This window comes from Myotis daubentonii, chromosome 12 (genome assembly GCF_963259705.1).
Source record: "Myotis daubentonii chromosome 12, mMyoDau2.1, whole genome shotgun sequence".
NCBI classification, from domain to species: Eukaryota; Metazoa; Chordata; class Mammalia; order Chiroptera; family Vespertilionidae; genus Myotis; species Myotis daubentonii.
Genome location: NC_081851.1, coordinates 62,324,611 through 62,468,789, shown reverse-complemented (window position 1 = coordinate 62,468,789; position 144,179 = coordinate 62,324,611). Strand labels below are relative to the sequence as shown.

The 144,179-nt window shown below is 45.0% G+C and overlaps 1 protein-coding gene and 1 pseudogene across 2 annotated transcripts; both read left to right on the top strand.

Moving 5' to 3' along the window:
* The first annotated feature begins 10,393 nt into the window (after nt 1-10,393).
* On the top strand, nt 10,394-10,977 carry LOC132213835 (GTPase NRas-like; annotated as a pseudogene).
* A 39,228-nt stretch (nt 10,978-50,205) lies between these two features.
* On the top strand, nt 50,206-143,425 carry VIT (vitrin). Of its 2 annotated transcripts, XM_059660094.1 has the most exons (15): nt 50,206-50,445; nt 68,226-68,295; nt 76,711-76,776; nt 90,251-90,407; nt 95,402-95,535; nt 98,761-98,838; nt 103,996-104,187; nt 110,641-110,697; nt 116,820-116,864; nt 119,332-119,394; nt 124,489-124,636; nt 137,247-137,350; nt 138,807-139,033; nt 140,586-141,099; nt 142,855-143,425. In XM_059660094.1, exons 2-15 carry the CDS (start codon nt 68,244-68,246, stop codon nt 143,031-143,033), a joined length of 2,016 nt encoding a protein of 671 aa, XP_059516077.1. In that variant the 5' UTR covers nt 50,206-50,445; nt 68,226-68,243; the 3' UTR covers nt 143,034-143,425. The 2 variants fall into 2 exon arrangements, with proteins under 2 accessions (XP_059516077.1, XP_059516078.1); XM_059660095.1 differs by lacking the exon at nt 116,820-116,864.
* The last annotated feature ends 754 nt before the right edge of the window (nt 143,426-144,179 follow it).

Below are 144,179 nucleotides of genomic sequence, written 5' to 3'. Positions count from 1 at the left end.
AACCTTAGCCGACTTTCCAGCTATCTCCTTCCCATGAGCTGAAGTCTAGCTTCCTAACATCGCCACCGATCTGGCGAAGCCACAGCCGTCCTGCCGCTCTGGCCTCACCTGCTTGGCCCAGTCCAACAACACGCACTTCAGTATACGGCACATAGCCGGATTCTACTAATGTGTCCTCCCAAATCTATTTATTTCAGACCTTTACTTCCCACCAACTCCTGGAGAAGAGATGAAAGAAGGTGTGAGCATGTTTGCTCACTCATATATTTAGAAAAGTTAACCTATAGAATTAATTTTCAGCACTTGGTTCAAAATTAGAAAAAGAATATAAATTACTTTTAAAGAGTGCTTCCTAGCCCTTGAGCCTATGTTCATATTAATCATTTAGATGGGAAAAGTTCTCTTGTTTAACAATGTATGTAAATTTTCCACATATATAGTATATCACAGTGACAGTTAAGTAACCAAAAATGGAAAAGTACATTATTCAGCATATAGACCACCTAAGGGTATAATTAATCACAAAATATTAAAATTGCAAAAAAATAAACTACTGAATACAGGACCAGAAAAATATCTGACTGTCAAAGTACCACATATAGTGAATGTGGAAAGCGTTATAAAGCAATAGTAAGACAATGAGAAGGCACACAAGTGAAAATTTCTTGAGAAAAGCTAAGCTAATAACTAATTTTATTCAATAACTAGGGCTATAAAAAGAGTTAATGAAACAAAAACAAAAAGAATCTAGAAATCCATATGGTGAGTCAAGAATTTAAGGAACGGTGGCTTGCTTGCCAAAAAAAAGGAAAGGGCACTATCTTTCCATTTTAACTCATTTCAAAAAAAAAAAAAAGAATCCAGAAACTAGCATAGTCAAAGATCACAACTTAGCTTTTATTTGTAAAGAATCCTTAATCCTATTATGCAAGTTTGATGGGGATGGATCTTCATTTTAATGATCAGATCAGGGTCATGATTAGGTGAAACCATCCTGAGCAGAAGCGGTGCCAGGCCACCCAGGGTGTAGCCAGGTGACCGACTGGCCATGGCCTCACCCTTCCAAAGTATCAGAACAGCTGGGAGGGGAAGACACTGCCAGACATGGGCCTGGCTGTGTTCTAGGTGTCAAATGCTGGTCTCAGGAAAATGAACGGAAACAGCTTTCAGCAGGAGTCACTTACCTACCATTATGACAGTTCTAACAATGGAACCTGCAAGGACCCTGTCATGGGAAGCAGCAATGAACACTCTGAACAGCCTGAATTTCCTGTCTTAATTTTCTCATCTGAAATTTACAGCGTGCAGAATTGAATACACCAAATTTGATCTATCATTTTCTTTTTGTGGACTTTCAGCGTTCTATGTGTCAAGGCATCTTGGGATGGTGAAAACTTCTATGTTCTCTTTTTTTTCTATGATTGTCAGCACTGCGTGTCCTTACTATTCATATTACAATGGAACAAAGAACAAATGTGGAAAGTTTTTTCAACAAACAAGTGGAAGAGGCTGCTCTGAGTCTGAAAAAATTGTAGAATAATTTTCTTGCTTCCTTTAGGACTATAAGTAGATATTTTATGTACCCTCATTCTGGATTCTTTGTCTCATTACTGACCTAGAGCCTTCAGGTCTAATAAGGCCTGAAAACTAATCTATAGTTTACAGAAAGCAGATCGGTGGCACCCATGTGAAGGTTTGGGGTAGGAGAGTTAACAGCAGAAGGAGACGAGGGAAACTTCTGGAGGCCTGTAATGGAAATACTCTGTGACTTGATTATGACAGTGACTATGTAGGTGTATACATTTATCAAATGACTAGAGGCCCGGTGCACAAAAATTTGTGCACTCGGGGGGGGAGGGGGGTCCCTCAGCCTGGGCTGTGCCCTCTCGCAGTCTGGTACCCCTCGGGAGATAACGACCTGTTGGCTTAGGTCTGCTCCCGGGTGGCAGAGGGCAGGCCCAATCCCTAGGTGCAGCCCCTGGTCAGGCTCAGAGCAGGGCCGATTGGGGAGTTGGGGCGCCACCCCCTGTCATACACAGAGCAGGGCGATCGGAAGGTTGTGATTCCACCCTCAGTCAAGCTCAGGGTAGGGCTGATTGGGGGGTTGGGGCACCATCCCCTATCACACTCAAGGCAGGGTCGATGGGGAAGTTGTGGCGCCACCCCCTGTCATGCACAGAGCACGGCCAATCGGGGTTGGGGCATTTCCCCCTGTCACTCACAGAGCAGGGCCCATCAGGGGGGTTGGGGCTCTGTACCCTGTCACGCACAGAGCAGGGCCAATCAGGGGGTTGGGGCACAGCCCCCTGTCACGCACAGAGCAGGGCCCATCGGGGGGTGCCGCCCTCTATCACCCACAGAGCAGGGCCGAATCAGGGGGTTGGGGTGCCAACACTCTCACACTCAGGGCAGGGCCGATGGGGAGGTTATGGCTCTACCCCATCACACACAGAGCAGGGCCCGTGGGGGTGAGGGGGTTGGGGCGCCGCACCCTGTCACACACAGAGCCGCAGGGCGATCAGGGGGTTTGGGCGATGCCCCCTGTTACGCTGATCCCAGTACCGGGAGGCCTCGTGGCTCCACTGATCCCGATGCTGGAAGGCATATTACCCTTTTACTATATAGGGTAGAGGCCTGGTGCATGGGTGGGTGCCGGCTGGTTTGCCCTTAAGGGTGTCCTGGATCAGGGTGGGGGGTCCCCACTGGGGTGCCTGGCCAGCCTGGGTGAGGGGATGATGGCTGTTTGCAGCTGGTCACACACCCTTCAGGGTGGGGGTCCCCACTGGGGTGCCTGGCCAGTCTGGGTGAGGAGCTGAGGGCTGTTTTCAGGCTGGGGGTGACTGAAGCTCCCAATGGCTCCTTTTTTTCTATTTTTTTTTTTTATTATTCTGGGCCAGCTTTAGCTTTGAGGCTTGGCTCCAGCTCTTAGGCCTCTGCTGCTGAAAGTAGGTCTCTGGCCTTTGCTTACAATGTTGCAATCCTGCTGGCTGAAGCCCGACAGGTTTCTGGGGTTTTGTTTTGCCGGGGTCCAAACCCCAGCGGGTCCAGGGGTCCCCAAAGGTGTAGACGGAGTCGGCGAAGAAGGAATGATACGGAGACAGCGTTCAGTTGATCAGCAGCCTAGCCAGGATCTCTAGCCCGGATCTCCAGAGAGGTTCTGCTTCGGATCTCCAGCGAGGTTCTGTAGCCATGTTCCCTCGCTAGGTTCTCCAGCCAGGTTCTGTCCAGGCTCTCCAGTCAGGTTCAGTGTCCAGGTTCCAGTCAGGTTCTCCTGCCAATCTCTGTAGTCAGGTTCAGTCCAGGATCCCTTGCCATGTTCTCCCGCTAGGCTCTGTCTCTAGGCTCCGAGGCCAGTCCCGGTCCAGGATCCTCTGGCATGCTCTCGCCAGCGAAGTTCTTCTGTCTCTAGGCTCTGTGTAGGTTCTGTCTTCCAAGCCCTGTCTCCTAATTTCTGTGCTCTGAGTTCTGTCTTCTGAGTTCTGTCTCCTGAGTTCTGTGTTCTAAGTTCTGGCTTCTTGATTCTGTGTTCTGAGTTCTGTCTAGGATCTGTCTTCTGAATTCTGTGTGTTTCTGTCTTGTTACAACTGTATTTATACCAGTTGATTCAATCCTATCAATCTCTATTACAAAGGTTAGGGCGTTTCTTATCTCCATTCCAGGGAGAAAAGATTATGTAGTTTAAGCATGATTGTTCGTAGTTAAAGGGATTAATTACCCGCCTGGCACTTAGTTGAGGGGTTTTATTCCCTCCCTAACTTCAGGGGAAAATCCCTACCTGGGGATTCAACCTTTCTCGGAGAGGTGACCTTGGTTAAAACACAGTGCCAAGAAGGTGAGCAAACATATTAAGAACCGTATGCCATATATGCCAGGTCCCTTGAAACAGCAAGGATGGACCGGCTCCCGGCAAATTCCCCCTTTTTTATTTTTTAAAAGCAAGCATTAAAAAGAAAAACCTGAAACGCTCTCTTGTATCCATTTTAAGAGTAGGATTGGCGCTTTCTGCTATTACCTGAGTCCTGATCTATCACCCCAGGGAGAGCTTGCCAATCCTGCACTTTCCCGGGGTGGAAAGGCTGCAGTGGGGTTAAGGATAAGGCTCCTTGGGCCTACCTTCTCCCATGCCTCTACATTTACCTTTCCGGCACCTTTCCTTCCTCAGAAAAGCATGGATGTATTTCTTGTATAAAATGTTCTGTCTGACTGGGAGTAACCTTAATTCCTCTGCTAACAAGCATACATGTTAAAAGATCAATACGGAGTCTTTTTTCTTTAGACTCAGTATGGCACATCTTCTTAATCTAAAGATCAATACAGAGTCTTCTTTCTTTGGACTCAGTATGGCACATCTTCTCAATCTAAGTTCTGTACTATCCACCTTCTTACCCTATTTATCCTCTATAGGGGGGTCTGTAGCACCCTGGTGGAGTCCTATCCGTCCCGAGTGTGGGGGTTTTCAAGGGGGGGGGGCTTACCTAAGGGAATCCTGTTCCAGGGGTTCCCAAAGGTGTGGACGGATTCGGCGAAGACTATCCACCCTCTTCCTACGGTGGAGTCTGATCCGTCCCGAGTGTGGGGGTTCTCAATGGGGGAGGGGAGCTTACCTAGGGGAATCCTGTTCCAGGAGTTCCCAAAGGTGTGGACGGAGTCGGCGAAGACTATCCACCTTCTTCCTACGGTGGAGTCCTATCCGTCCCAAGTGCGGGGCGCTTACCTAGGGGAACCCTGTTCGGGCGCCATATGCCGGGGTCCTGCCCCAGCAGGTCCAGGGGTCCCCAAAGGTGTGGACGGAGTCGGCGAAGAAGGAAGGACACGGAGACAGCGTTCAGTTGATCAGCAGCCTAGCCAGGATCTCTAGCCAGGATCTCCAGCCAAGTTCTGGTCTGGATCTCCAGAGAGGTTCTGCTTCGGATCTCCAGCGAGGCTCTGCAGCCATGTTCCCTCGCTAGGTTCCCCAGCCAGGCTCTGTCCAGGCTCTCCAGTCAGGTTCAGTGTCCAAGTTCCAGTCAGGTTCTCCTGCCAATCTCTGTAGTCAGGTTCAGTCCAGGATCCCTTGCCATGTTCTCCCGCTAGGCTCTGTCTCTAGGCTCCGAGGCCAGTCCCGGTCCAGGATCCTCTGGCATGCTCTCGCCAGCGAAGTTCTTCTGTCTCTAGGCTCTGTGTAGGTTCTGTCTTCCAAGCCCTGTCTCCTAATTTCTGTGCTCTGAGTTCTGTCTTCTGAGTTCTGTCTCCTGAGTTCTGTGTTCTAAGTTCTGGCTTCTTGATTCTGTGTTCTGAGTTCTGTCTAGGATCTGTCTTCTGAATTCTGTGTGTTTCTGTCTTGTTACAACTGTATTTATACCAGTTGATTCAATCCTATCAATCTCTATTACAAAGGTTAGGGCGTTTCTTATCTCCATTCCAGGGAGAAAAGATTATGTAGTTTAAGCATGATTGTTCGTAGTTAAAGGGATTAATTACCCGCCTGGCACTTAGTTGAGGGGTTTTATTCCCTCCCTAACTTCAGGGGAAAATCCCTACCTGGGGATTCAACCTTTCTCGGAGAGGTGACCTTGGTTAAAACACAGTGCCAAGAAGGTGAGCAAACATATTAAGAACCGTATGCCATATATGCCAGGTCCCTTGAAACAGCAAGGATGGACCGGCTCCCGGCATTGTTTAGCTTCTATGTTTGTTACATAGTTACTTGCAGCTCAGAGGCCTGCAGCGGCAGGCGGGGAACGTTGGAGTCCTCCATCACTGAAGCAAGCAAGCCTCATGTTAGTTTCAAGCTGCCTGGCTGCCAGCCTCCATCTTGGCTGACAGTTAATTTGCATATTGCCTTGATTAGCCAATGGGAAGGGTAGCAGTCGTACGCCAATTACCATGTTTCTCTTTTATTAGATAGGATAAGCTTTAAAAAAGTACATTTTATTGCATGTAAATTATATGAGTTAAATTATAACTCAATAAAATTGTTTTTTAAAAAGTGTGGCTTTATAACCAAAAAATGGAAACAACCCATATGTCCATCAACAGAAACAGATAAGCAAAATGGGCCATATGCATACAATGGAATATTATTCAATCTTAAAAAGGAGTGAAATTCTGACAGATGTCACAATATAGATGAACCTTGAGGACATTCTGCTAAGTGAAACCAGACGCAAAAGGACAAGTACTGTATAATTCCAGTTATTTGAGGTACCTAGAGTAGTCCAAATCGTGGAGATGGAAAGTAGAATGGTGGTTGCCAAGGGCTTGGGGGAAGGACCTGGAGAGTGTTTCATGGGTACTGAGTTTCTGAATGGAAGATGGGTGCTGATTGCACATAATGTGAATGTATTTAATGCCACAGTACACTTGAAAATTGTTAAAATAGTAATTTTCAAGTGATGTATATTTAGCCACAATTCTTCCAAACAGGTGTGACTTTAATGAATCACTCATTAGAATTGACCTATACCAGTGGTCATCAAACTCATTAGTCAACAGAGCCAAATATCAACAGTACAATGATTGAAATTTCTTTTGAGAGCCAAATTTTTTAAACTTAAACTATATAGGTAGGAACATTGTTATTAACTTAATTAGGGTGCTCCTAAGCTGGCTTTTGGTAAAAACGTCCTAAATCTGATTGAGGTACGTTCGCTGAGGTCGACCCCTTCCAACTCTCCCATCCACACTCGTCTTGTATACTTGTTTCAGATAGATAAGTGTGGATGGGAGAGTTGGAAGGGGTCGACCTCAGCGAATGTACCTCAAAACAATGTACCTCCCCGGCACTGCGTATCCCCTGGCCCGCCTGCGCCGCGTCTCCCGTCGCCCGACGGACCGACGTCCCCCACTTCTTCTAACGCCACTTCTTCAAAATAGACTCGCCCAGGCCGAAAACCGACTTCTGCACATGGGCCATGAAGTTTCAATCGCACTGTACATGCACGCCCACACGTGGCATTTTGTGGAAGAGCCACACTCAAGGGGCCAAAGAGCCGCATGTGGCTCACAAGCCGCGGTTTGCCGATCACTGACTTATACAGATGTGCCCTGCTTATTTAACACTAGAGGCCCAGTGCACAAAACTGTGCACTCTGCGGGATCCCTCAGCCCAGCCTGTGCCCTCTCGAAGTCTGGGACCCCTCGGGGGATGTCCACCTGCTGGCTTAGGCCCACTCCCCAGGGGGATCGGGCCTAAGCTGGCAGTCAGACTTCCCTCTGGGAACCCAGGAGCCCTTGGGGGATGTCCACTTGCCAGCGGGAAGCAGGCCTGAGCTGCAGTTGGACATCCTTAGCACTACTGAGGAGGCAGGAGAGGCTCCCGCCACTACCACTGTGCTGGCAGCTGGCAGCCTGGCTTGTGGCTGAGCAGAGCTCTCCCTGTCAGAGAACACTAACCACCAGGTGGCAGCTCCTGCATTGAGTGTCTGCCCCCTGGTGGTCAGTGTGTGTCATAGTGATCAGTCATTCCTAGTCGTTCTGCTGTTAGGGTTAATTTGCATATTACCCTTTTATTATATAGGATAGAGGCCTGGTGCATGGTTGGGGGCTGGCTGGTTTGCCCTGAAGGGTGTCCCGAAATAGGGTGGGGGTCCCGCTGGGGTGCCTGAACAGCCTGGGGGCTGTTTTCAGGCTGGCCACACCCCCTTTAGGGTAGAGGTCCCCACTGGGGTGCCTGGCCAGCCTGGGTGAGGGGCTGATGGCTGTTTGAAAGCTGGTCAAGCCCCCCAGTGGGGACCCTCACCCCATGGGGGTGTGGCCAGCCTGGGTGAGGGGCTGAGGGCTGTTTTCAGGCTGGCCACACCCCCTTCAGGGTGGGGGTCCCTACTGGGGTGCCTGGCCAGCCTGGGTGGGGGGGCTGAGGGCCGTTTTCAGGCTGGCCATGCCCCCCAGTGACCCAAGCTCCCACTTTTTTTTTTTTTCTTTTTTTTGGGATTTATTTATCTTCTATAATTGAAACTTTGTAGCCTTAAGTGGAGCTGAGGACTGGCCAGGGCAGGTGGTAAGCTTGGCTTCCTCCATCACCAGGGGCAACCCAAGCCTCCTGCTTGCTCCAGCTCAGTGGCTACCGCCATCTTAGTTGGGTTAATTTGCATACTCGCTCCTGATTGGCTGGTGAGCGTGGCTGGTGGGCATGGCTTGAGTGTAGCGAAGGGGTGGTTAGTTTGCATGTTTCTCTTCTATTATGTAGGATTTGATGTCCTTAAAAGTGGATTCAAATCAGACATTTAAAATTAGTTCATGTGCTGTGTGTAGTAATTGTTGATGAATTATTAACTTGTTAATTATCTCTCCTATTTTACTGTATCTTATACTGCAATTATACAAATTAACTTCACTGGAGAGTAATAAAAGATTTAATATAATAGACTGTTACCATTTGAAGACTTGAATTTGAAGGTCTAATTCTGAGGAGAAGAAATTCAGTGGAGATGGGAAATCTCTGGCCCACACAGGGACAAAAAATGAAGAAAAGAAATAAAGGAAAACAGTAAGACCTCTTCCTGTTGAACTGGGGGAGGAATGAGTGAAAAAATAAGAAAGCTCTATTGAGCACAAGGACAAGTTGTCAGAAGGTGACACGATGGGAGATTGAAAGGCCGCATTCAGAAGACGAGGTGGCATAAATAGAGGCTCCGCAAGGTTCACAGAAAGAAAGAGATGCAGATAATTCAGAGGAGTTTGTAATTGAACAGAAGCCAGGAGTCTTGAATCACATTTGGATGAGATAAATGGACTCTGTAAATGATCGTACTTTTTTTCTGATCCAGGTTGCAGTTAATATTAGTCATATGCATTGAGTTCTATTTCCTGATATGCCTATTGATATAAAGTTCTCATAAGGGTATTTGTCCCCAATTTTCTATAGTCTCAAGAGTATTAGGACAAGAGAACCACACCATCCAGCCATATTCCATAAATCAGCCAGACTCCTCCAAATCTGCAGTGATGAGAGGTGTTACAGGAATGAATGTTAAAACTGAAGTGTCCTGCTCCTCGGAACTTTACTTTTTCAGGTCTTTGTTTTTTCTCCCTCCAAAAACGTTAACATTTCTTCTGCTGTTTTTAGAGAAGGAACATTTCATTGTGAATGGGGTTAAGATGGGGCAAGACTTAGGAATGGGGATGTCTATTCTACCCATATTGTAATGTTTTAAAACTCTAAGTTTAACACGGTTTTTCCTTTTTTTTTTTTTTTATGTCTTGACATTAGAAGAGCTGCACCAATATTGCCACATCAAAATGTTGTGGACTTAAATAAATAAACCACAAGTCAGACTCCAGTTGGATCCACAAAAGCAAAACAATGTGGTCTATTAAGATAATTGTCTACATAATTTAAGCAAACACACATAATTGCTCAATTTCCTGATTGATTTAACCAGGGTAAACCCAAAAGTAAGCTAACTGTTTTTAATCTGATGTTAGAGGGTTAAACTGCGTGCCTTGGGAATTGCTTGTTGTTGGGTTTTTGTTTTGTTTTGTTTAAGAAGTGTTATTTTTATTCCAGGTTGTAGAGAGAAAGTAACCTGGTAACTCTGAAGGACTGATTTGCCCTTTGAAAGACTGGATTGGCGTGTACCCTGAGTGTCCCCAAAAAATGTTAGCAGGGTCGACCTCAACCTAGAAGGAGGAAAGGATGCAGAGCAAGAGGGAAGGTGATGGAGGCAAGAACAAGCCAACCCTCCCCCGCCTGGTGCCCAGGTCAGCCCTGGGCATGGGGGGGGAGACGTTCTGACATGACTGTATGATGAAAGTTGTTATTCACATTGAGTCAGACTTCTTTATACCTCAAAATGAGACTTTTCTGATGTCTGAAAGTGAGTGAAAAGCCAGCCAGAGTGGTGAGGAGAAACTGGGCAGAGCGTGTTTAAAGGCTGAGATGAGAGCGGAAAGGGAGCCTTTTCCTCATTGTGCTCAACCAAGTTCAACCCATTCAATAGTTCAGTGCCATGATCCTCGACAACTTTAGCTCGAACCACCTCGGGCAGCCATGCCAGCCTCCATTCTCATCTCTCCTAGCTGGTTGCCACTCCCTGCCACCCTCACACAAAGCCCTCTCATTTTCTTTCAACAACAATGAATACATCCCAATAAATGTCAAGTCATGCAAATGTTAATGCTATTCCAATACAATCAAACCCAACAGATATCATCTGGCAACCCCATGGTGGTAATTAATCTACATCTAAACCACCAAGTGAGGACAATACCAAGTAGAAATAGGTACTAAAGGGTGGAAGTACCGATGAGGACCATCTAAATGAAAAGCTCTCCCAAAGCTGCAGTCAGGAGGCAACACAGTTGCTTAAGTGGGTCACAGATCAAGGGGAAGCCCACCGAATCTTGGTTCATGGCGGCTCCAGGGTCTTCAACATTCCCCCAGTGGTGGTTCTAATCCTTGCACAGTGAGGTACCAGAGCTTGAGGTTCTTGCTTGTGTGGAATGGCTGAGTGCAAAATGGTGATGTTTGGAGCAGGTGGTGTTGGGAAAAGCGTGCTGACGATCCCACTAATCCAGAACCACTTTGTGGATGAATATGATCCCACCATAGAGGATTCTTGCCCAAAACAGGTGGTTATAGATGGTGAGACCTGTCTGTGGACATAGCTGGAAAGAGTACAGTGTCATGAGAGACCAGGACATGAGAACAGCTGAAGGCTTCCTCTGTGTATCTTCCATCAATAGCAGCAAGTCATCTGCAGACAGTGACCTCCGCAGGGAACAGAGTAAGCAAGCAAAGGCTGCAGGTGCCGTACCCATGGTGCTAGCAGGAAACAAGTGCGATTTGCCAACAAGGACAGTGGACACAAAACAAGCCCATGTGCTGCCCAAGAGTGATGGGATTCCATTCATTGGAACCTCAGCCAGGACCAGGCACGGTGCTGAAGGTGCCTTTTAGACCCTGGGAAGAGAAATATGTCAGTGCCGAATGAAAAGACTCCATGGCAGTGATGATGGGTGCGAGGTTGCATGGTGTTGCCTTGTGTGGTGATATAATAAAATGCTTTTTAAGTTCTGGCATCAGGGAAGAGACCCGGTCAAGCTGCACTGACACCTGGTCCTGAGGTCCCTGGAGAAGTGTCTCTGTGTCATCTTCAAACCACAAAGCAGCTCCTGCTGCTTCCCCAGCTCTCGGTGCATCAGGACCAGGTTCTCTGTGTGCGACGTTCTCAGAATCACTGCCTCCTCACTTGGGTGTCTGACCAGAGAAACGAACCTCTTGTTACTCCCCAGTATTCTTCCACCGTGGGTTCTCCCCCAACAATCCCAACACTCCCCCTCCACCACAGGTTTTTTTTGTCTGAAACCCAATTCGTGCTCTGAAACAGAGAACCAAACAGTAGACATGAAATCCTCTAGGAAACAATGTCTTGAGCGCTAACATAGCAACTGCTGCTGATTTTTTTCCTTTTTACTGTTGAACTTGGAACTGTGATGGTTTTTGGACACATGTCATAAATTACTGTTTTGCTGAGACTTAAAAACACCACCACCAAATCGCTAGTCCCATCATAAAAGAATGATGGATGGAGGATACCAACTACTGGAAGTCACAGGAGACTGAAGACACCGGTTCTGCAGGTTAAAGGGAGTTTGAGAGAAAGTGCAGTTCAGGTGAAGGTGACAGTCACCTTTTGCTGTGAGGTGCTGTGATCTGGGTCACCACATGCATCCAGCATTCCTACCTCAAAGTTTAGGGGTTTGGTATTTGACAATTAAGGACCATTTCTCCTTTGTTGAATACTTAATTTGATGCTAATATATCATCATTTTTACTTGTCAAAATATTTTTTAATTATTCACTTCTTCTCCTTTGTCATTCAAGTTTGCTTTGTCACAGCCTGTGAACACATAGATGGAAAATGTTGACAGAAAGGGGGAAAAAATAGGTCAAAGATTCTAGAGCAGCGGTTCTCAACCTGTGGGTTGCGACGCCTCTGGGGGTCGAACGACCCTTTCACAGGGGTCGCCTAAGACCATCGGAAAACACATATATAATTACATATTGTTTTTGTGATTAATCACTATGCTTTAATTATGCTCAATTTGTAACAATGAAATCGGGGGTCACCACAACATGAGGAACTGTATTAAAGGGTCGCGGCACTAGGAAGGTTGAGAACCACTGCTCTAGAGCCTCTCATCCTGATGAGATTTCACCCCTTCGTTCAATGATACCTTTCACTAATGGGATAAAAACAGCCAACACTTAAGAAGCAGCAGGGTCCATTTCCTCTGTCATTAGCAGCTGAGAAATGTTTTAGGTTACAGTTCTCCCAGTAAAATGCACAGAGAAACAACAGCCCCTGGAAAGGCTGTTGTATTCAAACAAAGCTGCGACTACGATAAGCCTCTATTATTATGGGCAGTGTCCTACCTGTGAGTGATTTATAAAGGAGAATACGTTTCTATGAATTGTTTCCAAGATCGATTTGTTTCTAAGTTGGTTCTACATCTAAAAGTGATATTAAAATAGTCTCCTACAAGTGAAGGGTGACATAAGCTAAAGACTTTGTTTTTAATACTCTCTGAAGCAGCATTGATTTTATATGTGTTTAATAATAAATGGTAAGTGACCCTGGAAGCAGAGACTCATTGCCAGTGAATAAATAAAATGAACAATATTTAGTTCTTTGAAATTAAGTTCTTTATCAAAGATGTGCCATAGGAAATACGGCATGTACATCTTCCAAATATGTCAGAAGAGCAAAGAAGGATTATCTAATTATTAACTTCTTCGACATATTTATTTTATTTGCAAGTAATAATAGTTGTAATGCACCAAGTTATTTTTGAAAAATAATTTTTTTAAACTTACTTGTAAAATAATAATATTTTCATTTATAGCCTTGGGATTTTTAATTAGGTTTTGAAGTCCTTTGAATCACAGAAAGTTGTCTCATGGTTGGTAATTGTATTATCATATTGCTTGTTTTGATAATTTGTAAATAACTGGTTTTAAAATAAATGATGTGTATGATTTAAATTCATGCATTCACTCATTCAGCTCAACCACAGCCTTCAAATATTATTCCTTATCCAAACTCCCTACATACATATCTTCTTTTATCCCCTTTCCTTCAAATTTTTCTATTCTATTTGTATCCTTCCTTATCTACACACTAGAGACCCGGTGCACAAAAATCGTGCACTCGGGGGGTCCCGCAGCCCAGCCTGCGCCCTTTTGCAGTCCAGGAGCCCTTGGGGGCTGTCTGACTGACGGCTTATGCCTGGGGGGAGCAGGCCTAAGCCACCAGTCGGACATCCTTAGCACTGCCGCTAACCCAAGCCTGACCCGCAAGGGTAAGTAAACCACCTGTGATTCCCTGACTTGGTCTTACTGTCATTTCCAATGATCAGGCTGCCCAAGGCCTCGCCAACCAAGTCTAGCAGGACGGGCACATGGAGAGTGCAGGGCCTTCATCTGACCTGCCACTGGAATTAGGTCAGCCTGAGGGGTTGGGGGTTGGGTAGATGTTTAGGCTGCATCCAAGGTGTCACCAGAACAAAGTGTTCACAGAACAGTAATGGACTCTATAGCAACCGATATCAGGTTAACAGGGCGCTCTGTCTGCACAGGTGAGCAAAGCATGGTGACCAGGATCAGGGACTATCTAGAGACTCAGTCAGGCACAAAAAGGGTGAAGCGTAGCGTAGTCTTCTGGCAAATAGTGAGCCTTGCTAGGTCATGACTGGTCTTGGAAAATGAACCAAGGCTGAGCCTGCCTGTAGGATCTGGTGCAGAGGTGGAATAACCAAGAAGCTAAACAAGTGCTAAACTAGGTACTACACTTGCCCCAGGCACTCACGAGACTCTGGGAGGGTTCCTAGCAAAGCAGAGTGGGGTCAGTTCATGGAAAGTTAAGCAATAGTCACTGCACGAAACAACTGCATTGCTCCGAAATCTTAGAGCTCATGAGAGACACTTGAGAAGTTTTTTTTCCCCAAATTTGCCAATAATCTAACACATTTACTTGGCAGTATTACTTACAAGTCATGAACCTGGAACTTTCCTAAACTATCAAAAGAAAGAAAAATACTTTGACAAACTATGTTAGAGGAAAGATTAAATTCTATTGTCTATGGAAAATGATGCTACAAAATTGCAGACTCATAAAGAGGCAATTTAAGATTAACAGCCATGCCGAAACCGGCTTGGCTCAGTGGATAGAGCGTCGGCCTGCGGACTGAAAGGTCCCGGGTTTGATTCCGGTCAAGGGCATGTACCTGGGTTGCGGGCACATCCCCAGTGGGAGATGTGCAGGAGGCAGCTGATCGATGTTTCTCTCTCATCCATGTTTCTGACTCTCTATCTCTCTCCCTTCCTCTCTGTAAAAAATCAATAAAATATATTTAAAAAAAAAAAAAGATTAACAGCCAAAATGTAAGGGAAAAGTATTTTAGAGAAATGTTAGAAAGTTAATTACTTTAAAATATTATGTTGTTTTCTGAATTTTATAATGTCTTTGATACTTGCCACATTTTGGAAAATATAATATTAGTTACAAATTTTTTTCTCATTCTAAATAAATATTTACTTTGATAACTAATTTTGTATTCTTTTTTTAAAAAAAACAGATCCCACCAAATTATACAAGCTTCAGAATCCACACAGTCTGGATCTGCCCCCTAGGCAGGTGGCCTCTGCTAAGGAGCTAGTAGAGTCAGACAGGTATGGTTTGACACCATTATTTGCAAGTAGTTAAATATTCACGAATATACAATTTTTAAGGCTTTTGTTAAAATTAAAATAGACTAAACTATTCTTCACTATATACAATAAGTGTCAGGGGGGAGATTTTTATTAGAGCCAAACAGGGAGGGATCTGTGGTAGACATTGCCAGTCTATAACCACCCTAATCCTCAGGCTGCCGGGACACACATATGGACTACATTTCCCAGCCCCTTGCTTGGTGTGGTCATGTGAATGAGTTCTAGCCAAGGAACGTGGACAAAAAAAAGATGTACACCCCTCCCAGGCTTAGCCCATGGAAACTTCCCATACATGCATTTCCATTTCTTCCCCTTCCATTGGCTGAATGAAGACAAGCAAATTGATGTTGCAAACCACTGTCGGAGATGACAGAGCCATGGAATGGAAGGAAGCCGGGTCTCTGATTCACTGATTAGAAATTAACCAGATTTGAATAACCAAGTTGATCTTTAAGATAGCGACAAATACACGTTTTACTGGGTAGCCACTGGTACTTTCCAATGCTTCGGGGCTAAATATAACTTGGCACAAACTTTCTAGGGGGCAATCTGGCAATATATACGGTATCGGTAAATGTCCAGTTACACGATTTAGACAGGGGAAATTTAATGCAAGGATTTAAAAATTGTTAGGAGGAATTGAGGTACCAAATGGGAAGATGGTGCTACCTAGAGGGCATTAATCACAGGGAACTACCTCCACCCTTTGGGCTGGAGAAGCAAAAGGCAGAAGGTGGTGTTACCCGAGTCTACTAGTATAAGCACCACCACTGACGCTGAGCAGAGAGCCAGGAGCCCACAATCCTGTTGCTGTTTCTGGGCTGGCTGCTGCTGCTGGCCCCTGTAATCACCTACAGTTGGCTCCCCTGGAAAGGGGCGGGGGTGGGGGGGGGGAGTCTTCTACCCAGTGGGTAAAGGAGTCTGGGAAATGTAGTTTATAGGGTCCTAGTCCCCAGAGGAGAGTATAAAAGGGCAAGTATGGGTCTCAGAGCCAAAATATAAAAGTCCAGCACATGCATCAATAACATACAAATATTTGTACTGTCTACTTCAACAATTTTCCTATAAAAGTTTAATGACATAAGCAGCAAAACACAAAAAGATTTATGTACAAGGACATTTGTAATGGTGTCATGTTCAGTAATGTTTGCCAAGCCTGGTTCTTTTTCTCCTCCTGGCCTCTTTGTGGTTGGGTGAGACCTTGCAACTGGATTTGACCGATGAGGTCAGAAGTGGCCATGTGTCACTTCCAGGATGCATTTAATTACCAAAGTTATCTTTTCCCCCTGGCACGATGGCCAATGACATTTGAGATGGTGCTGCTCTGTTAGACCTGGTCGCTATGTGACTATGATGTGCAGAGGTCCCTTGCTAACTCCACACATGAGTGAAAAATAAATCTGTTATTTTAAGCCTCTGAGATTTAAGGGTTGTCATAACAACATAGACTAGAAAAATCTGACTTACACACACTGAATGACTTATGAGAGCAGAGAATAGCACACAACCAAAGTGTTGCATTTTATGGGAAAGTGAAATAAATTACTATACATCCATATTGTGAAATATATTGTTGCCAGTGAAAAGTACTTTTGAAGAATATTGAATGAGATGGGGAAATCTTCACCACAGAAAATTAAATGGAAAAAAAAGAACATAAAACAGTGTACAAGGTGAGGCAAAAGTAGGTTTACAGTTGTTCAGATGGCAAATAATACAGTAATTAATAATAATTCAAGAATAAACTGTGTTTCACATACAACTGTAAGCCTACTTTTGCCACACCCTATATATGATGAGATTCGTACATGAAATTATATATAAGTTGCTTTTTGTAGTAAGTGCTCAGTGGTGTTAGTTATTATTGTGTAATCAGAAACCCGTAGATGTCTTAGTACTGGGCTCAGTTGATGAGCCACCCCAGTACTGGGCACGGTTTCCATTCTGGCAGAGGGAACCCTAAGCACTGGCTTGCTGTCCCTGTGGTTGTGGTGACAGCCAATGCTGCAGTCCCTCATGACTCTTGTGAATATGATCAGCGTCTCACTTGGACTTCCCTCTTGCTGCTGGGACATTAATTGGAATGGAAGCCAAAGGATAAATCTTCTCCCTCAAACCCCTGGAAGGAAGATGTAATAGCTTCGTATCATCTCTCTGAAGACAGAACAAGAAAGAGCGTTCACCAGCACTTGTCACCAAGCTGTGGCCAACTTCATAACCTGCTCTCCTTTGACTCCTCCTGCCTCCCAATTTGCACTCCCCATTAAACTATTTTAAGGTTTAGCCTCGGGCACTGTTTTCAAGGGCCTGGGCCTATACTTTCAGAGCTGTCCCATGGTTCCAAGTATAAGAGCGATGCTTCCACAATAGCTCACGTCTACCTCATCGCAGCACACAGCAATGTCACCTCCGACATCACCTCCCCCAAGCTCTTTCAAGAAGAAACAGAGGTGAGGATAAGACACAGGCAGAACATACAATGGAGGCTTTAGTGCCATAATTGCTTAAATCTTAGCAAAGCTGTATGAATTTTGAATATTTATTTTAGAAATGCAAAGGAAAGCAACATACTATTTCCAAGGAGATGACAGCAAATATGAGCTTGCTAATAATACAAGCATGTATCACTTTTCTAATGTTTTGCCAGAGGAGGGTTCCGTTACAGTGTGTCTCAATCTTCATAGGAAATTTATTTCTTCCTTCCTCTTTTATCTGATCTGACTTTCTGCTGCCCCATTCACCTACTTGTACCTGGAGGACCCAGACAAGCTATTCTGTGATTGGCTTCTGACCCTCTGACACACGCAAGCCTTAAGATCTTAGAAGCAGCTGTCAGCCACATCTCCTTCGCACAGATGTGTGCTCCAGACCCCCGAGTCCCTGATTGGCTACCTTGAACTTCAGGACTTCAGATCATGCTTTGGTCTGAGCCGTCTCTGGGCTTGAGCTTTTCCATAATTGTAGCCAGGCTCCTGGCTTCTTATGGCTTCTCCAATGTGGGTGTCCTGTTACCTGTGAGTCATCTTGTTTGTTGACTCTGGCCTGCCTTCACTTTCTGACATTGGGGCTTGTGCTGGTACTTCTCACCCTTCAGACTCTGACCTTTGGCACATGGCAGGTGCGCCTGGCCCCAACTTTTTGCCTTGACCGGTAACCACTGGCTTCCCATATCTTGTAGCATAAAATTAGATTCCTCAGTTTTAAAGACTTCACAGCTTTTTCTTGTTCACTCCAAATAGTGCTAATTATTCACCAATAGTCTCATACTTGTTGAAAGCAGAAGCCAAAAGGAGTTATTTGGAATATGATTGTGTAAAAAAAAAAAGTTTTATTAAAATAATAAAAGAAAATTGCAATTTTATGAACACATGGAAATGAGTTTCCACTTATTCTATAATTAATGGTGTCTGAAATTTATGCATTCATTTATCTAAGAAATATTTAGCAAGCTTCTAGGAAAAAATGAATACATAAAGTAAAATGTGAGTATATGCCAGTGGCCAATAAGCAAATGATGAGCACTCACCATCATTAATCATGAGGGAAATGAAAACTAAAACCAAAGTGAGGTACCACAACATGTCTACCAGAATGGCTACAGTTTAAAAAGACTGACAACACCAATCATTGGTGAGGACATGGAGAACCCACACGCTTCTTATACATTGTTGGTGTGGGTATAAAGTGGTACCACCGATAGGGAAATGGTCTCAAAGTTTCTTATAAACTAAACATACACCTGTGTGTAAACATACACTTATGTCATACCCTATGACAATTCTAATCCAAACAGAAATTTTAAAAGCTCACAAAAAACTTGCACAAAGTCTTCATAGAAGCTTTTCTTATAGCAGCCCCAAATTGGAAACAACATGTGCATTAATAAGAGATTATACAGCAAACTGCCCTATGTTCTTACAATGAAATACTGAGCGATAAATAGGACTAAATCACTGACACAAGCAATCATATGGACTAATCTCAAAGACATTACATTGAGTGAAAGCAACCTTACCTAAAAGAGTACATACTGTATGATATTATTTCCATGAAGTTCTAAAACAAGTAAAACTAATTTATGGTGGAAAAAACTCACAAGTTTGCCTCTGGGAGATGAGTGGGGATTGACTTAGAAGAAGCATGAGGGAACTTTTGGGGGGTAATGGTAACGTTTTAGACCTTGTTAGATCTTGTTGATGTGTACCCTCTTCAGAGCTAGCAAAGGTATGTTTAAGATTTGGATATTTTACAACATGTAAAGTTTACACCAAAAGAAAAATAAACAAATGTTAAGCTTGCCCAGCCAGTGTGGCTCAGTGGTTGAGTATTGACCTATGAACCAGGAGGTCACAGTTGAATTCCTAGTCAGGGCACATGCCCGGGGTTGCGGCCTGGAACCCCAGTAGGGGGTGTGCAGGAGGAAGCTGATCAATGATTCTCTTTCATCACTGATGTTCCTATCTCTCCCTCCCTCTCCCTTCTTTTCTGAAATCAATAAAAAATATATTTAAAAAATAAAGATAAATGTTAATCTCTAATTAGTGATATATATACTGGGGTATTTGAGAGTATGTGTACTAATGTTTGCAATTTACATTGAAGTGCATCAAAAAATAAGATGGACTGGTGGGTGGACAGATGGACACAGTGATAAAAATAATATAGTAATATGTTAATGATAGCACGTAGGTTGTATGTATATGGGTGTTCACTGGAAATTCAACTTTGCTGTAGGTCTGGAAGTTTTCATAATAAAATGTTGAGGGGAGTGGAGAGGGAATGGGTAAGTAGGATAATATTAATTGCATCATGAGTAGTTGGAGGGAGCCAGAGGCTATCACTTTAATGCTGACATACAGAGTTGTAGAAGCCTAACAAACAAAGATAAACACTAAGAAAGATAATATCATTGACTAAAATTGGAAAACAGTAGAGAGATGACTAAAAAACTAATTTTATTGTTCAGAGCATGAAACTAATACACAGTAAGTAAGGAGAGAAGGGATTGATTACTAGTATTTATAACATGTATTTTTTAAAATATATTTTATTGATTTTTTACAGAGAGGAAGGAAAGGGGACAGAGAGCCAGAAACATGGATGAGAGAGAAACATCCATCAGCTGCCTCCCACACAACCCCCACTGGGGATGTGCCCGCAACCAAGTACATGCCCTTGACTGGAATTGAACCCGGGACCCTTCAGGCCGCCGCTCTATCCACTGAGCCAAACCGGCTACAGCTATAACATGTATTTTTAAATGAAAGAAATGAAATCAAACATAGCAGTTATGTTAATACACGTAAGTGGGTTTAAATAACCTAAGATAAAAGCAAAATTCAACTCTATGATCTATATAAGAGACTTGCCTTGAAAGGGTGTTGCAGAAAGTTTAAAAATAAGAAGTTAGGCAAAGTAGTGCCAGTCAAAAGCAAGCGAAAAGACAGGTTGGGGGTCAAGGATTTGATATCAGGCACGGTAGAATTCATTCTAAAAGTATTAAGCTAAACAAAGAAAGAAATGCATAACTGTCCAATTCAGTAGCCACTAGCAACTTATAGGTATTGAGCATTTCAAATGTGGAATAATGTGACTGAGTAACTAATTTTTTAATTTCTGCAATTAATTAAGTAGTGCAGAAACCATTTCCATCATCAGAGAAATTTCTATTGATTATCACAGAAAGTTCCATTGGATAGTGAGTGCTGCTGTATAATGTTAAAGTCTCCAGAAAATGGCGACCAGCAGGAAGGTAGGGAGGGAGAGAGCGTGAGAGCGCAAGGAAGTGATAGAGGAGTGTGTGGACGCGTGTGATGTGTGTGTATGAGCTGGGGACAGTTAGATTCTGCAGGTCTTCTAAGGGGCTGCTAAACCGGGCAGTCTTAGGCGGCGGAGCCCCGCTCCCTGCACCGACACTCCTGGGCGGCCAGCACAGGCACGGCGACCACGCCATCTTGGGAAACGGAGCTGCTTGAGACTACGATCCTGGCCTCAGCACCACCCAGTCTGATCTCAGACGCTTACCAGGACCCTGCAGCCACTGGGGACAGAGACCTGTGACCACAGCTACAGACCTGCAGACACCAAAAGTTCAGAAATCCCTGCGGCAGATCCGTGAGTATAATGTTAAAGTCTCCAAATCACAATGATGTAAAAGTTATAAATATCTATGTAGCAAATAATATAGCATCTTTCATAAAGAAGAAAGGTGGGAAGATGCAAACCCCCTGTAATAAAAGATTTAAAATAGCCCCAGCTGGTTTGGCTCAGTGGATAGAGCATCTGCCTGTGGACCGAAGGTCCCGGGTTCAATTCTGATCAAGAGCAAGTACCTTGGTTGTAGGCTCCTCCCCGGCCTAGGCTCTGGTCGGGCTTGAGCAGGAGATAACCAAACGATGTACTTCTCTCACATCAATATTTCTCTCTGTCTTTCCCTTTCTCTTCTATTCTCTCTAAAAATAATGGGAAAATATTGAGTGAGGATAGAAAAAAAAAAGATTTAAAATAAATTTTCTCCATACAAGACAAAATAAGTAGAAATATCCAGTGCTTATATTTCAGAATTGAAAAATAGTGGTTGTAGGAAGACTTAGTGGGCTGATTCTTCTTTAAATCCTCAAATGTCTCTTAAATACCTTTCTCTCTCAGCACAAGGTTTTCAGTCCTTGAAAATATTTGGTGATGGTACTCAATAAATTTTGTTTTCCTATTAAACAAAAGAAGTAATGGCTGTATATGTAACTTCCCTAAAAATACATTTGCATCATAAGTTAACTAACCTTCAAAGTTGTGGTGCGAATACAATTAATGGAAATTTTTGAAGTGTTCTGAATTTTTAGGAAGATAGTCATTGCATAAGCATTTTTGTTTTGGCCTTTTAACAGAGTACATTGGGTCCCCAAGGAAAACCATCTTTGTCCTGCTTCAACTATTCACCCTAATTAAATCCTTCAACACTCAGGCCCGTTTGAGGAACAATGCTCCTGACTCAGCTGACATTTCCTCTGATAATAAGCTATTTGCAAAACATTTTGTGAAACTTCCTGTCTTAAGCCTACAACCTGATGACCCGTAGAATAATCCAAACTTTTAGTACTTTAATCTAAACTTTCATGGGGGGCAGACAGAAGAGTCATATTGATTTTCTCTTTAAATTAAAGACACATCCATGGTCTACCCACATCAGCTTCCCAAAAAGTGTACAAACAACTGTAGGGCAAAATGGAGAACCAGGGAAACAGGTATAAAACTAGATACAATCTCATCAAAGCCATGAAAGCCACTCTACTTCCTTCTCTGATATCAACCATGTCCCTCACGAATCCTATCCCAATGCTCTATGGCCACAAAGCTGCCCACACTTATTCCATCCGTCTTAGGGTTGCATAGTGTAGTTGGATAGGATTGCTTAGAAGAGAAAGCTTCTCCCATCCTCCTAATTTTCTTTTCTAGGGGCCATAAATAACGGTCTTTATTTTTAAGGATTTGACAAGAAGGCATTTTGATGGGTTTGCATATTAGGTGTTAAAGGTTACCTGTGTGGCAACAAATAGAACCTGGCCATCAGAAGACTGGTCAGTTATGTGCATGGAGTAACTTGTGTTGCAAAAGATGTTTGTTTCTCATTTCAACTTCTTTACTCTAATCTTCCTATCTAACCCCCATATCTCATTGTTGATCACAAGACAGCACAAAGTTGGGAGCAACTCAGACTGAAGCAGAGGACACTGAAAAAGTTCCATGGCCTGGAGGTGTTTGCCCATCCCGAAGGCCCATTGGATGGCTTGTCCACCCTTTTCTCCAGAAGCAGCATGTGGCCACCAGTCAGCTCTGTGTGGTCAATGAGTTTTGCCTCAGCTTGCAGTTGGTCAGATTTCAGACCTTGATCAGCCCATTTCAGCTGTAGTTGATGATGACAAGGTTGCTCTTACTGAGTTAGAAATGAAAGTGCATTATCCACTCTGAGGTGCCTTCATCATGAACAATGTATTTTCCCAACACCCAGGGCACCCTATAACTTGATTATCTTCCTATGGCACATGTCAGAGGAGACGGTCACACTTATCCTGTCTTTGGCAAGACTCCTAAAGTGGTAAGAAATCTCAGAAGTGGTGGGTATCAGGAGGGCTAAGATGCCATCTAGGAAGGTGACCACATCTGTAAATTGGTGTGAGCCCTCAGACTCCACTGGGGAATTCTATAAAATCCTACAGACAACATCTGGGAGTCAGAAAATATAGCAGTTCTGCATTCAGGCTGTCTTTGTGGAAGGCCTTTTGTTCACACACAGGTTGTGACTGGAGGATTACTTCACCAGAGAGACCGAAGCGTTTTGTTTAAAGAAACACAACAAAAGCCTAAAACTGTTTTGCTGTCCAACTCTGGGTGACAGCAGTGATTACGCAGTCTGTATATGCGGATGAGGTTTGCTTCAAACAAGCATCGAGGGTCACTTCGGCTAAAGGAAACCGCATCGCCCAGTCTGAAGGGGGAGTTAGCCTTGATAATGGTGGGTTGATGAGCCCCATGGAGAGAGACCCTGTCTGGATTCACTATACGTATGTATATGGGTGTTGAGTTTTATTCCTTCTCTCAGAGAGGCAACTTCACTAGTGAAGCATCAGCATACAGGGTTTGGAGTGTTTTTTTTACGATATAGAAGTCTGATCTTTTAGCGTATCCTGTCTTACCCTCTTTCTTGTCAATTTTAGATGAGAAAGGAATGTGCTCAGAAGGCTGTGTCTTAGAATCCCGGGTGTAGCCCACAGCACGCTCTTTACCCAAGACTGCAGAACATGGAACTGGCCAAGATATAATAATAGAGGTCTCAAAACCAGAGTCCAGACCAGCCGTGGGCAAACTACGGCCCACGGGCCAGATTCGGCCCGTTTGAAATGAATAAAACTAAAAAAAAAAAAATAAGATCGTACCCTTTTATGTAATGATGTTTACTTTGAATTTATATTAGTTCACACAAACACTCCATCCATGCTTCTGTTCCGGCCCTCCGGTCCAGTTTAAGAACCCATTGTGGCCCTCGAGTCAAAAAGTTTGCCCACCCCTGGTCTAGACACTTGACCCAAAATGCATCTGTCCATCCAAGTGGCTATTTGGAGAAATCCAGAGTATCAACTTTTTTGTTCATTCATTCAAGAAAAATTCATCGTTCATCAAATAGATGCCAGGGACTGTTCATGAAGTTGGGGATTTGGCTATAGACAACACCAAAAAATACTTATCCTTTGGGAGTCTTACGTTGCGTAGAGAGGGGACAATGTTGAAGGCATATAGAACTGTGAGACAGAAAGCTAGCTGGAAGGTCTCCCAGAATGAGGGGCAGGTAGCTACAGCAAGTTAACATACCATTTTGCTTGGACATGAGGGCTATACTTATGGAGCCTGAAGCTGGGCAGCAGAGCCAGTCAACCTAGAGCCTATTTTTCCATGTGTAAAACAGGGATAATGATATCTGTTTTTACATACTTTGAATTCCAGGTGTGGAAATGAACCCTGATGTGAATGCAAAGTTGTTCTCACTCTGGCATGAAAGTTCACTGGGCTTTTTGATCTTCTCACATTTTGAAAGCTGTGTGTTCCGGTAGGATGGCCCCCTGGGATCCAATCATGAGACCCACGTTCTGGTCCAGCTCTGCCATCAGGAGGTGTGTAACCTTAGGGAAGGTGCTTACTCTCTTAGAACCCCAGCCTCTTTACCAGTGAAATGATTGAGTTGAGCCAGGTGATCTTTAAGTTCTAAATTATTCTGGTCTCTGATATACTTCAAAGAAATGTCATTTCCTAAAATAGTTTTACCAATACAAGTGGTACTCCTGATTAGGAAAATTCCTGTTGTGGCTTTTGACCTGAACTAATATTTGTTCATTTAGTGCAACAACATTATTCTTGTTGTTTCATTTGACTAAAATTATATATATTTCCTATTTCTCACTTTTTTCTTTGTATCTAGTTTGTTAAGATTCAAGATCTCGCTCAACATTTGCCATTATCATCTAAATTTTGGATTGCATTAAAGATCTTTTCCCTCTTTTTTCCTGCTCCAAATAAATATTCTTGATGTTGCTGATGTTATATGGGCCCAGCATATTAGTAATGTACAGTAGCTTATATTTAGTGAGTGCTTATAATCAGCCATGCACAAAACATCTCGTGATCGTCACAGCAACTCTAAGGAATAAACAATCACCATATTTATTTTATAAGAAGAGAAACACATGCATGGAGGGGACAAAAATTTACACGTCTACTAAGAGCCCACTTGAGATTGCTGGATCTAGAATTCAAATTCCAGACCTCTCTTCTAAACTGACTCAATTGGTATATGAAGAGAGGGGGAGAAAGAGAGAGAAGGAAGGAAATTAAATTGAGGGAGGGAAATTTAAATGTTTACACTATTTTTTCATTCTAAATACAAATAATTATATTTAGCCCCAGAAAATGTGTAGTATTATAATTTATATTATCTACTGTATTGAAAACTAGAGTACCAATGAGAAAAATAATACTTTCTTTGGCCGTTGCAATGTTGTTATCTGGGTTTTTTTAGGAAGTAGCGAGATGGAGGCAGCTTTTCTATCCTTTACTCTGAAATTAGGTCGTGGGCTCTATGGCAAGGGTAAGATAGGCAACAGGTGGCTCAAGGTCAAACATTGCCCAAGAATACCCAAAGGCTCCTGCCCCCAAAGAGGTAAAAACTACCTCACAAATTACATAATAATAAATGGTGACTCTTTCTGAGCATCTGAATAACCCAGTCTATTTTCACGTAAAGTCAACCCAGGAAGCTGAATTTAGAACAACTACAGGGCCAATAATATTCTTGGCTGGAAAGCTTGCCATTAACAATTGTGTGAGTGCAATGCTCTCTGGCCAACCTAAATTCATGACCATTTGAGGAAAGGTATGACGTCTCAACTTTGCACATAAAGTTCTGGTGCTCACAACAAAGATGCAGGCAGTGGTCCCCTGCAGATGTAGCATAAGCTCTGTATGTGTGGGCCTTCAGCACAAGCACAGCTGTTGGCAAGAGGTCTTTACACTCAATCACGTCTATTGACAATCTCAACCTACTAGGTCATGGACTGAATGCTTCTCTAAAGTTATTTCTGAGTCACTGTAACTTCAGAGTTTTTTGTTTCATGCAAAGATCAGAAATACAAAAATAGATTCATTTAATCAGAGACAGCTAGAGAATAACTTTCTGGTACTTGTAAATTCTTAATTTCTACAGATCAGCAATCACGCCTCACTGCCTTTAAAACAAGTACTTATATAATTTTATTCAGTTTCAAAGATATTATTACCTCCTACCCCCAACCCATTCATGTGGTAGCAAGGGAGCAGAGAAGCCTGTGTGAGCAAACACATGTAGGTTTTATAGAAACTTAAAAACATGTATATCTAGTAGATACCAGTCTGCATCTCATTTCTTTAAAACAAGTTCGCCTAAAACTAGAGGATATTTTCAATCCAGGCTAAAACATTTATCTTTTTTCTTTACTATTTTAAGCATTTTTAAATGTACAGTGCACTAGTGTTAACTACATGCACATTATTATGCAACAGATATCTAGAGCTTGTTCATATTGCAAAACCAAAACTGTATCCATTGGACAACAACTTGCAGCCACCATTCTACTTTCTGTCTCTGTGATTTTGACTGTTCTCACTGGCTTACTTCACTTAGCATAATGTCCTCCAGGTTCATCCATGTTGTGGAATTTGACAGGATTTCCTTCTTTTTTAAGGCTGAATAATCTTCCATTGTATGTATATATCACATTTTTTGTATTCAATATTGATGGGCATTTTGGTTACTCCACCTCTTGGCTATAGTAAATAATGCTGCAATGAAGATGGGTCTGTACATATCTCTTTGAGATTCTGTCAATTCATTAGGGTATACACCCAGAAGTGACATTGCTAGATCATATGGTAATTTTATATTTAAACTAGAGGCCAGGTGCACGAATTCATGCACAGTTTGGGTCCTTCAGCCTGACCTGCAATCGGGGCCGATCAGGGCCATCTTGCCCAGTCCCAGTCGGGGCCGGCCAGCCAGGGGTAGGGACCGCAGGAGGATGGTCAGCCGTGGGAGGTTGGCTGTGGGAGTGCACTGACCACCAGGGGGCATCTCTTATGTTGAGCGTCTGCCCCTTGGTGGTCAGTGCATGTCATAGCGACTGGCCAGTCATCCAGTTGTCTGGTCATAATGGTCGCTTAGGCTTTTATATATATAGATTTTTGAGGAACCTCTATATTATTTTCTATAGCAGCTGCACCATTTTACATTCCCCTCAAAAGGATTCTAATTTCTCCATACCCTTGCCAACACTTGTTATTTACTGTGTTTTTTTATAGTTAGAAATAAACTTTATTATCAATTTAATCTGACATTCTAACTTCTTTCCTCTCTGCAGAGGAGGCTGAATGAAAAGTTGCTTGCAGCAGTATTTACTGTTTGTTTGTTTGTTTTTTAATGACCATCCTACTGGATGTGGTTCCTCACTCCCTTTTACAAAAAGAAAAATAAAGAAGCAAATAATTCCAAGTAATTTAATTAAACAATTGAATTCTTTGCATACAAGATTCAAACACTATTGTCTCTCTGGCACTAATTTGTTCTTCGTCCAATAATATAAAACCCTGTTTATGCAAAAAGTAGTCATCATACATAAACCTTCTGATGCAGCCTTCCATCCCTAGATACAGAATCAGTATAAACGCATATGTATATCCACTGACAGACATGTATAAAAATGTTCATAGCAGCTTTATTCATAGTAGCCCAAAGCTGAAGACTACCAAAGTCCATCATCAGTACAATGGATAAATCAAGTGTTGCATCTATAATAATAAAAGCATAATATGCAAATCGACCAAATGGCCAAACAGCGGAACGACCATCCGGACGACCTTCCGGACGAAGCCTGGGCTGCGAGGACCGAGGCAGCCAGGGCTGTGAGGGCCTACTCTTGCACTATTTTCGTGCATCAGGCCTCTAGTATTTACAGAATAGAATACTAAACAGCAGTGAAAAAAATGAACATGTGAATTTACTTGGACAAATTTCACATACATAGTATTGAGTAAAAAAAAAATAAATAAAGATCCAAACGACTACACACATTTTATGAAAATAAAAGAAAGACAAAACTATGGAGGTAGAGGGCAGAATGTGATTTCCTTGGTGGAGTACTGACTGGTAGGGTATATAGGGGTTATTTGGGATGTTGTAAATATGCTATATCTTGATCTGGGTAGTAGTTACATAAGTGCATATGTATATGAAAATTGATTAATCTTAAAGTATATTGAAATCTGTACATTTCTCTTTATATAGGCTATAACTATCCAAAAAGGAAAAAAGAAAATATCGTAGAAAAAGGGCCCATTTGCATTGATAATATAGCCCCATTTTTGCTTTTTAAGAGATGCTATCACTACAGAATCAAATAACAGGTATGTTTTGGGAATGTTGAGTAGGACCAAAAAAATTCCAAAGTTAGTGTTGAAGTGAACTTCAAAAAATGGCAAAGAAATGGAAGACAGAGACAAAATAATAAACTTCATTCACCCTGCACCCAAGCCACTCCCCAGCAGTAAATCAGAAAAATACAGTAACTTGGAGGGTATTCATAGTTCTCCAATTTACGTGGTATCCTCAGCACTTGCATGTGTTAACTTTTAAATGCTTAAATTCGTCACTCAGTTGTCATTCACAACAATTACTTGGGGATCCACTGTGAGCTTAGCTTTGTTTATGTGCAGTTGTTGCCTTGAACAGTTAGGCACAGTTAACTTTTGATTGTGTTCATCCCTTATTGCAACAAAGCAATCCCATGATGTAAGTAGAGGACTGAAAACCACGCCATTGCTGAAAGATTAGTGTTCTACGTAACTCAGCTCTAAATAGAGTTCCATCAACTCTTCAATATTACAGGAAGCACTGCCTCATGAGGTCATCCTAATTTATAGCCAGGACTCTTTATTAGTAATAATAACATGGCAATGTCTAGATTTGGAGATATAAAAATAAACCCTGTAATAAATCCTAGTTTAATTAGCCTGTGTTTTCCATTGAAAGAGGCCTTGGCAACTTCAGTAGCAATATCTATTCTGGGATAGACAATTAGGTGGTGCTGGATCCCTCCAGGATTAGAAATATATACAATTAAAGACAAATGCTCTTCTTATGTGCTGAGCCGAATGAAAACAGTTACATTTCCTATCACCACCCAGTCCACCCACTGTCATCTCTCACCTGCACAATTGTAATAACATCCCACCCAGTGTCTCTGCTTTAACCCTTACCCTTAGTCGACTGTCTACACAGCACCTGGAGTGGTCCTTTTAAAACCAAAGTCAGATCAGAACACTAATTTGCTCAAAATGCTCCACAGGCTCTCTATCTACTCAACATAAAACCCAAAGTCCTTACAGTGAATCACAAGGCCCTAAGTTATCTGGCTTCATTAGCCCTTTGACCTTCTTTATACCATCCTCCCCTTGCACTCTCTCCACTGCGGACAGCTGGCCCCTTCCTGACCACTCCCGACCGGAAGGCTTTGTACTTTTCCCCAGATATGGCATAGCTTGGACCCCGATTGCATTCTTGACTTAGTTCAACTATCACTTCATTTTAGAGATTCCTGAATACTCCAAGATAGCCCCTTCAAACAACATCTATTTCCTAAACTGCATGCTTTATTTTTCTTCATAGCACTTGTCAGCACCCAACATGTTATAAATGAATGTGCTTATTTGGTTGTCCATGTTTCTCCTCTAGAATGTGAGCTCCCCCTACTGGGAGAGTATGGGCTTTCTTTGTTCACGGCTGCATTCCCACAATCCAGTGCAGTGCAAAAATACTCGTTATGGGCTTCATACAGCCCGTGGGCCGCGAGTTTGACATGCTTGTATTAGTTCATAAAAACAGTCACTTATGGTTTTACAATTTAAATTTAAAGCTTTGGTCAGCCTTAAATTTATTTTTGTATAAGCAGATAAAGAGTTCGTGCTATTTATTTTTTGTTCCAAAGGGCCATCCTATTGCCCAAGCATCATCTCCTTAATAACCCGCTGATTTGCTAATCTATCTTTATTGTTCATTTGTGTACACATTCCTTTTTTCATTCAACAAATATCAGTTGGATGCCTACTGAAGGAAGGCCCACTGGATTTAAGCTGGAGCTCCAAGAATGAGGTTGAGCCAGCCTCGCAAAGAGCCAGGGGACAAGCGCACCATATGGAGGAAGCGGTGTGTACAGGGCTCCCAGGGAAAAAGAGAAAATGGGCCAGCGTGTCAGAGATGTGAGCATGGAGAGACGTGCTGTGACATGAGGTTAGCGTGACCAGTAGGTCCAGATATTCAGGGCAAGACCATGGATTTGACTCCAGTTGCATTGACAACCACTGAGAGCTTTTAAGCCAAAGGTTTATATGACTGTTATGGTTTTAGGTAACGACTGGATGTTTTGAGGAGAAAGGCTAGAAGGAGGCTAATGAAAGAAGTATGACGACTACAATAAAGCAAATTGGGGAATCACTGAAGTAAATTTGGGGAAACAAAACTTCCATATACCTTGAGATCTAGTTCAGATCTCTATTCTGTTCCATTGATCTGATTTCTATTCCCACACAATAATACATTAAAAACGTTTCTACAGCTTTATAATACATTTTATAATAAAAATTATATAATATTATGTTATATTACATATAACATAAATATAAATTATAGCTTCATAATACATTTGTGGTAAAGCAAATTTTCTATCCATCCCAACTCAGAATTCCCTAAATATTCCTGCATGTTTATTCTTCCATTTGACCTTTGAAATCATATTGTCAAATTCACAAATAATCCTGATGAGATTTTCATTAGGACTGCATGAACTTTACAAATTACTTTAAGGAGAATTAACATCTTTGTAATATGAAGTCTTCCTATCATCCAATAGCAAGGCACATCTCTACATTTATTCCTTTCTTCTTGTCTGACCCTCAGTAGCTATTTTTATAATAATTTTGTTAGCCCTGTACATTTCTTTTGAAGTTAATTTTTTTTTGTTTTTTGAAGTTAATTTCTTGATTCTTTTTGTTATCATTGCTGTTCTCATTGGGATTTTTCCTTTATATTTCCTAACTTAGCTTTTGTCATATGTCCTCATATTTATAGTGGAAAGGGAAAGGATATTGGGGAGAGTTGAGGTGGTCACATATTTTTCCCGATTCCTCAGTCTCACACCTGGATTAAAATCTTTGAAATTAAAAATCAAGAATTTGCAGCCTTTGCTATCTGGTTCTACCATCACATCCTCCCATGAGGCACAGAAAGCCTCCTGTCTCCTGACCCATCTGGGGAAGTGCTATAGGAATAAAAAGAAGTGTATGTGTGTGTGTGTGTGGGGGGGGGGATAAATCAATGTGCTTCTAAATATCACCCCATTATATTATATAAAAAGTATACATATTTATATGAAAACAGAACGTTGAATGCCATTTTTTAATGCTGTCTCATATTCTGCTACTCCCCCAAGATGGAGGTCCACACACTCAAGGAGATGTGCTAGACATTTTCTCAGCACTTACACACACACACACACACACACACACACACACACAAAACATATACACCCTAAAATGCAAAATGGAATCCTCCAAGGGATACAAATACAAATTGTATTTTATTCTCATTACTCTTCTATATTTTCCAAATATTTGCCAATGAACCAAATTTACTTTTATGATTAGGGGTTTGGGGGAGTTAGCTACCTAAAAGAATTTCAAATAAATCAAAATAAAGAGGAGGAAGGTTCGATGCCTAGATATTCTCAAAGTATGTGGTTTCAAAGTAATACATGCATCTAAAAACTGAAATCTGACCATAAGATCCTCCATAATTCCAAAACGATTGGAGGACAGAAGTGAGGGGAGACAGAGAAGTGGATGAAAGGGAAAGAAACCGAAAAGCATAATGAACTCAGCGTGACTCCACGGGGAACTCTGATAACTGGGGAAAGCCAAGCCTGTCAGGTTACTTGTTCTTCAGTTAAGAAATGGAAAACACGCCCTCAACAGGTAGGAGAAGGAAACGCGCCGAATGAATTGATCTCAGGCTCAAATGCCCAGAGCGCAGAAGCAATCCATCAATGTCACAGCAAAGCCACTTCAGGTAAGTGTTACAAGATCACAGACAGTGGTAGGACTATCTCAGGCAGCCTGAACTTCAAAGAGGAGAACAAAACACTGTATAGAAGCAACAGACCGAGGAGTTTGATAGCCACTCCAGGAAAAGTCTAGTTTGAATTAATAAATTGGCCTTAATCTTTGAAAAGTGCTAGCATTTCAGCTTTGAAACCCCTGAAAAAAAAAATAACTCCAGCTCTCTTTCTACCCGTTAAATTAGCTCTAATTGGCAGATGCATGTGATATTCTTTGAGCAACAGTTCCATTGTGCTCTGGTGGGAATGTAACAGACAATGATAGAAAGGCTGGAACCACAGGCCAGTCTCATCCCCAGAAATATTAATGCAGCAACGAGCGTTTCTTCAATGGCTGTTGTTTCCCAGGCATTGTGCCAGGGATGCAGTAATGACTAATGCACCGCCCTGCCTTCCAGGAGGCCACATCCCAGAGGGGAGATAGCTGGCAGGCCTATTACAACTATGATAGCACCCAGAGACCATCTTAAAAATGACACATAACCTTTCAAGGCCATAGGGACAAGACCTTGAAGAATTTGCCGTTTGAAGAGGTTGCCCTGACAGACAAAGCGCTGTCTTTCCCTGGGTGTAGCTAGGCAGGAGCCAACTGGCTTTGTTTCTGGGATTCTTTACATCCCTCTGGAAGCAAGTCTAGGTTGAGTGTCCTCTGAAATCCCTTGTGTTCTCTACATGCCATACTTCGGTAAGATCAGGAAGGACTGAGAGTTAGAAAAGGCTTACAGGAGGAGTGAGACTTCCAGTATAGGTTTTCATTTGTTCTCACCGCCTACCTGAATGTACCATGTATTTCTGCAATGCGTTCACCAGTGGGGTAGGAGATTTTACCAACAGGCCAAGAAGAATAGAGCAAGATGCCACCAGAGTACATGTGTCCCCTCTCTGAAGTAACACATAGAAATGAAACGTGATTTACATAGCACATTCATTTCCCCTTTCTTTTCAAAATTGCTCTCTTCTGCAAGAGCTATTTCATCCAAAAAGAAACAAAAACATCAGTAAGAAAAATGCATTCTTAAGAATATTTATTAATAATAAAAAGATAAAAGAACAATTATAAAGGAATACAGAACCAATACATTAATCATTCCATCAACATACACAATACCAAACAACCAGACCGCTGTTTTCATCAAATTACCTGAAATTGCAGGTTATTTGTATGGCATAGTACCTCAACCTAAATTGGTACACTGCATTATATCTGAAAAGACTCAAAGTAAATGAAACTTTAGGGCTTTTGGAATATTTAAAAATAATCTAATAGCTGAAATAATTCTTTTCATATTCACAAATGCAACACCTAAAATAGAATCTGTAATACAGCACACCACTTGCATATTTTAAAATTTCTCTATGCTGTTCACATCCCCAAAGAATTCAGGCCCAATTGATACCATTCAACAGGAGAGTGTGGCACGTTTGAAGTGAGATTATACTATTATATACCCAGCAATTTGGTGAGGACATGTCTTCACTGAAGAATAATACATATTACATAACTCACTTATGAGAAACTAAAGCATTGCCCTAGGTTATCATTTGTATCAAGGTTCCCTTTCTGCCCATTGAAAGGGCAAGATACAAAACTCAATAGCGCCCCATTGTGGAACTGGGGAACAACTGACAGCTAATAAGGGTCGCATTATTTTTCTTTCTGCTTTGTTTTGTTTTAAGGTTTTCTCTTTAAAAGAGAAACTTTCTCTAGTTTAGCTATAACAAAATTCTTTAGGAATTGACGAAAGCAAAGGATAGATCATTTCCATGAGTGTATTAATATATGCATGTTATAAATTTATATTTCTTAAAAACAAAATACCCTTCATATATCCTAACTCAGATGCTGTGACTATTCCAACAACTAAAGAGAAAATAAAAGGTACTTGTTCAAAATGCTGTCTTATTTTTCCACTTGATGTCTTCAAGGTAAGGATATTTAAATCATAAAAAAAGAACACTGGCAACATTATAGAATTCTCTTTCCCCTAAAGGAAAGAGGCAAAAATGGGCATAAAATATAATGGCACTCTATTTCCAAGCTTCATCTCATAATTAAATCAATTACTTTTTATGAGAGCTATGTATATAATTCACACACTTACCTTTTTCTTTCTATTATGGAATGTATACTGTGCAGGTCTGAAAGCGAGCAGAGCCTGGGGCAAGGGCTTGAAAACCGTGCCTGTTCCTTCAAGCCCCACTGGCAGAAAGCACCTCACTGCAATGTGGTCCATCTGCTTGTTGCATGGCTCCAATTAACATCTTTTTCTGCATATTAAAGCTAGAACTTCTTCCTTGTTGAGTCCGTCCCCCCCACCCCCCCGCCCCCGCTATCCCAATATTTAGGGACAGACCTTATGCTTTCCTGGATGTTCTGGTTTGGGTTTTTTTTAGATTTAAAAAAACAGATTATTAATTCTGTCACATTTTTAAAAAATATATATTTTATTGATTGTTTACAGAGAGGAAGGGAGAGGGATAGAGAGAGTCAGAAACATGGATGAGAGAGAAACATCGATCAGCTACCTCCTGCACACTCCCCACTGGGTATGTGCCCGCAACCAAGGTACATGCCCTTGACTGGAATCGAACCTGGGACCCTTGAGTCCGTAGGCCAACGCTCTAGCCACTGAACCAAACCGGTTAGGGCAATTCTGTCACAGTTTTAGTGCTAAAACTGTGAAAACGGTGTTCTGCTTATTAGGTGAATTTTTCTCATGATCTTAAATGCTCTTTCATGCAACACTGTTTCTCTGCTTCTCGCTCCCCTAGTGGCGAACCAGAGGGCTGCACCTCCAAACTTAAACTAAGACACAAATGCAAAATGATCTGAAAGAACCAAAACAATACCCAGTGAGATGCGTTTCTAAAGCAATGAACACATCTTCAAAAAAACTTGAGTTTCCATTAAAGAGGTACAAGTCACCAGAAATCTAGAGAAAAAATATTCCAAAAGTGGTGGTAGTCTCATCACAGCGGTAACAAGAACATACATTTTTTCCCAAGTCCTGAAAGCAATGGCCCTGCCTCCTTTAAAAGAATAAGTAACGATGGTCGAAGCAGGAGGTGCTAAGACACCTGAAGAATGAGCCACATTTGTAAACACTAAGGAGAAACTGAAAGCACAGGTTGAGAGGATGCTGCGAAGCCAAGAATGACTGGCACACTGATGGGCATTTACCAAACGGAAGTGCCGTGCCATTAATCAAAAAGATGACATCGACTCAAAGACACCGATAAACAACAGGACTATCTGCAACTACAGATAATGAAGTAATCCCAAAACGCCAACAACGAAGGAAATATAAGCAGGGAATTTAAAACACAAAACAAAAACTATTTGCTGATCTAAAGGATAATTTCAGCATGTTATTATTCGGCAAATAAAAAAGAGCCCATTCCGTTCCACTCAGAAACCATCCGCGCCAACATATACTTGTCACGATTTTACACTTTAACCAAGGCAACATTCCAAGACTGCCAGGAAGAAACAAGAAGAAACACTTAAAGATGGAAGTGATAAGAATGAATTTGGGCCTTTTATCCAGGCTTTTGAAAAAAACCTTATAGAAAAAAATCTTATAGAAAAACATCTAGGAAGTGGGAGAAACCGACCTGGAATTGTGGATTATGTGCTCATCTTCCTTGAACGTGGTCTGCTGCGGACCGGGACAGTCAGCATTGCCAGCTTGTGTCCCAGAGCAGACCACTCTGCTCCTGGTCAGTGCCCAGAAAGTACAGTGTGCTAGAAGTTTAATAATCAGAAGTTTGGGGGCCAGAGGGCGGGAGGACCCTGTGGCGCCCAGAGAGGAACTGAGGGAAGATACCGTGCTTCGGGGCAGTGTGTCCAAGCGGAATTATGTGGGAGATACAATCAGACGCCACGGCAAGCAGGCTGCAGTCCTAGACGGACGTGACAGCTTTCGGGTAGAAGGAAACTGAACACTGACAGTCTAGGAGGGCGTGGCAGACAGGGGAGCTCACGGCAGCTACCTGCCCTCCCGTTTCAGCCCAGGGTAGCTTCAGTTCTTGGGTTACTCTTTTTCCCAAAGTGCAATTTTAATACATGTTTTTAAAATTCTTGGGCCCTTTATGGAATACCTGGTTCTCCATTAGAGTCAGGGGCCACTCTGTCACCAAATCTCTTTTCCCCTGAAAAAGAGAAGTAAGGTCAAAGTTACCAAGCAGAGATGGGACATGTTTCGTGAGTTCCAAAGTGTCCAGAGTGACATGTTATGTTTTCTACGTGGTGGAATGCCCTGGCGTTTCTCGGACTCAATTAGGGGTTGAACTAATTGGCCAAGGAGATGAGAAGGAAGAGTAAACAGCGACCTGGATTCTGTAGCTACTGGGAAGCTGGAGAAAGCCCGCCCTTTTTTCTTGCCAACCTATTCTTAGAGATGCTAAACATTCAGCTGGCACGAGAACTAAATAGATCAGTTTACTTCTTGTTTTTCAGTAAGCTCTCACACAGCCCTCTCTTCTATTTTTATGATTTTATGCATGTGCTTTGATATTTTTCTATTTCTTTTCCCCTCAAGAGCCGACTGTTAACCACGAAGCGTAATGATAGGAAACATATATTTGTTCAAGATAGCGTTAGAAGCAGTTTACATTTTTGCTTCGCTTTGCCCAAATGGGAACTTTTCTTCCTTTTAAGGTGTTTCCAACTACAAAATTAGGGAAGGAGGGAGGGCAGGCCACCCACGGAGAATCTGAACTCTGGTTGGCTTGAGTTCACTTTTAAATTTAGAGCCAGAAAGCTTGAAACTAAAACAAACTGCAATGCATTTGGCTACGTGTGGCAGGAAATGAGCTTTCCAATGCTGAAATCATAAAATAATTTATCATCAGAAATTCTCTTTAATGATAAGTAATAGCTTTTTAAACTCATAAATTTTACTTTTTTTTTTTTTTGTCTCAAGACAGATCTTAATTTGCTAACGAGGCAGGATGGCCGTTGTTGAGGTAAAGGGGAAGGGACCACACTCCACGTGTCCCACCTGGCCTGACACTGACCTCAGAAGCCTAGTGCTCGGGGGGAGGGGCCGTCACGTGCAGAATGGAGGTTACTGACAGACAGAGAAGGGAAAACCACGGGAACCTAAGAGGAGAGTAAAATAGAGAAAGGAGCCTCGGACTGAGCCCTGCGGACACCAACAAATAGGGGAAGCAGAGGAGGAAAAGCCAGCGAAGGACACGGAGAAGGAGTCGGTGTGGTGGGATGAATCAGAGAGGGTGCTTCGGCACGTCAAGGCTGTGACCTGCCCTTGGATATCACATACCTGTGAGCCTGTTTGCCAAGTCCACTACTTTACAATTCCACCTTCATCTGAGAATTCCAAAAGGACATTCTCATACTGTTGCTATTAATGAAAGAGAGACAGAACTCTACAAATTGTTTTTTAAATCCTCAAAAATGTCGCACACAAACCATGGCATTAACTGCAGTATCAGAACAACGTGTCGACTGCTACCTGATCAATTCAGTGAGAGACAGCCCCTCACTTCCTAAAAAGAAGGAATTCTCTTCTGGCTTCTTACATTTAGTATGTAGCAACAGCGCCCTTTGATACCTACATTTAATGATCATGCCTTCAGTGACTACGAGAATTTCATGATCAAAATTGATGGCGTCTGGGCGAAAGGCACTTTGCACACTGAAATTTAAAAGCAGATTCTACAAACCAGTTATTTACTGAAACCCTTGAGCTATGAGTGGCAGAGTGAAATAGAGTGGTCAGCAATTGTCTAGTGAATTTTTTAGTAAGTTAAACCATTCCCAGAAAATAAAATTTCTATTCTTTTTAATGGTAGCTTTGCTTTTAAATTTTTCCAGGACAGTCTGATATTTAATAACCCCAGTTAGTACACATGCTCAGACAAAATATTCACATTATTTATGATTTTGTAAGCTATTAACAGGAACACCAAAAACATTATATTTCTATCACTAAACATGTATTTATTTAACAAACATTTATCAATGTCTGCCTGTATTCCAGGCTCTGTACCAGGCCCTGAGGACAGAGCAAAGAGCAAAACTTAGCTCCTGGATTCAAGTTCACAGATATTCACAAATAATTCTAGCAAGTGACACATACCTTGAATTCCCTTCAAAGTCCTATGGAAAGTGAAGACACATATGTAGAGAAGAATGAGCAGGAGTGTGCTAGATGGAGCCTGGGAGGAAGGACATTCCTGGCTGAAGAGCTGCACCTGCAAAGACAGGAAGGAAGTCACCTCATACAGAACGGAGCAGACGATCCGCCCCGCCTGTGCCCGGGGTAGGGAGGAGAGGGGGTGGGAAAGAGGCTGGTACGTCAGTACCACAGAACTGGCGGCCATGCCCCGGAGTTTAGACCTCCTCCTGCCAGGAAGCAGGACGTAATCAGATGTATGCTTACAGATTCCTCTGGAAGCAGCGCAGAAAGTGGACTGGAGGTGATAAGACCGGGAGCAAAGAAACAAATTAAGAATGTATACAACTGTCCAGTCAAAAAGCGATGAGCACAGTGGAATATTATTTCACCCTAAAAAGAATTAAAGTACGGGCATATGCTACAACACAGATGATCCTCAAAAACAGGATGCTAAGTGACAGGAGCCAGTCACACAAGCCCACATAGTGTGTGCTCCATTCCTCGGAAGAGCCCAGAATTGGCAAATCTATAGAGACAGAAAGTAGACTGGTGTTTGCCAGGGGCTGGGAGGAGGAGGGGATGGGAGAACAGGTAAGGGGTGCTCTCTGTGGGGTCATGAAAATGTTCTGGAATTGTTCGTGGTAAAAGGTGCACTTATCTGAATTTCCTAAAAGCCTCTGAATTGTACACTTTAAAAGGGTGAATTTTATATGTGGATTACGGCTCAATAAAATATTTTTTAAAGAAAAACAACGAGGCTGAAACAAGCGTGGGGACCATCCTCTGACGCTGACCTACAGAACTGGGTGAATGAAGCTGCCACAAATCAAGGCGTGGAATTCAGAGAGATGACAAGCCTCTGTCTGGACATTTCCGGACTTCTGGTTTGAGGCCCCTGTGAAGTATCAGGATGATGATGAATAACAGCGAGGGGAATTCAGAAGAGTCCAGAGATAAGGAGCAGAAAGAATTTAGCATATACAGGGTGTGTGTCCCCCCCCCCCCCCCCCGCAAATTGTATACACATGTTTTTCCTGATAGCTCAATTGCTGTTCCTTTCTTCTCAGATTTAACCCATGGAATTAATAATTATTCAAGTGTGTATGCATTTTGGGGGACACGCTGTACTTTGTACTTAAATCTATGGAAGTGAATTCAATAAACCAAAAGGGCCCCTGGGTGGAAAGAGGCCCAGGCTAGACCACTGAGGGCAGGCACTTTAAGGAACAGACAGAAGAAGAGGTGCCCTCAGAGGAAGGTGAAAAGAAGCTGTCAGAAGGCAGAGGTAAATAAATACCCCAACCCACTCGCTGAGTCCAGCCCCCATCACTACCTGTGTCTCAAAATCCTGGGGAGCATCTCTCAGCACAGTTTTGCTAAATTAGGGAATCGGGGGGTGGGGGGGTCAAGTGCACTCCTCCTGGACTCTGTGAGATGGCCGTGGCCCGGGACTCAGCCCGCTAGCTGGACACTGACCACCAGACTTCCACACTTTCATGACACGGAATGTTTCTGCCTTGGCTCCCCTGTCACCTGGGCGGAACGTCATACTCTTCCCGCTGTGCTGTTTTCATTTTCCTGTTCTGCTAATGAAGTGGTTGTGCTCAGCTGTCATCATAATTAGCATTCATTTAAGTCAAGGGCTTTGTCATTAGTCGTTAATGCTAATTAATCTTTTCATACACTAATACATCACAAAACATGGGAGAGAAAACCATTTTTCTTATTAGAAAATTAAAGTAAGCCTAGTCAACCTAAAAGCAAGGTGGAAGGAACTCTAGCTCAACAAATCAGGCCAATGAAAAACCCCCTTTGCTGAAAAACGAACTCTCCCATTGTATTAGGTATTCTCAGTATTCTAGAGATGATTTAAAGCAGGGGTCCTCAAACCACGGCCCGCGGGCGACATGCAAATACAAATATTGTATTTGTTCCCGTTTTGTTTTTTTACTTCAAAATAAGATATGTGCAGTGTGCACAGGTATTTGTTCATAGTTATTTTTAAAACTATAGTTTGGCCCTCCAACGGTCTGAGGGACAGTGAACTGGCTCCCTGTTCAAAAAGTTTGAGGACCCCTGCTTTAAAGGATACAGGATGATGTGTGTAAGGTCACATGCAAATACTACACCATTTTATGGAAGGAACTTGAGCATCTGTGGATTTTGGTATCCCTGGGGATCTGGAACCAACCAAGGGATGACTATATTCGTCCCGTATCCGGGTACAACCAAATGTGTGTCTAGTTTTCTCCTTAGGATAGATTCCCAGATTAAAGTCGAAGATTACAAACTTTTTTTTAATCTCATAGCAAACTTGCCAAATTGCTTTCCAAAAATGTTTTAAAAATATACTGTTACTTATTTCAGAGAGGAAGGGAGAGGGAGAGAGAGAAAAACATCAATGATAAGAGAGAATCATCGACTGGCTGCCTCCCACACTGGTGATCAAGCTGCAACCCAGGCATGTGCCCTGACTGGGAATCAAACTGTGAGCTCCTGGTTCAGAGGTTGACACTCAACCACTGAGCCACGCCCAGGGGGACGCTTTCCAAAAATTTACAATTTCTACTGCTTGCTGTAAGTAGTGCATGAAAATGCTGGTCTTCACCCTTACTAGTGTTGAATATTTTCTTTAACAAATCTGTGTCAACAAGCTGAATAAAAATGGTGTTTCGGTGTCATTTTAATTTGTATTTCTTGAATGTCAAGATAGGTTAGATGGTTCATCCCACATGTGTATTGCCCATTCGTTGTGTGTGCGTGTGTATGTGTGTACATGCATTTGTTCATATCATTGGTCTGCTTTTTCCACTTGGTGGTTTTCTGAGGTTTTCTTATTGATTTTAAGTATTTACATTTTACAAATATTAACCACTTGTCATATTTATTAAAAATACCTTTGCCCATTTGGTCATTTGTCTTTTAATTCCTTCACAGTGTATGTGTGGATTTTTTTAAAACCACATTATAGTTTTTTGCTGTTGTAAACCTATCGCTATTTTCTTTTGTGATTTCTCCCATGGCTTTTCTTCCATTTTAGTTTTGTCCCTTTCAAACAGAAATACCATTCCCCATAGGACCTCCTCCCAACAGCAAAACTCTTACCTCTCTAGCCACCTCTATCCAGAGGCAAGTCACTTAGGTATGCTTTTCCAAATGGTAACCTGTCGTCGTTTTCTACATTAAGACCCAAACATTATGGCAAACACATTGACCTGTGACCAGGCTGTGTGAGGCATTCTTGGGGTCCCTTCCATAAAGAGACCCAGGCCCCCTGTTTGTGTTTAAAGGGCCCTCAGAGCCCTCCCATAGGCATGTGGTGGGATGTGGTGTACCTCCAGCGGCACTACCTTGGTTGCTCCCCATCAAGGCCTGGGGCCTGGCTTCCATTTACTTCTCGTTCACACAGATTTCACAAGCCAGCACAGTTGGGTGCCGTAGGCAAACAGTAAAGTTTGCTATATACGTCTCCTCCAGAGCAGCTATAATAAATATTAAGAAAAGGATCTGGCCGAAACCGGTTTGGCTCAGTGGATAGAGCGTCGGCCTGCAGACTGAGAGGTCCCAGGTTCGATTCCGGTCAGGGGCATGTACCTGGGTTGTGGACATATCCCCAGTAGGAGATGTGCAGGAGGCAGCTGATCGATGTTTCTCTCTCATCGATGTTTCTAACTCTCTATCTCTCTCCCTTCCTCTCTGTAAAAAATCAATAAAATATATTTTAAAAAAAAAAGAAAAGGATCTGAACCCTGAATACTCTGATCTTACGCATAACAAGGGCATATAATAAGTATCATTAATAGTAACAATTTGTGCAGCGATTTACAGATTACAGGGTGGTTTATTTTATCAGCTTCACCTCATTTGATAGTCAAAACAGTTAGGCAAATTGCTTTCCTCATTTTACAAATGAAGAATCTGATTGTTCAAGTGACTTTTCCAGACCGAAGAGCCAAAGATGTGAGGATGGATCACCTGACACAAATATGATGATGTTTGTACTAAAATTTATCTATTTCTAATCCAATTTTGTATTCATTACATCATCTCTTTTCCTTTTTTAAAATTTATTTTCTTATATTGAAGTGACTTCAGATTTACAAACGTGCTGTAAGAATAGTATGAAAAATTTCTGAATACTTTTCATCCCGCTTCCCCAAATACTAACATTTTGCATGACTACAATTCAATTCTCAAGATCAGAAAGTTAACATCGATACAACATCATTATCTAATCTTTAGACTTCATTTAAATTTTGCCAGTGTTCCCATTAACATCATTTTTCTGGTCCAAGATAGACTCTAAGAGCACATATTGCATTACTTGTCCTATCTCCTCAGTCTTTGCCTTGCATGACCTTGGCACTTTGTAAAGGCATTAGCCTACTACATTTGTAGACTCTTCCTCTCTTTGGGTTTGTCTGAGGTGTCCTCATAATTGAAGTCAGTTACGCATTTTTTTAGCAGAGTACCTTAGATGAAAGTTATTGTGTTGTGTTTTCTCTGGGCACCATGTTAGGAGGTACATGATGGCAATTTGTCTACTTACTAATAGTGTATATGGTGATCATTAGGCTAAGTGGTGTCTTCTAGGTTTCTCCACTGTAAAGATATTATTTTCCCTTATTTAATGAATAAGTATCTCAGGAAAGATGCTTTGAGACTGCATAACTAGCCTGTTTCTCATCAACATCTTTTCACTCACTACTGTGTTATTTGCTGAACAGTAATTTTCTATTTCATCAACCTCTTTTCATTTATGAGTTGGAATTATTTTGTAAAGAAAAGCTGTCCCTCTCCCCCCATTTACTTATTCAATTATTTATTTATACCAGTACAAACCCCCAAATTATTAGTTTATTATATGTTTTAAGTTATTAATATCATTATTTGGTCTGTTGTTCAAATTGTCCCAGATTTGGCTATCGAGAGCACCTTTACATTGGCCCCTGCATCCTTTTCTCATTACCATCATTTTTCTCACTTATCAGCTCCAAAATGTTCCAAGCACATATTGTGCTTTCCCATCCCCAGCCCTAGAATCAGGTATTTTCCAAGGATATGTGATTTCCTTTATTGGAGAATGATATTTAGAAATCAAGTTTTTGTTGTACATATGCTCATTGATAGTGGGGTTTCATTGCTTCTAGGCATTCTCAGCAAACAGACCTAAGAGCTATATGTATATACACACACACACACCTACATCATTCTCTATACTGGTAAATAGGGAGAGCATTACTTGCTTTTTACTAATCCTTCTTTAATAGATTTCACTTTTTGAATTAATTAGCTAACATCTTTACTACAATGTGAACAGTAGTAGAGATAGTAGATATCTTTAATGAGTTTCTGATCTTAATATAAATGTCTCTAGAGTTTTCCTGTTAAGATGATGTATTTTCGGACAAAGGCATATTTATTTTACATTAAAGTATCTACCAATTCTTATTTTCTTAAATATTTTTACCAGCAAGAACACAGGTGAATTCAGACAGAAGACATGGGAAGAAAGACAGTATGGTAAACATGGACACAGATAAAATATGCCAGTATGTGTATGAACTATAAAAATGTTCGCTCCTGCCCTGGGCAGTTATCTCAGTGGTTAGAGCATCAGCCAGTGAACCAAAGGGTCTCAGTTTTTATTCCTGGTCAAGGGCACGTACCTCAGTTGCAGGCTTAATCCCTGGCCCCTGGGTTGGGGCATGTGCAAGAGGCAACCTATCAATGTGTCTCATATTGATGTTTTTCTCTCCCTCCCCCTCCATTCTCTAAAAAATCAATGAAAAAAATGTCCTCAGGTGAGGATTAAAAAAAAAAAAAAAGTTCAGTCCTGCCTTCATTCACACCCTTGCCATAGTGCAGGGGTCCTCAAACTTTTTAAACAGGGGGCCAGTTCACTGTCCCTCAGACCGTTGGAGGGCGGGACTATAGTTTTAAAAAAACTATGAACAAATTCCTATGCACACTGCACATAACTTATTTTGAAGTAAAAAAGCAAAACGGGAACAAATACAATATTGTATTTGCATGTGGCCCGCGGGCCGTAGTTCAAGGGCCCCTGCCATCGTCTCTTTATGGGCAGTCTCATTCCCTGTCCCTGGACTTGGGCTCAGTCATAAAACTTGTTTGGCGAATGAAATGGGCGAGAAATGACAGCATGCCAGTTCTGAGACTAAGCCTTAGAGACTTCACATGTTTTCTGTTGTTCTCTTGTGACTTCGCCATGGCCCAGAGAAGCTCGTCCCCTGTATAGCTGTTACTCTGCAGCCTGAGCACCCAATCAATACATGGAGGACAGAGGTTCATCAGCCAACCCACACACCTGCAGCGAGAAGCAGAGCTGCACAGCACAGCACGGCACAGCATGGCACAACAAAGCTTACAGCAGCAGAGCCCCAGCTGACCAGTGCTCAGTGAACCAATCCTTTAGTTTAGACTCCATTTGCTTATTTGGCATAAAAGAGAGATAGAAGGCCTGTAATCTCCAGCCAACTATTTTGAGCCCTTGTTTTGAATAAAGTACTTTTGTATTTTTCTAATCTGCCAACCAGCAGCCTTTTGTTAATGCGAGGATCGACGTTATAACCACCAGTTCCCGATACCTCCTCGTGGTCTTTGAATCTCTTTATGCTATTCACAGTGACTTATCTGTATTTATTTTTCTGTCAATTTGGCCTCGAAGATTGTGGATGTTGTCCAATATACGTGGTTCCAGCTCATTTCTTTCAGGGAAGCATTTGGGAACAGTAATCTTCCTAACATTTAAAGAAAATGTTTTATTTATTGATTTGAGAGCGAGACAGGAAGAGGCAGGAGAGAAACACTGGCACGCTTTCCCACCCATCTATGCATGCCTTGGTTGCTCCTTGCCTGTGCCCTGACCAGGGATCAACCCGCAACTTTGGCAAATAGGGCTGGTGCCGTAACCAACTGAGCTACCTGGCCAGCCCCTAACATTTTTTTTTTAATAGACTGAGGAAGAAAATGAATTCTGTTGGTTCACTATCTCCTTTGTGCCACTACATTTACCTTTTGCATCATATTTCGTAACTCCTATCTAATCTCTAATCCATTTTTCCCCTCTTATGTATACCTAAGAACTCTTTCTTCTGATTTTTGGAGGCTCTTTTACATTCATGGCAAAATCTCTTTGGGCCATCTACTCGACCTGTTTGTAAGTTATTAGTGGTCCCAATTTGGCTCCATCAAATTTTTGAAAGATGTGTTTTTCTTCTAATACTTCTTTGCTTCTAACAGATAGTAATAAAATAAATTTAACAAAAGTCAATTACGGTAGTAAATTTTCCACTCTCCTGGACACTACTCAAAACATGTGTTTTTAGGAGGAACATTCCACAGGGTCCGGGAAACTGCAATGACACCTGCGCAGCACGTGGGGGAGGAGCCTCAAAACCGCTGTAGAGGAGTTCAAGGCAAATCACATTTCTGTGAAAAACTGATGCAGCGTCAAACACAATAGGGCCTTCAACATTTCGGCAAGCTTGTGTTATAAAAGGTGTAACTCAGTAAAAGTATCAGGAGTGTCTGAAAAGGCTGCCTCAAGTACTTGGACTCTTAAATTGCCATCCTGCATTTTTAAAAGTCACATAAAAGAATGGATTTGTGTGAAATTCAAAGTCACATTGAATTCCCTGAGTTCTAGCTCTGGGGTCAAAAAAAGAAAGAATGAGGCAGCATTTTAAAGAGCCATCAAGTCCAATATGTATGACAACAATAAGAAACTTTTAATAGGCACTCTTCTAAAAGAGATTTGAGTTTTTGTGCTCAATACAGTACAAGACTGGGGCCCCAAGTTTACATAATGACACACAGCTAGTTTGGAAAGTGCTTTCTCGCAACCACGGGTGACTTATAAGCAAAGCAGAATCTCAAGTAGCAGTGCAGGAAAAGTGAACATCACGGTTTCTGTTCTCAACTAGAAATGATCCAGAAGTCCAGTTCATGCCAGGTAGCAAGCTCACAGCCACTTACCAGGAAGCCGTGGTCTTGTTTTAATGAAGTTAGAAGATTTCCCTGAGGCCACCCACTGGGCTGTTTTATAGGTAAAAGGCTGCTGCTGCAGCCTTGGGTGTGGAGAGTGGAATCAATTCTCTGCATCATCCTCACTGGTCCACACAAGACTCCAGGGCCGTTGCTTTAATGTTTTTATTCCATTGTACCCCAGTTCTCTTTCCCCATAGGTAGGCATTCTAGTGTATTTGTAATCATTCATTTAGTTAACACTTATTGCATATATGCCTATTATGTGTCATTTCAAGGACTAGGGATACATCAGTAACCAAAACACATTTTTTTAAAAAACCCTGCCTTGCCCTAGCCGGTTTGGCTCAATGGATAGAGCATTGGCCTGCGGACTGAAAGGTCCTGGGTTCAATTCTGGTCAGGGCACATGTCCGGGTTGCGGGCTTGATCCCCAGTGTGGGGCATGCAGGAGGCAGCCGATCAATGATTCTCTCTCATCATTGATGTTTCTATCTCTCTCCTTCTCCCTTCCTTTCTGAAATCAATAAAAATATATTTAAAATAAACAAGCAACCAAAAAACCCTGTGATCCAGAAGCCTACATTCTAGTAGAGAATGCATAATTTAAAAATTTAGTAGTAAATATTATTAAAGAGTAGTAAGTACTGTAAGGAAAAATAAAACAGAGAAGAGGGAGAAGAAATGCTGGGGGGGTGCGGGTGCCATTTTAAACAGGGTGGTGAAGAGAGGCCCCACTCAGAGGGCAACATTTGAAGACTTGCAGGAGGTGAGCAATGGGAGCGCACAGGTATCTGAGAGAAGCCCCAGCACAGCAAGCATGGGCTCTGAAGTACCATGAGGCTGATAAGTATACATCTATACTAATAAAAGGGTAATATGCTAATTAGGCCAGACATCTTCCCGATGACCTTCCGGACATCCTTCCAGACAAAGCCATGGTGGCGGGGCCGAGGCAGAAGCAGTTAGGGACTATCAGGCTGGCAGGGGAGAGCAGTTAGGGGGATCAGGCTGGCAGGCAGGTGAGTGGTTAGGAGCCAGCGGTCCTGGGTTGCTCTCTCTCCTAGATTGGAGAGGGTACAGGCCCGGCTGAGGGAAACACCCCCCTCCCCCCTACGTGAATTTTGTGCACCGGGCCTCTAGTTCATTTTATAAGTGTCCTTGGGAAATGTGTACAGTTTTAGGTGCATACATTTTAATTTTTATAATTGTATTTAGACTTATCTGGGTTCTCCAGAGAAACAAAACCAATAGGAGATTAGATAGATGGATGGATAGATAGACAGACAGATAGATTTGTGGGAAGGAATGGCTAACGTGAGGGTGGAGGCTGCAGTCAGCAAGTTGGAGACTCCGGAGAGCCAGTGGTGTAATTCCAGTCCAAAAGCAGAAGACCAATGCCCCGGCTTGGAGAGAGGCAGAGGGGACTCTTCCTCACTCAGGCTTTCATGCTATCCAGGCCTTCAGTGGATTGGGGTAGCCCCACCCACACTGGGAGGCCATCTGCCTTACTCCGTCCACAGATTCAAATGCTCGCCTCATCTAGAAGCACCCTCACCACCCGCCAGAAATAATGTCCATCCAAATCCCTGGGCACCTGGTGGCCCAGCCAAGTTGACGCACAAAACTAACCATCCCGTATCATATTATAGTTCTCATTCACCTTCAGAACAATGTTCTCAAGGTCAATCCTTATGGTAGGCAGAATTTCAGATGGCATCCATGGTCTTCACCTTTGGGCATGATGATGCTATGTTATAGGTCAAAGCAACACTGAAGACGCAATGATAGAGTTACTAATCAGTTGACATTAATATCCTATCAGCCTAACATAATCACATGAACCCTTTAAAAAGGGTTGTTGAAAAAGAGGAAATCAGAGAGAATTCAAACCTGAATAAGATTCAACATGCAATGGGTGGCTTAAAGAGGGAGGGAACCATGTGGCAAGGACTGGGGTTACCTCTAGAAGCTGAAAGCAGACCTTGACAGATAGCCATCAGGGAAACAGGGACCTCAGTCTTCCAAAAGCAAGGAACAGAATTCCGCCGACACCCTCAATGAGCGTAAGGGGGATTATTTCCCAGAGCTTCTAGATAAGAACCCAGTGCGGCCAACACTGATTTCAGCCCTGTGAGGCCCTGAGCAGAACGGTGAGATAATACATGGGTGGTGTTTCAAGACAGAAAGTTTGTGGTAATTTGTAACACAGAAATAGAAAATGAATACAGTAGTCTTGATGTGCATTTTATTTTTTTTTAAAAAGCACTTATCTAGTACTTGCTTTGTTAGCATTAATTACATTCATAATGCTATGTCATCATCGCTGTCCATTCCTAAAAGTTTTCATCCCTGCAAACATTGCTTTTTAATTTGCATTTCTCTTTGTGCATCTCTTCATATGCTTTTCAATACATGTACATTTGACTCTACCTTATCCTATATAATAAAAGCCTAATATGCTAAGTATACAGTCATCTAGTTGTCCGTTCAACCAATAGAAGCGTAATATGCTAATGATAAGCTAAGGCCACTTAACCAGTTGCTATGATGTGCACTGGCCACCAGGGGGAAGACGCTCCGACCAGTAGGTTAGCTTGCTGCTGGGGTCCGGCTCATCGGAACTGAACAAGACGGGCCAGACAGGTACTGGAGTCCTCCTGTGGTCCCTCCCCGGCTGGCCCACCTCACACGTCCCTCCTCAGTCCCGACAATACACTAGTGGGGTCCCTCAGCCTGGCCTGCGCCCTCTTGCAATCTGGGACTCCCTCAGGGGATACGGAGAGCCGATTTTGGCCTGATCCCGAAGGCCAGGCAAGGGACTCCACTGGTGCATGAATTCGTGCACCGGGCCTCTAGTTCATCATAAGAAAATAAATTTAACTAATAAAAGAAGCTCTAAGTCCTAACATAGCACCTTGCTGTAAAATGGAAATAACAGTACTGACCCCTCTAAATTCTTCTAAAGTATTAAATGAGATGATATATGTAGAGGGCTTATCACCATGCCTAGCAAATTTGATGAGTGGCATTTAGCATTTGTATTAATATTAAAGATATGATATTAATTCTTGGGTGCCATTTCATCTGAACCTTCCCTAACTCCCACAGTGGGACAGGCCGCCTTCCACGTGACAGCCTCGCCCTTACCACCAATGGACCTATGCTCAGGACTTTATGGAGGAAAGAACAGGATTGAGAAATAATTTAAATGCAGAACCTACAGAAGAAAAAAGGATTAAATAACATTCAAACCATAATCTTAAATACGAAGCAACCCAGGGCCACCAGCTGAGGAAGGGAGGGCTGCTGGCAGGGGAGATTCTCCAGGCTGCCCAGTGCTCATCCCCCTCAGGAGGGAGGCTCTGTGCTAGCTCCCCCTGCTGGAGGAAAGATGCTCTGCCACGCTGATACACATCTGACTCCCAAGGAGCACCAGATGTAGTTGTTTATGGTCTGTTTTTATAATGCTGTGACATGCTAATGCGTGTTTTGGGTCTGAATCCCTTCCATTTAATTGATGACACTAATACGTAAAGAACTAAAATCAGCAGATTTCACTTATGATGCGAGCTATCCACCACTGGGCTTTTGAAACATGCATGAGTCCAGTTTTGCTTCCCACTATTATTATCTTGTGTCCTGTTACTAGCAGCAAACACTACAGTCATTTCAGTAAGCTTGCCAAAATGCAGAAGGGACCGAAGCGAACGAAGCCAAAAAATAGCTCTGACATGTCGGAAAAGCAAGCATTCTCACTCCAAAAGTGAGAGGTTAGTACACTCAGCGTGTGGTGTTTGCTGTGTCTTTCTTTACGCAGCGTGTTCACTAGCATTTGAAAAAGAAAGAAAATGGAATTGCCCTGCTTACGCTGCCTTTAAATTACATATTTTCATTTTTTCTAGGTGTTTCTACTTCTTAGAATTTCTAATTGTAGAATTTGCTTACTGAAAATGCATGCTTTGGGCTAGAAAAGAATGTTTAGAAATCCTTACCCTCCCCACCCCCACCCCCACTATCATAAAAAAAAAAAAGCAAGTGGGAGTGGAAATTTGAAAGAGGACCGCCTAATTCAGCACTAAAACCAGTGTGAGAAGCAGCGTGTGCGTGTGTGTGTGTGTGTGTGTGTGTGTGTGTGTGTGTGTGTGTGTGTTGTAAAATGTGCTTTTCAAAGTGCTCAGAGGTTGATGGGAATGTTTGATTAGCTCCTCTGAGAAGAAAGGGTGCTTGGACCTCTATTTCTTCTTTAGAACAATTTGGATGGGATTTGTGATGCAGAAAAACTTAAGGAAAAAAGGATATTCATTCTGTGTGGTGGAAAATTCCTGAAAAAAATAATTTGCTTTCTTCAAACAAGGTATGTCTGATGAATTATTAAGCCATGCAGCTAGTATGCTTTCCATTCTTTATTATGAAAACATGAAAATGTATTTATCATTAAGAAACTACAATACATACCTTGACCAAGAAATCAGTCTGTACAAATTTCAGTCTCAAGAGAACTTGAGGTGGGAGTGGGTAGTAGCTGACATCCTTGTAAACAACTAATATCAGGGGCATATCAACTATAAACAAATTGCACTAAGATAAGTTTAGAAGAAGATTTTTACTGTATCTTTAAGCCAACTTAATTATAATGAAAATAAATTGAAAAGTATGACATTTGTGTAGAATTTTAAAGTACATGTAAGGCTTTTTTCATACCTGGCTTCCTACATGAAATTTAACAGCGATGTAACAACTTGATTATAACAACCTATCAAAAGCAGTATGAGAAACAGGCACCTTGGTGCTAAATTAAAAAGGGAAATTATTTAATGTGGATCTGTACTTCTCTCTACTCAGACAGATCGCAGTGGAATGTGGCTGGATGTGCAATTCTGTGTCTTGTTTACACTGGAAGTGTTTTCTCAGGCTGAATGCTTTTTTACTGATAAGCCCGGGAAGGGGCTGGCATTGTTAACTATTGCAGCTCAGATCTGCACAGGAAAACATGGTACGGAATCTCATTTAAGCATGATTAGTGTCAAACCAGCATAAACATGAAACAAATGCCTCAAGTACAGATTAAACAGGGAGGAGAAGACTGAGTTATTAGACTTGATGGTTTGCTCTGAACAACCCATGGCATCTTTGCCACCTCCGAATCGAGAGTGGAATTCAAGATTTTCTTTGGGTTTATTGTAAAATTAAAGCCAGGCATTCTTGGCCATGGTGGTTATTCAAAAATGTGAGCGCTAAGAAAATAGCATTTTGCCATTACGTTGTGTTGCAACCAATTTGGAAGTCTTGGTGGTCAAGTTCTGAGGTTATTTTCCCTCCGTCTCTTAAAAGACAAAAACACCCTGCAGCAAGGCGGGACTCCATGCTTGCGTGCTCCCTCTGTTGTGTGTGTCCGCCGCAAGCGGTAGCTGTGCGCTGCAAGTGCCTGTCTCTTCTTTACTGAATTAAAATACCCTCTTTGGTAAAAGGCTTTAGACAAAGAGTTGCAAGACTGCAAGGGCTGCATTGTTCGTCGCAATAGGATGAGTTCCCAGGCTGCGCTTCATGTAACTAGATCTCACACCTCACCACTGAAAGGAGACACCCGAGGAACATCGGAAATGCTTCCTATCGATCCTGAAATCGTGTTGACTTTATGAAAATGGTTGAGAAGATCTAATTATCTTGTTCCCTAAGTTACTGAACACGTGAAGAATAGTTTCTTTCAGAGAAAATACCCTGGGTTTGAAAATAGTTTACGAATAGCATCAGGAGGACAGAACTGCATGCGCTGCTCGCCTCTGTAATTCCTGTGAGACCTGCCTTATACGGGAGGGCAGTGAGGCTCAGGGCCAAGAGTCCCAAATTACAGGAACAGCCCTGCCACTGCCGACCTGTGTCACCTTGGAAAAGGTGTGTAGTATTTCTTGACCTGTGTTTCCCCATCTGAAACACAGAAACATCCATGTCTGTACACCCCTCTCCCAGGGTGACCAGGAGGCCCAATATTGACTCTAGGTTTCAAAAAGGCTTTGAAATGTGAAAAGTTCTATAGAAATGTAATCTCTTTCTGCACATATTCTAAGAAAAAGGATTATACTGAAAGTAGCTATTGGCCTTCAAAGTAATGCTTCTTGGACCCACCATGTTCCTGTCACTTGTGCCCACGTATGTAGCTTCTCTCCTTGCTCGGTTAGAAGTATGAGCCTGGTATCAATGGCAGCGGATGCAGGACACGGGTCTCTCTGTCCTTAGAAGGGCACTCTCGCTGTGTGATCTTGGGGAGGTTACTCGACACCACTGTGTCTCCATTTCCTCGCATATGAATTGAAGAAGTTAGACAACATAGTGTCTAAGTTTCCCTCCTAATCCTTCAATTCGCCAATGTCAAGACATGGCCAGGCCAATTTCATTGACGGGACTTTCTGTATGTTACAAAATGAAGAAATATCAAAATGGGGTTTCAGAACTATGATATACTTAAAATGTTTATGTTTACCTAACTAAAGATTTTAACATATACAGAAATGAAGTGAGTGAGTGTGTGTGTGTGTGTGTGTGTATCTCCACAGTGTACTGAGGACAGTGTGGTCCAAGTTGTAGGACAGACTTTTCTCAGGTCTCTGTTGTACTTCTATGGCTGCCTGTAACATATCATGTGGAGACAATATCAAACATCCCAATGTCAGGCCTTCCAGACAAGGCCAAGGCCGAGGCCAAATGGCCCTCCTGTACTATGGATCCCATGGGAGTTTGTCAGGCAGGAGGCTCTGCCACTTCTTAAATGTATTAACTTTGGCAACTTACTTTTCTGAGCCTCAGTTTTCTCATCTCTAAAAAGGGTCTATTGTTAGTGCCTCCCTCATAGGACTGTGGCAAAACGCTTTGATCAATGTTTGGCACACCGTCGGCACCCAAATGTTAGCACATACTTTCTCCATTACATGTGACCAGAATGAAGAAATCAGAGCAGCCGTGAAGCAAAGCAACTGTGATCCTCTTCTAACTTTTCAACATTAACTCTCTGGATATGGTCAGCAAATAGACTTATGGAATTATGTGATATTAATATAATTATTAGAAATGTGTAGCCATCTCTTCATTCAGAGGGTCTGAGCTAATCAATCCATCAGCAAGTGATAACTCGAGAGGCAAGTTCTGTGACGTCCGTAACATGAGAAATCCCAGGGGTCCCCCTCTGGCGGTCTAAAAATGTGTGCCTCTGTGGTTGCAGAAGGTGGTGAAATCCCTGGCCCCCCGAACAAACATAGTGTGAGCGAGAAAAAAATGCAAAGGACTTTGCTGCTTTGCAGGTATGAAAGTCCTCGTGCAAGCAGCAGTGAAAGCTTCTGTTAGTGCAGAGACTGGGGCAAAAGGGAGCGATAGACCAGGGTAAATTTAGGGGAGGCCTCAGAAGCAACTTTTTGATTATGCTGATTGTCAAACTGTAATCAAGCTGCAGTAGCACAGCCCGACAGCTAGGGCCTCCACAGCCACTGCTGGCTCGGACCTGGCCCTCACTCCTGTCACTAGATGCTCCACTGGGATCACCTGCAACCAGCCACTCCGGTTGTGCACTGCACCCCGCTGGCCCAACTCCCAAACCATTTTGGAGCCGTGCACAGCCTGTGGAGACCCTGAAGCCACCCGAGTGTGCCTGACAGTTAGGAGCCCCGAAGCGGCTAGTGCACCTGCAGGTAGCCCGGTCCTTGCTACTGGCCCTGGCTCTCACCACTATATGTGCATCTGCAACTGGCTCCTGCCACTACACTACACAGGCATCCACAGCTGGCCCTGCAACCGAGCACAGGCACCCCACCAGCTCCGGCCGTCACCACTGCTGCACCCTAACGCATCACTGAGGACCCCAGCAGCCCTTCCAGCCTCTGCAGACCCCCCACTGTGCTCACCGAGCACAGCGCAGCTGACGGTGTGGACCCCAGCAACATGATGTCTAGACAGCAAAGCCACCACAAGCCCACACTTCGTGCCTTGCACCACCAGACCCAGGATCACAGCCCCAACTGCCTCCACCCACAGGGGAAGGTCTTTCCTGACCCTGCAAGGCTACAGGGATTGTGAAGAATCAGGGAAACATGACACACCAAAGGAGCGCAGTAAACCTCCAGGAACTGTACACACACACGGAGAAACAGAGATATGTGAACTGCCTGACAAGAATGCAAAGTAACTGCTCTAAAGATGCACAGAGGGCTACAAAAGAACACAGATAAACAATCGGATGAAATCGGGAAAACAATACCAGAACGGACTGAATTCAACAAAGGGACAACATAGAAAAGAACCAGATGGAAATTTTGGAGCTGAAGACACAATTTTAATTTTAAAAAATATATACACACACACAAAATGTAAGTCAGTCTGAGATCTCCTAAGTGAGTTCCTGTTTACAGACCAGGAGGGGAAGGGCCAAGCTCCCAGGAGAGTCCCAGAGCCCCATGGCCACAAGGAGCAAAGGCTATTTCAGTTTCGTTGGTTGCATTTTCCTATGGTTACCTCATTGGTAAAACAAACAGTGGTGGAGACTGGATTTAGAATTTGTTTCTAATCAACTAGGAAACGTTTCCGCCTCCACTGCAAATCCTTAGAGACGGCCCATCTGAAGTGCTCGGGCTGCCGGGGAGCACACAGAACACCAGGCGATGCTCTGAGTTGAGACTTATAAAAGCTGCAGGTCCTGTGGAACCTGCAAAAGGCAGCTCCCCCAGGAAGCAGAGGTGCCTGGGCTGAACCCACTGCCACACTGCATTCCAGGGCTGGTATCCCGAGGGAGGACGGTGAACCGAGACAATGCCGCCAAAAACCTTTCCTGAGTCAAATCCACAAGCCAGGGTCTTGGAACAAGACAAATATATATTAGTTTTGTTTTCACTCAGCTCAGAAAATACGTTGGTGTTTTTTATTCTGGCCTTAAAATTTTTAAAAAAAATGTTTAGCTCATTTCTGCTGCTTCTTACTTCACTAGATTTTTTTTCTTCAATTCTTTTTAAGAATGTTGGGTGTCATTCCTCTGCCATTTGATTGGCCCAATTATCCTACAATCATCTAGAAGATTTTCATGACAATGAGCTAAAGATCCTTATAAATCTCAGAGCAGAGAAGGAACAAAGCTACCGAATTGCTTCCTTTCTGTGTCCTAGAAGAACTGGACTCAATGGCAGTCACAAACCTGTGGTTCCTTCGCCAAGAAGTCCAAAAATCAAGCATGGCCAACCCTGGGCAGCACCTTGTAGTGAGAGATTAAATTTATTGCTTTACCGCTGTTAAGTCCTCAACTAGAATCTAAATGGCTATGTTTTGCAAAAGGATGGTGATGAGAATAATGATGGTAGTAAATCACGATTAATCACCACCCCAACAACAATAATAATTGCTAACATGTACAGAGCTACTTTTACCTGCCAAGTACTGGTCTTTACACATACTAATTCATTTCATCTTACAGCAGGTACAGATTTACCCACTATATTATAACAAAATAGCCTCCATTCTCCCAGAGCTGCCAAGCTGTGGGCACATAATAAACAAACATGTGACAGTAGGAAAGGGGGCTGTTCTTGCCTCTGCCCAGGGTGAAATCTGAGCCCTTTACACATATTAATTCGTTTCATCCTAACAGCATCCATATGGGGTGGGTTATCACTATCCCCATTATACAGATGAGAAAACTGAGGTACTGAGCAGTCAAGGAAATTATCTGAGGTCACACAGTGAGGAAGTGATGGAACTCACCTTCAAACCCAAGCAGTCTAGTTCCAGAGTTCACACTCTTAACCTATCAGGCAATAACTGCACAGTCCTGGTTTTTCTATCACTGCCCTCAATTCATCTTTGTCATCTCCGGAAACACTGCTTTCAAGCCAAGTCAAACTTCAATGAAAACTATTCTTCCTCACAAGTATAGACAGGGCACTAATAAAGATGGTGAAGAGTGAACGCAAGGACTCCCAGAAGGCTGGTGGGAAGGAGGAGGTAGTTCTGGCATTCCTGGGTCATCTCCTGATTTAAGAATCGCTTCTCCAGTGTGTTGGGAAGACATGACTCTTGGGAGGAAAGCACAGAGTAGGGTCATTATCAAGCCCTTTGAGTAGCCAGTCCCCAAAAGGTATCCTTTACCTCTATAGGTTAAGTCCTCAGTGAGTCACAGAAAGAATCTTGTTTTCCTATGGCTCAGATTGCTTCCAAAAAATCACTTTCCCCGATAAGAGTCTCTACATTGACAAGACCCCTGTAGAAATTTCTCAAATTCTTTCCCTCAGTGAGAGAAAGGCAAAAGTTTTGTGTGGACATGTGGTGAAAATTCATAAAAATCGCCCTCCAGGCTATAGTGAGATGGGGCTCTGTTTCTGCATTCCTTCTTCTCAAAAAGAAAATAAAAATCCCTTCCTTCGGGGAACCCAATGTCTGGTTTCCAGGGGAAGAGGTCACTGGCATCTCAGTGCTCAGTGAATTCCCTCCTCTCGGCTCCTTTGTGTCGCAGAGAAAACATGCTCTGGCTGTAAGGTGCAAGCCGACTTGCCCGGACTGGCTTTCTTGTATAATACAGTGAGTAAATCTGTATCCTAAAGCTGAAAGGAATTTAGGGAAGCAGAGGCAACATTCAGTGACGGCAGCAGCAAATATTTATGAGGCCATCGCCATGTGCCATCCATAATTCTGTATTTGGGAAGAAGCGTGAACAAAATAATCTCCATTCTCCCAGAGCTGCCAATCTGTGGGCACACAATAAGCAAATACCCATAAGGGGCCTGGCGGTGATCTGGGCTATGAACACATGAGACAGTGGGAAGGGAGCTGCACAGAGCAGTGAGGGTGAGGGGGGAGTTACACTGCATGGTCATGTGAATGTCTTATCTAGGGAGGCTGAACAGAGAGGGAAGGAAGCCAGGGAGCAACCTAGGTGGATGCGTGGGGAAGAGGAGGGCAGAGGGAAGAGCAAGGGCAAAGGGCCTGAGGCAGGACCTTGCTCCCAGGCCAGTGTCTCTGGAGTAGGCTGAGTGCAGAGGAAGAGGGGAGATCAGGGTGTGGTCTGGACAAGCAGACACAGTGGATACCATCCCAAAGCTCTTCCATTTCCCCCAACGGCCCGTTCGTACACTGTCCCGTGGGCGGTTCTTGCCTCTGCCCAGGGTGAAATCTGAGTAGGCCCCTTAGTATTGCAGATCACGCTTCTATTTTTCAAAAAGACTTTGTTCATATTACATTTCCAAACAATCTCAGTTGTCATTCATACAGAGATAATATTTGGGTAATACTTAACAACTTTACAATGGCCTTCCCAGTTTGAAGTTTCATCATCCACCTCTGGCTTGCTTTCTGCAATGGGAAGGGGCACGATTAGAGTCTCTCCTTCTCTGCCTTATGCCTCTAACTGTCTTCCCCGTGGCTGCTGTGACAGTCTCTTCGAGGGTGCAGAGAGGAGAGGTGGGTGCAGAGAGGAGAGGTGGGCGCAGAGAGGAGAGGTGGGCGCAGAGAGGAGAGGTGGGCGCAGAGAGGAGAGGTGGGCGCAGAGAGGAGAGGTGGGTGCAGAGAGGAGAGGTGGGCGCAAAGGGGAGAGGTGGTGCAGAGGGGAGAGGTAGATGCAGAGAGGAGAGGTGGTGCAGAGAGGAGAGGTGGGCGCAGAGAGAAGAGGTGGGCACAGAGAGGAGAGGTGGATGCAGAGAGAAGAGGTAGATGCAGAGAGGAGAGGTAGATGCAGAGAGGAGAGGTGAAGGTGGCAGAAAGGCCTCTGAGATGCTACTATTGTGAGCTGGCATTCCGGTCCATTGGGCTTGGTGGGAATTTACAGTTGGTTCTTGTTTCTGTGGGGTACTTCCCACTTTGTTGGGGACCCCTCACCCATGTTCTCCAGATGTTGATACATAAGAATCTGCTCTGGCTGGTGTTTACAGTTCCTCCCTCAGCCCCTGTACAACTGGTGATCTAACCCCAGCTGCTTCCTGCTGTGGGCTCCCCAGCCCTCCACACACAACTGGTTTCAGAGAGACCAACAGCGACTCCAGGCTGGCTCTCCACAGGTAGTCTCATTTGCCACAAGCTCCTCCCTCTCCTGTAGATGTCTTAGGCACCAGTCAGACACCAGTCCCCTATGCTCCAGCCCCAAGGGACACCACCGCTCAGTAATTTCCAGTGGGGTTACTGGGCATCCAAGCTGGACTCAAAGGAGTAACCAAGAACCGCAATCTTCAGCTAACTGCCAGACTATACCGAGGTTACAGACGCCAAGAGGGTAGCTGGAGTCGGAGAGCAGGAATAGCTTTAGAAAAAACTGTTGGCAGTTCCCTCTTCCTCTTCATCCTCCTCCTCCTCCTCTTCCCACTCCACACACTCCACCCACTTCAGGCAATAGTGAGAGGACCACTTTGGAACATGGAAGTAGTTGGCACGTCATCTCAGTTGAAACTAAGACAAAGGATCATCCCATTTTAACATCCCATGACACAGTCAATTACAATGCACTCAAATGTCTATTTAGATGGGCGTATTATGTCTGGTCAAATTTAAAAATATGCCTGATGAATCACTTTACCCTAAATAACATTTGTGTGAGAGAGAAAGCTGTGAGCGAATTCAGGCCCAAATATAACTCAAGACAATCTCTTGAACTTAGAACTAAGACAACTTCATTACACAGTGTATTTATTTTACAGTGTGAGTCTTTAAAAAGCCTAGGATATATGTATCAGGGTAAAAAGGAAGATGAAACCATCAGCGGGGTGGTCAAATGGGGGTACTGAGCGGGGTTCAATGTTTGAGGCCTGGGATGGAATTCTGGTTGTTCGACATACTCATTCTATAACTCTGGACAGCTTACTAAGGTTCTCTAAGCCTCAATTTCTCACTCTGAAAAATGGGCATCAGAGTACTTACCTGACCGGATCACCATAATATTTCAATAAGGTCACATGTGTGCAGTGTGTAGCATATAGTAAGCGTTCGGTAGATGACAGTTATTGTTGGAGTAGACTCTAAACTTCTAAAACTTTCCATGAAGAACAAAGGTACCAATCCCATCTAATGTAACAGGCCACTAGATAGCTGGGTCAAATAGGCAGGAGGGTCATGAAAGAGGGTTCGAAGGCCTCGTCAGAGCTGGCAATGGCCCAGAGAGGGCCTCTTCTGGTTTCCTTTGGAGCTGGGTCTCCTGCTTTGAAGTGACTCTCTTTCTGCTGGTCCCCACCACCCTCTGGGACTTAATCCTCCAGAGCCCCCAGTTGCTCAGCCTCACACCACCCTCCAGCTCCCCAGTGGTTGCTGGGATTCAGGAATGCACTTTGACGCTTAGCCCCTCTGGGCGGCGTGGGGAGAGCTGGAACCCGTGGTCTGAGACACACCCACTCTTTATCAAGAGGCAGAGAGGAAGACAGTATGCATTTTACAGACACACCCTCATCCTCCTTCCCACCTCAGCTGGAAGGCTCTGCCAGATAAGAAAAGTGTTTTTCCTGTGCCTCCGAATGGAAGGCAGAGGGAAAAGAACAGAATGTTCAGGCCAGGCAGGCTCTGGGGACCGCAGTTGGACTGAACCAAATACCCAGCTCCAAACTCACAGTGCACAGCCCCTTGGCAACCGCAGCCCCCAGTGCCCCAGGAGACAGCTCGCTGGGAGGAGGCAGTGCCAAACGCAGTAGGTGGAGAAGCTTCAGATGAGAGAACTCATCGTCCAGACTCCGCGGGAACGCTGAGAGCGCGCCGTTTCCAGAGCAACTAAGGGGCGGTCAGGGCCCACCTCATCCTTTACTGAGGCCCCCCCCCCCAACCGCCCCGGACTTACTGCTCTCCGTGCCCCTTCCATTACAGAGGATAAATGACTCTTGGAAGCAGTTCTCTAGAACTCATTTGGGGGCATGCCTGCAAACTAGTATTTTTTCCCACTGGCAATATAAGGCCTAAACTACCACTTCAGAAACGTAATTACTGCTTGCAGCCTCCCCAGAAATCACTATTGTTGAAGCGTTGGTGGATGTGGTAAGCATTACCATATGTCAGGTTCTTAACGAAGTAACGGTGACGGTCTGACACACACGCACCACAAAAGGCTTTCCCTTTTTGGTTCCCTGACATGTAGGAACACGCCACATGGATCGACGAACCCCACGGCCAGGCATACATCTGTCTTTGAGCACACGCAGGAGCCCTCTGACGCACCCACGGGCCCAGGAGTGAAGATCTTTGCGTTAGGGTTTGCCCTGGCTGCACAGGCAATCCAAGGGATCCCAGAGAAGGGGATCCTGAGTAGGTCACATGTTAGTCATCAAGAAAATTACCTGTAATACGTGTGGGAAATTCCTACACAACATTCTTTTTTGTATATATGAATACTTGGGGAACTAAACATGGTCTAAATCAGAGTCAGTCATTTCTGATGGATGCTCTTAGCATGTCGTGCTGGGTAATTCTTGGTTGGGTGGGCTGTGCTGCGCATTGTAGGATGTTTAGCAGCATCCCTGGCCTCTACCCACTTAAAGGCCAGTAGCATCCCCCACCCCAAGTTGTGATAAGCAAAAATGTCTTCAAACATTGCCAGATCTTTCCTGGAGGTGGGGTAGGGGTGGCAAAAGCACCCCTAACGGCCCTAGCTGGTTTGGCTCAGTGGATAGAGCGTTCGTTGGCTTGCAGACTGAAGGGTCCTGGGTTCGATTCCGGTCAAGGGCACGTACCTCGGTTGCAGGCTCCTCTCTGGCCTGGGCCCTGGTCAGAGCTTGTGCAGGAGGCAACCAGTCAATGTATTTCTCTCACATCGATGTTTCTCCCTGTCTTTCCCTCTTTCTTCCATGCTCTCTAAAAATCAATGGAAAAATATCCTCAGGTGAGGATTTAAAAAAAAAATCACCCCTATGGAACCCTGACCATAGATACATGAGGGACTCCGCAGGGACATTCTTACAGCAGAGTTCCAAGGTCACGCACTCCCTTTTGCCTCCCAGAGTGTTCCAGGTGTGCAGGCTATCTCTCCTCTCAGTGGCTGCCACAGCTCATGAGATTCTTCCCAGAGCTGGCTCCAGCGTCAGATTCAGCTTCTCCACCCCTGCCTCGATGCCACCAAAAGACAAGTACTCACGCCCTTCCCATTTTAATTGTTTTCATTTTACCACTAATCATTTCAGGGAAATGGGAGATAAATAAAACAACAATCAAAGCTTCCAGGAACAGAAACTAACTCACACTGGCTCGCGCAGAAGGGCCCAGCGACATCCATGTCATGCGCAGGAGGCCAGGTCCAGCTGGACCTCCTTCAGACTGGAAATGGGACCTGGGAAGTGGCCAGAAACTAAGGCGTCTGCTCTCTCGGCTTTTCCCTGGGCCACACGCTTTCTCTCTCTATCTTGTTCTGCCCTCATCTTCTACATCTTAATCAGGGCCCCATACGGCCTCCAGCTTGGCTCCCACAGTGTTCAAGGCTTTCAGTGTTCCGATTCCAAAATCCCAAGGGAGATCCTGATTGGCCTAAGTTATCTTTTTTTGCCGGACCGTTAAGTGTCCAGCTTAGTCACTGAATTTCAGTGAGTGTTATCTCTGCATCTGAGCCTAGTATTTGAGGCCCATCTGAAGTCTTGTGTGATTAAAGTTATAGATGTAACCAGGCTTTTAAAAGTGAAAAGTACTATACAAATGGGGAGTGGAATTTCCATTTTATAGTAATATCATACAATAAATCATGAAATCATTTGGAATTTACAATACCAGTCACATGAGGTGTTCGATAGAGTGAAAAGAGCACATGATTAATCGAGAGATCCGGGCTGTGTGACCTGAGGGGACTTCACTGCTCAGAATTATAGAAATAATGTCCATTCTACTTCAAGAGGTCTTAGGTGGCCCAGACAAGAGAACTGTTCAGAAAACAGTCTACAGACTGCATACACCTATCTGCTCTGCATGGACAGGCATTGGGAACGAGGGAGCAGTCAGGAATAATCTTTCAGCTGCAAGCCCAACTGAAAGGGAAGTTCATTGTCTCACCAGCCTCCAGGCACAGACAGTCAGAGCTCCAGCTCCATTTCTCACCACTCACTTAGCTCCCGCCTCCTCTCTGTGTTGGCCTCAGACTGACTTGTCTCATGGTCAGGAGCAGACCTAGAGCAAACTGCCCCCCATTCATTTCCAACCCGAAAGGTAACCTCTCCCTGAAAAACATGGGAGTCAAGTCCTTCCGTTCTGATACAACTCAGGACACGCCCCCCTTGAACTAGTCACAGTCCCTTGGACAAGGAGGCCCTGTGCTGATGGGCTCAAGCCTGAGATCTTGAAGCAATCATCAGCAAGGGCATATCTGTATATGTAATAGAGCTCACTCTCTCCTTCATAGAATCCCGGGGGATTATAATAGTGACCACTGGTGTCTTGGCAACAGGAAATGCGGTGTTTCAGGCCCGGCCCAGAGCAATGTGGTCTACGTAAAGTTCCTCTGCAGATGGAGGCCACCTCTACATAGTGGCTCAAGTACCAGCCTTCCCTGTTCCATCTTCACCAGATAAACTCACGCCCACGGACAAGCAGCTGAGGCCTTGAATCAGGCAGGGATGAGGAAAGCAAGACCGCAGATGTGGCCGCTCCCAATTCAGAGATGTCTGTCCTCAAGGGAGTTCTGGCATTTTGGAAACACAGCACAAGCCTCTCAGAACTATTAAATGTTTCCAGATGGGTCTCGGATCTCTCTGCCTCATGGACAAAGAGTATTGCTAGGTGCTCCCATGTAGCATCATAGATCAGGCAAACACCAGCATTACATAAATCCTACACATCCACCAGGACATATTTTCTGCAACCGAGTGGCTCAAGTAAGCCTCTAAGGGGCTTATTAAAAATGATGAATGCACAGATAATGTTTAGGCCTCCGATTTCTCCCTACAGCCTAAAGGATCCATTCCACATTCTTTAGGGATGACATTCAAGGCTGACATGGCCCCTTCTTTACTCTCTACCAGTCTGATTCTTCTCCCAGCCTGGCCGAGCAGCTCCCAGTTTCTGAAGTTGCTCTGTCCCCAGTGTCCTGTCTCTTCTTCACAAATCATTGCTTTCCAACTTGCTAGTTAAACTAATCCAAGCCTCTTCCAACCCCACACCCCAGGCCTATCTGACCACCCGCCCTTTTTGCCATCACTGTAACCTCAACAGTGGAGGTTCTCATTTGGCTGCATGCACAGCGGAGTCACTGGGGAGCTTGAAAGCAATACTGATATCAACTCAGACCAATTAAATCAGAATGTAGACGAGGGAGATGTCTTGCTTGTTATGAAACAGCTATGGCAAGTGGTGGGATGCAAATGCAGGGCCTTCTGGACTCAGAATTCCTGATTTGAATTCCAGCTCCTCTTTTTTTCAGCCTTGTAGGTAACCCTGGGCAAAGTACCTAACCTATGTGTGTCTCCAATTCCTTACCTCTAAAATTAAGGCAAGAAAAACCCCTACCTGACCAGGTTGTTGTGATGATTATGTATTAATATATTACTGACACTTAGCATGTGCTCAATTAATGTTAGTTATGATGAGTGCATCAGTCTCCCTCTAAAAGACTCAAAGCAACATGATGATAGGACTTGCATCTATTCCTGTCTGCCTTGCCCAGAGTATACATAGAGATTGTTTTTCTGAATGATTAAACAGATGTATGGATGAAGATGAATTTTGACTTTAGGAGATCAAGAAGATTTACATAGAAGTGGTCCATAAGCTAAACCTTAAAAGATGGATAGTTATGGGAGGCAGGTGAGGAGTGGTAAGGTGAGGTATTCCAGCTAGAACAATAAGAGCATGAGCCCTATTTGCAGCCAGTAGAGAAAAAAACAAAAGCCTGGGTGTGCTGGGGTCAGAGGAGAGGATTACAGAAGAGAATTGCTATGAGATGCTTTGAAAGGTAAGTTGGACCATTTCATGAAAAGTTTTTAGTGACTCACTAAGGAATTTGGGTTTTATTCTGTACAAAATGAGGGGACTATGAAAACAAAGTTCTGAGAGGATGAATACATAATCAGACCTGAGCTTTAGGGCGTTGATTCTTTCCAACTGGAGAGAAGGTTGACCTTCAAGCAAGGAAAGCAAGGAGCAAGGAGTGGCTTAGGAGATGACTGTGGCTTCTCACTTATATCAATATTGTCTGTAAATGGCAAATCTTCCCAAGAGATCATATTATTAATTTTTGATTTATTAACATATGTGAACAGGGTAAAGATTTAAATAGAACAAAACTGTAAACTCAGTCCCATCTCTGATCACCACTTACCCAGTTCTCTTTCCCTGAAGCAACTGTTAGTGAATTAAAAAGAATTATGAGAGTACTATGAGCAATTTTACATAAACAAATTGAATAAATTAACAAATTCCTAGAAACACAAAACTTATTCATAAAGAAATAAAAAATCTAAATAGATCTATAAATACTAAGGAGATGGAATCAGTACTCAACATAGACTGGAAGTTCTAGCCAGGGAAATTAGTGAAGGAAAAGAAATAAAAGGCAACCAAACTGGAAAGGAAGAATTAAAATTATCCTGTTTGCAAATGATATGACCTCATATGCAGAAAATCCTAAAGATTCCATAACAAAATTACATTTCATTAATTAGAACTAATAAATAAATTCAGCAAAGTAGCAGATTACAAAGTTAACACACAAAATTCAGTTTCATTTCTATACACTAACAATGAACAATTCAAAAAGAAAATTAAGAAACAATTTATTTATATAAAAAAAATACTTAAAAATTAACCTAACCAAGGCGGTAAAATTCTTGTACAATGAAATCTACAAAATATTGCTGAAAGAAACTAAAGCAGACATAAATAAATGGAAACATATCCCATGTTTACAGATTGGAAGACTTAATATTGTTAAGATATCAATAGTACCCAAAGCTATCTACAAATTCAATGCAAGACCTATCAAAATCCCAATGATGTTTTTTGAAGAAATAGAAAAACCCTTCAAAATATTTATATGGAATCTCAAAGGACCACAATGGCCATAGCAATCTTGAAGAAGAGGAGAGCGGAAGGACTGTTCCTGATTTTTTATAACTGACTACAAAGCTACAGTAATCATAATAGTGTGGTACTGGCATTGAGACACACATACAAACAAATGGAATAGAATAGAGGCCAAAAATTAACCCTCTTGTACATGGCCACATAATTTTTGACAAGGTGCAAAGACAGTTGCTTCAACAAATGGTGCTGAGCAAAGTGGATATCCACATGCAAAAAGAACAGTGTTGGACCCTTGCCCAACACCGTTTACAAAAATTAACTCAAATGAATCAAAGATCTAAATATGAAACCAAAAAATTACAAAATTCTTAGAAGAAAACATAGGATAAAAGCTTCAAAACATTAGATTTGGCAATAATTTCTTGGATATAACACGCAAAGGCATAGACAATAAAAAATAGTTGAATTGGACTTCATAAAAATTAAAAATTATTTTGCATCAAAAGACACTAGCAACAGAGTAAAAAGGCAACACAGAATGGGAGAGAATATTTACAAATCATATATCTGATAAGGGACTAATATCCAGATTGTATAGATAACTAAACTTCAACAACAAAACATGATTAAAAATTGGGCCAAGTACCTGAACTGACATTTCTCCAAAGAAGAATACAAATGGCCAATGAGCACATGAAAAGATGTTCAACATTACTACTCATTAGGGAAATGCAAATCAAAACTACAATGAGATGCCACCTCACACCCACTAGAATGAATACTAGCAAAAGAAACAGAAAATAACAAGTGTTGGTGAGGATGTGGAGACACTGGGACCCGTGTGCAATGTTAGTGGGATTGTAAAATTGCATCGCCACTCTAGAAAACACATGAAGTTTCCTCAAAAAATAAAAATAGAATTACCATATGATCTAGCAATGCCACTCTGGGAATGCACGCGAAAGAATTAAAAACAGGGCCTCAAACAGAACAATGCACACCCGTGTTCATAGCATAGCTTGAGTGTCCATGGACTGATGAATGATCAACTAATGAATAAATTAAAAAATGGGGTATATACACAAAGTGAAATATTATTCAGTCTTTAAAAGGAACTTCTGACATGTATTACAATATGAATGAACCTTGAGAATATTACACTATTAGAAATAGGCCAGTCACAAAAAGATAAATACCATATGACTGCACTTATATGAGGTACTTAGAGTAGTTAAAATCGCAGAGACAGAAAGCAGAATGGTGGTTGCCAGGGCTGGGGGAGCAGGAGAATGGGGAGTTAGCGTTTAATGGCGTAGGGCTTCAGTTTTAGAAGACAAAAAGAGTTCTGGAGATGGATGGAGGTGATGATAGCACAGTAGGAATGTGTTTACTTAAAAATGGTTAAGATAGTAAATTTTATGTTTGTGTATTTTACCACAATAAAAAAATTAAGAGAAAAATACTGCAAAAAACACACATATAAACATAAGGCCACATTGTTGTTTGTTAGCAACTTGCTCTTTTCTAGCTCTGAGCAACAATAGATCTAATTAAATTGGCTGGCTACTCTACTTGCTGTAATGTGTGTTCTTATTGCACAATCCAGCTTCATTTGCCTCACCACACTTCATATTCAGGACTCTTTCTATTACATCTCACAGCACAATCCATAACATTATGAATCAGTAACACACTCTTTTGAAAACCTCCATTGTTCCATTTCTGCTGGAACCGTGGTGAGCACATGAGGAATTAAGATTGCCACTGTGGGCCATAACTGGTTTTGCTCAGTGGATAGAGTGTTGGTCTGTGGACTGATGATGGGTCCTGGGTTTGATTCTGGTCAAGGCCATGTTCCTTAGTTGCGGGCACATCCCCAGTAGGAGGTGTGTAGGAGGCAGCCGATCGATGTTTCTCTCTCTCATCGATGTTTCCAACTCTCTATCCCTCTCCCTTCCTCTCTGTAAAAAAATCAATAGAAATATATTTAATTTTAAAAAAATATTACCATTGTGTACCCCACGCTCCATGACATCGGACCACCTACAGAAACTGCCTAACAGGGCTGGTGGCTGTCCTCAGCCGGCCGCAGCCTCTAAAATGATTGAGAGAGAGTTTGAATTTTTTTTTACACATTTCAAAAGGCACATTTACATTTTAAGTGTGTGAGCAAAGAGAGTAACTGAAGTTTTAAGAAGGAAGACTCAAAACATTCTCATTCCAAGAGACATGGAATAGACTGACGAATCTCAGATGGGAAGGGGGAGGGGGCCGGAAGAGATTAACCAAAGAACTTATTTGCATCTATGCATTGTGTATGTGTGGACACACACAATCCTGTGGTGAAGGCCTGGGGTGGGGCGGGCACTGGGTGGAGAGGGGCAATGGATGGGGGAAAGAGGGGCCATCTGTAATACTCTCAACAATAAAGATTTTTTTTTTTAAAGATTTTGGAAGCCTTGCTCTACACCACTGGTTCTCAAACTTGGCTGCACATTGGAATAACCTGGGGAGGTTGTTAAGAGCTTAATGCCTAGACTCCACACCCAAGAGGTTCTGATTCAGTTGGTCTGAGGTGCAGCCTGGGCATCTGAGCATTTTAAAACTCCCGGATGGCACTAGTATGCAGCGAAGTTTGAGAGCCACTGTCTATAAACTGTCCTATCGTCCTATGGGGCCTGCACACCCTCTAATGTTATAGTGATATGTGACTATGGATGTTTTCCCACTTCTATTAAACTATGTCTCTTAAGAGCAAGAGTTGTTGTTTAATTCCATTTTTTGTCACCTAACAATACCTAGCCATATAATAGGAATTTAATACTTATTGAATGAATGATAAACAAATTATTTGTAATCTAAAATTGCTTCCTCAGTACCATAAGTGTGGCTTCTGTCCTAATCTGAAGACGGTTGGACATATTCTTGAAATTGTCAAGTTATTTCCGCTTTAGTTCTAAGCAGAGATCAGATCTCTGAAGGGCAGAAGGCTGGTGCCTAGAACGGGTTTTCTAGGTGAGAATGGACTCTCTGGGTACCAGCGCACTGGCCACTACCATCTGCATGAGCTCTTAGAGGAACTTGCGGCTTAAATCCTCAGGCTCCAGAGGGCAATGCAACACGAACAGCCTTGCCCCACACTCCAGTGCGATCCCGCTCAGAACTCCTGGCTGAAATGTGATGGTGTTATTGTTTCCTCCCCTCCAGGGTGCCACTTGGAGATTTATGGGGGTTGTTGTCCTCACCATGAAGGCAGCTGTTATTGAAATGGTCCTTGGTAAGTACTTTTATATGTGTATCTGGATACACTGTTAACATTCTCCTAAGGTCCAAAAAAATCCTGCCAAGAAAAGCATATAAACAGCACAGAGTATCTCTTTATGATAAACCTTTTGGAGAGAAGTCCAAGTGAGAATGCTAAGTGTAGATCAAATTCAGGGTGTGTGTGTAAATATATTTTTATGTACAGCAAGTACATCCATTACATTAGAGTGTCTCTATGTATTGCATACACACATATACACACATATGTGTGTGTGTATTCTTCAACTAACAAATATTTCAGGTAGAGCATATTTACAGATTCTGAACATAGAGGCGCTTTTGCCATATTCATCTCTCAAGAAGTTGTATCACTGACAATGGCCTTACTTGTACCATTGGCAACTCATACCTTTAGAGATGAAACCCTTTACACTCCTCCATTATCCCCAGAGAATGCAACACGGGAATCAGCAGGTCAACCAGAAGGGGGAAGAGTGCAGATGGGTGTAGCAGTAAGCCAAACAGTCATCTTCTGCTAATCTCCACCCCACTGTGCTGTGAGCTTGTCAGACGGGTCCCTGTGAAACTATTGCCAGGAAAGGCTTTCCGACAATCTGTACTAGTGTACTGGGGCTGCCATAATCAAATACCACAAACTGGGTGGCTTAGAACTACAGAGTTTTATTTTCTCATGACTCTAAAGGCCAGAAGTACAAACTCAAAGTGTCGGTAGGGTTGGTTTTCTCAGATGGTGAAGTCTGTTCCATGCCCCATAATGAACCTCATCCTTTCTGTGTGGCATTTACCTGGCCATTGGTCTGACTCTCCAAAAAGCTGTGTCTTGCTCATGTTGCGTTTCCAGTGCTGAGCACATCAAATAGGCCCTCAAGAAATACTGCTAACAGTCAATGAAGGAAAAATACCACATGGTCTCACTCATTCAGGGATAATAAAGACCATTATAAACTTACGAACAATAATAGATATAGAGGCAGAGCTGCCTCAGACTGATTGTCAAACTGCAGCGGGAAGGCCAGGGAGGGTTGGGGGGCAGGAGGGAGGGGGGTAAGAGATCAACCGAAGGACTTGTATGCATGCATATAAGCATAACCAATGGACATAAGACACTGGGGGGTAGGGGAGGCCAGGGGATTGTCAAGGGCGGGGGGAAAAAAAAGGACACATATGTAACACCCTTTGTAATACTTTAAGCAATAAAACAATAATAATAATTAAAAAAGAAATACTGCTAAATAAATTATTCTCCTAAGGGATGCCAGATTTTTAAGGTAGCAGAGTCCAATCCTGCCCGTTCTGTTTTGGGTGACAAATTATGATCAGAGACATTGATCATGTCTTTGCCAGCAATGTATTCAACACAGGTCTGCTGCAGGAATTTCAGAAGCCAGCAGCACACGGGATAATGTCTCTCAATGAGCCAATAAAGAACCAACATACTCCAAAGCAGTGATGGATCAACTGCACTATTTTTCTAGGCAAAGCGAGATGAAAGAAATAAAGTCCAAATTCAGATGAGGTGTGTCTTTTTCATATGCTAGGCACGCAGGAGAGCCGGCTTAACCAACTGCCCACTGACCTACAGCTGCCAGTGCCCAAAACGAAAGTCACGTGTTGCTGCCACGTTTCTAGGGAATGGCAGCGCTGGTGCTGGCGGGCAAATGGTCTTCGCTAGGTCAGCGTGTGGCATTCACCACTGTCCGAGAGGAGTCCCTTCGCCAAGACAGACGCTAATGCCCCAAGGGTCTCCCAAGGGCGCTTGGTCAGCAAAGTGATTCCTGCCCAGACAGACACTCTTGACGAGCCCTCACAAACTCTCAGTATTTATAGTACAAATGTCCCCTTGGTATAGTTGTTTCTCCCCGTGTTCTGATGGCTAAGCCCCCAGCAGGGACCCTCAGTGGCTGAGCCACTGATTATCAGCCACAACAGATGAGACGATGATACCCTGACACGACGTACTTCATCCGTATATCAAAGCAACTTTATTACTAAAAACAACCTTTTCTGTTGTTGTTTTTTTGTCTTTGCACTTATAAGGAGCAAGTCGAGAAGAGCCAAAAGTTGTGGCCAGCAAACCTGCATTCTGGTTCCAACTTCTGTCCCCAAAGACTGTAGCTTTAACCAAAGCACACACCCTGACAATGGTTTCTTTCCTATTAAATAAAGGGGTGACCTCCAAAGCTCCTCCCAGCATTACTATTTTATGATTTGAAACATAATTTTGGGATTTATATGATTGTGGAGCATGGTGTCCTGTCTTTGCTACGAAGCTCTGATTTATGTGATGCTAGATGCTTCACTGAGTACATAATCCCAAATTAAAGCATGGGGGAAATTTGAATGTCTTTAAAATGATCTGCTTTTTATGTCAGTTTTTAGGAAGGCATTGTGGACAGTGGTAAAGAGAACCAGAGCTGGACAGTGGTTAAAGTGGTAAAAGCAGGCTTTAATCAGGGAAAAATGACAGTATAGAACTGGGCTCAGTTCCGAACACAACAATGAAAGTGGGGGTTTACAACCAAGGAGGAGGTCAGTGGATGGAAATCACTAAGAGGAGACATTATAAGTAGAGGGGTTCTCCACGAGGGCAGCTTTCTCTCCGAGGTTTGCAGCGGTTGCTGGGACTCTAAGAGGCAGAGCCTCTGGGAACAGGACTGAAAGCAGCCATAACTGCTCGCTCCGCCTGCCCTGTTGATCCCGTGCGACCTGCCCCGCCCAAGCCCTGCACAGAGCCATTTGCCAGATAGCCTCAGGCAAAGGCTAGATTAGCACCTCCCCAGAGGACAGAAGTTTTCCCACTGCAGACACAGCTGATTCTCACAGCCAGTTGGCCTGGAGGTCAAATCCCCCTAGTATTACTACAACAATCAAGGCTTAACTACAACAAGACTGCGCACAAAGACCACTAGGGGGTGCACCAAGAAAGCATAAAAAATGCGGAGACAAAGAAACAGGACAAAATTGTCAATGGAGGATATTGAGTTCAGAACCACACTTTTAAGGTCTCTCAAGAACTGTCTAGAAGCCGCTGATAAACTTATTGAGATCTACAAGAAATCTAATGAGACCCTCGATGTTGTGATAAAGAACCAACTAGAAATTAAGCATACACGGACTGAAATAAAGAATATTATACAGACTCCCAACAGCAGACCAGAGGAGCGCAAAAATCAAGTCAAAGATTTGAAATGCGAAGAAGCAAAAAGCACCCAACTGGAAAAGCAAAATGAAAAAAGAATCCAAAAATATGAAGATAGTGTAAGGAGCCTCTGGGACAGCTTCAAGCGTACCAACATCAGAATTATAGGGGTGCCAGAAGATGAGAGAGAGCAAGATATTGAAAACCTATTTGAAGGAATAATGACAGAAAACTTTCCCTTCCTGGTGAAAGAAATAGACTTACAACCCCAGGAAGCGCAGAGAACCCCAAACAAAGGAATCCAAAGAGGACCACACCAAGACACATCACAATTAAAATGCCAAGAGCAAAAGACAAAGAGAGAATCTTAAAAACAGCAAGAGAAAGACAGTCAGTTACCTACAAGGGAATACCCATACGACTGTCAGCTGATTTCTCAACAGAAACTTTGCAGGCCAGAAGGGAGTGGCAAGAAATATTCAAAGTGATGAATGCCAAGAGCCTACAACCAAGATTACTTTATCCAGCAAAGCTATCATTCAGAATTGAAGGTCAGATAAAGAGCTTCACAGATAAGGAAAAGCTAAAGGAGTTCATCACCACCAAACCAGTATTATATGAAATGCTGAAAGGTATCCTTTAAGAAGAGGAAGAAGAAGGAAAAGGTAAAGATACAAATTATGAACAACAAATATGCATCTATCAACAAGTGAATCTAAGAATCAAGCGAATAAATAATCTGATGAACAGAATGAACTGTTGATTATAATAGAATCAGGGACATAGAAAGGGAATGGACTGACTATTCTTGGGTGGAGAGGGGTGTGGGAGATGCGGGAAGAGACTGGACAAAAATCGTGCACCTATGGATGAGGACAGTGGGTGGGGAGTGAGGGTGGAGGGTGGGGTGGGAACTGGAAGGAGGGGAGTTATGGGGGGGAAAAAAGAGGACAAATGTAATAATTTGAACAATAAAGATTTAATAAAAATAAATAAATAAGTAGAGGGGTTCTCGCTGAAGCAACTTGACAGGATTCCTGCTAAAGGCAGACCAGGGTGCTCAGATTTCCTGGGAGTGGAAGGGGTTCTCTCTAAACAGGATTCCTGTTAAAACTGGGCAATGCAGGTCCAACAAAGATGGACACTCAAGCCCAAGGTCAAAGCATAGTTGAGAAGAGGGCTTAGAGGAGTCTGACTACCATTTGATCAAGGAGAGGGTCCTTGGCAACACTCCCTGAGTTGGTATCTTTAAGGCTCTAGCAGTTATGGGCTAGAATGAGGCACTTCTTGAAAAGTCCCAGACCTATGCTAAGCATTCAGAAGGTGATTCCTGATGTGACCACTGATCAGATGTTCTGGCATTTCATGTCTTTCCTTGAAAGTAAATGGATTCTGATTATAACTCATTACTGACAGGAAAACTGGAACACAAGTTCCCATGAACTCTGTCAATGGTTTTAGAAAGCGTTTTTCATGACTGTGAATATATATGATTTCAATATGACCAAGTTTAAGAAAAATTATGCTGGCTTTTTCTAAATGTAAGAGAAGCATAATCAATGTAAGACATAGAATATATATGAGAAATATACTACAAAATGGGAAAAATACAGGTAAGATAGAAATTATAATTATGTCCTTATTAGCATTTGTTATATTTGCTCCAGTTACTTCTCTCTATGTATATTCTCATTTTGTCAGAATTACTCTTAAGGTGAGAGCTGAGCATGTCCCATGTCACTTAATCTTCTAGATATCATTTGTAATAAATCTTATGATTTTCCTGTTGTTGGAGCATTTCCAATATCTCATTATTTCCAGATTGCCACTAGAAATAATGCTGCAATGAACATTGTTTACATAAATCGTTGTCTACATCTCTGATTGTAACTTGGGCTATATCCCTAGAGGTATATATTCTAGGACAAAGAATATGAATGTTTTTAAGGCCATGATTGCCTTGGAACTTTGGCATCTAGACATAATTTCCTCAAGGCTTCTAGACACTAATGGCCTCAGTAGCCAGATGACTAACTACTCCCCCAGGAGGGACTGGCTTTCACACCTGTATTTCGCTTTGTACTCTGAAGTGAGCATCAGCCATCTCCACCTCTGACTGGTTTCCTAAGAAAAGGAACACAACTGATTTTTCTCTCACCCAAGTTCAACACCCAATGCAGCATTTTCGGTAGAGCAAGAGAAGTCTTACTGATGAGGAATGAAGACTCTCCCTAGGGCACAAGCACATTTGCAGCCTTACTGCCCAGCCCCCCTCTGGAGAAGCGATCTCTGGGAGCTTTAATTAACAAATCTCACGAGGGGATAGCCTCTGTGAACCACTGAGAGTAATGACTATTAACCAGGGCTGTAAACTGAACCCCTGCTCTGCATGTTTTCAGCCTGGAGGGTCTTGGGTGAGCAAATGCGGGTGAGGTGGTCTTATTGAAATATTTATAGCCCTAATGATACCAGGGCTTATGTACTCCACTTGCCACAGACACACAAGCCAGACAGGATTTGGTTTTCCACAAAAAAGGATACCCACATTTATTACTGTGTCACTTATTCCATCAACTTACCTTGTGCCATTTACTTTCTATATATTTATTTAGTACTTGTGTTTTTTTTTAATTTCAAGGATTCTAGTTATTTATTTTTGTCTATAAAATGAAAATGTGGTCTTTGCAGAGTTAAATGACACAGAGGCCACTATAAAAAATGAGACCTCCAGGACGCTCACACACACCCAAACCCCAGAAGTAAATAACACCTAAGAGTGTCTGCCTTCATTCTGCTTGGCTAGACTCTGGGCGCTCACTGAATTCTCTTTCATGTTTCTGTTCGTACAGGACATGGTATGTCATCTGTCCCGGCCTTGGCTAATGCTGGTTGTCAAAACGGGATAATTCAGTGGCTGCATCATTGGCAGAGTAGCTAGAGAATCATAAGATAAATAAAGTCCCCAGAACAAACTTGGGGACATTGACTCTTTTTACCATAAAGACAGTTTCCAATTCAAGAATTTCTGAGTCCATTTATGCCTAAATCAAGCCTCTGTGTTCTGTGAAAAAATAAACATAAAAACGAGAAAGGAAAATGCCTGTTTTGATTAGTCTATTGCCTCAGTGTTCACCTCAGAGTCCCAACCCTGTCCAGAAAGCGGGTTTTTCAGAAAAGTGGCTAAAAGGGAGGTACGTTAAAGCAGCACTACCTTGGAGTGAAAGAATGCCTGGAGAGGAAAGAAGAACAGAGAACTGACTGACCCTTTGAAAGGAAAAACATTACTGGTAGAATTAGTATAGGTACAGAGAAGTGAGAATTTTGCCAATAAAAAAAAAAGTCACAATATAAATCAAAATCTTAAGAGGGCATAGCTTTCAGGTAAGAAATCCTATTTGGAGGTTTATTTTACGGAAATGATAATGGATCAGTGCAAAGATGGAGCTACTCATGTTAAATTGGAAACTGGCTAAATTATGATATATGCATAGAGTACATATATATATAATATGTACACACACATATTTTTTTTGTAGGAAAGCAAGCAAGAATTTATTGACTGCAGCAAAAATATTCTTAGGCGGGGCTGCTCTGGCTCACTGGGAAGTCAGAGAAAAGGGGGCCTTGGAGACAGGTTCAGGGGGTTTGCCCAGGACAAGCTGCCACTGCCCATTGCTCCCCTGACTGCAAGTCTCCTGGGGACCCTTAGAGGTTAGGCGATAAGTTCCTGTGGGGGAAGTCAGGGGGGCGGGGGGAACAGCGTGGGCATGCTCCCTGGAGGGAGAGCAACAGTACATATATTTACAGGCAGTTAAAATTATTTTAACAGTAACATTTAATGACAAAAAAGTCTGCGTATATCCTTAATAGACATAAGTTCTAAACCACTGGGAACAGTATGACAATGATCAAATATTTGTTTAAAAGTACCTATATGAATACATATGACATATAGAAAAAGACTGAAAATATACTTTTGTGTTCATCCATGTTTTCTGTACTGCTTTTTGTGTTTTTTACATTTTCCTGCAAGGAACCTATGTATTCTTTTGGTAATAAAAAAAAAAATCGGTCAAGGTTTTTTTTAAAAAACATGAGGCTCATACTGGTAATGTGACTTTAAATTTAAAAAGATAAAGAGGTTCCCTTTCGCCCCCCACTGTTACACTTCCCGAAGGAGAACAGCATCCAAATGCTGCCTGCAGCTCTGCTCCTGTTTCTGAGGAGGCTCAACCATCCGCAGGCGGCCTTCGTGGGGGGTGCAGAACCCTGTGCTGCTGGAGGGGCCACCTGGGGACACTCAGGTCACACCTCAGATCTTGTAGCCTCTCTACCCCTTTTCCTTGTCACCTTTTCCTTGTCTTCCTTTCCCAGGCAGCCCTCCTCTGGGGCTTTTCACATACCCCCTCCATTCACCCCTCCCTCTGTGGCACTTGTGTGTGTGCACGTGCACACACACACACACACACACACACCATTCTCTGGCCATTTGGAAATTCCCATTCCTGGGACCAAGCAAACCATGTTCCCTCCTTTGCAAAATGGAGATGGTAGGATTGGTGTGTTGAAATTTAAAGACAACAACCCTAGCTGGTTTGGTTCAGTGGATAGAGTGTTAGCCTGTGGACTGAAGGGTCCCAGGTTAGATTCCAGTCAAGGGCACATGCCCGGGTTGCAGGCTCGATCCCCAGTAGGGGGCATGCAGGGGGCAGCCGATCAATGATTCTCTCTCATCATTGATCTTTCTATCTTTCTACCCTCTCCCTTCCTCTCTGAAATCAATAAAAATATATTTTTAAAAAAAAGAAATTTAAAAACAAAGCAAAGGCTAGGCATCTGAAAAGTATTTCTGAAAGACTTTTCTCCACAGAGGCCAAGTGTACAATAGATATGTCTTACTTCCTCACCTTACTATAAGGAGAAATTAATTTAACCAACAAGAATATTTTAATATGTGACCCAAGCAAATATCAGGATCAAAAGAGAGAAAGTGGCCCTAACCGGTTTGGCTCAGTGGATAGAGCGTCGGCCTGCGGACTGAAAGGTCCTGGGTTCGATTCTGATCAAGGGCATGTACCTTGGTTGAGGGCACATCCCCAGTCGAGGGTGTGCAGGAGGTAGCTGATAGATGTTTCTAACTCTCTATCCCTCTCCCTCCCTCTCCCTTCCTCTCTGTAAAAAATCAATAAAATATATTTTTTTTTAAAAAAAGAGAGAGTGTTTAGGTGAAATAATATTGATTAGTTATTTTGTGTTTTCTTCATGTAGTTTTGCTGGTGACTGGAATACATTCAAATAAAGAAATGACCAAGAAGATTAAAAGGCCTAAATTCAGTAAGTAAAACTGTAATTCCTCACTGACATAAGGCTTGTGTCTCCATGAGGAGGGTTGTTATGTTTTTTTTTAAGATAATTTGGAAGGTTTTTTTTTTCTTTTTCTGTACAGTGGGGCCTTGACTTACGAGTGTCCCGACTAACGAGTTTTTCGAGATATGAGCCATCTCTTGGCCGATTTTTTGCTTTGAGTTGCGAGCTAAAATTCGGGTTACAAGCCAGCTTCAGATACCCCACTGCTAGTTGGCGCAGCGAACGTCACAGTGAACGCCACAACATCAGCCCAGCATCACGTGTCTCACTCGTTCACTTTTTGATTTGACATACGAGTAATTTAAGTTACGAGCTCCGTCACGGAACGAATTAAACTCGTAAGTCAAGGCCCCACTGTATTTCACTGTCTACCCCAGCTCCATCCATCATTCACATTTCAGCCAGTGAGAAGGGAGGAAGAAGGGAACATACCCACACCCTTTAAAGAGGAGTCCAAAAAGTCTAAATGCCACTTCTACTTAAAGACCCTCGGCCATCAGTAAGGGAGGATGGAACTGTCTTGATGTCAAGCACCCACACGACTAAGAGAATGGATGTTGGGAAATAAGTAGCAGGACAGGACACGGATGGGAAGTCTCACACCCAAACGTTGTGAGGAACCTGGAGCGAGATCTGTGGGCTTGATGGAGGTTCAGGTTAAGGTTTATGTAGAAAGGACCATACAAGAAAGGCTTGGGATATAATCAATGCTCTGGGCTCTCCACAACTGAAATGTCTTCGCAGGCATTACATTTTGGTGCTTGAAATCAGCGACATTAATAATTTGAAATAAAAGGAAGAGATTTGCTTCACACACCATCCTTTTTTTCTTCGGCTCCTTTATAACCTCCATGTGGGATTTCCTGTTGAAATGAGACCAGAAGGGCAGCCATCCACAGCCTCCTCCCTGAAACACTAAAAAGGAATCTGTTGTTTATTTATTCCTGTCAGGACCCAGAGCCAAGAGAATCAGCCCTGGGGCAGATGTGTGTTCAAAACAATGACTGGGTCAATATGGAGACAATTCCTCTGGGCTGTTCCCAGTGTCTCCATTAACTCGTATCCAGAACCATGAAAGGTTCCATGATTACCATGACAACAGTGTTCAGTGACTAAGAAAGTCTGTGCTAAGTGACCCAAGGGCAAACCTCTTCGAGAGATCTCAGATGGATTGAATTTCTGATACGCTGAATTCTACCCTTAGTCTCAAAATCTCCTCAGCGATTCAAATGCAGAACATTTGAATCAATAAGTGCATGAGGCCCTTTTCTCTAATTAGAAACTCTGGCACAATCATTAAATAAAGGGGGGGGGGGATACAGTGAAGGTAATGGGATATTCCCAAACCATGATGATATCTGATTCTTCACCCCAGGAGTAGTTCCTAATTATAGTCTAGAGCTTGGGGCCAAAGTAATTTTCATTTTTTTCTACTCAATGTTGTCTATCTGCCACTGGGTAAGTGACTGATGACATAGGAGCACAGGCACATGGTTCACGCATTTGACAAGCGTTTATCAGGTGCCAGCCAAGTCCCAGGTATTGTGGTTAGAGGACAGCAATGGAGACTCAGTCTTTGCTCTGAGAGAGCTCAACATCGAGGGAGGAGGAAAGACAAGTCAACAGGCAATTATGTTGTCTTATGTAAGCGCTCGGACTGTTAAAGGCGCTCTGAGGCTCTGGAGAAGCAGCTGTGTATCTGGGAAGGCCAAATAGAAACTGGCCAGACAATAAGGAGAGAAGAGTGTTACAAGAGGGGAGAAAACAGCATGCTCAAATCCTGAAGAGTAGAAAGAGCTTTAAAAAAGAAAAAAGTAGCTAAGTATGACTGAAATATAGAGTAGGAGGTAAGCGTGTTCAGATAAGAGATGGAGGGGTAAGCAGGCACCAGATCCTGCAGGTCTTTGTTACTGTGTCCAGGAATCTGGACTTCATCATGAAGGCAACGGTGAGTATCTCAGGGAAGGTTATTTCGGGTGGAATTAGCAGAAATCCAAAGCCAATTTGCTTAAGCAATAAAGGGGATTTGGGCAGGACGTGGGGTAGCTTGCAGAATCCAAGGCAGGGAACAACAGCTGGAACTCACTGGGACTGTCCCCCAGATGTAAAGCCCTCAGGAATCGGCACCTCTGCTTCTCTCTGTGTATCTGCCTCACTGTCTGTCTCTCTCTCTCTCTCTCTCTCTCTCTCTCTCTCTCTCTCTCTCTCTCTCTTCTTCTTCTTCTTCTTCTTCTTCTTCTTCTTCTTCTTCTTCTTCTTCTTCTTCTTCTTCTTCTTCTTTCTCTTTCTCTTTCTCTTTCTCTCTCTCTCTCTCTCTCTCTCTCTCTCTCTCTCTCTCTCTCTCTCTCTCTCCAGACCATGTCTCTCAGTTAATCCCAGATTCTGGGGCAGGGGGGGAGAGGTTGAGGGGGTGCAATAATCTAATTGCATCAGCCTAGGTTGGCACAGTGGGTCAGCGAAGAGTAAAGTGGACAGGGTTGTGTTAGAGAAATAAAACAATCTTGGCAACAACAACAAACCCTTTGTACCAACACATAAAGAGAAAAGGAAGAGAATACAATGTATTAGTGAGTAAGCATTTCAGATTTACACGCAGGAGGAATGAAAGTGCCTACCGAGAAGGTCACACAAATTTATACAGTAAAGTGGAAAACAGAGCAATTACAGTTTCTCTTATCTCCTTGAGATATGCACACCTCGCAGTTGTCTCTGGTAAACCTAGACACCTCTGACTCCTTCTGGAGGGAATGTTTACGGATCATTTTACTCTTACAGTTGACACTTCAAAATATATCTTACAAGGAGCTACTAATGGGTTTTGAGCAGAAAAGCAACATCATAAAAGCAGGGATTTAAACAAATCACTTTGGCTTCAGTGTGAAATGGACGAGGTCAGTGGTTCTCAGAGGGTGTTCCTGGACTGGCAGCATCAGCATCACCTGGAACCTTCTGCCCCACCTACCCCAGACCCCGGAATCCAAAAATTCTAACACAGCGGTTCTCAACCTGTGGGTCGCGACCCCTTGGGTGGTCAAAAGACCCTTTCACAGGGGTCGCCTAAGACCATCGGAAAACACATATATAATTACATATTGTTTTTGTGATTAATCACTATGCTTTAATTATGTTCAATTTGTAACAACAAAATTGGGGGTCACCACAACATGAGGAACTGTATTAAAGGGTCGTGGCATTAGGAAGGTTGAGAACCACTGCTCTAGGGGGAAGAAGGAGGGCAGCAATCTGTTTTAACAAGCTCTCCAACGCCCAGTAAAATTTGAGAACTGGTGGACTAGAGAGAGAACCAAGATCAGGGGGTGTGGACAGGTTCTCTTCAGTGTCCTCTGACCTCTTCTGGCCAACCTCGATTTTCACCAGCATTTGTTCCAGACTAGAAGTCCTCACGACCCAGGAGACTAGAGGTAACATAACAAGGAGGAGGCAATTTGAGGGCTTGGGTCAGTGGGCAATTTACTGACCCTTGCTACACATGTGGCACTGCTCTCAGCTCTTGAGGATCTGCTGTCCAAGATATGGTCCAGCCAGCTGGCAGAGCCAGATTTGAAACTCAGGTCCATGTGAGGCTCAACCCTAGACACTTTCCCCAAGACCTCCTCCCAGTGAGCCAGGACGAAGAAATGAAATGTCTGTTGCCTGGAGGTAGATGAAGGTGTTGGATGACCAAGGGCTAACTGAATAGGAAATAAAGCAGAAGAGACGTGGGGATAATGGAAAAGCGAGGAACCAGGATGAGTTTCTTCCCTTGGCTTGGCCTGAGACGATATGCCTTACTGGTGTATCTATTCTGTCTACACATAAGATCACTGTTGTTTTAGGTAATTGTCTCTTTCTCTCCTCCCTATTTCTTTATTTTCTTGTCATCACCTTTTCCTTCTTTCCATTATTTGGTCTTCTCATGGCCCCAGTGGGGGCCCTCTGGACCCAGAAGTTGGTATATGTTGAAAATAATCCGGCATGGGAGTTTTAAAAAGGGAAAAGCAAAGATGAAAAAAGGGATGCCTTCTTACAGCTCTACTCCCAGTGGTATATGACCATTCATTCCAAGCTAATGTTTCGTTTTCACATACACAGTTGTATTGGGTACGGTTTTACTCCATCGCATGTGGCTTATCACATCACCGAATTTTCTAAATCAAATCAAGTGTGACTGACTCCAAACTGCCAATTGTCAGGGCGAAAATAGTCCAATTCCAACACTACAGGACTTCCTCCTTCCCTGCCCCAGCCCCTGGATGCCTTATGCAATCTAGAACCGTCAGGGAGGTCCCTGAGATCATGAAAGCCCGCCTACCATCTTAGAATAATAAAGGGGGGAGGGGGAATAAGAATAAGCATAAATTAATGTCTTCATAAATTAACCTGTTGGATAGTCCATGGGAAAGTTCACCTCACTGAACGGAATGAGTTTTATCGAGTTTGTTTTCAGAGGTGACTTTCCAAGGCTCTCATGTTCCTGATGCTATGGAGCCACAGAGCTGACCTTCCCCAGGGGCAGCTCCAGTCAGCACAACCCACCCCAGCAGTCTGGAACAAATGACCAAAATGTGGCTGCATTTCTCTTGACTGCTGAAGGCTACCAATACCGACTGAAGGCTGTCGGTGTGTTCCTGGCACTCCACTCCTAAGGCAGTCATGCCACCTTACAGATTTTACGAATGAACTTCAGTTAAGTGTAGATTACACATTCAGAAAATGTTCTACGCAAGTCAGAGCCTCTCAGCACATACTGTAATAAACCCATCGAACATTTCCACATATTTTATGCCAACCACTGACTCCAGAACATCCCTGCATCGCAGAGTGTCTGTGCTAGAGAGGGGAAAATCTATTAAGTTGTAAAATGGCTTTTCTACTTGTAAGGAAGCCCTGGAAGAGTCCAGATGCAATGGCCTTGGTCCAAAATGGGTTCAGATGAGCTAGCGTTACACAGGTGAGAGCTGCGGTTATTAACTCCGTCCATCTCTGACTTCAGTGGGCATCCAACCTTGTAGAAGATAAAATAAATATATGCAAAGGAAAGCCTTCCTGGACCCAACTCCAAATGCCAACACACACATACAGAACTAGTTTAGATGGCTCCTGTGTGTGCTACACTTCCTCTAATATACTTATCACGGGATTATTGTAAAATCTCTTTTACAGTCTGTCTTCCTAACCAAACCAAAAGCACCATGCAGATATGCTTATTGCTCATTAGGTATTTGCTGGATGGATGGACAAATGAACAACAATAAACCACTATAAACTACAACAGGATTCATACTAGTTTCATGAAAGAGCATCCAAGGAAGGACATGAAAAAGAAGAATTTTACAGGCAGAGGTAGATGGCAGGGCTCTCTAGCTGGACTAAGCCCAGATATCATGGGAAGCACATAGAAGTTTCCTGGGGAAACAGTGAGTGGAGTGGTTTTGTTTAAGGGTCGGGGTGTCATGGGAGATGCAACTGGAAGGTGGGTTCAGACCTGGTAATGCCAGTCTGAGAAGCTTTGTTCTTCCCCATTTTTTCGCCCCTGACAATTGGCAGTTTGGAGTCAGTCACACTTGATTTGATTTACAAAATATGGTGATGTGATAAGCCACATGTTAGGGGGTGGGGACTGAGAGTTTTCCGAGCAGAAAATCTAGATGATGAACACAACGATCAGCAAGATAAATAAAAGCAAGCTCTTCTCCACGGGCAGTGAGGCTACATTCTGAAATATTTTTATTATATTTGAAGTCTGTTGAAATAGTCTTACCCTGGAGTGAAATGTACAACGTTTAATTCACATAGTTCTCTCCAACAGTTAACGTTAATACCTTGTAAGGCAGGGAAGATTTTCCCAATCAACCCTGAAAGAATAGATGATTCCTAGAGGTACTGCCTCAGGCATGGAAAGGCCATTGTTCTGGGATTTGGTTATTTCGTGTATTGGATACTGATGAAGAGAGATACAACTCTGAGGTTATGGGCTTTTGGTATAACATGCATTTGGCTTCTTGCGTAGGTTCCCATATTGTTAGCTGTAGCAACTTGTAGGTAACCCGCAGTGTCTGCCTGCTCCTTAGACAACTGGTGCCAACACCAGTGTGCTCTCCCTACAGACTGGTGCATGTGCCCTCTCTCAGACCATGAAAACAGAAGAGGATTAGCTTTCTAGCCCTCTTCTTCTTCTTCTTTTTTCATTGATTTCAGAGAGGAAGAGAAAGAAACATCCATGATGAGAGAGAATCATTGATTGGCTGCCTCCTGCACACCCCTTACTGCGGATTGAGCCCAGTACCCAGGCATTTGCCCTTGACCAGAATCGAAACTGGGACCCTTCAGTCCCCAGACCGACACTCTATTCACTGAGCCAAACCAGTTAGGGCTCTAGCCTCTTCTGATGTGTGGGTGAGAAGGGAGGTGAACTCTCTCAGTGTTAAAGATGTTTAGTTATGTAAATCCTACCCATAGCAATTCTCAGAAATAACAGGAAACCAATTTAAGGAAAATTACACTAGAAGACTTGCCTTGCAGGTATTTGGGATAAATGCACAGATGGAAATACACACACACACACACACAAAAAAAAAAAAACACACGCACACACACGCTCATCCACACAATCTATTCACAAGACATATCCTGCATTCACCCACCGGTAGTTGTCAGTGACCTTCAGTCAGAAAAGCCCTGTGGCATCAGAGTAGGGAAGCAGCAGTTTAACTCCTCTTCACTTATAGAAGAGGCAGCCAGGTAGAGATGGCAAAGTTTCGGGCTTAAAGTCAGAGGATCTGATTTCAGATCCTGAATCTGCCACTTTATTGGTCCCCGAGTCTGAGCAATCAGCTTACCTCTCCGGAAATGAGGACAGTATGCCTCTCAGGGTTCTCAAAGGGTCAAGTGAAAAATGTGTCTGACTATCTTTGTAAACTAAAAGTAGGTTATTTTTAATCACAAACTTCTGCAGCTGTCCAAAAGGTATGTTGCTACAGAAAAGTTAATTCTGTTATCCAATCACTGCTTCATCGCCATCCTTCCATGGCAAAAGAGCTGGTTGGAAGGACCAATCTGAACAGAGTTTGAAGTGCTTAAAGCCTGGGCTTGGTGTTATCTGCTGAGGCAAGTGCGCTTCACCACGTTTGTCTTTATCAGCTACTTCCATCATGTGTCCTGTTTCCCCCAAACTGTTCCTTTTATATATATACTCTTCCTGAGAAACCTTTAATGACCAAGGGAAAATATGTCTTTAACCGCCCCCCCCCCCCACCCCCCCAATGCTGCACATCGTCCTGGCAAAGGCTTGCTTGGCTCAGGAGAGAATGTGATTCAGTGTAAGAATCAGACACATCTGGGTTCAAATCCAGCCCCATCACTGACCAAAGCTGTAGTTTCATCATCTGGAGTGGTGCCATCCAATATGTGCTTGGCCACACGGCTCCTCGGATGTCAGGTTGTATCTGTGTAAATACCAATTCCATAACCTTTTTAGAAGTCTGGAGCTCTCCCTGTGACTTATGGGGAACCTGAACTGCACTCCTCAGTTTTATCTACCAAGCCCGCCCGTCCTGTGTTCCCATGGCCTTCCTGTCCAGCTCTGCCCTGTGACTCAGCTACTTGAGTGACTCCTCAAAGAAACTTCCCTTCATTGAACATTTTATCATATTTGGAGCCTTTCAGATTTTTAAGGATCAAAAGAAGGAGTCACCTCGTGGAACACAAGATCTTCCATCAGCACCTCATTACATCCTCACCCTCTCTGCTTCACCATTTACACACAACCTTCTCTCGCCCGTTTAACAAGCCCGGTTTCCAGGGAGACTCTTCCCCATGCAGGCCCATGGAAGCGCAGCCTCTGTCCCAAGTAGGCTTGTCAGGAAATTCCTCCTGGAAAGAATACTGTGCAGCCTGAAGATTTATGTTCTTTCACCACCGAGCCCATTCCCACATGAGAGGTTTTGCCCTGGCTCTTCCTTCTGTTCAGAAGGTTTTCTTCCAGGCCTTTGCGAACTGACACCCTTTCATCATCAAGTAACAGTGTTAGGAGATTAAGTAGAGAAGAATTCAGGGACCAAATCCTTTAAGGCCTTATAGATCACCTTAAGGAGCTTTGGCATTATCCTGAGGGCAACAGAAAGCCAATGAGGGGTTTTAAGCAGGAGAATGATGAAATCTGATTATGCTGTTAAAAGCATCACACTGGCTGTTCAATGGAGAAAGGACTGAGGCAAAGGATGCGTAACATGGAAGGGAGAAGACAAGACAGGAGGCTCTTTATTGGGTTAACAGCTGAGACAGGAAATGTCAGTGACTTGGACCAAGGTGGAGGCAGAGAGAAATAGCGGATCTGGAACAGCAGGGCTTGCTAATGGATTGGTTTCATCAATCACTGACACATACTCTGTTGGGCAGCAAACAAAAATCCTGCCCTCATGGAGCATATATTCTAGTAGATGAGTGAACTATTAACTGGAACTGGGACACAGAAAATGTAGTATCATTTAAACACATGAAAGGAGAAAGAGTTCCAGGTGTGAGAAATGCACAAGCCAAGTCTGCTTTGGAAAACTACAGGGACAGGAGTGGCACATGCCATGGAGGGGACTGTGGAAAGGCCTGAAGGATTCTGGAATTTTTCCTCAAGGCAGAAAAAAGCTATTGACCAAAGGTCCAAATTTGTTTGAATCAAAAGTGATCAGAGGCTGCTTAAGAAAAATGAGGAAAAATGCTTTACGACATGTCAGTAGAAAGGAAGAATTAACATGATCTGGCCACTGAAGCTCAGGATCAAGGAGAAAAGTGCATGCATTTTCCAATTTCACTTAATGGTCATTTTTATTTTGTTAAGCTAACTTTTTGCATAAATCTCTTAAAATGAGATTTTACTCTATTTGAATACCACAGTCCAACAGAACCATTTACTATCAAAACTGTTTATGCATAAGTGCTTTTATGTTATAATAATTCCTCCTCATTGACGTCCAGGAGGCAAACTTACAATGGCCTTCTCAAATTGGTTAGGAAATGTGTTTTCCAGAAGCAATGGGCTTGCCTAGGATCATTGAAAAGATGAATGGCAAAATAAGAAGTAGCGCACACAGTCTGATTTGGCTGGCTACATCCCTGGCTGATTGCATGTGACATCCCTCAATAATGCCTCTGTTACTAGACCCGGCAGGAGACTCAATGCAGAACAGAAACATTTGCAGTTCCACCTTTAAGATCCCAATGCTGCATGAAAATAGTGGCTCAGGCAATACCTGTTTTTCCCAGGAACTCCTGGAGATCAATACGACAGACACATTATCTCAATGAGTAGCCATCTGAAGGCTAGCCCACAGGTCTAACCATCTGGGCTGCAAGCGCTTCTTCTCTTTTCCCTGCGGCTGGTGCCAAGAACCACTGGGAAGGGATCCTTGGCAGATTCTGAGATCTCCACTGGGAGCTCTGTCATTGTGACCGTGACCTTGAGAGGTCACGGTAACCTAAAGGAACCCTATGAGAGAGAAGCAGAGCAGGTGGCCAAGGAACAGGTCTGTGCAGAGGCCCCAGTGAAGCAATTCTGGGCTCCCCCAGGACCTCTGTGACTTTAGCCCAGGTTCCCTCACTCCCACCAGCAACCATCCGCTCAGGAAGGATGGGAGAGTCTCAATTCTTGTTGTTTGCAAATGCTCCTGGGAGGAAACCTTCTATAGCTTCTGCATAAGTTCTCACCTGAGTGAGCAGCAGGGACACAGCATCCCCAGCACCCGGTTCTCTGCTTTGACATTTGTCAAATATCTCCCTGTCCCTTCAGACCTGGGAACGAGACTTCTTGAGCTGCCTTAATTTTGACTTGTCCTCCTAAGCGAGGCTTTTTTCTGCACTTTTGAGCTAAAACCCAGAGAAGGGAAGGGAGATATGAAAGTGAACCTAAGCAACAAAAGAGAAAGAAAGAAGGGAAACCTAAGCTAAAAGATGGAATCGCTCAAAAGTACCCAGAGGAAATGCAAAGATAAGTCATTTCATACGGGCCTAAAGCAGAAAAAGGGAAGATGCTTGGAAGGTTATGGGACAACAGACAATTTCACACATAACCGTGAGGAGACTGTCAAGAGGTAAACCATGGCTTCCACTCCAGCGTGAGCTGCCAAAAGGGGCAAATGGCTGCTTCTCCCCAGCTGGAGTTAGACATTATCATTCCCAGCGATTTGGACAGTAACTCTGACATTTTTACTGAGCTCCCTCTCTCCAGCTTGGTTTTCTGTACACGCCTAACAGATAGTTGACCTTTAGCTACGCTTTGCCATTGCACTTTGTTTTTCCAAAGTGCATAAACCTGGGTGCTTGGTTTCGTTTTTCCTCCCTGTGGGATGAGCTGATCCACCAGTTTTGCTAACCCATTTGGGTGCAGATAAAGCAGATCTTATTTAAGGTACTTCTCAGGTCTATGTGCAAACAAGACCAAACAAAGAAAAAAAAACAATGCCCCTTAAAGCCGTGGTTCTCAACCTTGGCTGCACATTAGAATCACCTGGAAATCTTTTTAAAATCATGATTTCTGGGCCTCATCCTCCGGAAATTCTGTTTCTTTGTGATGGGGTGGGGCCACAACATTAGTAACAAAGAAACAGAATTTCTGGAGGATGAGGCCCAGAAATCAGGATTTTAAAAAGATTCCCACGTGATTCTAATGTGCAGCCAAGGTTGAGAACCACTGCCTTAAAGGAAGGGGTAGAGAATTTGATGAGCAGGAAGCAAAATATTCCTATGGAACATTTCCCCCTTATCTTTTTAAACCAACTATTTCATGAGACATCCCACTGTGTGTGCTCAGTACACCCTGAAGTCTCTCAATAGGTTTAGTCATCGTGTAGAACTCATACAGTAAGGATGGAGCCCATTTACTTCACTTCCGAAGATTTGGGTTGGCCTGCCAGGAGATATAAAATCTTAGAGAGCCAAAGTTATATCCAAATTGAACCCCAGTTCACTGAGCTTGTCACATGAACCAAGAAGGGATGGTTTCCTTTACTTTCTAAGGGAGGAGGTGCATTTGGGAGTGGGGATGTGGTCGGCAGACAGGAGGAGAACTGAACGCACCGAGCTACACCCAAGGATCAAACAGCGAACCAGTTTAAGGAGAGACTACACTGGCATCGTCAGCTCCTAAATTGCCTTAAAAAAAAAATACTCAAAATAGTAAATGCAGCCTTTAGTATCAGGGTTTAAAAGAATGAAAGATAAAAAGAAAATAACTTCGGAGAGGAGGCAACCTGTGGCGGGAAGAATGAAACCACAAAACTGTTTTAAGCACAGTGCTCCTCTCCTTAACCTAGACCACAAATTGTTTTAGCCTGTGATCAAACTCAGCCCCTGGGCTCCCAGGAGCAGGGCTCCCCTACTGGCCCAGCCCTGACTGTCAGGGAGGGGTGTTTAAGGAAAGAGTAGGCGTCCTGCCGCCCGGTTCTCTCCAGTCTGAGTTAAGGTGCCGCTCTGCCCCACTCAGGTAGGTAAGGGTTAAGGAAACCAGTGTGCGCTCTGACTACAGCTGGAAGCCATTAGCAGCTCTGAGACCATCTCAGGAACCCAGTCAGAGGGTGGGTGGCCTGGCAGAGCTCCCGACCCGTGTGCATGTATGTAATCACAGACTCCTGGCACTGGGTGGGGCTTTCGTTCTACCTCCCGCCCACTGTGGAAAGCCCCTCCTCGATTGTCCAGCCCCTCCTTGCACACTTGAGCCCATTCACTGCTCATGGGGCGGCCCACTCCTCAAGGGCAAACTCTATTACCAGGTAAGTGTTTCCTGGCCACTCTTGTCTCCCTTTGATTCTAACTCTGCCCTCTGGTGTCAGCACACAATGGTCCTCCTTGTGGAGACAGCTGTCACTTGCCTCCAATTTCTCTCCTTCTTAGCGCCAAACAGCCCAGGTCTGCCAGCCATCCCTTCATCTGGTAGTTTCCAGACCCCCGTGAGCCTGCTTACTCCTTGAACTGGGCTCACGTTTGTTTCAGAGTCTCCTCTGAAGAATGGGCCCAGAGCGGGAAACATTCCCAGCTCAAAGGGCATCGGTATAGTGTCATCTAGGAGACCTTTTCCCTCGGGAGTTTTAGAGGGAAATTTTTTCAGGGAAGATGCAGCCGCACTTCCTTGTAGGTCCTGCCATTAGAGCCTCTCCCTGCCGCACCCCTACAAGCTTTCAGCTCGGAAGACTCGCCTGCTCCACTGGACAGCACTAGCCTGGCAATTACAGTCACAGCCAAAAAGGTGGGGAGGGGGGAGGAGGGGAGGATGGACGAGCTTCTCCTGGGTGCTCAGCAGGGAGCCCCCAGCTTTCCACCAAGTGTGGAGGCAGATGAGGAAAGATCCCCTCTTGACCACGGACCTCAGACCCAGCCTCTAGACCAGCGGTTCTCAACCTGTGGGTCGCGACCCCTGAAAATACATCCTGCATACCAGATATTTACATGACGATTCATAACAGTAGCAAAATTACAGTTATGAAGTAGCAACGAAAATAATTTTATGGTTGGGGGTCACCACAACATGAGGAACTGTATTAAAGGGTCGCAGCATTAGGAAGGTTGAGAACCACTGCCTAGACCCGTGGTCAGCAAACTGCGGCTCGCAAGCCACATGCAGCTCTTTGGCCCCTTGGGTGTGGCTCTTCCTAAGCCTTAGGAGTACCCTAATTAAGTTAATAACAATGTACCTACCTATATAGTTTAAATTTTAAAAATGTGGCTCTCAAAAGAAATTTCAATGGTTGTACTGTTGATATTTGGCTCTGTTAACTAATGAGTTTGCCGACCACTGGCCTAGACCAAGACAAGAGATCACTTCCATTGTCTATCGCCCCTGTCCCAAAACCTGCCATCTCATCCCACACCCCCAAGGGACACACTCAAGCCTCCTCCCGCTGGCCTGGCCTGGCCAGTCCCAGGCCTCCTAGGGACTCCAGCCCGGGGCCTCTGCCACAGCCAGCCTGGCCCGGCCAGTGCGGAGCCGGAGGCCCCTGCCTCCTTGTTTGCCTTTCCTGGAGCAGCTCTCCTTCTCGTGGAGAAGCCCTCCTTCTCCGGGGAGGTTGTCTGCGAGTTTTCTCTTTCCCGGGGTGAGCTCCAGAGCACCGGAAACACCAGGGCGCCCCAGCCAGGGCTCCCGGTGATATTTCTGGTCACTGGAACAGGTCTTTTCCCAGAGTTCTCTTCAATTAATTGATTGCCCAGATAAACACAAGAAGGAGCCTTTTTGCTTTTGCTCTCGGCAGTTAAATGCAACAGAGGGTGTTTGTTGTGTGTCTGGTCCGAGGACTGTCCTAATTAATTACATCTTTGCTTTCATTACATGGAGGGGACCTAGGGTCAGCCCAGGCTCTGGCTCTTCGTGATTAACTAAATGAATAGTTATGACCCGACAGAGTCACCCCATATAAGCTGATAGCACAGGGTGTCAGTTTGACCTATTTTATATTCTCAGCGGTGCCTCAGATCAACTGTGATGTCAAAGCTGGGAAGATCATCAATCCCGAGTTCATTGTGAAATGCCCGGCAGGATGCCAAGACCCCAAGTACCACGTGTATGGCACGAACGTCTACGCTTCCTCCTCCAGCGTGTGTGCCGCTGCGGTTCACAGGTGGGTAGCACGGAGCTACTGAACAGCCAGCAATCAGGGTGTGGGCGGGGAGCCAGGGCAGGGTTGCCTGATGTAGCAAACAAAAATGTACGAACGTAACTGAGCACCCCGGATTCCATCTGGCCCACCTGCCCCTCTGGACTCCGCAGGAGCTGCGGGTGGTCCTGGACCTCCTTTCCCAGTGCTCTGTGGACAGCAGGGCGCCCTCCTCTGTACCCCTCAATGGAGACGGGTTCCTGACAAGGACACCAAAGTTCTTGATGCTGTAAATACCTGTGTGTGCTGAGCAAGGAGATACTAGGGATGAGACGAAGGCAGGCCCAGACGTTTGGAGAAGAAATGTCCCAGCCACGGTGATGCCGGAGACCGTGGGACAGGAAGAGTGAGGAGGAGGGGGCGGTGGTGCTGCTTGGTCGGCTGTTGGTTTGAGACCAGGCAGGAGGACAGGAGGCATGGCATGCTTTGGACTAAGTCCCTGCCTAAAGGAGGAGAGGCAAAGGTGACCCTCACAGAATCCTCGTACAACACAGGGAATGTATACTTAATACTGATTTCAGAGAGGAAGGGAGAGGGAGAGAGAGAGAAACATCAATGATGAGAGAAAATCATTGATCGGCTGCCTCCTGCACACCCCCTACTGGGGATCAAGCCTGTAACCCGGGCACGTGCCCTTGACTGGAATCAAAAGCACAGGCCAACGCTCTATCCACTGAGCCAAACTGGCTAGGGCTTTACTTAATATCTTTGATAATAAGGTTAATGTGTATGTATCAAGCACCCCACCTATGTTATCTTATTTAAACCTCACCATTGCCCTATGCTGTATCTATTACGATTAACCACACCTTAAGGATGAAGAGAAGTTGAATAGCCACACTATTAAAATGTAGTAGCAGATGGGGACTCTGCCATGTCAGTGCCTGCAGTCCTAACCACCACAGGCCCTGCTGTGAGACATGGCTCCTGACTCAAGGCATGGACACTGGATACTGGATGGAGTGTCTGAATTATTCAGGCTTCTGGTATCTTTCCCCTTTCCTTCCTGGCACACCAGTCGCTTGATTATTCGGTTGTACCTCTCCAGAGAGGGGGGAGAAGATGTAAAATGCATTTCCCTTCAAGGTATGTAGCAAGTAGCTTCTCTGAAATTGAAAAAGCAGTAAGAAAAGAAAAAAAAATCTACGTGTAAGAACAGTTGTAGGAATTACTAGTAGATTTTGTTGGCCGTACTCCTCTTTTCCCCATCACTGCAGAGAGAGAAGGAATTAACGGATCGTTCCATGTGACAGGACTACAGAGGCTCTATTAGAGACAGGTAGAGGAATATTAAAGAAAAACAACACTAAATGCTGTTTCTTAACTCCAGACTATGGAATAACAATATTTTGCTTTCACTCTGAAGTCAATTTCATGCCAAAAGAAAAGAGGTATGTAAAGATTTATATACACACCTGCACGTGCACGAATACACACGTGCATGCCTCCCAAACATACCTGCATGCGTGTGCATGCTCACATTCATCCTTCACGCCCATGGGCGTGCCCACAGCTCCACCACATCAGCTCTCTCCCATCTGTGTCTGTGTAGACACTGACCTCTGTTGCAGAGGCTGAGCCTGTCTTAAGGTGCCTGTATTTTTCCAACTGTGATCTGAGATGGTTGGCACTGGTTTCCACCGACCACTCTGGCACTCTCTGGCCTTTCCATGTTTCCTATGCAGGACAGAGCCATGCGAGTTCATGTGACCTCGCCAAAGATGTCATCAGAAGGGCAGTAATCCTTACACTGTAATTCTCGCCTTTTAGCATCATCTCAACCCTATGAGGCTGCTACTAGCATCCCCATTTGTTAGAAGAGGAACTGAAGCACAGGGAAGTACATTAAGTTGCTAGTTAGTTGCACATTCAGGATGAGAAGTCCTGTCCATGATTCCGGCCCAGAGCCCAGGTGACACACTTCAGGCTCTGTCCCTCCTCCAGGATCTCCTGTGGTGGTCAAGGGCCTGGTGCATTCGCCTCCCTGGACTGCTGTTGCCTCCTGTAGTTTACAGGCCACTGGCCTCCCAGGATCTGCCCTTCTCTGGGAGAATGTCTGGGAATGTCCTCACCCTCCAGTTAAGTCCGTAAGATGAGGCTCATGCTCTTCTACAACCAGAGCACTTCACGGGAGCACCTCACAGGAGCACAATAGGTCTACACCTGCACCTTTCCCTGAGTCTGGGTTTTCAGTCTTATGTAACGTCCACAAGTCCATCGTAAGAACCCTGGAGGCCTCCACAAGCCTTTCCAACAGCCTGAGGAAAGCACAGCATGGGCCCCTCCCTCACTCTGAGTGGCAGCTACAGGGAGGGCACACACATACTTCCTCAATACAATGGAACATAAATCCAAGAGCAGAATAATTTCTCTGGGGGAAAATAAAAAGCCATAAGTTATTTTTATTTCCCCCATTAATTATGAGTAAAGAGACCACGGGATAATTTATTTTAATAATTAGAAGTTTCCGGATACACCACTGGTATGCCGGTAAATGTTTAATCACCGGCTCTCCAAAAGGGTTGGGGTTGTTGATTTACCGATTTGGGTGGTATAAATACTCCCATCGTGTCTGATTTCAAGCTACTGATGTGACATGAACCAGCTCCCACAATCCTAAAGCTTACCAGTTGGCTTTGGGAAGCAGAGCCCAACACCATCGACAGGCCTGCTGATCACAGAAGCAGGAAACACGGTCGTTCCCATACGAGAATTTCCAATCTAGCCGGGAGACCAAATTAACTCAAGAAATGTTTAGGCAACAACACAAGACGAAATGAAATCAGAGTCTCAACTGGGAGGCAGGACTTAAGGTGTTGCTAGGAAGGGGCCTAGGGAAGTCCTGTCAATCTCGGTGGGGAAGGCGGGGCTAGGGATCCAGTGAGGCAGAAGTGGGAACCAGGTTCTCAGAGCGAACATTGCAGCTTGAACTGAGACAGCGAGAAAACCAGGGCCTGTCAGGGGAGCTGAGACCAGCCCTGCTGCAGCTGGGAGAAGTGAGGTCACGGATTCTGAGAGCTCCTGAGAGAAGAGACAGCAGGGTTGCAAGGACATGAGGAGTTGGCACCAGGAGGTACCTGTGCTTTTGAACCCAAGAGGCCACTGTGACCAGCGGGACAGACCCAGGATTCCAGGTCACTTAGACCTGGGTTCAAATCCCTGCCTTGAAATTTACTAGTTACAAAATCTGGAGTCACTCAACCTCTCTGAGTCTGTTTCTACGATCTGGGAATAACACATTCACTCAACTCCACAACTCATAGGTTTGCTGAGGGATTCGGAGACACTATATGTGGCAGCTACCAGTATTTCCAACCTTTTTCATCTCCTGGCACACCTAAACTAATTACTAAAATTCTGCGGCACACCAAAAAATATGCTATATTTTTTGCCGACCTGACAAAACAATAGGTATGATTTTGATTCATTCATACCAGACACCTATTGTTGTGTTGCCTGTTGTCATTTTTTTACTTGACAAAGAGGTCAGTGCCCCTGACTAAATAGTCAGGTTTTGGACGTTTTAAAAATTCTTGCAGCACACTGGTTGAAAATCGCTGATATATGGGGATGATTTTAAAGCAATTTAGTGCTGTAAATGCTAAGTATTATTATCACTTTCTTTTCTTCTGGGTCATGAAGCTGAGTATTGAACGTTGTTGACTCCCATAAGGCGGGTGAGCAAGAAATGGCAACCACTACTCCTGGAGGGAAGGAAGGGTGTTGATAAACACAAACCTAAGTGTATTTTTTAGCTCCCCTGTGCCATAAATTACAGACACCCAAAGAGCCACGTTAACCTCTGGGGCCAGGGGACGACAATGTGAAAATGATATTCAGAAACCAGAACTGAGCGTCAGTTACATCATGTCAGGATCCAAAACCTTCAAAACCTAGAAATGAAATCAACAATTCCAGTGTTTGAGGACTCTTTTAAAGAGTTTAACTTAGCTGCACACCTTTCTAGCCCAAAACAAAAGGAATAATTTGCTTTTAAAAACATCATACCACACCCTTTGAAATAACTGGATTCATTCTGTGATGTCACACAATGAAATTGGAAATTGTCAGGAAAGAGGTTTTACTTAAGAGAACCAATGGGGCCCTGGCCAGTGTGGCTCATTGGTTAGAGTGTCGGCTTGTGCATGGAAGGGTTGTAGCTTCGAGTCACAGTCAAGGGCATATACCTGGATTGCAGGTTAGATCCTGGCCTGGCTGGGGCATGTGCAGAATTTTTCAAACATCCAAAACCTGACTATTTAGTCAGGAGCACTGACCTCTTTTCCCTTATCAGTGGTTCTCAACCTTCCTAACGCCGCGACCCTTTCATACAGTTCCTCATGTTGTGGTGACCCCCAACCATAAAATTATTTTCATTGCTAGTTCATAACTGTAATTTTGCTACTGTTATGAATCATAATGTAAATATCTGATATGCAGGATGTATTTTCAGGGGTCGCGACCCACAGGTTGAGAACCGCTGCCTTAGATTGTCAAATAAAGAAATGACAACAGCCAACACAACAATAGGCGTCTGATGTCTCTCTCACATCAATGTTTTTCTCTCTTTCCCCCTCCCTCCCTTCCTTCCACTCTCTCTAACAATCAACAGAAAAATATCTTTGAGTGAGGATTAACAACATCAAAAAGAAAGAACTAGTGGGAATGAGGAAACCAGGGAAAGAAATTTGAGGCACTGTGGCAAAGAGAAATTCCTGACCGAATGACCAGGTCCTGCAATAAGAAAAAGAAGGACATTGGAGCTGGGAGGTGGATGCTGGGCCATGTGGAGGAGGCACGGTTCTTGGGGGGTGGGCTGCAGGTCAAGGTGACCCTTTTCTTAATCTCGCTGCTTTCCTATCTCTAAATAAAGATGGAGGCTGGTTTGGTCTTCTGTTGATCACATCAAACAATATTTGTTCTGTTCTTTCTTCAAAACATTTCTTTTCTCTTCACAGTGGTGTGCTCGATAATTCAGGAGGGAAAGTACTTGTTCAGAAAGTAGCTGGCCAGTCTGGCTACAGGGAGAGTTATTCCAACGGCGTCCAGTCCTTATCCCTACCCCGGTGGAGAGAATCCTTCGTCGTCTCAGGTACGCCCTCACTCCGGGGCACGCTGCTAACACGGGTGCTTGATTAAGTAACCTCTTGGGACAAAACGTGCTCTTTCCAATGTGCTGTGAGCTTTAATTCATGGCCCACCTCATTTCATAAAACCTGAAGGATTCTTCTCATAATTAGGATCATCAAACAATGAGTTATAATTACATTGATAAATCACTGCAGTCTGGAAATACTGAAAGGCTCCAATTACTCATGTTAAACACACTGCAGCTCTCTGTAAGCCCAATCAAACTTTTTAATTAAGTGAATTACACTTAATAACTTGGGTGTTGTTGTTTTTTTTAACTATTCCTTTGGTTATGCCAAATGAGTCTCAGATCTAGAACCTTATTCCTCGAGATTTCTAGTAAATGAACAGATAGGAACAGGGAAAGGCGATGCCCCCATCACACCTCTGCTGCTGCCACTGCCGGCAGCACAAGCCTCAGCTGGCCCTGGTTACCTGAGCCTCAGGTGGCCCTGGGCAGCTGGGGGGCTGAGGGGGACTGGGTGCCGCCATCTTTGAGGGCGGGGCAGTCAATAGCATATTCCCTCCTTATTGGCTGTGGGCACCGCCATCTTTGCGATGGCATGAGGGTCAATTAGAGGGTCAATAGTCCCTCTTTATTAGATAGGATTGTTGCACTAGTCAATCAGTTTTCACTATCTACCTCTACTGGATTTTTGTAGAAAATCATTTTCACTTTTCTCCCCTTTTCCAAAGAGGTAATGTCGGTGAGCTAGTGACTAGTACGATTTCACAGTGAAAAAGTAACCAAGTATCTTTGTATTATCATGACCCTCCCCCGACCCTTTTATTATATTTGTGATTTTTCCCAACCTAACCTTTTTTAAAAAATATTTTTATTGATTTCAGAGAGGAAGGGAGAGGGAGAGAGAGATATAAACATCAATGATGAGAGAGAGAATCGTTGATTGGCTGCCTCCTGCATGCCCACCGCATGACCTCCTGGTACATAGGTCAATGCTCAACCACTGAGCCACGCTGGTCGGGCTCCAATCTAACCTTTTATTTTGAAATTTTTTTTAATTTACAGAAAAATTCGCATGAATATAATGAATATCTAGATCCCCTTTACCCAGATTCACCAATTGTTAATATGTTGCTATATTTGCTTTATCTATTTGTCTACCTATCATCTGCCTGTATTTTGTCTAAACCAGGCAGGCATCATGACACTTGATCTTCAACACTCATCTTGCAAGAGCAAGAACATATTCCTAAAAAACCAACACCATATCTAAAACATTAGCATTGATAAGATATTATCTAACAAATAGTTTCTATTCAATTGTATCCAATTATCCTAAAATAGTCTTCAGAATAATTTCTTCCTTTTTTGGATCAACAATCCAAAGACCATCCATTGCATTTAGGTGTCACGTCTACTTGGTGTCCTTCAATCTAGAACTATCTCAACACATTACCTTTTGGTCATGAACGGCAATGACATTTTTGAAGTCCCAGCCAGTTGTCTAGTAGTATGTCCCACAATCTGGACCACACACAGGTCCAATTTTTTCCTCCTGATTGGATTCAGGTTAAATATTTTGGCAAGGATACTATACAGGTAGCATCATAGCATATCCATTATGTCATATCACAATGACCATATCAGAAGACACATAATGGCAATGTGTCCAGTTGGTGAGGCTAAATTTGATTAATTGGATACATTACCTTCCCTCTCCATGCTGAAAATACCTCGTAATTAATAAGCAACCGGCAGGGTGATACTTCGAAACAGCATGAATAGCTTGTTTCCCAACAAATCACTCAGTGGTGTAAACATCTATTGATCCTTGCTGCAGCAAGAATTACATTAGCAATTATAGTTGTTCTAATTCTGTCATTTCTTCCACATTCATTAGCTAGTATTTTTATAGAAAGAAGAAACAATCCCCTTCCTCGCCTGCCCCCCCCCCCCGGCCCCCTCCTCCTGCTGCACACTTAGGATACAAACTAGACTGTTTCCTAAGTCAGAGAGTGGAAAGTTGACAACCACAGTACTATGAGGTTTGCCTTGTAACAAAGAATTCAGAAACAAAGAATTCAGAATAGGGGCCTTATGAAAATGCTATGTCTAGAATACAAATTTGTTGCGTATGGAGAGAAATATAATCTCCACATACGTGTTTACCAAGTTGCTCCTGGCTAAATAAGAGTATTTTGATCTAAAGTACTTAGCCTGCAATCCAAGAATCCCAACAGAGGTTTAAAAGAAAAATTAATTCATGAGCATATCAATCTGCTGAGATTATTCCCTATAAATCTCACTTCCACATCCCCTCATTCCATCTCCTGACATATAACCGAAAACCCTTTTGGCCAGTGATAATAAACACTTGTGCTTCTGCAATGGCTAGAAGTGTCTTTCTTTTTAAAATATATTTTTATTGATTTCAGAGAGGAAGGGAGAGGGAGAGGGATAGAAACATCAATAATGAGAGAATCATTGATCGGCTGCCTCCTGCACGCCCCCTACTGGATTGAGCCCAAAACCCAGGCATGTGTCCTTGACCGGACTCAAACCCGGGACCCTTCAGTCCACAGGCTGACACTCTATCCATTGAGCCAAACCAGCTAGGATGGTCTTGTTTTCTATGTCTCTATTATTTCCCTGCTATACATTAGCATTCCTTCTTGCCTGGCATCTAACTTTCTCTCCCTGGGTGGGCAACTAATGCTTATGGTCAAGGCTGATCTACAATTCCGTTTCCCTACTTCCAGGTTTCTGTAGGGCCATGGAATTCAAATGGATCCCACGGGGTCCATGAAAGTGAGAGGCAGCCGTTCAGGCATAGCCAGCCTGTGGCCAGAACTCCAACATCTGACAAGGGGCATGGGGAATGTTTTCACATCCATCTCTTGACCTAATTAAACATTCAAAGCCACATGTATGAAACCTCAGCTTCCATGTCACATCTTCATGGGCAAAACAGTGGATGCTAATGTGAGCTCTGAGTCACGGAGGTTTCACTGCTTCCTTTCGAATATTAATACAGCACCGGCTGTCCAGGAAAGCAAGATGCCACTTGACTTGTGTGTTGTAATCAACAATTCAGCACGGGGGAGACGGACTGATTCCACTGAACTCAAGAAAGACAAATTGGAAGGAGGGAAGCAGCTTATCAAAACAGAGCCATCTAAAGCCTCTAGTTCTAGAAATAAATCTTTCTTCTCTCTTTTGCAGAAGGTAAACCCCAAAAGGGCGTAACCTACCCGTCGGCTCTTACATATTCATCAGCTAAAAGCCCAGCTGCCAAAGCAGGCAAGTATTCATGAGTGATTTCATCTAAATCTGAGTTCGTAAACATGCAATGTTGTGTCTAAGGAGATAGTGCAGCAATTAACATCTTAACCGGGCAAGGTCCACTGACTTCAGTAATATTTTAACAGATGCCAGCAAGATGGGTCCAGAAATCAATGGGATTGGAGGGCTGGGGTAGAGGAATGAGGCTTTTTGTTGTTGCTTTTTCCCAATTCCAAGATTATCTCTGTTTATGTCATTCATTCAGATTTCAATACTGCTGCCTTCAATTTTATTGTATTGTTACTTTAGAAGATGACATGGCATTCTGTCTGGAAATATTCCCAGGCAGCTGAAAGGGAAAAGGCTGTCTTCACTTAGGTATGAAATGAAGGGAAGGGAAGGATGTGGCTGAGGAGATAACAGCAAACAGCGAATCTGAATCACCCAGGCCACAGACACGCTGCCTCTGAGCTGGGACCTAGCATCATATAAACCTCGGGCCAAGAAAATACCTTTCTCTAGGCTTCTGTGTTAGAGCGGGAAGCGTGCTCTGCCGCAGTGTGTCTGTGGGTTCTTTCATCTCCCGCACAAAGAGAAGCGGTGCGTTGTGTTATAATGGGATTTTGCATTGCTCCCAGAAACTTGCTGGGCTGGCCCATTTTGTTCATGGACTTAAGGAGAACATGGTGTAACAACAGTGTGAGAAGCTAGCATTTGCTGTGTGCCAGGCACTGTTCCCAGAGCTGATTACTGCATTCCATCACCCCAACACCATGGGTAGATACTATTCTTAGCCCTAATTTACAGCTGAAGGAAAATACAGCGCAGAGAAGTTCAGTAACTTGCCCTCTGTCACACAGCTAGAGCCGAGAATCAAACCCAGACAGTGTGGCTCCAGAAACCTCTCTCTATACCATTAATCTGTATGTTTATGCTAATAACAGTGTATTTAAAGAGCCTTGATTTGAGAGGCCTTGGGATACAAGTAGCAACTGTTTTTCACCCCCCCACCCCCCGGTTCCTTCTCCAACTATATCTTTAATGGCATCTTAATGTTTCTGGCTAGCTAGCCTTGTTGTGGTTGAAGTGCAAGGATACAGCCGTTCCCCACCCCCACCCCCACGCTGGCAGCAGACTGTGGTGGCTCAGGGACCATTTCGGATCTCGCTCCTGCCCTCTTTTGGTGTGGGCACAGAGGAGGAATAGGTGACAGGGGTCCATACAGCCTGACCAGCTGATGGAGGGAGATCGTCCCTGGCCTCTCTGTTGTCTCATCGAGGCCAGCAGTTCTCCGTGATCTCTGGGCGGTGATTACGTGGATACGTCTGGGGCCAGAGGATGGTGCTCAGCTGCATCCCGGCCCCCTCCTGCTGGGCCCACTCTTCCTCTGAGTTAGGTCGCTCCCTGGCTCAGCAGCCGCTTGGCACAGAGCCATGGGAAGGACTGGGGTTGTCTTCTTCCTCTCAGGGGTTTGAGGAGAGCAAGGATGGGGTGAGGTCACCTTTCCCTTCCCGTCTCACTTCACCTTTAGCCTTCTGAGCCCTGCACCCACCCCTTCAGAAACAATCCCTATGTTCAAGTAAGCCCCCCAACTTTAGGGACCACATGTCAAGTACCCCCTGTTTTTACACTGAGAGGGAGAGTACTTCTAGACTCCAAGAATACGCCTCGAAACTTTTTCTGCAAGCCTGCTTCTGCAGTGCACCAGCTGGGCCCGTGGGTGCCGCGGCTCAGCAAGATCAGAGGAGAGAGAGGCCCATCTCCCTCCCTCAGGCCCCTGCAGTCGTGGTGAGCCAGTTCCTGGAAGTTCCCTCCTGTGGCTTGGGAAGGGCAAGGCCAGAAGGAAGGAGGAAAGGTCCTGAACACAGCTGTCCCCAAATAGTGGCTACTAACCCCAATGCTTCTGGTCCCGTCCTTCTGCTGACTGGCCCCAGTGACGTGGGGCTGGTGATCGTGCAGATTCTAATCGAATGCCCCCCGCGACCCCCGTGGGAAGTTCAGTGGAGTGCCCTCATTTAGAATGGGCACTGGGGCCTCTGGCTCCGCTCTGGGCCTCAGCCAGAATCCAGACCACCAGGGAACCCGGACAACCTCCTGCGACGGTAGCTACCAATGAGCAAGTGTTTTCCCTGCCAGACGCCTGTACTTCAGAGACCCTGAGGCAGAGTGCCCGTGGCCCCCACTTCCAGATGAGGAGATGTTTCCTGCCTTGCCCAAGGGCACCCCTCTAACTACCCCATGCCACACGCAAACACTGATTGCACCCCTCAATAAAGGTAAAGAGTGGGGAGAGAGATGAGGGGGAGAGACTTTACAGCCAAATGGCAGCTTAGGTTATAAAATCCGTTGGGTTTCTACATACTCCACGTCAGAGATCATTTCCAAAACTTCTCTATCTACCCCAAGTGCCATGGCCCAGCTCACCACCACCTACTTCTGGCAAGTACTTATTCCACACGCCTGAGTTACTGACATCCAAGAGGAGGGTGGAGAAGCCAGACAGGCTTCCTTGCACATACATTTAAAATGATGTTCTAAAATGTTAGAACATCAAGTCAAGTATTGCTGATGTCACTTGTCCCCTCTACCAAACCTTCTCTATCTCCAATGACATGATCACTGGGTAGTGCTATCCTATTACAAGATCTTGTAGAGTTGTCATAGTGGGAAAAATTAAGTTCATGCATTCATTCTTTATTCATTTATTCAATAACCATAGATCGAACACCTTCTATGTACCAGTCTCACCATGGAGTTAATTTCACCCACTCAAATAAAATATCCAGAGAGAATCGTAAAAGGGTGGCCCCTTTGTTGCTACTCTTCCTTACGTGATGAAATTCCTGTAGCAATATGGGGAAAGCAGGAGAGAGGGAGATGTGAGGCCAGCAGCTGTTCAGGTCTCAGCAGGCCCCTATAAAACACTTCCTCATCTCCCCAGGAATGTGAGTTAACAGGTAAATCAGGTTAGCATGACCCCTCAAAGCATCACAGCCTTCTTTCCTGGGAAATTCTCTCACTCAGAAAATAGGAAGCACCCCGACTTGGCTGCACAGCTCCTGCTGGACAGGCGTCGCTTAGATTTAAATGCTGCTCCCCAGGCAGAGGCAAACAGCCGTTATCTGGCTACAGCCTTGAGCTCCTCTGAGCTCAGTAAAAACAGGTGTTTGATTCATAATTTGCAAGTAAAGTGTACTGTCCATTTATTTATATCTTTCTCTCTAAAGTAATAATTATATCCCATTTCAAAAAATAGACAATGATTCTATTATGGCTTTTTATCTATGAAGTAGGCTGGACCTGGGCTGCACCTCCCTAAAGAGGCATGAAAGCTGGTAGCACTTACCAGAGGGTAAGACAGAAGAGAACTTTAGAGAGATTAGAAACTTCCCGAAGACTTGTAACAAGAGCTCAAGTCCTTTAAAGTCATGGAAACGCCATAAATCACAGGTTCGGTTTTGCCCATGGATGGCGTGAAGACTGGCCGAACCCCAAAGCCGCTGCCAGCTCTTTAGCAATTTGTCTGGCACAGTCTAGGTAGACTTAAGGCGGGATCTGCTTCCTGCCTTGACAGGCCGATGCCCGTAGGCGCAGACCAGATGACCGGACTCCAGTCCATAGCAGGGAGGGTGCTGTGTGCTGACTGCTCCCCCAAGTCAGTGCTGTGATTGGCGCAGGAGGTGACAGTGTCTGGGTGGGGAATGAGCAGGTGCCAGTGCTGAGCAGTGGATCTGAATAACCCGCCACACATCCCTCAGCACAGCTGGCCTGGGGCCATGGTAGGCAGTTTCCCAGCACGCTGCACAATGTCAGAGAGGAATTGGGTGGTTCCCACAAAGAGTGCCCCACCTTTTCATCTCAGATGTTATCCCCTATGCCTGCTGATCAGTGTACCTGAGACACACCAACTGTGAGCCAAGTTAAGGCTAGAGCTGGGATGCTGTGGTAGGCTGAAATATACCCTCCCCCCCGCCCCATCCCACCCCAAAGATATCCATGTCCTCATCCCTGGAACCTGTGAATGTTACATGGCAAAAATGGGCATTGCAGAGGGGATAAAGTTAAGGATCTTGCGATGGGGAGGTTATTCTGAATTATCTGGGTGGGCCCTAAATGCAATCACATGTATCCTTATAATAGTGAACCAGAGGGAGATTGACACACTCACACACAGAGGAGAAGATCAACTGAAGATGGAGCAGAGAAAATTGAGGACACTGGCCTTTAAGATTGGAGTAGTGTGGCCACAAGCCCAGGAATGCCAGCACCCACCAGAAAATGGAAGAGGCAGGAAACAACTTCTACTCAAGAACCTCCCAAGAAAGCTCAGTCCTGCTGCCACCTTGAGTTCAGACAGGTGACACCTATTTCCAATTCCTGGCCTCCAGAACTGTCAGAGATACAGATGGTCAGCTGGAGGAGCTGGCATAACCCCCATGCCTGGATCCACCAGGCATTTTCGAGGGGGCTGTTGTCCTCCCAGGACTGGGGTGCTCTTCACTTTGTGGGACCCTTTTGTGTCTCCTTCCGGCACAAACACATGCTTCTGAAGACAATGCCCAGTGGGTAGCCACATGTCCCCTTGCCCTAAACCATCAGAAATACTTTCAGAGCCCCCAGAGTAGTAACAAACTCATTTAAAATTGTGAAAGCAATCTAAAGTGTCACACATGGATGAAGAGCAGAGGTTAGCAGAATCAACATGATCCTTACAATCTAACTAGTTCTCTTACTTCATTGGACAGATGAGGAAACTGAGGCCCAGAGGAGTTAGTTGACTAGTCATGAAGTAGAAATGTAGAATGTATTCTCTAAACGTAAGTGAACACTAGAGTACCTTTTATCCCTGGACCAATGCTAATTGAAATATCAAAAAAGTATGTTTAAGACCATTGCCTCTAGCGTCTGGAAAATTAACTTGGCAATTAATCATGTTCTGCCTTATCCACATCTCTGAGGTTTGAACTGTCTTTAATTACTTTATTGTTCTTCAGTCTTTGGTCTGTGTATTGGCTTCTTGCTCCATCCCTGTGGGGCAGGTGAATTTTGCCCTCCGCAGCCGCCAGCACAGGTCTTTGCTCATAAGCTAGTGTCCAACAAACGTTTATTCTACATCTGTCCAGCAGAGTCTACTGGCTATTTGATAGGCCCCAGTGTAATTTCATTTTTTTACAGATGAGACCACAAAAGCCTATCAGAAGCCATCAGTTCCAGGGACAACCGCACAGCCAGTGACCCTGATGCAGGTACCGGGGACCACCTCTGCAGAAGGCACCCACACCACCTTGCCCAAGCCATCCGCCCCTGCAGGCTCCGCCGCCAGCAGCCCCAGACCACAGCCTGTGGGCCACAGGAGCCGGGAGCTGGGTCAGTAGGTACACTGTGTGTTTCCATGTGCAAGAAAACCGGAGACTGGCTTTTAGATTAGTCCTCTGTCTGAACGCCTGTGTGGAGTGCCTGTCTCCCACCTTTGGAGCTGGGTGAGGGAGGAATGCCTGAGACCTGGGCCAGGGGTATGTGTTCTCCCAGATTTAAGGGGTAAACATGAGCCCAATAATAATAGTTTAGGATCAAGCTAAGAGTTAATAAGCAAACTGTATAGAAAGGGTTTTAAATAGATTTAAAAATAGGACCTTTGTTATCTTACTTTTGAAGGTAGGATATCACATGAAACTTTCCCATTACAAAATCCCCATTTCTCCAAAAGCTCAGCTGAAGGGATAGGAGGTTTCTCTGTAAACACTGTTGAGTTCTGTTTTGTTTTAAGTGACAGATTATAAACTCCTGGGAACTTTCAAATATTAGAAACAAATAAAACAAAAAAAAATCCCTTTAGGAAAAGCCAGATAGTTAAAATCTTTATTCCTTTTCTGACTGCTTTTTGTCTTCCTACTTGTATCAATTTCTTAAGTAAAGCTTTAGGTTTTACCAAAGTCTCTAGTTTAAGGGATCAATCTCGGTATTACCTCAAACACAACCTGAAGCGTGCACTGGTAACCCAATCTCCAGTTTCTATGTACCTCAGTTGCAGGCTCTTCCCCGGACCGGGCCCTGGTCAGGGCTCATGCAACCAATCAATGTGTTTCTCTCACATCAATATTTCTCTCTGCATAGTTACCTGTGCATGTAAGCCATCCTGGCTCATCAGCGCCTCCTCATTTCCACAGGCCTTCTGGGAAGGGGGTGGAAAATTCCACTGGAGTGTCAGCGCTGTCTCAGCAATTGGTCCTAATATTTCCCTCCTGGGGCCACTTTGTCCTTCGAGGAGGAGGTGCTCAGAACTTGTCCTTTTCAGCCTCACCTCCAGCTTCCAAACATTCCGGCCACACAGCACGGCCCTTCCCCTCCATATCAGAGCCAACCAGCTCTCATTCCATCTTTTTATTTAACCAATACAAATACGCACTTTAAATGTGCTACATACTCTCCTAAGCATCTTACAAATATCAGCCTATTAAATCCTCACAACAACCCCATCACGTAGATGTCACCTTCCATTTGATTGATCCAATGTGTTGACAATGAGGAAACCAAGGCGTAGGGAGGCGAGGAAACTGGTCCCAGATCACACAGCTGGGCAGTGGCAAAGCTGGGTGTGAGCCCTGGCAGCCTGGCCCTCCTGTGGCTCCCCTTGCAGGAGGCATCCCTGCCATAAACCACACCCAGGTGCTCATGAAGATCACAGAAGCAGGCCTGACCCATCGTGACATGGATGATGGGTGGCAAGATTAGACATAGCCAACTCCCACTGTGATTAACAGCAAGTAATGGAGCCCACAGTGGATAGAGTGTCCACCTGCGCGAACCCAAGGGTATCGGGTTCAATTCCTGTCAAGGGCATGTACCTCGGTTGCAGGCTCTTCCCTGGACCAGGCCCTGGTCAGGGTGCATGCAGGAGGCAACCAATCAATGTGTTTCTCTCACATCAATATTTCTCTCTGCATAGTTACGTGTGCATGTAAGCCATCCTGGCTCATCAGCGCCTCCTCATTTCCACAGGCCTTCTGGGAAGGGGGTGGAAAATTCCACTGGAGTGTCAGCGCTGTCTCAGCAATTGGTCCTAATATTTCCCTCCTGGGGCCACTTTGTCCTTCGAGGAGGAGGTGCTCAGAACTTGTCCTTTTCAGCCTCACCTCCAGCTTCCAAACATTCCGGCCACACAGCACGGCCCTTCCCCTCCATATCAGAGCCAACCAGCTCTCATTCCATCTTTTTATTTAACCAATACAAATACGCACTTTAAATGTGCTACATACTCTCCTAAGCATCTTACAAATATCAGCCTATTAAATCCTCACAACAACCCCATCACGTAGATGTCACCTTCCATTTGATTGATCCAATGTGTTGACAATGAGGAAACCAAGGCGTAGGGAGGCGAGGAAACTGGTCCCAGATCACACAGCTGGGCAGTGGCAAAGCTGGGTGTGAGCCCTGGCAGCCTGGCCCTCCTGTGGCTCCCCTTGCAGGAGGCATCCCTGCCATAAACCACACCCAGGTGCTCATGAAGATCACAGAAGCAGGCCTGACCCATCGTGACATGGATGATGGGTGGCAAGATTAGACATAGCCAACTCCCACTGTGATTAACAGCAAGTAATGGAGCCCACAGTGGATAGAGTGTCCACCTGCGCGAACCCAAGGGTATCGGGTTCAATTCCTGTCAAGGGCATGTACCTCGGTTGCAGGCTCTTCCCTGGACCAGGCCCTGGTCAGGGTGCATGCAGGAGGCAACCAATCAATGTGTTTCTCTCACATCAATATTTCTCTCTGTCTTTCCCTCTCTCTTCTACTCTCTCTAAAAATCAATGGAAAAATATCTTCAGGTAAGGATTAAAAAATAATAATAAGTAATAGAATGCACATAGTCCACACTTTCCGTGGGCCAGGCACCCTGCAAGCATTAATTTATTTAATCTTCCCAACAACCCTATGAAATAGAGATTATTATTATTATTCCATTCAATGAACAACTCATGGAAGAAGCTATGATATAAAGTCCCCAAATAAATATAATTTTGGCCTAGCTGGCATGGCTCAGTGGTTGAACATCAACCTATTCCCGGTCAGGGCACATGCCCAGGTTGTGGGCTGGATCCCCAGTGTGGGGCGTGCAGGAGGCAGACAATCAATGATTCTCATCATTGATGTTCCTATCTCTCTTCCCTCTCCCTCCCTCTCTGAAATCAATAAGAAAAATATGTTTAAAAAGTAATAATTTCTGAAGATTGATAGACACTTCTCACCACCCTGTTCTTATTCACCTCGGGTTAATATGAACACAGGCACACTATGCCTGACAGCAAACGAGAAAACACTTAGGAAGGATGCTGGGGACAGAGCTCCCATAGGCAGACATTTTCCATTTTCTTAATTTCAGGCTCTTGACTTTTGGAGGCCTTGATTCTTTCAAAGATTTTTGAGTAGCTGAGTAACTTGTTTGCTCCTGGTGTCTCCTTTGAGGACAACTTTTACCTAACACATATAATCAAACATGTGCATATTTGCGTGGCTACCCTGGAAGCTTGGAAATCCTATTACAAGTGGGGCCTGTGCTTATGGAAAACCTCAAGCAACTTGCAGTAGTGGCTCCCAACCTGGCAACACTTCATTATTCCTGGCCTGGGGATAGGGACCTTGGACAACAGCCTCCCCGCCCATCAGGGCTCCTTCTTCATCCTTGTCCAGCACCCGCGCCCATGCTCCCCACAGGCTGCTGGACAGATATCTACTCCCAGAGCGAGCGTCCATGCAGTATGCCCAGTAATTGCCAAGAACGGAGCCAGGCCATGGAGGGGGATGGGAGAGAGAGCTTTTAAAAGCTTATATTGCCTACTCAAGGGACTTTCTGTAGGACTGAAGAGAAGTGAAAGCTGATGTGTGAAGGGCTATGTCTTTTTAATAACTTGATTGAGATACTTTTCACCTACCATACAATTCACCCATTGAAAATGTACAATTCAATGGTTTTTAGTATATTCACAAGGTTGTACAATCATCACCAACAATCACTTTTAGAACGCTTTATCTCCCCAACAAGAAACCCTGTACCCCAACTGAGTCATTCACTATATCACCCTAATCTCTCCTTCCTCCAGCCCTAGGTAACCACCAATCTACTTTTATAAATGCCTATCTTAATATATGGCTATAGATGTTTTCTGTGATATTTTATCCCAACTATACAATCTTTAGTTTACAAATAACTCCTCTGTTTCTTCAAATGAGCTGAAGATAATCTGCCTCCTATAGGAGAGTAACCCTGCTGCTGACAGACAACTGGGTTGCTGTTATTGTATTTATCAAGGTTGGCTTTCTGTTTTTGTTTTCTCTTATTTTGACTTTAGTCAAAAGGTTTAAGAAGTGGTTGTGAATGAGGGTGTTCCAGTAAAATCCAATTCATTTACTTATTTGACAAATATTTATTGAATGTCTACTATGTGTCAGGCACTGTTCTAGGATCTTGGGCTACACTGGTGAACACACCCCACCAGGATCCCTGTAGCAGGTCGCTTCAGCTTAGGACACGTGAGAAATGTGCAGGTGGGACAGGAACAATCTGCCTTTGAGGTCCATGACTCATCTTTGCTTTACAATGAGATACAGAGCTGCCTCTCAGATGGGACATAGGAACTTGAAGGGATTTTAGTAGAAAGTTTGTGGCAGGAAAAGACAGGGGAAGAGGAGCTGATATAGGTGGAAGGACTCCAATGAAGATAGGACTGGACACCAAGGTCTCATCATAGCCCCTTTACTGATCCACGAATGTGCAAAGCTAACAAGATACTGAGGAGCAACTCAAGGTTGGGGGTAAGGGGTCCCGAGAGCCAGAGGGACAGAGACCTCCTCTCCCAGGCAGGTGTGAGGCCGTTCTTCAGGTAGAGGCCAAGGACTATATTGGCACCCACAGGAGTCAAGAGGCCACAGAGCTGCATCCTAGGACCAGAGGGGGCAGCCTAGAGAACCATATCCATAGATACACTAAGGAAAAAGTTCTGGAAAAGATGGAAAAATCCCTCCAGGCCCACCTGCAGAGTCAGCTGAACCCACCAGGTCTGCAATGTGAAGTGGCTTTGCCCAGCATGGCTTTCCTGGTCAGGTTCATTTTAAGAAGCTCCATGGTTGCTTCAGCTAATGTAGCAGATTAAATGCCTCCACAAGGAAGGGCAGACCAATGAGGGAAGCAGAGCGCCACCTAGTGGCAAGGCACAGTGATGGCTCTGATCACCTTTCTACTCCACTCCACCCTCTTGACAGGTGTTAGAAAGGAGAAGGAAGTGGTGAAACCTGGGACAGGAAGGCGACCAGCATCTGTAACTGCCCATCCCTTCCTCATGCAACTTCCCTGTCTACCAACATTTATCTCATCTCTGAAGGTTTCATTTCCTTAAGGTGCCTGGAGAAAGTTTTTCCTAAAATCCAGTCTTACAAATAGGAAAACAAACATTCCAAAAGAAAAATGGGTGAAGGTCATGACCAGGCAAAGATAAAGTGCAAGAACTATTATGTGGCCAATAAATATAACAAAAGATGTTCAACCTCACCAAGAATAAAACATGCAAATTAAGCAGTAAGATGTCATTTTCACCAATTCACACTGGAAATTGATAACACACCGTTATGGCAAGCGTGTGGAGACATGACCCAGAATTTGCACTTACAGAAATATATTCTCAGGTAATTACCAGCCAAGGGTGTAAAGAAGCCCGGACATGGATGTTGTTCATCATAGAAAACTAAATGGAAACGATTTAACTGTCCATCATCAGACCAGTAAAGAAGTTACTCTACAGCCATTAAATTTTGATGACGAGGTGCACTTACTGACAGAAGCTTAGCCTGGCACAGATTGTGAGGTTAAAGAAGCAGCTATAGAACAGCACAGGCACCCATCTCACGCTCGTAACTATGTGTTGTGCGTGAGAATGCTGCATAGAAAAGGGGATATAATTCTACAAACCAAAATTGCATACCAGGATAGATTGTAGACTCGAATACAGGGATTACATTGCAGGTGATTTCTTACTGTCCTTAGTATACTTTTTACAGTAAGCATGTGTTGTCTTTATAATTAGAAAGGAAAGCTAGTCTGTCTTGTGTCCAAATGATTGGAACAAAGACAAAGGGAATGGAAAATTGATGGCAGATAGATTTGATTGCAAGAGAAGCTGATGGTTTTCCATGGCCTCTTACCTCTTCCCCTCCATGAAATTTGGTTCTTTCCCTCTGCTGGTTTTTACGTGGCCCCTTCTCCCACAAAGGGATTTTGCATTGCTCTTTACAGAACCTCCACCCCCATCTCCGTCCTCCCTTTTAAAACCTTGCTTCAGAGAAACTGCCCAATAAATGATGAATGCTGAAGCCGATTTGATTCTCTCTCAGAGTAATTAAGGATAACCCATTGTGTACCTTTAAAAATCACTGAGCGCTAACGCTATTTGCATCAATGCCACGTTAACACAGTTTAAGCAAATTGCTCAATGTTAAGTGACATGTCTATTGAAGGATTACTTTAACCGCCTTGGAAGTGGCACAATTGAGAAGAATTATTGTAATAATGAAGTATAAAAAATATGGTACTTTCGTAAAAGAAGTGAAATACAAGGGTTATTATTACCTGGAATAATGTTTTAAGTTCAACCCTTTTCCTTTCTTTCTTTTTTTCCGTTTCACTGCTTCCTCTGGGGCAGGTTCAGACCGCCCAAGGACAAAGCTTTACCTTGGTTCTGGCCTTGGTAATGTCTTATTAGGTTAGATCATGGAAAGAAGGATTGCGATTAGATTAACATTCATGCTCTGACCAGTCAAATGTTATTACAGATCTCTGGTCCACCACCTCTTACACAAGCAGCCAAAACAGCCCCCGTGCCAATCCAGGTAAGAACCTGAACTCACCTTTCTAGCTGATGAAAGTTAAGTTTGTTTACACGGGTTTTGTCTTTCCAAATCCTTGCCATTTGATTTAGATTTGGACAGAAAGCATTCCACCGGTGATGCCAACAAAAGATACAGCCCAAGGGCCCCACTTGTAAAGAAACTGGTAAGAAAAGTAAGGAAGCCTTACATAAGCAAAGTTTTCGCTCATCGCCATTCCCTGGAGGCAATTTTGTGGGGGGGTTTAATAAGAAATTCCTAAGGATTCAGTAACTGGCTCTTATAAACCTGAAAAGGGATACTCTCTAGGGTTTATGCCTGAGGAACTAGGGTAAAAGGAGGAGAAATTTTTATCTTTTCCCAGGAAAGGCAGAGCTAAGTTGGCCCTGGTACTTCCAGATGTGAGGAACAGAAATACGTTCCCTCCGCTCCAGGATTTCTCCTGTGCACTGTGACGCTCCTGGGCTCCCTCTGCTCCCTTCTGTGCGCCCTTCAAGGTCTGACCCAAGCACTGGGAATGCAGAGGATGGAGCAGTTCTCTTGATGTTGAAGCCTGTGGCGATTAGAAGGGGCAACTGAGTGACCTCAGGGCAGTGGTTCTCAACCTTCCTAATGCCGCGACCCTTTAATACAGTTCCTCATGTTGTGGTGACACCCAATTTCATTGTTACAAATTGAACATAATTAAAGCATAGTGATTAATCACAAAAACAATATGTAATTACATATGTGTTTTCCGATGGCCTTAGGCGACCCCAAAGGGGTCGCGACCCACAGGTTGAGAACCGCTGCCTTAGAGGCTTTCCACTACCTCCGGGCCCTGAGCTCAGAGACTTGATTGATACAAGTACTATTCCCTTTGCAGCCGCAGGGCGTTCGGATGGGCCCAGACCTCCAACGAAAACAGAGTAGGTCTGTCTTTTGCTCAGGGCTACCTGCCTGCCCTCCACATGGTGAAAGACTCCTAGAGAGACGGAAAGTTCTCTTTTGCTTTGATGCCCATTGGAGCAGGGGCTCCATGAGGTCCCTGGACAGGACTAGCAGCTTCTAGGAGCTTCACAATTACACCCTTGCTAACGTGCCTGCTGCTGTCCTGGACAAAGGGCTTAAGAATCAGATTGCTGGGCGGGGCGAGGACTGCAAGGCCATTTTAGGCCTTAATAGGCCCAGGGGAGTGTTCAGGCAGCCAAGCATGGGGCACTCCTTCCTCCTGTCCTCTTGGCCAGGATCTTTGCCTCCTCTGCAACCCTCAAAAGGAGGGCCAACCACAGAGAGCTCAGCTGGCTTCCAAGGAAAACCTGAACCAGGGCATTTTCATCAGGGGGCAAAATGAGGGAAAGAAAGCAGACTGCTGGCTGCATGTGGATCGGCCGGCCCAGTGCAATCCCCTCCGGTACAGAAGGCAGATGCTCCGGGAGCTGCTCTCCAGAAACCTGCGGGCGGGAGGTGTCAGCCTGGCCAGGCTGCCTGCTGCTCAGCACCCCCGCCGGGCTTCCCTTGCCGACATGCCCTCCCCACACACTGCAGGCCTCGGCGGCTCAATCCAGGTCACCCGAGTTGTGTTAACCTCTAGAAAACATCTCTTGGCTTTGTCTGTTCTGTCAAAGAGAAAATTTCTGCCGGTCCAGACACCCCAGGGCTCTCCTGGGGCTGGTCTACTTGAGAGGCCCCCGGACCTGGGCAGCCTAGGTTCTTGCCACTGGAATCAGGCACGGCCAGGGGCATGGTTGGCAACAAGACCTATCTCCAGGCCCTACTTTCTTTTTCTTTTTTTAAAAAAAATCATATTTTTATTGATTTGTAAGAGAAAGGGAGAGGGAGAGAGATAGAAACATCAATGACGATAGAAACATCGACTGGCTGCCTCCGGCACACCAGGGATTGAGCCTGCAACCAGGGCATGGGCCCTGACCAGGAATTGAACCGTAGCCTCCTGGTTCATAGGCTGATGCTCAACCACTGAGCTATGCTTGGCCGGGCTCCAGGTCCTACTTTCTACTGTCCAGCAACCCAAGGTTGTTGTCAGCATTTGACCACATTCCCTTTTTCTATCCTCCATTTCTTCTCCATCCTCCTCCTGCTCCCAATCATCACGTCCTCTCTCGTTGACCCAACAGATGCTCCCAGCTCCCTTTCTACCCTCAAATCCTACCCACTTCTGCTGCTGCTCTCCCGCCACCATCATCGCTGCAACTTTGCTCTGAGCACCTCAGATCCTCCCAGCGAACCCTTGGCCTGGACCAGCCGTGAAGCCCCATCATGGCTCCTGCAGGTGGAGGGCACCCCCCACCATACACTGTGGATAACGGCAGCTCCTATGCCAACCCCCCCCCTCCACCAGGGCCCTGAGAGTCGGACAGGAGCCACCTGTGCCAGCCTGGTGGCTCCTGCCCTATTCTGAGGAGGAGGCAGGAGTGGTGTGCTCCTGATGACTGACATTAGAACTGGGTGACTTTCCTTGGAACCATCCTTTTGCCCTCGGGGCTCTGTTTGATCAATGAGCTTCGCTGGCCTGGAAACCTAACCACGGAGTTAATGTTGTCTCCATGGGAAAAGGGCAGCCAGGTCCCAAACAAATACCCCATACCGAGGTTTGGAGGGTGATCGGTTTGTAAACGGGGCCTGTTGGCTTCACGGGAGTGACGGCTCATGCCCAGGCCTCAGATGGTCCTCAGCCTTCTCGTGGCCGCAGCCCCCCAACAGCCGCAGCTGCTCTCTGCCTGCTTCCTGGGTTCCTGCAGCCAGAGGAGAGGAAGCTCAGGGGAAATGTGCAGCCCCCGCTGCAGGAGGCCAGGCCCAGCCAGGGGGGAAGCGTGGAGGTTCCCCAGCTGCCTCTCAGAGCGCCACCTCCTCCTAAAACTGCACCCCGGTGCCGGGAGCCGGTCCATCCTTGCTGTTTCAAGGGACCTGGCATATATGGCATACGGTTCTTAATATGTTTGCTCACCTTCTTGGCGCTGTGTTTTAACCAAAGTCACCTCTCCGAGAAAGGTTGAATCCCCAGGTAGGGATTTTCCCCTGAAGTTAGGGAGGGAATAAAACCCCTCAACTAAGTGCCAGGCGGGTAATTAATCCCTTTAACTACGAACAATCATGCTTAAACTACATAATCTTTTCTCCCTGGAATGGAGATAAGAAACGCCCTAACCTTTGTAATAGAGATTGATAGGATTGAATCAACTGGTATAAATACAGTTGTAACAAGACAGAAAGACACAGAACTCAGAACACAGAACTAAGGACACAGGGCTTGGAAGACAGGACCAAGAGAGACAGAGCCTAGGCACAGAACCTACACAGAACGTTCTCTAGAGACAGAAGAACTTCGCTGGCGAGAGCACGCTGGAGGATCCTGGACAGGGACTGGCCTCAGAGCCTGGAGGTGGAGCCTGGCAAGAGATAAACTGAACACTGTCTCCATGCCCTTCCTTCTTCGCCGACTCCGTCCACACCTTTGGGGACCCCTGGACCCGCTGGGGCCGGACCCCAGCACCCCGGGGTGTCACTGGGGAGAAACTGGGGAGCGGCAGGGCCACCTGTGCTTCTGTCCCATAAACCTTTGGAGCCGAAGGGCCCTGTGTTGCAGCTCCCGCCTGGGTCCCCTGCTGGTGACTTCCAGATGTGCAGCACGGAAGCAGCTGTGACCACGGCACGGGTCATCACTGGGGTCTTAGTGCGGGATGGTCCGGGCCCTCTCACTGCAGGAGGTGTGCCAGGGAGCGAGCAACTCAGGGGCCTACCCACGTGCCCTGAGACACTGAAGCAATGACTCATCGCGGGCCACAGACGGTGGCTAAGTGCAGGCCCCAGAGCCGCCTGCTGGCCTTGAGGTTCGCTCTGCCACTCCCTGGCGGCAGTTTCCTCGCTTGTGAAATGGGAACGTCGTCGTACCGAACTCACAGGTTCTTGTGACTTAACCTCCTCTGGTGCGTGGTCAGTGCCTGACACCAGGTACGCGCTCAGGAAATGCTAATGTTTCTACATTTTCACTGTGGACATCAGTCAGAACCAATACTTCCCTTAGACACTGACTGTCCCGATGAGACGACCAAGCAAGAACTGTCACAAAATTAACTCCTTTTTCAGCAGTGCCTGACACTCCAGAATGATTTTCATACATTTACCTCCATGTGATGCCGGGTGACAAGTCTTTTTTTTTTCTTTTTAATATATTTTTATTGATTTCAGAGAGAGGAAGGGAGAGGGAGAGGGAGGGAGGGAGAGAGAAACATCAATGATGAGAGAAAATTATTGATCGGCTGCCCCCTGCACATCCCACACTGGGGATCCAGCCTGCAACCCAGGCACATTCTCTGACTGGGAATCGAACCGTGACCTCCTAGCTTATAGGTCGACACTCAACCACTGAGCCACGCTGGCCAAGCACAAGTCTCTGTGACTTCAGCTTCGCCGAGGAGACTTAAGGTCAGAGAAGATGGGCGAGCCCCGCCAGTGCCTGGCTGGTGTTTGGTAGCCCCAGGATGGGTCTTCCAGCTTCTTTTTCCACACCACCCTTACGCCTCAGCACAGGAATACAAATGTTCTAACAAATTTACTTCCTTCTCATTACAACCAAGTCCAAAAGCACCAGGTCTCAGCTGTCCAAACATTTTCCAGCCTCGGCTTTTGGATAAAAGTAATTTGGTTCAAACTTGTCCCAAATAAATGAAAGTGGCACCAACAGGACAGGCAGAGGCATGGAAACGGTCTCTCCCCAGCTAAGGTAGCAGCACCCAGCATTCTAATTCTTCATAACCTTCAAGGTGCTGAAAGCCTTGGGCAAAAACAGATGTCACCTTTCTTTAGGGAAAGGGCAAAGTGCATATTTTTACCAGTAGGTGGCAATAGAGTTATAAGGCTAAAGAAGCAGGATGTTTAAACATATAAATCCTAAATATTTTGAACCTGGCAATCATCTCACTCAATCTGCTAATGTTATTCACAAAGGAATTAAGGTTCACAGAGGGCATGTGACTTGTTCAAGGTCACACACCTGGTTAATGGCTGAGCTAAATTAAACTCAGCTCTCACCATTAAATCAGAATGTGCAAGAGCACAGCGTGACTTGCAAAACAGCTTGCCATCTTAAACGTGTGAACAAAACCACCACTTCTTTTGAGTGTGTTAATACTTCCAGCATGCAGTAACAGTGATGGCTTTGAGAAAACAGTTTGTTACACCCTTAGCTCTGGGCTTTCTGAGTCGGAGTTGGGTGGTGGAAATGGGGAGGAAGGAAGGAAGGAAGGAGGGAGGGAGGGAGGGAAAGAAACAGCTGTTCGGGTGTCCCTTTGAGGCTTCCTAACATGCCAGTGTTCCTCCCAGCCCCTCTCAACCATGGTTCCCCCAAACTGGTCAGGGACTTGGGGGTAGGAATCTCCCCTTCCCAACCACCCTTTCTACTTTATCAGCCAGCGCCAGTGTGTGTGTAGGGGGTGGGGGAGCATGAAATATTTTACTGCAGAAGGAATGCCAGGTGCCGCTTGCTTTATTCTGCTTGAGGCGCACAGTGAGAAGCAGAGCCTCAGGAAATGAGTGCCTGCTCCCCGAAGGGGCCACCTTTCTCCTGTGAAGTTCCAAGGAAGAGAACACAAACAGATGGGCGGGTGAGGCGAATGCACCTAGAATGTTGGGTACACACTGTGTTTAACTGGTGCGGAGGGAGGGATGGTGGATAAAGATTTCAGATGGATACAATGAAAATTTTCCTCAAAGTCTCAGTAGTCCAAGGAAGAATTCCCTACTTTGGTTGTGTAATTAATGAGTTCCCCATCTCTGGAGGCATTCAAGCACTAGCCATCCACTCACTTTGGTAAGGATGCTGGGCGGTGTTTGGGTTGGATCGCCTTTTAGGTTCCCTTGAATCCCAGGATTCCTACTTTTCCATGATCCTTCATGCACAATGCGAGGAAGAAAAGAGCAAAGGTGTTTTTGTCTTTGGCTTCAAGACCTTTCAATGGGAATATCCCACACATTTCAGGCTGCTTCATCCAAAAGCCTGCCCCCTGCCCTGCCCCTTCACTGAACTTCCTGACACCGTTGGAAAAGGTGATCATCCTGGGGTCACTTGAGAGAGGCTGCTGGTTCACCTACGTAACAAGTTTGTCTCTTTTTACTTTGAAAATCAGGGGACACGGACATGTGGAAGCCTGGATCGGTCCTTTTAGATGCAGGTAATTATGCAGCCCAACCTCCTCACCAAGACCAGATGGAGATACATAGGATTCAGAACCAGGGAGTCCAACAACCCAGCCGGGCCCAGGGGCCAGGCCCACAGAGAGCAGCCTCAGCGCTTTCACCTCCCACATCAGGGTCTGATGACCACGCACAGGGCACCTGGCAACTCCCACAAGAGCCTGGGCTAAGGGGGGACATTATAGCAAAGCAGAAAAGCAAACTGTGAAGACACAGAGCCAGAAGGGAGTGCGGTCCCTGCTCCCAAAATGGGTTTGGACCAGTGGTTCTCAACCTTCCTAATGCCACGACCCTTTAACACTAGATTGCCCAAGGAAGTCATTTTGACTGTTTTTTAATTTCAATTAGAAAAACAATTATGTATATAAGGACACAATGTCTTAGAATTTTGTGACTTTTTTTACAACATATGAATGCGTTTATTAATAATTGTAGTTACCTCCCCCTCCTTCATTTCCGGTATATATATATATATGTGTTATACCTATATTGCCCAAAAGCAGTCATTTTGACTGCTTGGGGAAATTATGACTCTTATTATTGAATTGAGTAAATTTCTTATATGACCAGGTCGGCTCTGTATTGAAATAACAGTTTTCTTTTTTTTTTCGATTACCGTCACATGATAACATACAAGTACATGATAAATTGTTGATACTTGATAAGTTGCAGTTGCTCAATAAGCTAAACTAGTACTTGTTATTCGAATCTTTATGCAGTGATACTTGTTCTAATAAGTTGTTTATTGTATTTCTTTTGTGCCCTAAATTCATGAAAGAAATGTCGAATAGAAGTGAGTTATTGGAAAAGCTAAGGAACATAAGTGAAGAGTGCTCCGATATTATTCTTTCACAATGCAGTCATTTTGACTGCTTTTGGGCAATATAGGTATATACTAAATTTCAGTCTTTCTAGTGTTAATACAGTTCCTCATGTTGTGGTGACCCCCAACCATAAAATTATTTTCGTTGCTACTTCATAACTATAATTTTGCTACTGTTATGAATCGTCATGTAAATACCTGATATGCAGGATGTATTTTCTTACAAATTGAACATAATCAAAGCATAGTGATTAATCACAAAAACAATATGTAATTATATATGTGTTTTCCAATGGTCTTAGGCGACCCCTGTGAAAGGGTCGTTCACCCCCCCCCCAAGGGGTCGCGACCCACAGGTTGAGAACCGCTGGCTTAGACCCTCTCTCCATCTGGACGCGCTTGACTTCCTTCTGTTTCCCCTTCCTGCTTTGCAAATGGTACTGAGGCTTTCCCTTCACCTGAAGGAACGGTGCTCACTGTTCCTGCCTTAAGTGTTTGAAGCTGCAGCAATAAACCGGCCTCTGGCTCTGGGTGCAAGAGCAGGACGGAGAGAGTGCAGGAGAGGACTTAGCCTGGGGGCTCCCACTTCTTCTCTCCCTCCAACGCGGGCGGAGCCTGGGCAGTTTCCCTGAGAGGCTCCTGGCTGAGAAAGGCCCGCAGACGCCCAAAGTGAACTCTTTAAATGACGTGAGGCAGTGAGATGAGTAAGCTGACCTTTAATGGGAAGATGAAATCATGTGCTTTGCAAGTTGGAAAAACGAACAAGCCAGGAGCAAGCTCACTGCTGCCAGGAGTGGGCAGAGCCCCCAGCCCCTTCCCCCATTGCCGGACTGGGAGGCTGTGGGCTGTTTTGAGCATCCTCAAAACAGGGAGACCCACTTCCCGTGCAAGGTTCCCTCTGCCTGTGAGGTCATTGGCCTTACCAAGCCTAAAAAGAGTGCTTATGTACTGTCTTTAACTCCTTAAATGATATATTTGTGATCTTGGCTCCCATGTAAATGGCTTCTAAAAAAAACCCTGCGATTGAAATTCAGGTCATACAGCCTCTCAAAGCACAAAGCTGTTTTGCACCTTTACTTAGAGGGGCCACATTTTAGATCCTCTTACTTGAGTTACTTGTACCTTCTCCACCCCTCTAGACTCTGTCCCCACCCCGTAGGATGGTCCTCCTTGTGTCTCAGCCATCTTTGTTCACTGACTCAATCACCAAATGTCAGCTGAGGACCTGCAGGTGGTGGGCACCGTGAGGGTTTATGACGAGCGAGGCACGGGCCCTCACCTGGAGGTTTTCATAGTTCTGCAGAGGGATGAACTACAGTGGCAAAGCACCTCATGCTTTCAGATAAGGAAACTAAGGCTCAAATGAGTCTGTTAACAGCCGGAGACAGAACTCAAGTCCGACTTCCAATCCCTGTGAGCACACACTGTGTCTTTAGTGGACAGTCCGTCAGTACTAATTTCTTCTTATCCCTTATGATGGGGGTGGTGAGGAGGAGAGCACAGTGAGCGATAAGCCAAGCCCCCTGAGGTGGGTGCGATTACCCATTATGTCCCCACCCCCCGGGGTAAGGCCAGATGCTTCCGGCCCTCCCAAGTCACCAAAAGTTTACTGCTTTTTCCAGGATTTGTCCCAAACGAAGAACCAAGCACACAGCCTCTGGACCCCACATCCCAGGGAGATCCAAGTAAGTTAATTAACAGCTAGAGACCCAGAGTGGCTCTGACATCTGATCTGCTCGCTCCTCTCTTCCCACTCACTCCCACCCAAACCCGCCTCTTTCCTACCATGGATCTGCTTACCTCCTCTCTTCTGTCACTTTGTTCTAAGGGGAAAGGGAAGGCTTGAAGGATTTAAACTTTCTGTGTGCATGAGGGGGAGAGGATCAGCTGTTTGAAACATCACTATGGCAACAGGGTAGGATGGGGAGACAAGAGCATATGAAGAGAGGAGGCTGGCCAAAGGACAGCGGTCCAGTGGTCCAGTGGAGATGAGAGTAGACAGAGCTCAGAGTTGCAGAGAAATAGCAGATTCAGTGGATATCAAGAAGGGAGCATCTACAGCGTTGGAGGAGGAGGTGCAAGAGAAGGAGTAATTAAAGACGATTAGAGCAACTAGGGATGGTGCTGCCCTGAGGACCACTGCAAACAGGGCAGGTTGGGGCAGGGAGGTCGTTTAAGTCTGTTTATCTTCTGCAAAACACTGAGAGTTGACTACCCAGACTGCCCTGACACAATGTTCAGACGGAACAGCCCAGCCAGAAATTTAGAGTTGGAAGGTGATGAGCTATGGCTCAAAACCAAGCCTATGAAAACAGGCAATATGACCTAGGACTTAAACCTGAAGAACTTTAACACTAAATAGGTGGAGGAGAAGCCACCTGAGGATACCAGGAAGGAGGGACCAGAGAAAAAGAGGAAAGCCAAGAGGGAGTTGGGTGTGCAAGCCAAGGAGAGCATCCGCAAATTCCCCCAGAAGCTTACTATGAATCAGCCACCACTGGGCTGTGAGTCTCGACCCCACTGTGTATGAGAATCACCTGAGGACACTTTTAAAAATTAAAGATGACCAATTCCTGCCTCATACCTACTGAATCTGAGTCTAGATCTTGCTATTCCAAGTGTGGTCTGGGGACCAGAAGTGTCGACATTGCTTGTTAGAAATGCAGAACGCCAGGCTCCCGAAGCAAGTGGTGACTCTGCACAAGAATTCCTGAGAAGCAGGCACAGCCCATAGTGCCTCCCGGGCTGAAGCTGCCTACGCGGCTGAGACTCACCCAGGGTTAAGAAACACTGGCCTGATGTACTTCTATGGCCAACACACAGCATCTTACCTAACATGGTAATTGACCATACCTTCGCTACGCCTCCCATTGGCTAATCAGCGAGATATGCAAATTAACCACCAACCAAGATGGCGGCCGGAAGCCACGGAGCTGCAGCAAGCAGGAGGCTTGCTTGCTCCAGTGATGGAGGAAGCCAAGGTTCCCTGCCTGCCGCGGCCTGCTCTAAGCTACACTGAAGGCAACAACGTTTCAATTATAGAGGGTAAATAAACCCCAGATACCTGCTTTCAGCCGGTGTGGCCACGGAGCTGGAGCCTTGGGTTGCCCCTGGCGATGGAGGAAGCCAAGCCCTGGCGGCTCTGAGCTCCACACCAGGTTACAAAGTTTCAATTATAGAAGGTAAATAAATCCCAGGAAAAAAAGAAAAAAGAAAAAAAGGAGAGGCTGGGAGCTTCCGTCGCCGGGGAGGCTTGACCAACCTGAAAACGGCCCTCAGCCCCTCACCCAGACTGGCCAGGCACCCAGTGGGGACCCCCACCCTAAAGGGGGTGTGGCCAGCCTGAAAACAGCCACCAGCCCCTGACCCAGGCTGGCCAAACCTCCATGGGGTGAGGGTCCGCACTGGGGGTGGGGGGGCTTGACCAGCCTGCAAACAGCTATCAGCCCCTCATGCAGGCTGGCCAGGCACCCTAGTGGGGACCCCCACCCTGAAGGGGGTGTGACCAGTTGTAAACAGCCACCAGCCCCTCACCCAGGCTGGCCAAGCACCCCAGTGGCACCCCAGTTGGGGACCCCCACACTGAAGGGCAAACCAGCCGGCCCCCACCCATGCACTAGGCCTCTATCCTATATAATAAAAGGGTAATATGCAAACTGACCCTAACAGCAGGAAGACTGGGAATGACTGATGATTATGACACACACTGACCACCAGGGGGCAGATGCTCAATGCAGGAGCTGCCCCCTGGTGGTCAGTGGGCTCCCACAGGGGGAGCTCTGCTCAGCCACAAGCCAGGCTGATGGCTGCCAGTACAGCGATGGTGGTGGGAGCCTCTCCTGCCTCCTCAGCAGCACTAAGGATGTCAGACTGCAGCTTAGGCCTGCTCCCCACTGGCAAGTGGACATCCCCCGAGGGCTCCCGGGCTGCCAGAGGGATGTCTGATTGCCAGCTTAGGCCCAATCCCCCGGGGAGTGGGCCTAAGCCAGCAGTTGGTCATCCCCTGAGGGGTCCCAGACTGCGAGAGGGCACAGGCCAGGCTGAGGGACTCCCCACCCCCCCAGTGCACAAATTTTTGTGCACTGGGCCTCTAGTTAATCAATAAAACTGTACCTTGTTGAAAACCAAAACAATTAAGAACATGGATAGATTGATTCCTGTAGACAACATACCTTACCTTTTCTTTCTAGTCCTCCAGTCTCTACCATAACAAATCATTCATGCTAAACATTTCATAACCCACTTCCATCCTTCAGTATTGATCTCATCTCAATACGAGAAAGCCACTAGGTCTCAGTGAACACATGCCTTGAGACGGAACCATTGTCATTAGATCATTCTGGGAAAGGGGGAGCAAAGGTGACCCCAATATCAGCCGTCAGGCTAGTGAGCAAAGAGAACTACCCAAGTAGAAAACCACCTCACTTCTTCAAAACCTAGCTGCAAAATGAACATGCCCATCCTGAACACAGTTCAATGTAAGAAATAAGGGGGGGGGGGAGGGGGATGGTCTTTGCAGAACCAAATCAGAGACTACAAAATCCATGGATTCTACTTTATACATTTTAAAACAAAATCTCCTTTGGCTCTTACTCTAATTAATAGTTACTAAAAAACAAAAAAACAAAAAACACACACACACAACAGAAAACAGTATTCATTTTAAAAGGTGCATTGAACTGCTCAGCTGACATCTGGAAGGCGAACGCTCTTCAGGAGTTACTTCTCAAACTTGACTGTTCCCACAAATCACCTGGAGACCTTGTGAAGGGGCGGGTCTAACAAGATGGGCTATAGGTCTGGGTGGAGCCTGGGAGTCGCATTTCCAGCAAACCATAGGTGCCAGTGGGCAGCAAGCCCTGAAGAACACCAGTGCCACCTGCTGGCAACAACTCACATTGCAAGCCCAGGCCTAGGAAAGGAGCCTACAAGCCATAGAGCAGTTCCTCTTCTCTTTTGCTTTATCCCAGGCTTTAGTGCAGTGGTTCTCAACCTGTGGGTCGCGACCCCTTTGGGGGTCGAATGACCCTTTCACAGGGGCTGCCTAAGACGATCCTGCATATCAGATATTTACATTACGATTCATAACAGTAGCAACATTACAGTTATGAAGTAGCAACGAAAATAATTTTATGGTTGGGGTCACAACATGAGGACCTGTATTTAAAGGGCCAGAAGGTTGAGAACCACTGCTTTAGTGGCATCTTTCATCTCCACTTCCTGACTTGCTTCTTCCAATCCTCATGTCAAGGGTCATGCTGAGGCATAGGCAGTTTGGGGGCAGCAAGGACAGGGCAGGCCAGCTGAACAGGAAGAGTCAGCAGGCACTGTCCAGGCAAAAAGGAAGTAAAAGTTTGCAAGATCCACTAATGAGCTGAGGCACCGACTGCAGCTGGAGCGGAGCCAGCCAGGCCCACAGAGGTCCCTGTCAAAGCCTGCTGCTCTGGCTCAGATTGCCATGAACCACCCCACCGCAAGGTAATAAAGCACATTCTCACATATAACTTCTCCCCTTCATCGGACAATTCTGTGATCTCTCTTTATTAAATACTTCTCATCAATTCTGCTTAAAACTGTGTCAACTCATGCCCATTTCTTGCTTTCATTAAAAACAAAAACAACAACAAAACCACATAAAAACCCCTCGCTGCCTACAGAGCTTGTCCTCCTCTGGTCACAGGGAAGCACTGTCCATGCCGTGCAGGGAAGAGCAGCCGGCGGCCTCATGGTAACCACGCAGCAGCTCAGAGAGACCCAGGCTTGTCTGGGCAGCGGCACCACCCACCCACAACACTCCAGCCCGGAAATTCCTATCTTTACTGCCTCTCTTTTTCTCCCCATCAAACTCGGTTTTGAAATATGCTGTCTCCTAAATTGCAGTCATTAAATAATTCATTCCTCATTTTTTATTAATCAAAGGGCTGTCTACCTCCCACAAGAAATTCTGATCAGCATGGAATAATCAGTTTTACCATACTGAGAGGATATCACTTCAGCCAAGAGCAAAGAAGACACTAACTTTTATCAGTGTATGTGGCAGTCCACAATTTCTGGTTGGCATTTGAAAGCTTGAAGTAGCTTGCAGCCCCACTGTCCTCCCCTCCCCCATCATAACCTTCATATACGCACAGAGGTCCAGAGATACTAGATGTAACTGTCCTGCTCATTATCACAGCTAAAAGAAAGGAGGAAATCTAAGATGGCTACAAACAAGCACTGGCATCTGTAGATACATGTGGGTGATGCTATGGTTGCCTCACCCAGAGGAGTGAAGGGGAAGATTGCTATCAATTTCTCATCCTGTAATTCCTGCTGCTCAGCATTGGCTTTGCAGGTTCTTTCGCACCTTTATAAAGACCCAACATAGAATTCTAAAAGGTGAGATGGAGAGTAAAAGACTACAGACTCCCGAGAGTCAGTCTCAGTGAATTCCCATGTCCGGGCTCTGCGCTTCTATGGTCTGAGCCTAGGACACGTTCTGAGGGCCTTCCTAGGCTTGACTGGAGGTCCCTGCTCTGAAGTCTATAGTTATGGCCGATACCGAGATTCTAAAACAGCTGTGGTAATAGTACTAGCCCACACATCCAGGACCTTGGTGCCCAGTGAAAGTCTGTATTGGATGTAAATAAATGGATAGACCCTGCATCTTGCTACTTCTTTTTACCTTTTCATTGAATCTCGGGGAGCTCTGGTGGAGAAAGAGGGGGGAGAGCACATGCATGCACAGGTAAGTGCAATGAGAGATCATCAGAATAACAGGGCCCTCTTCCACTCCTCAGGCTGCAAAGTTGACCTGGCGTTCTTAATTGACGGGAGCGCGAGCATTGGCAGTCGTCGCTTCCGAATCCAGAAGCAGTTCCTGGCTGACGTTGCCCAGGCTCTTGACATTGGCCCGGCAGGCCCCCTGGTGGGCGTTGTTCAGTATGGGTAAGTGCTATTCTAATTCAGAAACCAAGAGAAGTCACATTGGCTTAATTTTGTGCCACAAATAATACCAACACATCCACGAGCACAAACTCATTCTCTGCCCTAATACTCATGTAAAGGGACTGGAGCGAGCTAGATGCCATCTAAGGAATCTGAGATTCCAGAAGGAACAGATTATTGAACACTTGTAAGTGAATGGCATTTGTACTTGTGATTGGTGGAGAAAATACTGATTTGAGAGTTAGGACCTCTGGGCTCAAGTCTTAGCTGAGCTGTGTGACCTTGAGCAAGGCCTCCACCTCCCGTCATCGGTTTCCTCATCTGTAGATCACGGTGGACTCCTTTCCACCTTGACTATTCGAGTATTTGTTTGAGGGGCCGCACCCTGTGCTCCCACATATCAGGAAGACGCCTAGAAAACATGGTGCTTTAGCCTGAACTCTTTCTCCAAACACCCCGAGGCCTTTGCACTGGTCCTGAAGAGCTGGCCAGGCAATGTGAGACTGGGCGGGAAGGGGAGTGGCCCCATCACTCAGCTCAGCACCCAGGTGACTGTCCCCAATCCGTTTTATTATTTTAGGGGAGAAATTGAACATGCATACCCACTTTTGATCTTAACCTCTTATCTTATTTGGGATAATAATCTTATTTCAGATATGACTAGGTTTCTCCCTAAAACAGATACACAGATATTGACAGATAACGAGCAAACTATGAAAAGATCAAGCAAGCACAAATCTCAAATAATAAGTCGACTTTTAATCAAGAGACATTCAGGGCAGGATAATTATCTCCCTTTCCACAAAGGACCATAAGACACAGCATCACACACACACACACACACACACACACACACACACACACACACCCCAGCAGCTTAGACTCGAAGGGGACACTAACCTAGACCTCGGTGCCTCTTGCTCAGAAGCGACAACACAGCTTATTTGCTCCTCCTGAAAAGTGACAGCACTCACACCTGCCAACGCCCGGGGGATCTCCAGACCCTGCAAACAGCTCCTGAGGACGCCTCAGAGCAGGTGGTCACTGAGGCTGCTACCTGAAAGACACGAGATATTTATGTTTGAGTTGTCAAAAGAAATAAACAAAAATGCCTTTTCATAAGAACTATAGCACAAGCATTTAGAATTAAATTCCAAGAGCACATTTAGCACTATCTTCTATTTCTATGAAGAAAAAGTTGATGAGTTAACTGACTCTTGTCTATAGTTAGAGTCAAATATGTGAAAACAACCAATGCTTACAAATGCTAACTCTCAATGTCAAATGACCCATCTTGAGGAATTTAACGTGAAATAGGAAAATACGTTTTTTGGGTCATTGTTTTCTTGTTTTCAAAATGTCAACCTATTTCATTCTTGTGTCACTTTTCAAAGATAAAGAGTGGAGGGCGAGCTTCTCCAGGGAGGAAATATAAGTGCTTTTGTGCCAGGTGTCCATGGTCCATTGTACTGGGGGGGGGGGGGGAGCGATCTAAAGTTTGCTATGTCATCTTGCATTAAAAATAGCTGCTTTAAAGGCTGTGTATACTGAGACTGATCGCATAATATGAAAATAAAGTGATAGCTATGTCAAGGAGAAGAAAAATGGCAATATAATGTTGTATGGTGATGAGAGAGAGCGTGGATGAAAGAATAAGTATAGCAGGGAAGGAAAAACAATTCAAGAAAGACTCCGTCCCCTCAAGAAAACCCCAAAATTCTTTTCCCATGTTTTCCTACTGTGAACACCATTTGCAGTTCAGAGTTTATCTCCCTTGCTTTCCAGTTCTTCCTTCTAAAAATGCCTTTGCTATTTGTCTTCCTCCCCAACCTGAGTCCCTTATTAATTTGGAGCACAGAAGGAAAATAGGTCTGTTTTCCTTCACTCAATTGCTCATACAAACTAAGCCATCGTCCTCACCCTCCTACAGCCACAGGGTGGAATGGGAAGCACAATGACCTGGGGACAGGCTGTCTTGAAATCTGGCCTGAGTCCCGCTCTGTGACCTTAAGCAAGTCACTTACCCTCTCCATGTAAGTGCTGCCATCTGCAAAGTCCAGGGTGGGGCAGATGATTTATGGGGGCTCTGCCAGCCCTGGCGCCCTGTAATTCAGGGACTGGCTCTGCACTCGGAAGACATCCCATAGATGAATATCTGGGGCTAACAGACTGGACGAGCCGCCTCTCCCTGCAGCCTGGGGTTCCCTGTAGGTGGATGATCAATAATGAAATGCTGGCATGCCCTACGTTACACACCCACCAGTGGGCTGTGGGGAACACAACTATCGAAGGGGGTGATGAGAACGAGCTGAAACTGCTTTTGATTTCAGCGGCCTGTCTTCCTTGCCTGGGTGGGTCCCCTCCATCCTTTCTTTGTTTTTTGTTTTTTCCCTTTTTCTTTTAATCCTCACCCAAGGCTATTATTTTTCATTGTTTTTTAGAGAGAGTGGGAGAGAGAGGGGAAGACAGAAAGAAATACAGTGGGGCCTTGACTTACGAGTGTCCCGACTAACGAGTTCTTTGAGATACCAGCTGTCTCTCGGCTGATTTTTTGCATTGAGTTGATAGAGTAATTTGAGTTAACGAGCTCCTTAACGAGCTCGGTCTCAGAACGAATTAAACTCGTAAGTCAAGGCCCCACTGTATCAATGTGAGAGAAACACATTGATTGGTTGCCTCCTGCATGAGCTCCAACCAGGGCCCAGGCCGAAAAGGAGCCTGCAACCGAGGTACATGCCCTTGACCTGAATCGAACCCGGGACCCTTCAGTCGGAAGGCTGACGCTCCACCCACTGAGCAAAACCGGCTAGGGCCCCTCTATCCTTTCTTTACCAACCGGTCTAGGTGCCTAGAGAGGGAGGCAGTGGGGCAGGAAAGGGTAGGGAGACAGAGGTAGATGCCACTATGGGGCCTGTGTTTCTGGAAAAGGAAAAGCAGGCAGGCCAGCAGTTGGCACACCGGGAAACTGGTGCCTCTCCTGGCACTTGGGGCCCTCACTACACCCCTGGGAATCACAGCGCACTGGGCCTGGGGAAGCTCCTGGCCCCACCTCCTCGTGAGGAAAGGAGGCTCTGAAAGAAGTGGGCCCCCCTCAAGTGCCAGTACTCGAAGGGGAGGCTCAGGTTGGGCAGGAGCTGGTCAAGGAGGGAGGCCCCTGAACCTCGGAATTTCCCCTCCTCTCCGGCTTCTCACCTCCACTGTTACCGGCCACTGGCCCACGAAGTCCCAGGAGGGTTCCTGCCCTTGGTGCTTCTTAGGAGAGCTGAGTCAGGATTTACACTCTTATGTCTAAAGTTAGACTTTTAAATTTAGAGTTGAAAAAACTCATACTAAGTATTAACAGAAATAGAAGACAGTGCTAAATGTGTTAATGGAATAGAATTCTAAAAATACTTAGGATATCGTTCTTATGAAAAGAAGGCAAATAAAAAATAAAAATACAAGAAATATAAACACGGTCTGATTTGCAAAATGCAATGTTCATCCCACATTCTGACCCCTGGGTATCCCTCACAAAGATCTTTGGGGTACAAGAAACAGAACACCAGCCCTGGTAGCCCAGGTGAAGGGGGACTTGTGTCACAGGACTGCCAAGACCATGGTCATCCCCTCCCTCCTCCTCTCCCTGCATCTGTCTGTCCTTCTACTGGTCCACTCAGGTCTCCTCTCAGCAGGCCAGCGTCGCCCTCTACCAGGCTCTTGGGTTCTAGTCCCCATGACTTCACCTTGCACTGAGTTCCACCGTTGATACCGGCACGCTCCCTCTGCCGCGTGCCCTCTCTCTGCACAGACAGAGGCTCGTAACCCACAACTGTGCAAACCTTTCAACAGCCACAGCATTCTTTCCACAATCATCACACACCTCCCGTAAGAGAGGCTGCGTGTGAAACACTCAGAGAGGGTGAGCGTCTCTCCCAAGGACAGACAGTTAAATGCATGACGGCTGGGGAGAGGGCAGGTATGAAACCTGGGGTGGACCCCTAAAATGTCAAGCAAAATTGACTTCAAAGCAGAGATTTTCTCACCTGCCAGAAAGCTTCTGAAGCTTTCCACCAGACTGAGGGCTGAGGACTGAGACACTGTGCTTGAACGAAGGCCAGGGATCAAGCCCTCATCTTGCTCACACATTCTGCTTTAGAATTACACAGCCAAGAGGCTCGTGATGGCTCTTAATACCGACGGGAACGCTAAAGGGCTAAATGGAAGAACGGCCGGAGCGAGCAGCTCTTAGGCGAACTCCCCCCGACGGAATGAACAAGGCCACGCGGCTCATGTCTGGGCTGCAGCCTGGATCCACAGGGTCAGCGCCCCCCTCGACCTTCCATAGGATTTCATTCGCGTCCCCAAGTGCGGTACAGATGGAACAGAATTGCACATGTTCTTTTGAACTTTGTAAGCAACCCTAGGATATCAACAGTGGAAAACAGTTGTAGAACGAAGCAAAATGTTGGTGTTTCTTCTTTTAAAAATGAAATAGATTGTTTTTTTCTATGACAGCTGCCCTGTGCTTTAGGGAGTGGCTGAGTTGGGCTGCATCTCCTGTCTCTTCTTCTCAGCCCCAGACCGAAGACCCTGAGGGAAGAAGTGAGGTGTCAGGTCTGGTGTGGGAGGCAGAGTAATGGTCTCCCTACCACATCCAAACCCCTGGAACCTGTGAATATGCTGCCTGCCTCGCAAAAGGGACTTTGTAGGTGTGATTCAAGTTAAGGACTCTGAGATGGGAGGTTATCCGGACTATCCGGTGTCCTGATCCAATCCCATCCCTCCTTAAAAACAGAGACCCTGCCCCAGCTATTGTCAGTTAGAGGGGGAGGCTCTGGGAGGATGACCAGGGATGGGGCTGCAGGCGGTGAAGGTGGAGGGAGGGGCATGAGCAAGAGACGCAGGCGCCTGTAGAAGCTGGGAAAGACGAGGAAATGGATTCTTCCGAGAGCCTTCACAAAGGAAACAGCCCTGACACATTAGTGTTAGCCTCAGGACATCCACGCTGGAGTTCTGACCTCCAGAACTAATAAGTGTGTTGTTCGAGCCACTGAGTTTAGTCATTTGTTACAACAGAAGTAGAAAGCAAATACACCGAATACACCAGCAAGGGGGACCATTCTGTCATTCTCTAGAATCTGCATCCTCAGCAGGTGGGAGGCCCCGGGCATGACACACAGCAGGTGGGGGCCACAACCACAGGACCTCAGGGCAGGGAGGGACCCTCTGGGCCCTGACTTCACATCTAAAAATGCTGAGGCCTGGGCCTCGCCCCAGATTTTTCAACCAGAATCTGGCAAACACCCAGAAGTCAGTATTTTAATCTGTAATTCCACCCTCCAGCCAAGGCTGAGAATCACCAACTGCCGAGAGGGAAGGGACTGCCCAGCTTCCCGGTACAGAGTGGCAGCGCCCAATTGGAACGCAGTCCGCTCCACACCCCACACACCGGTGCTATTTTTGCCCCCTCGGCCTACTTCACCTTTACAGGAACTAACAGAACCCCAGAGCAGCTGCCTGTCTTCTGCCTTGAAGGGGTGGGGGGGCTCTCCAGGGCCTAATGGCACTAGCAAAGGCCCACCGTGCCATCCCCTCCCCTCTGAGACAGGCAGGCGAACCCTTGAGCCAACTCCTCAGGGACAATCTCAAAGCTGAGTGAGTTGTGGATACAATTTGCACAAAAGTCATATCCTTTTTCTATTCCCCAGCATGCAGTTCTCCCACAAGTACAAATACCACAGGGCCTGCATCTGACTTCCTCCGCTTCCACTCAGGGGCTCCCCTTGGACTCCCTCTGCACAGGCACCGGGATCATTCTCCCAAGATCTCCAGACCCGAGAGAAGCAGATGATCACCACAATACACATTAGGACCACTTGGGGAGCTTCTGAAAATCCCACTGCCCAGACCAAACCTCAGATGAATTAAGCCAGAATTCCTGAGGGGGGCACCACTACTCCTCAGCACTCCCCAGGTGATCCTATTGCACAAGCAGAGAATGAAGGCACAAGTATCTCCTCAGGCCTGTGCTGTCCTCAGGTGAATCCCAGGCCCTCCCACCTCTCTGGAGGGCGCTAGGAGCTCCACCCCCTCCCTTTCTTCTTGGCCTTTCTCTTCCTTGCTCTAGACTCATTCTTCTACTCCCTCTCGTCACCGACAGCTCCTCTGCTGATGTTCTGGATTCTTACAGCATCCAAGACACTGCTACTCAAAGCATGATCCACAGTAGCATCCCGGAGGCTGTTGAAAGGCAGATCTCAGCCCTCACTCAGATCAACAGAATCAGAATCCCCAGGTGATCAGATGAGTTCAGGAAGCCCTGCTGCCAGGACATTCCCTGGCCTAGTGTGAAGCCGCAACCAGCACGGCTAGGGCTCAGGATCTGAAGAAAGGGCCGATGCACAAATGAAAACACTAGACAAGAAATATGAATTTAGAAATCATGGGGGAGCCAGGTGGATAACTTCCCTCTAGCGGAGAAGCTCCCTGAAAACTCAGTCCCTCTGCTTTTATTTACTTGAATACACATTTGCTTTTTAGGAAGGCAAACAGGCATATCAAAGGTAAAGTTTGGTAAACAGTAAAAGGATTATCAGGTTAGGGCAGTGGTCGGCAAACTGCAGCTCGGCAAACCGGGGCTCTCGAGCCACATGTGGCTCTTTGGCCCCTTGAGTATGGCTCTTCCAAAAAATACCGGCTCTTCCACAAAATAACCTACTTCTGCGCATGGGCCACAAAGTTTCAATCGCACTGTATGTGCGCACCCACACATGGTATTTTGTGGAAGAGCCACACTCAAGGGGCCAAAGAGCCTAATGTGGCTCTCTAGCCTCGGTTTGCCGACCAGGGATTAGGAGATTGCCTTGAGCCATTTGGCCAACAGCAGGGCAATATTATGCTGATTTTCAGCCCTGCTGAATATCAAAGTCCATTAGCCTTCTAGTGGGACTTTCGCATTAATATGCTAACTACTGTTGGTCTTTGCCTCCAGCAGCCCAGCACTTTCCAAACCCTAGGACACAGTTACAGACTAGACCAGCGGCCCGAGTTCCTCCCAGGCCAGCAGATTGCACACCTGCCTTTCCTCCTGCAGAAAGAGGCATGTAGGTGGTAGATGGGTAGAATTACTGTTACTAACTTTAAAAAACACTCATCTAAAACTGAATTTGGTTATAAGTCCCTGCTCTCCATCTCTGATCCTGGGAAATGTGAGAAAGGCCAGTATCTTTTCAAAAGGGGCCACTGGGTTGGCCATAGTGCTCAGCCCTCTGAGCGCCTGGGGCAGAATCATTCTCATCTCAACCAGGTTCTGCCTCCAGGGGCAAGTCTGCCACCCAACCTACAGCTGCCAGCATGTCCTTGGGCACCAGGGACACCCTAGAACATCTTCCTGATTTCACAGGCACGGTTCATCTCAGCCGTTAAGGAAATTAAATATAATTAGGTTGTTTTATTGTAACCTTAAGTTGATGTCTTCTTGAAGGAAACGATTTTGAAAGGTTCTTGCTATAGGTAATATGATTAGTTGATATGTCTCTACTGGCATAACAATTCATTTGGGACCCTCATTTCACGTACCTGAAAGTGTTACGGAGCAAACCAGGAGACTCTGGGACTTTAACCCAATGGGAGCCTTAGGACTGAAAGGGTCTTCAGAGGTCAGACTCCGGGGCTTCCCCACATTCCTGGAGAGAGATTCGCCTGGATCCCTTAAGAAAATATTCCCAGACCCCATCCAGACCTACTGAACGGAGCTGCTTCTGTGGGGCCTAGTAACCCGTGGAGTTTAATTAATGCCCCAGGTGAGTCAGATCAGGGAGGTCTGGAAACACTGATGAACAGCCCCAATTCCCTACCCTCAGGCGCCCAAGCCTTGCTAGGGATCACCGGTGCCCACTTCCTACAGATGTTCTTTCTTCTTGAACACTTGTAGGGTAACCGTTTTCTATTGCACAAATAATCCCTTTATATGCACAGCCAAATTCTGGATCTCCACAATGTCTCTTCATTAGTCCCAACTCTTCTTTCAAACATAACCCAATTTTATATTTTCTCCTTGAGCTATAAATGTCTTTTTTTACCCCGCTCTTATTTTCAAAGAAAAGCTTTGATATTGCTAAGGGGTAAAAAAAAAAAAAAAAAAAAAAAAAATGTGGTTTCCTTTAATAAGATTTTGCAATAAAATTAAAAGGTTATTTACATAAAAACATAGTGGCATAGCTCTCTGAACTTTTAAAAGTAGCCAGGCTAGGGTGTCAGGCCACCAGCCCATATATCCTGAAAAGGACACACACCAGGTGCTCTGGTACCGAGAGCCGCCACAGGCTGCAGGTGAAAAACTTATCATTCATTCCTATGATTTAATTGCATTACAGCTTAATAAAGATTTATTGAGTGTTTCCCATGTACTAAGCACGCTGCCATTTGCAGGGGATAATGAGGTAAAATTCATGTAAGTGGTTTGATCACATTTGCCTATAAGTCCCTTGGGGGATGAGCCGTGGTTTTGCCCCTAATCATCAGTTTAGCAATTGGAAAGAGTTTCAGAGGCCCTCTGATCCAACCTTTCAATGCAGTAACACTAAATAAATAAATGTGATAGAGAGTCTGTTCTTCGGGACTTCACCATCTCGTATGGGAGGCAATATTTTTTAAAGAAATAACATTAAATAAAATTAAAAGCATCTATTCATTGGTCATATGAATAGCTCATGTGTCTGCCTCTGAAGATGGATTCATCTACCTCGGTGATGTCATACAGAGGGAGTGTGATCCATGGAGCTCAAGGCAGAGAGTGCAACTCCCCCCAGGATGATCCAAGAGAGGAGCGGACCTGTGAGCCTTTCTTAGTTATCGCACAATTATCCATTACCCCTGTCTGATAAGCACTAGGGGTGGGAAATACTAAGACACAGTGTCTGTTCTCAAGTAGCTTCCATGTTTGCAAAAACACCGACTCCCTAACATTTATTTGTAACTCCAAAATCAGGCACAGGGGAAGTTTTTGAGTCCTTTAGCACACACCTTCCCAGCTGAGGTCAAATGAGGCCATGCTCTGCTTTCTTGTTGCGGCTCATACTTAAACAAGTATTCTTTTCACAGCCTGTTTAGTGCCACGTTTTTTGCATTTTTGTGCTTTTCTGGTGGTAATTTCACTGTTTAAAATGGCCCCCAATGGCATAGGTGAAGGTGGTCAAAGGTAGAAACTTCCAGTTATAACATCAGTCAGTCCCGGGGATGTGAAGTACGGCATGGTAACTACAGTTGACAATACTGTACTATATACTTACAAGTTGCTAAGAGGCCTTAAAAGTTTTCATCACAAGAAAAAAAACTGTAACTATGTGTAGTGATGGATGGTCAACAAACTTATTCCAGTAATCATTTCACAATATATATATTTGTATTAAATCACTACATTGTACACCTAAAACAAATACAATGTTATATATCAGTAATATCTCAATTTTAAAACCTAAATAAATACAATGACCCCCCCAGTCTAGGCTTCTAAGTGCAAGAAGGTTGTGGTGTGCTTATGGAGAAAACACAAGTGCTGGATAAGTTTCCTTTTAAGTATGAGTTACAGTGCTGTTGGTTGTAAGTTCAATGTTAAAGATACATTTAGAAAAAGAAAGGACATCTGCTGATCTGCATGTGAGTCTGCTCTAGAAAGTGCTAAAGTAACATCGATAGTGCATGTTGAAGTTATGAAAAAGTGGCTGAACATATAAATTCATGAAATGACAGCTGATTTTTTTAAAATGCATAGTGGATGGCATTGTGAGGCCGAAAGCCAAAGATATTTGTGTAAACATTACCCAGGGTCAGGAAAATGTTAAACCCTTCTCAGCTAGTGTTTTATTATACAGAAATACTGCATATCATTAATTATTTGTAAGAAACGTATATTAAATTAGGTTTCGTCGAACAGAAACATACATCAATCAAGTTTCTGTATTCATCTACTGATGCAAATGTTGTAACCAGAGGACCACAGGAACCTAGCCCTGTATTTCCGCTGGGAGCAATGGCTCAGTATTTGCTAATTTGATGTTCTGAGTGACTTCATAGAAGATAACTACCACAAAAAAACAGAGACCCCATTGTTTATGTAGAATAGGAAAGAGACGGGTAATCAACAATTGCTCTACAAAGTGATCAACATTAAGACAGCCTCAGCACAGGGTTCTGGGGGAACACCGGATGTGACTAGGCAATTAGGTTCCACATTTAAACAATGTTTTTTCTGTAAAAACTTTTGAAAGAAATTTTTATACTTTTGCTTTTTAATTTGTCTACAAGCAACACAAATTATAACTAGGTATGATTTCTTCACAATCATCAGACACACTCAGGAAATCTTTCAAAGTGAGAAAATCGAGCCCACAAATCATTTTCAAATACAATTAAAGTTTTATGAGCTAAAGTTCTTACAACTAAAGAAGTATATATATAGTGTTATTTGGTAAACAATTACATATATCTTATGGTCAATATCAATTTTGCCTTTTCTTATTTTGTAGCCAATATTATTTTGTTGTTGTTGTTTCAACTTTTTCTTTTAGGCCCTGAAAAAGTTCTTATTCTTGGTCACCAAGGGAAGATCCAGACTTTAGGGACCCTGAAACGCATGCAATTTGGGGTTCCTTTTAGGAAAATAACATGAAATTACAAATACAAAATGAGGACCTTTAGAAGAAGCGTCATTCTCATTCTGCCCCACCTGCCTCTGTTTTGTTGTGTAGTTGTTTTTCTAATTTAATCCTAAAGTAGAACTTGGTTTTCCTCTGGTGGCACTGCACCTCTTTGGATTTTGCCCAATATCCACCTCGGTTGAGCTTGTTTTCAACTTTCCTTTAGTCTTCCCTGAAGGTAGCTGCCTTGGTTTTGCCTAAGAACCAGCCCATGCCTCTCGTACTTATTAATACAACGGAATACAGAGGGTCATCTTTCCAGCCCCTTTACACGTTCTCCTCTGACAGGTCACCTTGACCTAACTAGGAAGGTCAGCAAACAGGGATGGAGCTAGGGAAGGAGGGAGGGGGGCAGAGACTGTCCCCTCTCAGGTCCTCTGAAGGACCTCTAAGGCTCCATGCACTGTGGCCCCTTCGAATTCCAACCTGGAACTGTCTAAAGCTGCTTCTTCCTGGATCTACTTTGGGTGTTTGTGGAAAGACTGCTTTTACTTTTTTATTTTTCAGTTTTTCATTTTTAATGAACTCATAAACAGAAAAGCTCCCATTTAAATATAAATATCTCTCTCTCTCTCTCTCTCTCTCTCTCTCTCTCTCTCTCTCTCTCCCAGGTCATATAGATGTTTCCAGTGATTGCATTTATCTAAGCACATACCGCCTTTGTTTCTCCCCAAATATAGAAATTTTAGTTCATATGTACACTGGCCAGTGGTTGTGGACAGCCATTAATTGGTGTAAAGACCTTAATTTCAGTATAAACTGGCGCTGGGCAGCTTGGTGATGCCGTGTCCCGAGTTGTAGCCGCTGTAATTGTATTAACTGAGATAAGGCTGCTTTCTAAAGTCTCCTTCACACTCTCCTTGGAGACTTAGCAACCTGCAGCCAGGAGCAGCCACACAATTTGCAGGGACGCTGATTGACAAACTATGAAGAAGTCGGAGACAGCGGCATCAGAGCATTGAACCAGGCGCAGCTTCGCCTGGAGTCTAGGGGCCCTGTGGGACCTTAGACGGCTCACTCCCACGGAGCCCTGCCAACAGCCTTGTCGGTGCTTCCTAAGATGGGGTTTTACTGCTCTCCCACACTCGCTCCTGGGTGTGGGCGCACACACCCCTGGCAGTACCCGCCTCCCACCTGCTCATGCAGGGTCTGCCTCACTCTGCCCAGCTGCTCCCAAGGCTGTTGTTTCCCCACGGAGGCTCCTCTCTGGAGAAGGACTACCCCCCCGTTTCTCCACTTCATTCGCCCCAGCTCCTCTCGGCCTCATCTTTGTCAGGCTTCAGTCAAGGAGATGCTGATCTCCTGGGTGAGAGGTGAATATTCTCACCCAGTCACGGGAGCCACAACATGAAAAAGCTGAAGGGATGTCTTTGCTGGACACCACTAAGATTCATTCCAGTGCAGAGGTAACCCAGGGAGTGGCCAGCAGCTGAGACTCTTTCTGGAGAGGAGGTTTGGGGCAGCCTGGGAACATCCTGACATTTGCAAAACCCCACTTGAAAACAGTCCTGCTTTTTAGCAATATGAGCGCTATGGTCTTTGTTTTTATCAGATGAAGAAGATGGAGCCCGGAGGAGTTAAATGATTTCTCAAGGTCACACAGCTAAGAAATAACAGTCAAAACTAGAACCCACGTGTTCTGAAGCCTGGGCCAGCCCGCTTTCCTCACACACACTGGGAGGAGCCCATCCTCCCGTCTCACCGTTACTTCTGTCCACGGTGGGGTACCTCATTGAAGCAGCTTCCACTCTACGTGTACATCAAGCATGCCAAACTCACAGGCTAATCTGGGGCAAATAAATGAGGCATGCCGCCCACGGGCCGCGAGTCTGACATGCTTGGTGTACAGGAAAGAATCCGCCATGATTTCTGCTTTCCTCCACCGGTAATAACTGTCCACCTAATTTTTATTTCTTGTTCTGGCTCCTCAGAGATAACCCTGCTACCCAATTCAACCTCAAAACTCACATGAGTTCCCGAGATCTGAAAGCAGCCATAGAGAAAATCGCCCAGCGAGGAGGGCTGTCTAACGTAGGTATGTCATCCGGATTTGTTCTATCTTGCTACCAGGATTCTCTTTCTACACGATTGTTTTCTAGCATCATAGATAGGAGGAAAAATAGTAATGCATCAAGGAATGATTCACACAGTATCTATCATGTCTCAAGTATGATCACGGATTCGGTAAGATCAAGCATTGTCATCACCCATATGCCAAAGGCCCTTGGGCCTTGAGGGAAGTTATGCTTCAGTTATGAAAGCAGTTCTCAGCAGCCAAGGTTTTCTCTGAGCAGCCATCTCACGTGGGATCTCTAAGACATTTCTCCAGCAACTGCACATGTAACCAGCTGATCCTTTCACTTGACAGGTACAATTGTTCTGGCCGGTAGAGTCAGGAAGCTGACCAAAACCAGCAAAGTGTTGGCTGTAATGACATTAATCCTAAATCCTTAAGAAGGTAGTTCTTAACTTTCATTTAGATTGAAGACCCTTTAAGAATCCCCTGAAAGCTATGACCCTTCAACCCAAATAGATACTTATACACACAAAACACTGAATCATTTCAGGGGATTTATGTATACACACCTCCAGTGCCCTAGGGATCCACAGACCCCAGGTTAAGGGCTCTGTCTCACTCACTATATGCAGCTATGCTGACTTGAGGGTGACCAGTCATCCCAGTGGGCCTGGGGGCATATGGGCCTTCAGTGCTGAAACTGGGAAAGTCCTGGCAAACTGGGACAGTCACCCCAATTGACTCCAAAAATTTCCTGAGACCCTTGACAGTATAAAACATGCGCTTGGGAAAGGCATGCTGGAGGCTCCCTTAGTCACGACAGTTACGCTCAGCTGAGGCAGTGTGTTGTCATGGAAATCCAGGCACAGAGACAGGCAGTGACCTGGGGCCACACAGCCAATAGGCAACAGGATTAACACAGTGCCTCAGCTCTTAGTGGGTGTTCATAGTGCCCTGGCAAGCCACACCTGTACCCCTGGCATGGAGCTGGACAGAAGGGACCCTGAATCCGGAATACAGTCCTCCACACCCAGCAGCCCCTGTAGCCCCAGGCTCACCTCAAGCTGCAGGAAGGCAGGCAGGTGCTCTGGTCACTCGGTAGGCTCCTCCCGCTCCATGCTCTGGAAGACAAGACGGGACCAGCTTATGGGCTTCGTGGGGCTTCTTTGTTCCCAAGAAAGTTTTCTTACCTGCTTGCTGGTCCCTTTTTTTTTTTTTTAATATGAGACAATTAGAAATCAAAGGCTTAAAGGGAGACTGCAGAGGGAAATGGATAGTGGTGATGGCGGCACACCATTGCGAATCTGCATAAGCTACTGAGCTAAAAATAGTGAACGCAAAAAAATAGTGAACGCGGCAAACAAAGCAAGAAACGAGGGAGGGAATGAGAGCGTTTTCCTGGGCCTCTTTATGCTGTTACGATCTATTCCTCTCGTTATAATCACTCCAAGCTTGAGTTTTCTTTTTCTTGCAGGCCGGGCCATCTCCTTCGTGACCAAGAACTTCTTTTCCAAAGCCAACGGAAACAGAGGCGGCGCTCCCAACGTGGCTGTGGTGCTGGTGGATGGCTGGCCCACGGACAAGGTGGAGGAAGCTTCCCGGCTTGCCAGAGAGTCAGGAATCAACGTTTTCTTCCTCACCATGGAAGGCGCCGCTGAACATGAGAAACCGTACGTGATGGAGCCCAACTTCGCAAGCAAGGTATGTAAGAGCCAGAGACCCACCCATCGCAAGGATTCTCTGCACTTTGCAAAGCTGTAACAGCCTTCGGGGCTGTGTTTCTTGTTCCTCCAAACAAACCTTAAGCTCACGTCTAGGCAGGAGGTCTCCAGTGAGGGACTAGTGCATCTGGAGCCAGGAATGGCCCTCTCAAAGCAAAACCCCACAGCAGCTGGGGCACTGAGGCCAGCACCTTGGGAGTAACAGTGTCCCCAGGTCCCACAAAGAGGCTCCTCCACAGCGCAAGGGACCTGAGCCAGGCAGCCAGCGAGCCTTCCCATGAACATGCACACGGGCACCATACACTAGCTCACACATGTGCATGCATGCACACTGCAGGTTAACCACTCTGATGAACAAGGAAAGGGTGGTACTGAGCTAGGTCAGGGAGATCATGCTTTCAAACACTGCTCCTGACTCTCTGCTGTGACTCCCACACACAGGCCCTGGGCTCCAGCCACGGGCGTCTGTCCACACCCAGCACCACTGCTCTCTCCCACCATGATTTTACTCAGGCTGCCGGGGGGGGGGGGGGGTCTCTCCTCTCCATCCATCGGCTGGATTTCAGCTCAGCCTCCACACTCATGTCAAATGTCACCTCGTCCGAGGAAAGCTTTATGAACTCCATTTAGGTTCTTATAAACCAATTTAAAATATTTCTTGGGACACTGTTCAGCTATTTTTTGTTTTGAATAAAATGTGAATTATACCAGCTCATCTGGCGACAGCAGGTCTGCGATTCTCCTCTCTAGGAAGACCAGCCCGGTCACTTCCAGGAGCTCACCAACCAGGTGGCTCCGTGTTTATTCGCAGCTGCATGACAGTGTTTCTGGAGCGAGCTTGGGCACAAGTAAATAAATATTCATGTGCCCGGAGGCAGGGTTGTCTGGAGGACACAGATTGGGCTTTTAAGGCAGAGAGATTTATGTTCTGGTCTCAGGGACTGGGGATGGCCCTTCCCAGCTGGCCCTGGGTTTGTCCCGTCATGGCAGAGGGGTTATAATTCCAATTTGCAGGATGAGGGTGGGGATTTAATGAGAATCCCTCCAAAAGCATGGACTGTAACCCCTGACACATGCGGGGCCCCTTCTCGCTGGGCCCAGGGCTGCTCTGGAGACATTTCTGTAGCTGCGTCTCGTGTGTGTGTCTCATTTTCCCCATCAGATCAAAAGCATTCTTTAACCCTCCCATGGCTGGTGCCCACCAGCGCCAATCATACGGCCGGCTCCCAGCACAGATAAACCAACGACTCTGCAGAGGCATAAATATGAAGCCAAAGCGAGTGCTTAATGGATGGCTCTCCTCCACACAGACCCTGCTGAGGATGGGGTGGGAGTGAGTTCAGAGAAAGCACAAGGGGTCTGCCCCGGCCAGTGCCAAACCGGGTGAACCGAGAGAGAGAACTTCAGGAGGACTAACTAGAGTAGCAAACAAGGGTCTGTTTGCTTCTTCCCTGCCCTGGTGGGTCCAGGGTAATCGAGACAGACTGGAGACTTTAGCCCCTGACCTGGCAGGTGTACCCTCTGTCTTCCAGGCCGTGTGCAGGACAGATGGCTTCTACTCAATCAGCGTGCCGAGCTGGCTCAGTCTCCACAAGAGCGTGCAGCCCCTGGTGAAGCGGGTCTGCGACACCGACCGGCTGGCCTGCAGCAAGACCTGCTTCAACTCGGCCGACGTGGGCTTTGTCATCGACGGCTCCAGCAGCGTGGGGACGGGCAACTTCCGCACCGTCCTCCAGTTCGTGGCCAACCTCAGCAGGGAGTTTGAGATTTCAGACACGGACACACGCATCGGGGCTGTGCAGTACACCTACGAGCAGCGGCTGGAGTTTGGGTTTGACACGTACAGCACCAAGCCCGACATCCTCAATGCCATCAAGAGGGTGGGCTACTGGAGCGGTGGGACCAGCACGGGCGCCGCCATCAACTATGCCCTGGAGCAGCTCTTCAAGGAGTCCAAGCCCAACAAGAGGAAGCTAATGATCCTCATCACCGACGGGAAGTCCTATGATGACATCCGAATCCCGGCCATGGCTGCTCATCACAAGGGTGAGTTGGTCCTCCTGACCAGTCTGCTGCTGAGTGGGCCAGTGGGACGAGGAAGGGGCTTTTTATGTCCTGCTTTTGTCTACCACTTAATAGAACGTTCAGAACCATAAGCAGAGCCCTAGCCGCTTTGGCTCAGTGGATAGAGCATCAGCCCGCAGACTGAAGGGTCCCAGGTTCGATTCCGGTCAAGGGCATGTACCATGTCCCTGGGAGTGTCCCAGCCACAGCTGGGCAGCCACCTGTCAGAATTGCCAGGACAAGGTTCTCTACAAGGGTGGGCTCGGGGACCTGAAAAACTGAATTTCTAACACCGTTTGCATTTCTATTGGGGTGAGGGGACAGCCTTTCCGACTTTGAGCGGAAATGAGAGCTTAGTCAGTCTAAGCCAGCCCCGTTCTGCCACAAAGCTGTTCCTCTGCCACTTGCCAGCGTGTTAAGGCCCAAAGCTGGGTGTTCCCAATGTAGGCGATATTCAGAGAAGACCCCGGGAAGGTAAGCAAAGGGACTGGCAGCTTAAATGCCGTTTAATGAGCCACAACTGAAAAGCAGCTTAGACCAGACCACGTGAGGTGTGGATGGCTCTCCAGTCAGGACAGGGCACCCAGAGGACGCTGGAGATCATGACATGGGCCACTGTGGGTGGCTGAGGGACAGAGGCCTGTTTCACAGCATCTTGCTCACCCCACTCTGGCCAGCCTGAAGGTGGCCTGGGAATAGGCTTTTGGACAGTAAGGTCATGTGCCTGCTGGCCAGCTGCCCCCACCCCAAATCAAGAACCATACACCAGTGTCCCCGATTTCCCCCTGAGAGCAGACGCCCGGTCTCTGAATCTGCCCTCTGCTCCCCGGGCTCGCTCCCTGCTGTAGTCCCACCCCTTTAATCCCAATATTTGCATCTAGACATCCTCGAGCCTCTCCCTTCCTAAAAAATAAAAAATGTTCTTTGGCCCCATGCTCCAGCCTCCTCCCCTTACAGCCCCACTGCTGGAAAGGGTCAGCTGTATGTGCTGCCCGTATCTCCATTCCTTTTTCACTCTCAACGCACAGCAATTCATTTGGTTTCTTCGGCATCTACTCCCCTGAAACTGCTCTCTCCAGGCTACCAATGTCTCTTTGTGTTTTTTTTCTAAATCCATTGAGCACTATTTTGTTTTCATCTTACATGACCTCCTTGCATTATTTAACACTGTTGGCCACTGACGTATCCTGAAACCCTCCCTTCATGGCGACGATGGAGCACGTCCTGAGTGGCTGTCTCTCCAGGTCCTCGTACAGTGTCCCTGGTCTGGGGATGAGCTTGGAGTTCATGGCTTATAAAGCCTAAAGTCATCCAATGCCACTGTCTTAGTTAAAAAGATCTTGAACTGCCTTTTTGATGCATTTAAGACTGACATTTTGTGTGGCTCCTCACGCAGGTAGAGCGGGCTTGTGCCATGTGGTATGGTCTGCACGGCAGCAAACGTTTCACTTGTCCCAAAATATCATCCCCTCTGCTGCTCATGGATAGGAAATTCTGATCAAGCATTTACTGCATTTATCTGTTGTGGGGGGTTTTTTCCTCAAAAGACTATAACCTCTGGTGAGATAGCAACTGTATCAAGTTGGTTACTGTGAGTATATAGCAGATGTTCATGCTTCAGGGCACATTTCTGATTCTGGATTTGGCTGCCAGCAGAGCAACAGGAAGGCAAGGATTCATGAGCCGTGCCTCTGCCTGGAAATTTCCATCTGCTTCATGGAAACTTTGTCCCCACAGGAGTGATCACCTATGCAGTAGGCATCGCCTGGGCTGCACAGGACGAGCTGGATGTCATCGCCACTCACCCAGCCAAGGACCACGCCTTCTTTGTGGACGAGTTTGACAACCTCTACAAATTGGTCCCGAAGGTCATCCAGAACATTTGTACCGAGTTCAACTCACGGCCTCGGAACTGAATTCGGAGCGGGCAAATGCCGCTGCCCTGCCTCCCGCTGGGACAGCCCCCAACGCTTCACGGGCAGGAGGCATGTGGGCTGGAGAAATGCCGTGTCATTACTATTCTTTGCCAGTGTGCTTTTCTCCTATTTCAAAACTTGGAGCTAGGAAGATGATCACGAATTTGTAGAAATGAACCAAAATGATACATCCTTTTGGGGATGCTGAGAGTTTTACGTTTTGACAACTGTTTTCAAAATAACTATTCAGAATAGAGGACAGCACTTAAGACAGGCTTAACCAAAGCTTTTGTGAGTTTTTTTTTTATTTGACATTAGAACTCTGTAACCCTCAACAAGTTTCATTTTTGTCCTGACAATGTAGGAGTTGCTTAATTAAATATTTAAAAGGATACATGTGATCATTCTGTGTCATGGGTAGCAGTTCAGTGTTTGTGGCAGGGCCACCCTCTGCTCTTCTCCTTCCCCAGAGCACTTGCAGTGCACTCACTCCCAGCTCAGGGCGACGACACACCCAAGGGCAGAGACACTGTGCTGGCAACCGCTAGTTTTAGGGCCGACTGGGGGCCGGCCCCAGAGAACCAGTCGGTCTGGCTTTAAAGCAGGTACAGAGGCTCTCAGCCCAGGCTGCGTATTACAATCACGTGAAGAAGACTAAAACGCTGGTTCCCAGTCCCCATCCCAGTCCAGTGAACTCGGGTCTCGGAATGGAGCCTGAACACCGGCGTGTCTGAAGAGCTCTCTGTGGGGCTGCGATGTTATCAGAATTGAGAACCACTGAGCTCCCTCTGAGCAGTCAGTGTTACAGCTGTTTCCTGCGGGAGCCCTGTTTGGGTCCCATCCAGTTTAGCATTTGTCCTGGATGCTTCTATTTGTTATCTAGACATTATCATTAATAGCATTACGTTGGGATGGTTTGGTTGAACTCCACTTTTTGCTTCCAGCTTCTGTGAAGGACTCATGTGTTAAGATGTAAAATCATGTGCAACTGGGAAACATTCAGAAGAATCACAAACAGAGATGACATTCAGCAAGTTATGTTTTGTAAAAATGTGTGATGAAGCATGCTACTCCGAATGGAGGCTAAAAGGTAATACCTGTGTAAATACCTGGCACAAAAGATTTACATAAAACATTTTGAATTAA

Coding starts and splice junctions, on each gene's coding strand:
- VIT (XM_059660094.1), top strand. CDS start 68,244: ATGGGGGTTGTTGTCCTCACCATGAAGGCAGCTGTTATTGAAATGGTC. Junction 98,839..103,995: donor AAGCCCAGCTGCCAAAGCAG/GCAAGTATTCAT, acceptor ATTTTTTTACAG/ATGAGACCACAAAAGCCTAT. Junction 116,865..119,331: donor ATCGGTCCTTTTAGATGCAG/GTAATTATGCAG, acceptor TGCTTTTTCCAG/GATTTGTCCCAAACGAAGAA.